The 144,179-nt window shown below is 40.3% G+C and overlaps 1 non-coding gene across 1 annotated transcript; it reads left to right on the forward strand.

Annotated features, from left to right (window-relative positions):
- The first annotated feature begins 7,361 nt into the window (after positions 1-7,361).
- On the forward strand, positions 7,362-7,468 carry LOC140854901 (small nucleolar RNA R71). The gene has a single exon (XR_012137995.1). It is a non-coding gene; the product is annotated as a small nucleolar RNA R71 (small nucleolar RNA).
- Positions 7,469-144,179: the final 136,711 nt, after the last annotated feature.

Raw genomic sequence — 144,179 nt, forward strand, 5'->3', positions numbered from 1 at the left:
ACTAAGGATCTAGGGTTTTTGAATCCACTAGATCTAGATTAGGAATTCTACCTAAATTTTTCTTATTGATCCTAACGACTACTCCTCTTGTCTTTCCCAAGCATAGATTATGAAGGGACTAAGGCCCAACGATAACCCATCAAGATTCTTTACAGGGGAGTAGTAACTAGGATCCTTAGGGTTTTCTCCTCCTATGCACTGAATCAAGCATGAACTATGAAGGGACTCTGACCCAACTGTAGTTCATCAAAAATTCTTGCAAAAGAGGAAGAAAAAAAAACCTAAGAAAAAGAAAGAACCCTATGTAAAATCCCTACTCATGATCTAGCTTCATCGCAAACCCTAGAAGGGATGCTTAGCTAGACATATCTAAATCTACTTGCAAAATTTAAATCAGAAAAATAAACTACCCTAATTTCATAAATTAAACTATCCTAATTGCATAAATTTAAACTGCATAATTTAAACTAACCTAATTGCAAAAATTAAATTGCATAAATTAAACTATCCTAATTGCAAGAAAAATAAATTGCATAATGTAAAGAGATAAAATTGCATAAAAATAAAATTTTATATAAAAAAAAATTATTACAAAAATTCAAAGCTCGAGGCTTGAGAAGAAAGCTAAAAACCCACTATCTAGGGTTACAAGCTTGATCGGAAGGAAAGAATCATTAAAACAAGGGCCTTTGGGGGCTTTTTATAGGCATTTGGGGGTTATAAGGTTTTCAAAACTTTAGATGTGGGACTAAGAGATTTTAGAGGGCTGTTAGGGGGTTTAGGGGCTCAAATCTCGCTCAAAAAGTACTTAAATCCATCAAGAAACCTAGAAATTATTTCAGCATCCGATCTTCATCTAAAGGACCCAATTCATCTAATAAATCAAGCAGGAAGCGATTCTGGGCCGTCGGATCATGATCTGGGTGAAGCGCTGCCGTTGGATCGGCTGCAGAGATGGGATCAGGTCGGATGCATCGCGGACCGTCCGATCAAGGCGCTGGAAGATTTCGTCCGTTGGATCGCGCTGCAGAAGGATCCCGTGTTGTCCTAGTGTTTATTGATTCTTGCAATTGCCTTGATTACGGTTGGATCTTGACCGGCTGCGATGGTGGCCGTCCGATGGCGCAAAAATATGGAGCGTTGGATCTTGATCAGAGAAGATCGGACCATCGAGTGATGTGAAGTTACCAGGTTGCCCTTCGGACCTTCTTCTCTCTCCTCATGAGCCCTGGACCGCGCGCGTGGATCGGGCTCGCGATGCGTTGCGGTGAGCCGAGACTCGCTGATTGGCTGGTTTATGGTGCGCCGATGGGTCCATGGTCCAGGCGCCTGTTGCTGTGGACCAGGCGGCTAACCAGATCACAAATCAGTTGATTTTTGACCAATTTTGACCTGATTTGACTCGGGTTTGACCCAATTGAGTCTTCTTTCTTCATTCTTCAATTTCTGGGTCAATTTAACTCCGTTTTGCATAAAATTTACCGTTGGAATCCTCTTTCCTTGTTCTTTCTATTGATGACCTCTTCTTCTGCAAAATATAATAACAAGTATCAATTTCCTAATAAAGTTAGATAATTTAGATATTAATTGATACTTTTTATGTCAATTTGTGACATAAATCACACCCCCCAACTTAATCATTGCTAGTCCCTTAGCAATGTACCAAAATAAGATCATATTCCAAAAAGATCCTTCCTTTGCAAATTAATTTAAGATCGAAATTCAAGAAGTTTTCTAGTATTACTAAGTAATGAGCTTCGAATTAGAATCGGTAGTCAGTCTACTTAGGAGCTTTCTTAGAGTACACTTAAAGTTTTATAGCACTTGTGTGAGTGATAACTAACTTAGTATTTCAGTATTAACTTGTACAGGCCAATTGTATCATTTTTCATAACTTAGTTCGATTAATTTTCTATACACCCCAGATTAAACAAAGAACTAAGGTAGCTTTCACACTTTTTTTTTTTTTTCTTTTTTTGCTGAGCATCCTGGCCTTCCCACCACCGTTTGACGCGAATCTCAACACTTGACTTAGGTGAAGAGACCCGGTTACTAGGCTTAGGGCAATCCACATTTACTCTGTATTTTTATTTTATTTCAGGCAGGTAGCTCTTTCCTTAAATTCAAATTTCTTCAATTGGAGTGTAGAAAAAATTATCTAATTTAAATAATACTCAAATCCTTAATTGGCCTTACAATTAACACCTACTTTACCTTGTTAGTGTGCATGTGCAATTGGAAGTGCTAATAGTCTTTAAATGACCTAGGCCACCAAGAGTCTAACCAGCTAATCTTCTCCGTGACTCACTACATTTATTAGCAAATACTTTCTAACTTACTCTTATTTCTTTTCTAGATTAATTTATTTCAATTTTTTTTTAATATATTAAATGCAAGAAATAACTCATAGTGGAAGGAAAAGGAAATGATAACACCTGATTTTGTTCAAGCTCTCCCCCAACTTAACCGACATTGTCCCCAATGGAGTTTATCTAATTTATTTGTCCTAAGCAAACTGAAAACAAAGAAAGTATTAGAAATTAAATAAGCTGGGTTGCCTCCCAGAAGCGCTAAGTTTTATGTCTTCAGCCAGACCAAACCTCGAAGTAATTTAATCAGAATAAGTTGGTTCATAAAGAACCATGGCATCTTCAACAGTCTCGACAGGTAATTCCAAGAATGGTTTTAATCGTTGACCATTAACTTTAAAGATAACACCATTACTTGGTTTTCTATCTCAACAGCTCCGTGTGAAAAGACTTTCTTTACTAAAAATGGTCCTGTCCATCTAGACCTAAGCTTTCCTGGAAACAGATGTAATCTAGAGTTATATAAGAGCACCTTTTGTCTGATATTGAAAGTTTTTCTCATAATTGATTGATTATGAAATGCTTTGGTTCGTTCCTTGTATATCCTTGCATTTTCATAGGCTTCATTTCTAAGTTCTTCTAATTCATTCAACTGAAGCTTCCTATGGTTTCCAGCATCGTTCAAATTTGTATTTAGTTGTTTGATGGCCCACATGGCTTTGTGTTCTATCTCAATAGGCAAGTGACATGGTTTACCAAACACAATCCTATAAGGAGACATTCCTAGATTGGTCTTGAAAGCGGTTCGGTATGCCCAAAGTGCATCAATTAATTTCAAAGACCAATCCTTTCTATTGGCACTAACAGTTTTTTCCAAGATCTGTTTGATTTGTCGGTTTGACACTTCAACTTGCCCACTAGTTTGAGGATGATATGGTGTGGCCAATTTGTAGGTGAATTATACTTTTTCATCAATGTTGCAAAAGGTCGGTTACAAAAATGGTTCCCGATCACTAATGTTGCCCTAGGAATACCGAAATGGGAGAGAATATTTTCTTTAAGAAACTTAATGACCATTTTGCTATCGGGTGTTCTACATGCAATTGCTTCTACCCATTTTGAAACATAATCAACTGCTACTAGAATATATTCATTTTCAAAGGAATTTGGAAATGGTCCCATGAAATCGATCCCCCAAACATCAAAAACTTCAACTACCAAGATTGGGTTGAGTGGCATCATGTGTCGCTTGGTGATTCGACCATTTTCTGACATTGAGCACAACTTTTACAATATTCATGAGCATCCTTAAACAAATTGGGCCAATAAAAACCACATTGGAGAACCTTAGCAGCAGTTTTCTTAGACGCGAAGTGACCCCCACATGCTTGATCATGAAAAAAGATAAAATATTCATGACTTCGTTATCTGGGATACACCTTCTAATAATTTGATCAGGACATTGTTTAAAAAGATAAGGATCATCCCAAATGAAATACTTCACTTGGGCAAAGAATTTATATTTATCCTGCTTAGTCCAATGAGAAGGTATCTTACCTATGGCTAAATAATTTACAATATCAGCAAACCAAGGTTCAGTAGACACAGACATGAGTTGCTCATCTGGGAAAGATTCATTGATGGGTGGTTCACTAGATGGTGCGACTGGAATTCGGGACAAATGATCTGCTACAACGTTCTCAGTGCCTTTCTTGTCCCTAATTTCTAGGTCAAATTCTTGAAGGAGCAAAATCCATCTGATTAAGCGTGCCTTGGCATCTTTCTTTGCTAGGAGATGTCTAATGGCTGAGTGATCGGTGTAAACAATGGTGTGGGTCCCAACCAAATAAGATCTAAATTTCTCTAAAGCAAAGACAACGGCAAGGAACTCCTTCTCAGTTGTGGTGTAGTTAAGCTGCGCATCATTTAAGGTTTTACTTGCATAATATATCACTCTAGGCAGCTTATTTATCCGTTGACCTAAGATTGCGCCCACAACATGATCAGACGCATCACACATTAATTCAAATGGTTCAGACCAGATAGGAGGATGAATGATTGGAGCTGATACAAGTGCTTTTTTTTAAAAATTCAAAAGATTTCAAGCACTCATGAGTAAATTCAAATTTGGTATCCTTTGCCAAAAGATTAGTCAGTGGACTGCTACTTTGCTAAAGTTGGCAATAAACCTTCTATAGAATCCAGCATGACCTAAAAATGAACGTATTTCTTTCACAGATTTAGGTGGTGGAAGACTTGCAATTAGATCTATTTTGGCCTTGTCCACTTCAATCCCCTTTGTAGAAATGACATGGCCAAGAACTATTCCCTGTTTGACCATAAACTGACATTTTTCTCAGTTGAGAACTAAGTGCTTCTCCTTACATCGTTCTAGAACTAATTGCAGGTGATTCAGACACTTGGAGAAGGTTAGGCCAAAAACAGAAAAGTCATCCATAAAAATTTCTAGAAATCATTCTATCATATCTGAAAACATGCTGATCATGCATCTCTGGAAGGTTGCTGGTGCATTACATAGTCCAAAGGGCATTCGTCTATAGGCAAAAGTACCAAATGGACAAGTGAATGTAGTCTTTTCTTGATCTTCAGCGGCTATGGGGATCTGGTTATAACCAGAGTATCCATCAAGAAAATAGTAAAACTCTTGTCCGGCTAGTCTTTCCAACATTTGATCAATAAATGGCAAAGAAAAGTGATCTTTCCTTGTCGCAGCATTCAACTTTCTATAGTCTATACAGACCCTCCATCCCGTTTGGGTCCTAGTTGGGATAAGTTCGTTTGCATCATTTTGGACCACTGTTACCCCAGATTTCTTGGGTACTACTTGAACTGGGCTTACCCAAGAGCTATCAGAAATAGAATAAATTATTCTACTATCTAGGAGTTTCAGAATCTCCTTTTTAACTACATCCTTCATAGCTGGATTAAGCCTTCTTTGGGCTTCTCTTGTTGGTTTAGCCTCTTCCTCTAAGTATATTCTATGTTGAACTATAGAAGGGCTTATTCCTTTGATATCTGCTATGGTCCAACCTATTGCTTCTTGATTTGCTTTTAGAACTGACACTAACTCCTCCTCTTGCTTGGGATCTAGGTCTGATGCAATAATTACAGGCAAAGTTTTTTTGGGTCCTAGATATGCATACTTGAGATGTTCTGGGAGGGGTTTCAGTTCTAAAATGGGTGCTTCCTCTATCGATGGTTTAGGTGATGATTTCACCATCTAATGATTGGTTCAGTAGGAAGTGTCGATTCTGAATAATCTGATTTTCTTTAAGTATTTCATTGACATCCTCAGACTCATGGATTAACCAGGGGTTAGACTCTAGGTCGACTTCATCATCACTAATGTCAATGGATTCATAAATACCATCTTGGACTACATTGACATCAGCATGAGAAGAGGATTCCTGTTCTAAGTTAAAAACATTAAGCTCAATGGTCATATTCCCAAAGGATAACTTCATTAGACCATTTCGACAATTGATTTCAGCATTGGCCGTAGCTAAGAATGGTCTTCCTAAAATAACAGGTATATGTCCTTTAGGATTCGCAACTGGCTCAGTCTCTAAAACAATAAAATCTACAGGAAAAATAAAATTTTCAACCTTTATCAGAACATCCTCGACCATTCCCTTAGGGATCCTGAGAGATCTATCTGCTAACTGTAATGTGATCCCAGTAGGTTGAAGTTTTTCTAATCCTAGTTGTTAATACACCGAATATGGAAGGATATTCACACTAGCTCCTAGATCTAGCAAGGCCTTTTTTATATTGGTTTCTCCAATAACACAAGAAATTGTTGGAGCTCCAGGGTCCTTATATTTAATTGGCACATGGCTAGATAGGTATGAACTGACACTTGCAGCCAAAAATACTTTCTTTGGTACATTAGTGGTCCTTTTCCTAGTGCAAAGATCTTTTAAAAATTTGGCATAAGTTGGAACTTGATGGATTATATCTAAAAGAGGAATATTAACTTGGACTTATTTAAATACCTCTAAAATTTTGTCTAAATATTCAGATTTATTGGATTTCAGTCTGTTTGGAAAAGGAGCTCTAGGACTTTTAAGTACTGGACTAGGTAAATTTTCAGTTTCTGATGCTTGAGGTTGAAAGGTAGTAGTTTTAGAAGGTGACTCGGCAGATGAGTCCTCTATATCATCAAGTGCAACTACCTTATTGTCTATTTGTTTTCCCGATCTTAAGGTATGAATGGCATTTACACCATTAACTTGGTTTCCTTGTTGGGGTCGTGGACCATTTTGGTTCCTAGGATTTGGCTCAGGTTGGTTAGGTAACCTACCATGTTCTCGTTCACTAATGGTCGAAGCCAGCTGACTTACTTGCATTTCCAGACGGGCTATAGCTTGGGTGTTATTATTTATGAGTTGACCCGTGGTTTGTATAAAGCTGGTATGTGTCTTCATCATGGCTTCTAGGCTTTTCTCTAAAGAGGTAATTTTCTTGTCATTATCATGGAAGCCTGGCAGGTTATTCATCACTGGGTTGGACCTTAGATTTTGCTGATTGAAATTTGGATTGCCTACATTAGGATTCTGGGACCATGAGAAATTCGGATGATTCCTCCAACCTGGGTTATATGTGGGTGCATAAGGATTGTTCAATGGTCCTTGATAGGTGGCATTCACCTGTGCACACTCATTCGAGTAGGAACATTCTTCTAAGACATGGTCTAGTGCATTGCACCCTTTACACATGGGTGCAGATATTTGATTTACATTGGCTGGTCTCTGTAATTCTAAGGCTTCCAATCTACGTGTTAAGGTTGCAATCTTGGCCTCTGATGCTAGGATTGGTTGAATTTGATGCATTCCTCCTCTTGAAGGTGTAGCTTTATCAGGTTCCCTAGTTGTTTCCCACTGTAAATTTTTCTCGGCTAGGTCTTCTAAGAATTGCCAAGCTTCAGTAGTTTCTTTGTCCATAAATTGGCCTTGGCACATGGACTCTAGCATGGTTCTTGAGTTTGAATCTAACCCCTCATAGATGATCTGGCATAGTCTCCAAGTTTCTATTCCATGGTGTGGGCATTGGGTCAAAAGATTCTTGAAACGATCAAAGTACTTCCAAAATGATTCACCAGCTAGTTGGTAAAATTGATTTATTTCATTCCTAATCCTAGCTGTTTTATGATGGAGGAAATACTTTTTCAAAAATATTCTCACAAAGCCCTCCCAGGTAGTGACAGAATAGTTTGGTAGACTATAAAGCCACTTCTTAGCATTATCCTTAAGGACAAAGTTGATTAATCTAAGTTTGACCTCATCCTCTGTCAATTGCAGTTTCATGGTTACACATACCTTCTCAAATTCTCTAATAAATATATAAGCATCCTCTAATCCTATGAATTTTGGAAGTATATTTATGATTTGAGGTTTGATTTCAAAATTGTTAGCTGTGGGTTGTGGCAACCTGATACAAGATGGTTGGATGGAGCCAACTGGATAACACAAATCCTTAAGGGTCATGGGTTGGATTGGCTCAGCCATTGGAACAACAGGAATTGACTCAATTCTAACTAGACGACCCGACACTCTTCTCCACACACGAGGTGTACGATTCTCGATGTTTATATAATTTTTTTTTTTAAATTTTTATGTATAAGAAAAAGAAAGAAAAGAGAAAAAGTTCTAAAGAAAAGATCCTAAGGAGTCCTAAATCTAAAGAAAAGTAACCAAATTAATTTAAATTTTAATAATTTTTATTTTTATTTTTCAAACAAGTGAAACAATAAATTAAACTCAATCTATCCTAGGGTTAACCTAAATCTAAACAGCTCCTAACTGTTCCAAGATGACCCTTCAAGCCTTCCAAGTGGAGATTGATTAACTAGTTAGCCAGGTAAGTATAAGAGGTGGGAGGTTCACTCATCGTTGCCTTTCTAGACACCAAACGAGTTGACCAGGCCAGCAACTGAACCAATTTAACAAACCACCCTCAAGGACTTGCCTAGACACTAACTAATCAAACAACTCAAACTTGGTAGAACTCTTAGGGTTTCTTGTCCTATTGAGCTCGAATTTCTTAAGGTTGACGTCTAATTGATTTTAAGATTAAAGGTCTAGGTAATGCAATATGATGGAGATGGTTTTTGGGCTAAGGAAGGGTAATGAAATCCCCACCTTATCTTGTTAATGGGTTGATGCCCTTAGATTAATTATGAAAATACAAATGCAAATAAATAAGATGACCAAGAATGTAAAAGATTTTAATTTAGAATTTTTTTTTTATTTTGATATTTTACTTCATGATTATGAAATGTCTTTTGTTTTGTTTTATATATTTTTTTTTTGTGATTAAGTAAATTCAAATGATTAGGTCTAAAAGGAAAAGTAATTAACTAAAAATAATAAAAAAGAAATTAGAAGCGTACCTGAGTTTTTCAGCAATCACCAACTAAATATAGAAACCTAAAGGAAAAAGAAAGAGAGTTATAAAGCATGAAGAACAAATATTTGAAAATAATTTAAAATGCCAAATTCCCGGCAACGGCGCCAAAAACTTGATGTGCAAATCTTAAAATTTGTTTATAAAACTGCAAGGGCACAGTGTGCAGAGTAGCACGATCAGCGAGTACGGATCGATCCCACAGAGACTTGGTTTAAAAACGATTTTCAAATCTATGCTCAAGCGAGCTTTAAAGAAAATCAAAAATCAAAAGTTGTTTGCTAAAGACAATAAGACTAAGGATCTAGGGTTTTTGAATCCACTAGATCTAGATTAGGAAATTCTACCTAAAATTTTTCTTATTGATCCTAACGACTACTCCTCTTGTCTTTCCCAAGCATAGATTATGAAGGGACTAAGGCCCAACGATAACCCATCAAGATTCTTTACAGGGGAGTAGTAACTAGGATCCCTTAGGGTTTTCTCCTCCTATGCACTGAATCAAGCATGAACTATGAAGGGACTCTGACCCAACTGTAGTTCATCAAAAATTCTTGACAAAAGAGGAAGAAAAAGAAATCCTAAGAAAAAGAAAGAACCCTATGTAAAACCCCTACTCATGATCTAGCTTCATCGCAAACCCTAGAAGGGATGCTTAGCTAGACATAATATAAATCTACTTGCAAAATTTAAATGTAGAAAAATAAACTACCCTAATTTCATAAATTAAACTATCCTAATTGCATAAATTTAAACTGCATAATTTAAACTAACCTAATTGCAAGAAATTAAATTGCATAAATTAAACTATCCTAATTGCAAGAAAAATAAATTGCATAATGTAAAGAGATAAAATTGCATAAAAATAAGATTTTATATAAAAAAAATTTATTACAAAAATCTCAAAGCTCGAGGCTTGAGAAGAAAGCTAAAAACCCCACTATCTAGGGTTACAAGCTTGATCGGAAGGAAAGAATCATTAAAACAAGGGCCTTTGGGGGCTTTTTATAGGCATTTGGGAGTTATAAGGTTTTCAAAACTTTAGATGTGGGACTAAGAGGTTTTAGAGGGCTGTTAGGGGGGTTTAGGGGATCAAATCTCGCTCAAAAAGCACTTAAATCCATCAAGAAACCCTAGAAATTATTTCAGCCGTCCGATCTTCATCTAAAGGACCCAATTCATCTAATAAATCAAGCCAGGAGCGATTCTGGGCCGTCGGATCATGATCTGGGTGAAGCGCTGCCGTTGGATCGCGTTGCAGAGATGGGATCAGGTCGGATGCATCGCGGACCATCCGATCAAGGCGCTGGAAGATTTCATCCGTTGGATCGCGCTGCAGAAGGATCCCGTGTTGTCCTAGTGTTCATTCATTCTTGCAATTGCCTTGATTACGGTTGGATCTTGATCGGCTGCAATGGTGGCCGTCCGATGGTGCAAAAATGTGGAGCGTTGGATCTTGATCGGACCATCGAGTGATGTGAAGTTACCAGGTTGCCCTTCGGACCTTCTTCTCTCTCCTCATGAGCCCTGGACCGCGTGCGTGGACCGGGCTCGCGATGCATTGCGGTGAGCCGAGACTCGCTGATTGGCTGGTTTATGGTGCGCCGATGGGTCCATGGTCCATGTGCCTGTTGCTGTGGACCAGACGGCTAACCAGATCAACAATTCAGTTGATTTTTGATCAATTTTGACCTGATTTGACTCGAGTTTGACCCAATTGAGTCTTCTTTCTTCATTCTTCAATTCCTGGGTCAATTTAACTCCGTTTTGCATAAAATTTATGCCGTTGGAATCCTCTTTCCTTGTTCTTTCTATTGATGACCTCTTCTTCTACAAAATATAATAACAAGTATCAATTTTCTAATAAAGTTAGATAATTTAGATATTAATTGATACTTTTTATGTCAATTTGTGACATAAATCACTTCGCCCGGACTCCCATGGGAGCCGGGCTCTGTCCTCAACCTCGACTGCGGGAAGGCTTCACCCGGACTCCTACGGGAGTCGGGCTCCACCCACGACCCCGGCTATGGACAAACTTCGACCGGACTTTTACGGGAGCCAGATCTCGTCTCCGACTCCAGCTACAAGCAGACTTCGTCCGGACTCCTACGGGAGCCGGACTTCAACCCCAACTCCAACTGCAGGTAGACTTTGCCCGGACTCCTATGGGAGCCGGACCTCATCCCCGACTCCGACTGTGGGAAGATTCCGTCCGGACTCCTACGGGAGCCGGACTTCGCCCCCGACTTCAACCGCAGGCAGACTTCGTCCGGACTCCTACGGGAGCCGGGCTCCGCCCACGACTTCGCTTACAGGCAAACTTCGTCCGGACTCTTAAGGGAGCCGAACTTCATCCCTGACTTTAATTGCAGGTAGACTTCGATCGGACTCCTACGGGAGCCAGATCTCGTCTCCGACTCCAGCTACAGGCAGACTTCATCCGGACTCCTACGGGAGCCGAACTCCGTCCCCAACCTCAACTGCTGGAAGGCTTCGCCCGGACTCCCATGGGAGCCGGGCTCCGTCCTCGACCTCGACTGCGGGAAGGCTTCGCCCGGACTCCTACGGGAGCAGGGCTCTGCCTATGACTTCGCTTATAGGTAAACTTCGTCCGGACTCTTAAGGGAGCCGAACTTTATCCCTGACTTTAATTGCAGGTAGACTTCGACCAGACTCCTACGGGAGCTAGATCTCATCTCCGACTCCAGCTACAGGCAGACTTCGTCCGGACTCCTACAGGAGCCGGACTTCGTCCCCAACCTCAACTGCTGGAAGGCTTCGCCCAGACTCCCATGGGAGCCGGGCTCCGTCCTCGACCTCGACTGCGGGAAGGCTTCGCCCGGACTCCTACAGGAGCCGGGCTCCGCCCACGACCCCGACTACGGACAAACTTCGACCAGACTCCTACGGGAGCCAGATCTTGTCTTCGACTCCAGCTACAGGCAGACTTCGTCCGGACTCCTACAGGAGCCGGACTTCACCCCCAACTCCAACTGCAGGTAGACTTCGCCCGGACTCCTACGGGAGCCGGACCTCATCCCCGACTCCGGCCGTGGGAAGATTCCGTCCGGACTCCTACGGGAGTCGGACTTCGCCCTCGACTTTGACTGCTGGTAAACTTCATCCGGACTCCTACGGGAGCCGAACTTCGCACCTGACTTTAATTGCAGGTAGACTCCATCCGGACTCCTACGGGAGTCAGACTTCGCCCCTGACTTTAATTGCAGGTGGACTTCACTCGGACTCCTACGGGAGCTGGATCTCGTCCCCGACTCCGGCCATGGGAAGACTTCGCCCAGGCCCCTACAGGAGTCGGGCTTCGTCTCTGACTCCGATTGCAGGTAGACTTCATCCGGACTCCTACGGGAGCCAGACTTCACCCCCAACTCCAACTGTAGGTAGACTTCGTCCGGACTCCTACGGGAGCCGGACCTCATCCCCGACTTCGACCACGGGAAAACTCTGCCCGGACTCCTACGGGAGCCAGGCTTCATCCCCAACTTTGACTGCTGGTAAACTTCGTCCGGACTCCTACGGGAGCCGGACTTCGCACCTGACTTTAATTGCAGGAAGACTCTATCCGGACTCCTACGGGAACCGGGTCTCGTCCCCAACTCTGGCTGCAAGAAGACTTCACCCGGACTCCTACGGGAGCCGGACCTCATCCCTAGCTCCGACTGCGGGAAGACTCCGTCCGGACTCCCACGGAAGCCGGACTTCGCCCTCGACGCCAATTGTAGGTGGACTCCGCCCGGGCTCCTACGGGAGCCGGGCTTCATCCCCAACTCCGATTGAAAGAAGACTTCGTCCGGACTCCTACGGGAGTCGGACTCCGAGCTCCTCTCAGACGGATGGCTAGCCATCTCTCTCCGCCAGACACTCCAGCCGAACTTCGGCCGACAGGCCTGGGCCCACTGGTAGGCTGCAGCAACAGTCACGACCCTGCTCCACCTCCTGCAACAGATTTCGCGTGGCTCCATCACTCCCTAGCAGGCCGCAGTAACGGCCACGACACTGCTCCACCTCCCGCGATGGATTTCACACGGCTCCATCGCTCCTTGGCAGATCGCCATAATGACCATGATTCTGCTCCACTCCCTGCGACGGATACTGCATGATTCCTCCCACCTCCTGGCAAGTCGCGACAACGGACGCCGTTCCACTACCCGCGACAGACTCCACGTGGCACGTCCCGACGGTGGCCATGATCCCACTCCACTACTCTTCGCAACAAACTCCACCTGACTCTGGGCAGCCCACTGCCAGACGGTTACAGATATCGCTATCAGTCTGCTGCCCCCTTTGCCTATAAAAGGGAGCCCCAGATACATTATTCTCTAAGCTCTATTTTCTATCCTAAAACTCTGCTAAAATTTCTGTTCGAGCACTCCATTCTTGTTGAGGTAGAGAACTGACTTGAGTGTCGGAGGATCTTGTCGGAGCAACCCCACCTCCGATTTAGACTTCTTTTGCAGGTCCTGACGGCGACCGTGACTCCCTCGACTCCAGCTTCTCCGACACAAGCAGATTTTTGCACCAACATTTATCGTTGATTTATCTAGGTATGGATATGTGTATATGATGAAACATAATTCTGAGGCCTTTGAAAAGTTCAAAAAATTCAAGCATGAAGTAGAAAAGCAAGCCCATTGAGGTTCTTCGATCTGATCTGGGAGGTGAATACTTTAGTCAAAAATTTTTGAGATATCTTAAGGATAATGGCATAGTCTCTCAATGGGCGCCTCCCGAAATATCTCAGGTCAATGGGGTATCCGAAAGGAGGAACATGACCTTATTGGATATGGTCAGGTCCATGATGAGCTTCACTGATCTATCCTTATATCTTTAGGGACATGCCTTGTTAACCACCATTCACCTGTTGAATAGGGTTCCATCAAAGTCCGTTCCTACCAGGCCGTATGAGATATGATTCGGTAAGAAGCTGAGCTTAAGTTACCTTAAGACTTGAAGATGTCCGGCCTATGTCAAGAGACAGATGGCAGATAAGTTGGAGGATAGATCTATTATAGCTCACTTTATAGGGTATCCTAAAGAATCCATAGGATACTACTTCTACTTTCCATAAGACTATAATGTGATTGTGAGTCGAAATATCATATTCTTAGAAAAATAGTTTATTTAAGATAGTGGTAGTGAAAAGTTAGTTGAACTCGAAGAGAAGGTCTTGGAAGAGCAAAGAGTGATAGATCCTCAGGAACCCATTATCTATGAGCCGTAGTAGATGTTCCTCAACCACCTCATAAATCTAGCATGATCTCCCGACTTCCTGAAAGGTACATGGGTATGCTTACGAAGAAAGTAAAGAAAATATTCCTTATGAGAGATAGAGGTCATAGTGATGATCCTAATATCTTTGACGAGACGATGTCTGACATCGATTCTAAGAAATGGTTAGATGCGATGAAGTCAAAAATTAACTCAATACACTCGAACCAAGTCTGGACCTTAGTGGATCCACCTAAGAGTATTGTATCCATTGGGTGTAAATGGATCTACAAAAGAAAGATAGGTACCGATGGTAAGATAGAAACCTATAAAGCTAGGCTTGTGGCTAATGGTTATAGTCAATGCGAGGGCATTGACTATTAGAAAATCTTCTCATCCATAGCCATGATGAAATCCATCCGCACTTTGCTTTTTGTTGCAGCTTACTATGATTATGAAATCTGATAGATGGATGTGAAAATTACTTTCCTGAATGGATATCTTAAGAAAGATATCTATATGGAGCAGCCTATGGGTTTCACATCTGGTGATGGTGATCATAGAGTCTGCAAGCTGTAAAGGTCCATATATAGATTAAAGCAAGCTTCTCGGAGTTAGAATCATCATTTTGATGAAGCGATTAAATCATTTGATTTCATCAAAAATGAAGGGGAACTATGTGTATATAAAAGGATCAATGGAAGCACCATAACGTTCTTCATATTATACGTGAATGATATTCTCCTCATTGAAAATGATATTCCCATGCTAACAACGGTCAAAAGATGGTTGTCCAAGAAATTCTCCATAAAAGATCTAGGGGAAGCATCCTATATTTTCAGAATAAAGATCTATAGGGATAGACCTAAATGGATGCTAGATCTGTCATAAAAGTTGTACGTAAAAAAAGTACTAAAAAGATTCAGCATGAAAAACTTCAAAAATCTAAACTTCAAAAGAAGATTTTTGCCTCTTAGCATGGTATTAATCTCTCCAAGATGATGTGTCCGACCATATTTGAGGAGATGTAGCGCATAAGTAGGATTCCTTATGCCTCAGCTATAGGGAGCATCATGTATGCCATACTATGTATTTGACCTAATATTGCCCTTGCTGTGAGTGTCACAAGTAGGTATCAGTCGAATCCAGACGAGGAGCATTGGATAGCTATGAAGAACATCCTTAAGTACTTAAGAAGGACTAAGAATCTATTTTTGATCTTTGAAAGAGATTCTAAGTTATGAGTCTAGGGCTATACTGACTCAGACTTCATATTTGATCCTGATAATAAAAAGTCTATGTCAGGATAAGTGTTCGTTTGCAATGGTGGCGCAGTTAGCTGGAAGAGTTTCAAGCAACCCATTATAGCAGATTCGAGCACAGAGGTTGAGTATGTTACTGCTTCGGATGCTGCAAAGGAAGGTTTCTGATTCAAGAAGTTCATCGTGAAACTTGGGGTTATGACATTGGATACCATGCCATTTTACTGCAACAACAATGAAGCCATAGCACTTGCTAAAGAGCAGATATCTCATCAAAAATTAAAGCACATCGAGCGGTGGTATCATATCATACACGACTATCTCAAAAAAATATATGTCGAGATGCGAAGAGTAGACTTTGCAGATAATGTGACAGACCTGTTGACTAAGCAGTTGAGCCAATTGAAAATGAAAGTCCACCTTGAGAAGATGGGACTTAGATTTGTGGCTAATTGACTTTAGTCTAAGTGAGAGATTGTTAGATGTATGTCTGTTACTCTTTGAATTGATTTTGATGATTACAAAGTATTTGAGGGGATTACTAATGATTTTAGCTCGAAAAAAGATTTATTGCATTTCAGGGGCAAAATCATAATTTCATCAATACCTGATTCAGAAGCCTCAAGAACAAGAACAAAAGACATGCAGTCTACTGAAGAAAATTTTAATATTTTTGAAAATATATTTTGCAAGAAAATCAGGTTTTTTTATTTGTGAGTCGACCCCATGAGTCGACTCATGGCTTAAACAGTTGAACGGCACGCTGAAATTTTGGCTGGCACTCTCTGTGAGTCGACCCTATGAGTCGACCCATTGGCATGAGTCGACCCTATGAGTCAACCTCTGCTGCTTTGTAGGCCAAAATTATAGAACAATCATTTTTTGTTATGTTCCACAGAGATCGACCCTATGAGTCGACCCCTGTGATGGGAAAATTCCGCAACGGCTAGTTTTTAACCCGTTTCAATTGCATTTAATGCTCATTTAATGTGCTCTAATGGCTCTATTTCAGTCCAGATTACTCTCCACCATTATTTGAAGTTATAAAAAGAGACTTAAAGGAGGGAATCAAAAAAAAAAAGAGAAAAAGGAGAGAAGGATTTTAAAGAGGTTTTCAAGCATATATTTCAGCACTAAGCAAGAGCTCACTAAAAGCATTCAAGAAACTTTTAATTCAAGTTCACCAACTCCTCAAGTGCTCATTCAAGTCTCCAACTACCTTGAAAAAATCAGAAAGAGCTTTCTTCTATTTGAGTAAAGTGTATTTAAAGCTTCATTTGCTCATTAAAGGAGCTTCATTTGTATTTTTTGTGCTGTTAATTGTAATACTCTTTTTGAGTCATTATTTTTATTTTGGAAGGATTCCAAAATGTGAGAAGGTTGATCTGAACCTTGAATCAGATTGTATTGGGTTGGCTTGTACCTGAAAAATAAATGGACTAGCTTGGGATAGCTAGAGTCGGAGTTTCCAATGAGTGTATTCAGGTTGAATACAAGTTAGTGGATTGGAATTCCCAAGTAGGACCTTGGAGAGTGGATGTAGGTGTAAGGTTGGCACCGAACCACTATAAACCCTCTTGTTTGTGTTGTGCCTAATTGTTCTTCTTTAGAACTTCTTTATTCTCTTGCATTCTTGCATTCAACCATTAGCCTTGAATCAATTACACTCTTCTTACTTATCTTGATATTGTTAAACAATCTTCATAAATTGAAAATTAAGTTTAAATTTTTAGAAATCCAATTCACCACCCCCCCTCTTGGGTTGCATAGCTGGGCAACAAGTGATATCAGAGCCCGGTGCTCTAGCCCTACTTTGATCTAACCAATCAAAGAGCTAAAGATCTATGGCAACTCAAGTTGGCACTTCTCTAGCCGAGGGGCAGTCCACTAATCGACCTTCACTTTTCAATGGGTCCAACTATACCTATTGAAAAGCTCGGATAAAAATCTTCATTCAAGCACTCGACTATGATATGTGGAGCATCATAGTAAACGACCCTCACACACCCACTAAAATTATTGATGGTGTGGAATCAGCCAAATTCGAAAAAGATTGGGATGAGGTTGATAAGAAAATGGCCCAACTAAATGCTAAAGCTATGAATGTTTTGTATTGTGCTCTTGATGCTAATGAATTCAATCGCATTTCAACTTGCATGTCTGTTAAAGAAATATGGGATAGATTATAAGTAACTCATGAAGGAACCAATCAAGTGAAAGAATCCAAAATTAACATGCTCGTGCATAAATATGAACTTTTTAAAATGGAGCATGATGAATCTATAACTGAAATGTTTACCAATTTTACTAATATTATAAATGGTCTGAAAAGTCTTGATAAGTCTTATTCTAATAGTGACCTCGTGAGGAAGATTCTTAGGTCATTACCAAGAACTTGGAAAGCCAAAGTGACCGCCATCCAAGAAGCCAAGGATCTGAACATTCTACACTTGGAAGAGCTTCTTGGATCACTGATGACACATGAGTTGAGCATGAAACAACACCAAGAAGAAGAAGTCAAAAAGAAGAGAACAATCGCCCTCAAATCCACAGCTCAACTTAATGAAGAAATTGATGATACCGAAAATGAAGAGCAGGATGAAGACATGGCTCTCATTATCAGAAGGTTCAAGAAATTTTTGAGAAAAAGGAAACAAGGAATGAAGAAGAGGCCACTCACAAAAGGAGAACATAGCAAAGAAAAGGATAAAGATCAACCCCTTATCTGCTATGAATGTAAAAAATCGGGACACTTCAAGTCTGAATGCCCACAACTGAAGAAGGGTCCCAAGAAGTACAAGAAGAAGGCCATGATGGCTACTTGGAGTGGAAGTGATGACTCAAGCTTCGAAGAGAAAGACTCAAATGAACAAGCCAACTTGTGCCTTATGGCACATGAAAATGAGGTAAACTCTTCAACTCCTGTTGACTTTACCTTTGAAGAACTTCATGAAGCTTTTTATGATTTAATTGATGAACTAAAGAAGCTAGGGGTAAAGAACAAAGAGTTAAAATCAAAGAATCAATCTCTACTAAAATAAAATGAGAGTATTTCAAATAAAAAATCTATCTTGCTTCAAGAAAATCTAAACTTAAAGAATGAAATTGCCAAGCTAAAACCAATAGTTGAAAAATTTACTTTAAGTTCTAATAAACTTAATATGATTCTTGAAAATCAAAAGGCTATTTATGATAAGGTTGGTCTTAGTTACAACCCCTTAAAGAAACAAAAGTTTCTAAAAAATATCTATGCAAACTCTTCAAACAATAAGTTTTCAAATATTATTTGCTTCAAATATGGTAAAGTAGGTCACAAGTCGCACACTTGTCTCTCTAACAATTTCTTAAATTCTAATGCAAAGAAAATATGGGTTCCAAAAGGAACCATTGTGACTAACCAAAAAGGATCCAAGAAAGCTTGGGTACTTAAAGTAAAAACTTGACTTTTGCTTGCAAGTGTGTCTAGCATCCCAAGGAGCAAATCAAAAATGGTATCTTGATAGCAGATGCTCGAGATACATGACTGGTGATGAATCCCAATTCATCACACTTGATGCTAAGAATGGAGGGATGGTTACCTTTGGAGATAATGGTAAAGGAAAGATCATCGGTATAGGTAACATAGGTATCACTCCCTCCAAGTTTATTGAAAATATTTTGTTAGTAGATGGTTTGAAACATAATTTATTAAGCATCAGTCAATTTTGTGATAAAAGATATAAAGTTATTTTTGAATCTTCTGTTTGCATTGTAACTAGTCCTATTAATGAAGGCATTAAATTTGTTGGGCATAGACATGACAATGTTTATATGATAGATTTGAATGATCTATCCAAAATAAACATACAATGCCTAGTATCCTTGAATGCCAAGATTAATGAAACTAGTTGGCTTTGGCATCGTAGGCTTGCACATATTAGCATGCACTCACTTTCAAAACTCATTAAGAAGGAAGTGGTTATGGTTTACCCAAATTAAATTTTGAAAAGGATAAAATTTGTGATGCATGCCAACTAGGTAAACAAACAAGAGTTTCATTCAAATCTAAAAATATTGTTTCAACTTCTAGGCCATTAAAACTATTGCATATGAATTTATTTGGACCTACTAGAACTACTAGTCTAAGAGAAAAATGATATGATTTTATTATTATTGATGATTTCTCTCATTTTACATGGGTTTTCTTTTTGGCACACAAGGATAAAACTTTTCAAGTTTTTTCTAAATTTTATCGAAAAGTCACAAATGAGAAAGATTTTTCAATTCAAAATATTCGAAGTGATCATGGAATCGAATTTGAAAATTAAGATTTTAAAAAGTTTTATGATGAAAAAGGAATAGGCCATAATTTTTCAACACCTAGGATACCCCAACAAAATGGGGTAGTAGAAAAAAAAAATAGAACCTTTGAAGAAATGGCCTGTACCATGCTATGTGAAAGCAACCTTCCAAGATACTTTTGGGCGGAAGCTATTAACACAGCATGTTACATATTAAATCATGCTTTAATTAGACAAATTTTTAAAAAAACTCCCTATGAGCTTTGGAAAGGAAGAAAATTAAACATTGTATATTTTCATATTTTTGGTTGCCGATATTTTGTATTAAATAATAGTAAAGAAAGACTAGGAAAGTTTGATGCAAAATTCAATGAAACAATTTTTCTTGGTTACTCCTCTTCTAGTAAAGCCTTTAGAGTTTTCAACAAAAGAACTTTAGTAGTAGAGGAGTCAATACATGTTGTCTTTGATGAAACTAACGATCTTCCTTCAAGGAAGAATGAAGGTTTTGATGATGCAGATCCTCTTATAGAAGGGATGAAGGGGATCACTCTAAAAGATTCAACAATTCAAGATGATGAAGAACATGAAGACAAACAAGATGAGGAATGTGAAGAATGACAAGAACAACCTCAAGGTACAAACAATCTACCTAAAGAATGGAGGTATGATCACAATCATCCCAAGAAACTAATCATTGGTGATCCTACACATGGGGTAAGAACTCGTTCTTCTCTTAAAGATGCATTCAATCACTGTGCTTTTGTCTCTCATCTTGAACCTAAAACTATAGACGAAGCTGAAAAAGATTTTAATTAGATTAATGCAATGCAAGAAGAACTTAATCAATTTGAAAGAAATAATGTATGGACCATAGTATCAAGACCTAAAAACTACTTAATAATTGGCACAAAATGGGTATATAGGAATAAATTGGATGAACATTGTTGGTGCAAAAACCCGCTTGCGCCGGAGAAGCTGGAGTTGAGGAAGTCGCGGTCGCCGTCGGGACCTGCAAAGGAAGTCTAAACCGGAGGTGGGGTTGCTCCGGCAAGACCCTCCGACACTCAAGTCAGTTCTCTGCCTCAACAAGAATGGAGTGCTCGAATGGAGAATTTAGCAGAGTTTTGAGATAAAAAAGACGAGAGCTTATAGAATAACATATCTGGGGTTTTCCTTTTATAGACGGAGGGGGCAGCAGATTGATAGCGACGCCTGTAACCGTCTGGCAGATGGCTGCCCAGGGTCATGCGGAATTTGCTGCGAAGAGTAGTGGAGTAGACCCATGGCTATCACTGGGGCGTGCCACGTGGAGTCTGCCGTGGGAAGTGGGGCGGCATTTGTTGTCGCGACTTGCCAGTGGATGGGAGAATCGTGCGGTATCCATTGTGGGAAGTGGTCAGAGCTGATGACAGAGTCCGGCTCCCGTAGGAGTCCGGGCGGAGCCCTTCTCGCGGTGGGAATTGTCGGTGGAGTCTGGCTCCCGTAGGAGTCCGGACGAAGTCTGTCTGCAGTCGTTGGAGTCGAGGGCGAAGTCCGGCTCCCGTAGGAGCCCGGGCGGAGTCTTCCTGCAATTAAAGTCAAAGGCGAGGTCCGGCTCCCGTAGGAGTCCGGACGGGGCTTACCAGCAGTTGATGTTGAGGACGAAACCCAGCTCCCGTAGGAGTCCGGACGAAGTCTGCTTGCGGTCGAAGTTGTCGACGGAGTCTGGCTCCCGTAGGAGTCCGGACGAAGTCTGTCTGCAGTCGTTGGAGTCAAGGGCGAAGCCCGGCTCCCGTAGGAGCCCAGGCGGAGTCTTTCTGCAATTAAAGTCAAAGGCGAGGTCCGGCTCCCGTAAAAGTCCGGACGGGGCTTACCAGCAGTTGATGTTGAGGATGGAACCCGGCTCCCTTAGGAGTTCAGACGAAGTCTGCTTGCGGTCGAAGTTGTCGGCGGAGTCCGGCTCCCGTAGGAGTCCGGACGAAGTCTGTCTGCAGTCATAGGAGTCGAGGGCGAAGCCCGGCTCCCGTAGGAGCCCGGGCGGAGTCTTCTTGCGATTAAAGTCAAAGGTGAGGTCCGGCTTTCGTAGGAGTCCGGACGGGGCTTACTAGCGGTTGATGTTGAGGACGGAGCCCGGCTCCCGTAGGAGTCCGGGCGGAGTCTTCCTGCAATTAAAGTCAAAGGCGAAGTCCAGCTCCCGTAGGAGTCCGGACAAGGCTTACCGGCAGTTGATGTCGAGGATGGAGCCCGGCTCCCGTAGGAGTCCGGGCGGAGTCTACTTGCGGTTGAAGTTGTCGGCGGAGTCCGGCTCCCGTAGGAGTCCGGACGGAGTCTGTCTCAGCTGTTGGAGTTGAGGGCGAAGCCCGGCCACCGTAGGAGTCCGGGCGGAATCTTACTTCAATTAAAGTTAGAGGTGAAGTCCGGCTCCCGTAGGAGTCCGGACGGGGCTTACCAGCAGTTGATGTTGAGGACGGAACCCGGCTCCCGTAGGAGTCCGGACGAAGTCTGCTTGCGGTCGAAGTTGTCGGCAGAGTCCGACTCCTGTAGGAGTCCGGACGAAGTCTGTCTGCAGTCGTTGGAGTCGAGGGCGAAGCCCGGCCCCCGTAGGAGCCCGGGTGGAGTCTTCCTGCAATTAAAGTCAAAGGCGAGGTCCGGCTCCCGTAGGAGTCCGGACGGGGCTTACCAGCAGTTGATGTTGAGGATGGAACCCGGCTCCCATAGGAGTCCGGACGAAGTCTACTTGCGGTCGAAGTTGTCGGCGGAGTCTGGCTCCCGTAGGAGTCCGGACGAAGTCTGCTTGCGGTGGAAGTTGTCGGCGGAGTCCGGCTCCCATAGGAGTCCTGATGAAGTCTGCTTGCGATGGAAGTTGTCGATGGAGTCCGGCTCCCGTAGGAGTCCGGACGGAGTCTGTCTGCAGCTGTTGGAGTCGAGGGCGAAGCCCGACTCCCGTAGGAGCCCGGGCGGAGTCTTCCTGCGATTAAAGTCAAAGGCGAGGTCCGGCTCCCGTAGGAGTCCGGACGGGGCTTACCAGCGGTTGATGTTGAGGACGGAGCCCGACTCCCGTAGGAGTCCGGGCGGAGTCTTTATGCAATTAAAGTCAAAGGCGAAGTCTGGCTCCCGTAGGAGTCCGGACAAGGCTTACCGGCAGTTGATGTCGAGGATGGAGCCCGGCTCCCGTAGGAGTCCAGGCGGAGTCTACTTGCGGTTAAAGTTGTCGGCGGAGTCCGGCTCCCGTAGGAGTCCGGACGGAGTCTGTCTGCAGCTGTTGGAGTCGAGGGCGAAGCCCGGCCCCCGTAGGAGTCCGGGCGGAATCTTACTTCAATTAAAGTTAGAGGCGAAGTCCAGCTCCCGTAGGAGTCCGGACGGGGCTTACCAGCAGTTGATGTTGAGGACGGAACCTGGCTCCCGTAGGAGTCCGGACGAAGTCTGCTTGCGGTCAAAGTTGTCGGCGGAGTCCGGCTCCCGTAGGAGTCCGGACGAAGTCTGTCTGCAGTTGTTGGAGTCGAGGGCGAAGCCCGGCCCCCGTTGGAGCCCGGGCGGAGTCTTCCTGCAATTAAAGTCAAAGGCGAGGTCCGGCTCCCGTAGGAGTCCGGATGGGGCTTACCAGCAGTTGATGTTGAGGATGGAACCCGGCTCCCGTAGGAGTTCGGATGAAGTCTGCTTGCAGTCGAAGTTGTCGGCGGAGTCCGGCTCCAGAGTCTGGCTCCCGTAGGAGTCCGGACGAAGTCTGTCTGCAGTCGTTGGAGTCGAGGGCGAAGCCCAGCCCCCATAGGAGCCCGGGCGGAGTCTTCCTGCAATTAAAGTCAAAGGCAAGGTCCGGCTCTCGTAGGAGTCCGGACGGGGCTTACCGGCAGTTGATATTGAGGACGGAACCCGGCTCCTGTAGGAGTCCGGACGAAGTCTGCTTGCGGTCGAAGTTGTCGGCGGAGTCCGGCTCCCGTAGGAGTCCGGACGAAGTCTGCTTGCGGTGGAAGTTGTCGGTGGAGTCCGGCTCCCGTAGGAGTCCGGACGAAGTCTGCTTGCGGTGGAAGTTGTCGGCGGATTCTGGCTCCCTAGGAGTCCGGACGAAGTCTGGTTGCGGTGGAAGTTGTCGGCGGAGTCCGGCTCCCGTAGGTGTCCGGACGGAGTCTGTCTGCAGCTGTTGGAGTCGAGGGCGAAGCCCGGCCCCCGTAGGAGTCCGGGCGGAATCTTCCTTCAATCAAAGTTAGAGGCGAAGTCCGGCTCCCGTAGGAGTCCGGACGAGGCTTACCGGTAGTTGAGGTTGAGGACGAAGCCCGGCTCCTGTAGGAGTCCGGGCGGAGTCTACTGGAGCTGATTCTGCTGAGGGCTTCGACTGTGGGTATTTTATACCCAACACCAGTCCCCCTAGTTCCGAGTTCGAATTTCGAATGAAGGAAGTACAGAGAGATGGGCACAGCCGAAACCGTCCACTCGAATCCTGTGCACCGCCGCTCCCAGATATTTTGGCATTAAATGTGTGCATGTCGGAGCTCTTTTTCTGGTTAAGGTGACCTGAAGAGTCTTTTCGGAACTCCCGCTGAAACACGATCCCAAGCGTCGCGCTACGGAAATTTGCGAATGGTCAATCCTTGATAGCAGTGAGGGGGACATGCGGAACACGTGGCATGCCTCAGTTGGCCTAGGTACACCCGCTGCCATAACTGCGCTAAAATCCGCTGGCTATTTAAACCCCCTACTCTTCCTTCGGGGTTTCATTCTGCCGAGAGGATGGCACCTTTCTTTCGTCTGAGAGCCTAGCTACTCAGCTACTTCCCCCGCACCGGTCCCTGCCGTCTTCAGTCCCCCGATTCTTCTCTAAGGGGTTCCCACGCCATGTCCTCTACCCCGGAGGCCATCCTCGAAGGGATGTCTAGGGCTTGGAGGAAAGCGAGGAGGAGAACAGCGGCTGGTGAGGATCCCCATCGTTTCAAAGGGGGCTCAAGGAAGAATTCCTTCAACAACAGGGGTTTAATAATGGGGGTCGCCGGTAAAGGTATTCTGCCCGAGAATTTCGGAGTAGTAAGGCGGGGTGATACCGGTCAAGGGGGTAGAGCTGTCGTCACAAGCTGTGGCGGGATCCTTGATGCCGTCGGGGCCGAGGGACCAGAAGCGGTCGGTGTCGAGGTGGGGCAGTAAAATTTATTGTGGGGATGGTGGAAGTAGCGCATGCCGACCTTGCCGGAGCGTTTTGGATGGTGGCTACCACGGAGTATTCGCATATCTCTGGCGCCACCGTTGCCCCCAGGGTGACTCCGGTTCTTCTTGAAACAGGTCTTCGTCGTCGCTGCCGTTGCCCTTACCGCCCCCGGGAATCTATCCCATCTTTTTCCCCCTGAGGTTGGGACTTCGGAGGTGGGGCGAAGCAAGGCGGGGCGAAAGCCGATAGGCTCACCACACGCACGGGACACGAAATGGGAAGAGAAGTTTGTAGCTTGAAGCGGCCTCCGGTGTATTCTTTCCCAAACCGTGTTCGAGAGACTTGCAATGATGTATATTTTTTCCCTGGCCCACCGGGTCTTGTAACGTGCATCTTGTTAGTTGAAAAATGAAAAGGAGATTTTGTTACCTCGTCCGCGTCTTGCATCGAATAGTTGTCTGTCGAACTTCTTTATTCTTCTTTCTTCTCTCTTCCTCCTTTTCTTTTTTCCCCTTTTTCCTTTTTCTCTTTTTTTTTTTTTTTTTTTTTTTTTACGGCATCCTAAGGTCATTGGTGGTCCCTTTTATTTGTATTGGATTGCCATTTGCCGAGCTCCTTTTCAATTTTTATGCCGTTCGAAGGTACCCGATTGCTATTTCACCAACCCATCTTTTCCGTCAATGACAGCAGGCTCGCCCGGGGCCATTCGGGCTTGGGGTCCCTCTTAGGGTTTGAATTCGGGGATCCGAGCCTCTGTCACCCTAAGTGAGTTGTCCCATTTTGTGTCGAAAGCTTCCTTGAAAGCTGGGACTCCCATCGGGAGTCCCAATCCTTGCTGTGATAGGGTTTTCTATACCTTGGGCGCTGTTTGTTTTCCAATCGTCACTGTTGCGATCCATTGCCTTCCTTTTTCGCTTGGAGTTTTTCTCCGCTGAAGCCGAGGCGAAGTTCGGCTCCCGTGGGAGTCCGGACGGAGAATCCCTCTTGAAGTTGGAGTTGTGGGCGGAGCCCGGCTCCCGTAGGAGTCCGAGCGGAGTCCTCCTGCGATTAAAGTTAGGTGTGAAGTCCGGCTCCCATAGGAGTCCGGACGGATCTTACTGATGGTTGAAGTTGGTGACGGAGCCTGGATCTGGCGACGGAGCCCGGCTCCCGTAGGGATCCGGGCGGAGTCCCCCTTGAGGTTGGAGTCACAGGCGGAGCCCGACTCCCGTAGGAGTCCGGGCAGAGTCCTCTCGAAGTTGATGTTGCGGGCGGAGCCCGGCTCCCGTAGGAGTCCGAGCGGAGCCTTCCTTGGCATCGTGGAATGAGCCCGGCTCCCGTAGGAGTCAGGGCGAAGTCTTCCTGCAATCAAAGTCATAGGCGAAGTCTGGCTCCCGTAGGAGTCCGGACAAGGCTTACCGACAATTGCTGTTGTCGGCGGAGTCCGACTCCCGTAATAGTCCGGACGAAGCTTACCGGCAGTCGAGGTTGGCGACGGAGCCCGGCTCCCGTAGGAGTCTGGGCGAAGTTGTCCTGTAGTCGATGTCGGTGACGGAGCCCGGCTCCCGTAGGAGTCCGGGCGGAGCTGTCATGTAGTCAATGTCGGCGACGGAGCCCGGCTCCCGTAGGAGTCCGGACGGAGCTGTCCTGTAGCCGAAGTCGACGACAGAGCCCGACTCCCGTAGAAATCCGAGCGGAGCTGTCCTGTAGTCGATGTCGGTGATGGAGCCCGGCTCCCGTAGGAGTCCGAGCTGGGTTTACCATCGGTCGAAGTTGCTTAAGCTAGGGCAAGGTTTTCCTCCTGGGGGGCGCATATGGGCGTTGCAGGGCCTCTCCCCTCATCCGATCTAAAAAAATCGGGCCTTTGACTTTGTTCATGTCAGGACGAGGTCCTCCTCCTGTTCCTGACATGGCTGTGGGGGCACATTAGGGCGCTGTAAGGCCTCTCCCCCCATCCGGTCTAAATGAACCGGGCCTTTGACTTTGTTCATGTCAAGACGAGGTCCTCCTCCTGCTCCTGACATGGCTGTGGGGGCACATTAGGGTGCTGTAAGGCCTCTCCCCCCATCCGGTCTAAATGGAACTGGGCCTTCGATTTTGCTCAAGTTAGGGCGAGGTTCTCCTCCTGTCCCTAATAGGGCTGTGGGGGCACATATGGGCGTTGTAAGGCCTCTCCCCCCATCCGGTCTAAATGGAACCGGGCCTTCGACTTTGCTCAAGTTAAGGCGATGTTCTCCTCCTGTCCCTAACAGGGCTGTGGGGGCGCATATGGGCGTTGCAAGGCCTCTCCCCCCATCCGGTCTAAATGGAACTGGGCCTTCAACTTTGCTCAAGTTAGGGCGAGGTTCTCCTCCTATCCCTAACAGGGCTGTGGGGGCGCATATGGGCATTGCAAGGCCTCTCCCCCCATCCGGTCTAAATGGAACCGGGCCTTCGACTTTGCTCAAGTTAGGGCGAGGTTCTCCTCCTGTCCCTAACAGGGCTGTGGAGGCGCATTAGGGCGCTGCAAGGCCTCTCCCCCCATCCGATTTTGAGATAGTCGGACTTTCATTTTAGATATGCTTGGGCGGGGTTCTCCCCCGTTTCTAACATAACTTTACAGGTTTTCTGAGTTCCACGGTCGCGGGTGGTCCGCTCCTCCTTGAGGCCCTCCGGTGATGGAGTCGATGGTCCCGATGGGAGGTCGGTCCCCGAGTTGCTCCTCCCTTCTTGGCGGTTCAGGCTGCGGAAGAGCCTTTGGCCGATCTCCTCTACCCTCGGGCCTGCGTCGGATGAACCAGTCGAGTCGACCTCCCCGAATGAGCTCCTCGATCTCGTCCTGGAGCTGGATGCATTCCTCTGTGTCGTGGCCGTGGTCGCGATGGTAGAGGTAGAATTTGTTGGGGTTGCACTTCCCGGGGTGTGTGCGCATCCTCTCTGGCCTAGGGAGCTGCTCCCTGACCTCCATCAATACCTGGGCCTTCGAGGCATTGAGGGGGGCGTAGTTGCGGAATCTCCCTGGTGGGGAACCCCACCGAACCCCGCGATCTGGGCTTCTCTGCCTGCGTGCCCGGGGTGGAGTATAAGCGCGCTTATGCCCAGGAGGGGATCGAGAATGCAGCCGGGCTTCCTTTGGCCTTTTTTCAATTGCGGGCTTACTCGAGTCTCCCGCTTGCCGCTCCCTCGCTGTCTCTTCATCCTTCATTTTGAAGGCCTCTTCCGCTCGAGCGTATCCTTCGGCCCGGGCCAGCAAATCAGCAAAATCCCCGGGATATTTCTTCTCCAGGGAGAATAAAAGATCATTCTTCTGAAGGCCACCCTTCAGGGCGGCCATTGCGACTGATTGGTCCAAGTTCTGGACCTCCAGCGCGGCGATGTTGAAGCGGTTGATGTAGGCCCAAATGGACTCCCCTTCTCTTTGCCTGATGTTGATGAGGGACTCCGAACGCTTCTGGGGGTGCCGGCTGCTGACAAAATGGGCCACAAATTGGTGGCTCATTTGATCGAAGGAAAAGATGGTACCCAGTTTCAAAGCCGAGTACCAGTTCCTCGTCGCTCCCTTCAAGGTAGACGGGAAAGCCCGGCATAAGATGGCATCAGGAGCACCGTGAAGCAGCATCATCATTCGGAAGGCCTCCAGATGATCAACCGGGTCTGAAGTCCCGTCGTAGCTGTTGAACTGGGAAAGCTTGAAGTTTGGCGGGATCGGTTCCTGCATGATCATTTGGGAGAAGGGAGGGTCAGTACAAATATCCTCACCATAAGCGGGGGGCGCATGGCGGAGTTCTTCAATCCGCCGGTTCATCTCCTGGAGCCTCCGGTCCAGGAAATCCTCTTGACTTCGAGTCTCGAGGGTCCTCTGGCAGAACAGGGGCAGGGATCTTCCAGGGGTGGAGTCGTGGTCCGATTGAGGGCTCTCTACCCTCGGGTTTATTTTCCCAGGAAGGACGGGGCGGCTGGCCCAGGTGGCCCGCCCCGCCGTCGGGTTCTGGCATTCTGGAGACGCCCTTTCCGGGTGCGCCGACGCCTGCGGCTGCTGCTGCTGCATTGCTTGCACAGCTTCGGCGAGGCCTCTGACCTGCTGTGCCAGCAAGTCAAACTGCTCCGTGCCGACCGCCGCCGTCGGAGGAGGAGGAGGAGGTTGAGAAACAGGAGGGGAGGTCGGAGCCTGAGATCTGGCCGTGGAGGCTGTGGACTGTCGCATGGACGCCTTGCGTGGAGGCATCGAGTATGGATCCCGTGGGGAAAAACAAGGAGCGGGTGTCAGAGGAGATGATCGGGGGCGGCTCCGTTGAACGCTCCTTTAAGAACAAGGGTACTGCGAAGACACAGGACCCTTCCTCTAGCGCCAATCCTGTTGGTGCAAAAACCCGCTTGCGCCGGAGAAGCTGGAGTTGAGGAAGTCGCGGTTGCCGTCGGGACCTGCAAAGGAAGTCTAAACCGGAGGTGGGGTTGCTCCGGCAAGACCTTCCGACGCTCAAGTCAGTTCTCTGCCTCAACAAGAATGGAGTGCTCGAACGGAGAATTTAGCAGAGTTTTGAGATAAAAAAGATGAGAGCTTATAGAATAACGTATCTGGGGTTTCCCTTTTATAGACGGAGGGGGCAGCAGATTGATAGCGACGCCTGTAACCGTCTGGCAGATGGCTGCCCAGGGTCAGGCAGAATTTGCTGCGAAGAGTAGTGGAGTAGACCCATGGCTATCACTGGGGCGTGCCACGTGGAGTCTGCTGCAGGAAGTGGGGCGGCGTTTGTTGTCGCGACTTGCCAGTGGATGGGAGAATCGTGCGGTATCCATTGCAGGAAGTGGAGCAGGATCGTGGCCGTTTATTAAGGCCTGTCAGGGAGTACTGGAGCTGCGTGGGATCCGTCGTAGGGAGTGGAGCAGTGTTGCGATCGTTACTGCGGCCTGTCAGGGAGTGATGGAGCTGCGCGGAATCCACCGCAGGAAGTGGAGCAGGATCGTGGCCGTAATTATGGCCTGGGAGTGCAGATCTGTCGGCTGAAGTTCGGCAGTGGTCGGAGCTGATGACGGAGTCCGGCTCCTGTAGGAGTCCGGGTGGAGCCCTTCTCGCAGTGAGAATTGTCGGCAGAGTCCGGCTACCGTAGGAGTCCGGACGAAGTCTGTCTGCAGTCGTTGGAGTCGAGGGCGAAGCCCGGCTCCCGTAGGAGCCCAGGCGGAGTCTTCCTGCAATTAAAGTCAAAGGCGAGGTCCGGCTCCCGTAGGAGTCCGGACGGGGCTTACCAGCAGTTGATGTTGAGGACGGAACCCGGCTCCCGTAGGAGTCCGGACGAAGTCTGCTGGCGGTCGAAGTTGTCGGTGGAGTCCGGCTCCCGTAGGAGTCCGAACGAAGTCTGTCTGCAGTCGTTGGAGTCGAGGGCGAAGCCCGGCTCCCGTAGGAGCCCGGGTGGAGTCTTTCTGCAATTAAAGTCAAAGGCGAGGTCCGGCTCCCGTAGGAGTCCGGACGGGGCTTACCAGCAGTTGATGTTGAGGACGGAACCCGACTCCCGTAGGAGTCCGGACGAAGTCTGCTTGCGATCGAAGTTGTCGGTGGAGTCCGGCTCCCGCAGGAGTCCGGACGAAGTCTGTCTGCAGTCGTTGGAGTCGAGGGCGAAGCCCGGCTCCCGTAGGAGCCCGGGTAGAGTCTTCCTGCGATTAAAGTCAAAGGCGAGGTCCAGCTCCCGTAGGAGTCCGGACAGGGCTTACCAGCGGTTGATGTTGAGGACGGAGCCCGGCTCCCGTAGGAGTCCGGGCGGAGTCTTCCTGCAATTAAAGTCAAAGGCGAAGTCCGGCTCCCGTAGGAGTCTGGACAAGGCTTACCGGCAGTTGATGTCGAGGACAGAGCCCGGCTCCCGTAGGAGTCCGGGCGGAGTCTACTTGCGGTTGAAGTTGTCGGTGGAGTCCGGCTCCCGTAGGAGTCCGGACGGAGTCTGTCTGCAGCTGTTGGAGTCGAGGGCGAAGCCCGGCCCCCGTAGGAGTCCGGGCAGAATCTTACTTCAATTAAAGTTAGAGGCGAAGTCCGACTCCCGTAGGAGTCCAGACGGGGCTTACCAGCAGTTGATGTTGAATACGGAACCCGGCTCCCATAGGAGTCCGGACGAAGTCTGCTTGCGGTCAAAGTTGTCGGCGGAGTCCGGCTCCCGTAGCAGTCCGGACGAAGTCTGTCTGCAGTCGTTGGAGTCGAGGAAGAAGCCCGGCCCCCGTAGGAGCCCGGGCGGAGTCTTCCTGCAATTAAAGTCAAAGGCGAGGTTCGGCTCTCGTAGGAGTCCGGACGGGGCTTACCAGCAGTTGATGTTGAGGACGGAACCCGACTCCCGTAGGAGTCCGGACGAAGTCTGCTTGCAGTCGAAGTTGTCGGTGGAGTCTGGCTCCCGTAGGAGTCCGGACGAAGTCTGCTTGCGGTGGAAGTTGTCGACGGAGTCCGGACGAAGTCTGCTTAAGGTGGAAGTTGTCGGCGGAGTCTGGCTCCCGTAGGAGTCCGGACGTAGTCTGTCTGCAGCTGTTGGAGTCGAGGGCGAAGCCCGGCTCCCGTAGGAGCCCGGGCGGAGTCTTCCTGCGATTAAAGTCAAAGGCGAGGTCCGGCTCCCGTAGGAGTCCGGACGGGGCTTACCAGCTGTTGATGTTGAGGATGGAGCCCAGCTTTCGTAGGAGTCCAGGCGGAGTCTTCCTGCAATTAAAGTCAAAGGCGAAGTCCGGCTCCCGTAGGAGTCCGGACAAGGCTTACCGGCAGTTAATGTCGAGGACGGAGCCCAGCTCCCGTAGGAGTCCGGGCGGAGTCTACTTGCGGTTGAAGTTATCGGCGGAGTCCGGCTCCCGTAGGAGTCTGGACGGCGTCTGTCTGCAGCTGTTGGAGTCGAGGGCGAAGCCCGACCCCCGTAGGAGTCCGGGCGGAATCTTACTTCAATTAAAGTTAGAGGCGAAGTCCGGCTCCCATAGGAGTCCTGACGGGGCTTTCCAGCAGTTGATGTTGAGGACGGAACCCGGCTCCCATAGGAGTCCGGACGATGTCTGCTTGCGGTCGAAGTTGTCGACGGAGTCCGGCTCCCGTAGGAGTCCGGACGAAGTCTGTCTGCAGTCGTTGGAGTCGAGGGTGAAGCCCGGCCCCCGTAGGAGCCCGGGCAGAGTCTTCCTGTAATTAAAGTCAAAGGCGAGGTCCGGCTCCCGTAGGAGTCCGGACGGGGCTTACCAGCAGTTGATGTTGAGGACGGAACCCGGCTCCCATATCAAGAGAGTCTGTTCTTATCCAAATCAACCTCTCCATGCCAACTTATTTTTTTCTCCTTATATGTGTGACATTTTGAGGAGTTTTTTTATGAGATATTATTTAGAGAACTGATTTATTGTAAAAAAATATAGAAAAAATATGAGATGGGGCATCCCATATCTTTTTGGCATATTTTGGCATAAATTTTTGAGTAGAGGCGACAACACATCAAAAGTCCATGATATCTAGGACTCTTCATCCCACCTCCTTATATGTTGAAATAAAAGGAGTTTTATTTCATTCTTGTGCATGTAAGATACTTGAGAGAGAGGCCTTCATATTGAAAGGAGTTGGGCATGGGTTCATGATGTGAAAAAGAAGAGGAGAGTCCTTCTTCTTGGGGTGTGCACAAAACTGTTTTCTAAGGTTTTATACTTTTGGGTTTGGGAAGAGAGAAAAAATAAGAAAAAAATTATTTTTCTCTTCATCTTTTTCTTACCTCTTAATATTCTCCAAAATTTCATCTTCAATCTCTAAAAAAATTCTAGAGATTTAAAAAAAAAGATCCAGACCAGTCAAGAAGAAGGTCTTCGCGTGAGCTAGCACTCTTGAGAAGACCGATCAGATCGGAGCTTTGAGTGGACTTCCTGTAGAGGTTGGATGCATGTGTGGCTATGAGCAACCAATAAAAACTCTCTATACCATATCTCTCAGCAGTGGCGTTCGTCGACCCATGCTCAGGTATCGAGTTCTGAACTCAAATTAGAAGTAGATGTGATCTACTGCTCACATGCATGCATGCTGATTTTATTTTCAGTATTTTTTAGATTTTATATGCAACATATCATATTATAGATCCTAGAGTAGGTTAATTTAATAATTAGATCATATGCATATTAGATTAATTTGATTAATCTATTTTCTTTTCACTATAATTTATTTGAAAAAGTTTCGAAATACATTCATGAAATTGCCTATATTTTTCAATAGTGGTATCAGAGCCTAGGTTCGTTATGATATATTATATGTACATATTAAATCTAAAATTTAATTTTATTTAGATCTGATATATGATATTTTAATTTAAATTTTAATAATTAATCACACAAACTGATATAAGGTTGTCCTGCTGTAGGATTTACCTCTTACGGTAAAAAGGTTGTCCTAGTTTGTGCTGATCGTTGATAAAATCTGATTTTGTATATTATATGTAATATTTATGATTTGATTTAGATATGATCTAAAGTTATAATCAGATCTGATATAATTTAGATTAGATCTAAATTTATGCATATGTGATATGTGATTAAATTAGATGATCTGATTAGCAAGTACTTGGATTGGGTTGATCACCAGGCTATCCGATCATAGGAGCAAGAAGGGTTTAAAGGCTCTCTCTTTCCATTTAATGGGGTGCTCTTATGATGTGTAGGGGTGCCATATAATTAAATTCCATGAAGAAGAATGCGAAAGAAAGAACTTATTTTTTTGCAAAATCTTAGATCTTGAAATCTTAGGTTTGTTGTATGTGATACAAAGTTGTATGAAATGTAAGACATATAATCTATGTGATTAAAATTATTTTAATAATGAGAAAATAAAATTTTAAATCATAAAAAAATTTAGATATGATCTAAAAGATATTTATGATTGATTTTATTTTAAGATTATGTAAGATTTTTTAAATCTGAAATGTGCTTGCATAATCACTAAGTCGATCCAATTTTGAATTGAGTTGATCCAGTCCTCTTATGTAGCCAGCTCAATGTTGATTGAGTCGACTCAATTTCAGAATCAAAAGTTTTTGTATTAAATTATAAATTATTTACAAAATAAAAAAGTTAAAATTATTTCAAACCTAAACCTAAACCCATATTAATGCTAAAACTTAATTGAGAATTAAGTGTATAATCAATTCGATCTAGAATTATGGATTAAAGATCTAATGATATTGCATAAAATATGGAGGCATGGGTTAGCTCAAATCAGATCTTTTTAATTGGGTTAGACCTAAAATTAGAATCAAAAAATTAATTGATCATGTAGAGAAATGGATTAAGTCTAATCAAATATTGAATTAGATTAATCAGGATTTCTCTAATACAATACTTATGGATGATCAAGTCCATATCTTTGATTAGATCAAATAGATCTTGATTGTGGCTCAGTGGTTGAACCCAAATCATTAAGTTGGTCAAATCAAAACTAATTAACCAATTGGTGTCTAAGGTAAGTTTGGCATTTCAACCGGTGGTTTTTAATTAGAAGCAGCTTATCTGGCCATTTTGATAGTGTCTAAGGTAAGCTTAGCAAACCCTCCCATTGATCTCACTTATCTGGCCAATTTGGTGAATTATGTCTTGATTAGATTGCTAAGTGATTCGAGTTGACCCATGTCATTAAGGTTGATCAGTATGACTGATCTAGGTGCCATTTCAATCAGCATGACCATAATCCAATTCAATGACTTAGTGAAGTCAGTGGGAGGATTGTGGTTTACTGATTGATCTCTTCTCATCTCTTCTCTAAACTGATTTTTAAATCTTCTAAATTATTAGGACCATAAAATGAGCTAGTTATGGGGATAACTAGATCATAGCCTCCCATTAAGGTGAATGGTAATGGGTCTATTATTTTTTATTGACATTGTAGGCACCATCTGTCTGGTGTTCTCTCTAAATGATGAAATTATCATTTATCATATGATGACTCTGTTATACTATCTGATGATGGTTGGGTTAACCAAGCCATCCTCGAATCTGATCATTCATTAGTTAGAAATACTGAGTAGGTTCATGTTAATGATTTGACCTAATCAAAACTTTCAGTGGAGGCCCATCGCCTACTAAAATAAAATATGAGATAAAATTAATTACTAAAAATTATTTGAAGAAATAATTGATTGAGAACCTATCCATAGTTACATATGGGTTGACCGAACTATTCTCGGGCCTGTATGTAATCTGTGTGGATTCTAGTACCCGCTAAAGAATTAAGGTAATTTTTTGAATTGGAGGTAGAGACTACCAATTCGTATAAAATAGTGAGAGAATTTTTAGACTAAAGTCTAAGTCTTTAGGCTTAATCAATTCATAAATATAGAGGTCTTATATTTTTCTTTCAGTTATGGCTAGATGTCTATTGCTCCATTCACTATTTGACAGTGACTTATTTATAAGACTCAACTTCGATAGATAGTATCGAAAGTTACAAATAGTTCTAGAGCACGAATGGATCCTAAATATGATTATAGATTCAGCACCTGAAGTTTTCATATCCAACACATATGATGCAGTCAAAGGCACTTATTAGAAGTGGCCAAATGATCATATCACCGTGTAATATTTTTGAGAGTAGCGAGAAATTATGAATTTAGTTGTAAATTCGATGATGCTCGGTGGGAGAAAATTCTTCAAAAATTGAAGGAGTTCTTTTGTATTTTTGAAGATGTGTCTTCAGTGAGGCAACAATCTTTTGAGAAAAAAAAAAGGTGCAAGAGAGTCATGCTTGGGCTGATGAGTCCGAACTAACAAAGAGTCTAAGATTAACCTAGTCTGGCTGAGTCACTTGATCAAAATAGGCTAAGAAAGAGAAATCAGTAAAGAGTTGCTAGACAAGATATTTATAACACCTGATGATTTTTCTATCTGTGATACTACTACCTGAATATTAGATATCGAAAGTCCATACAAATTGTTGCAATGACTTCAAGTTAGTAGAAAGTTTGAAAATAGCAAGAAGTTTCTAAATGTTAGAGATGGAAGTTATGTTCTAATCCTAATTTTAGAAATTATCGTGCTTATTTTTAATTCTAATAATATCATTTTAGTGATTGTCACTATTGTCTAATGATTTTTATGATATCACTATGAATGATGTCAAAATCATGTGGACAATTAAGAAATGGCATTTACAAAAGATCATAGTCTGTTAGTGTAATGTACACATTAATCAAACACCCTAAAGTAGATAATGTCACAAATGTCTGTCTTTGGTAATTTAGGCTCGATCATTTAACAAAAATAGGATCAACAGGAGATAATTTTTGAAGTCAATGATTGTGAATCATTGTCAATCTGTCAATCCTATCTTTTTAGTAAGATGATCGAATCATCTTTTGTTGAAAAAAATGAACAAGCCAATGGTGTTCTGAATCAGATACATACTGATGTATTGGATCTACAAATATATTTATCATAAATTTAAATTATTTAAAATATTTAAATAATTTCTTAATAAGATAGAGAAATAAATCAAAAATAGTATTGAAACTCTTCGGTTAGACCAAAGAGGAGTGTTGGGTATAAAATACCCTCAGACGAAGTTCCCGACGGGATTAACCCTCGCGAGTCTCCTCCAACTCCGACCGCAAGTAGACTCCGCCCGGACTCCTATGGGAGCCAGGCTCCGTCCACAACTCCTACTGCTGGTAAGCGCCGCCCGGACTCCTACGGGAGCCGGGCTCCGTCCCCAACTTCAACTGCTGGTAAGCTCCGCCCGGACTCCTACGGGAGTCGGGCTCCGTCACCAACTTCAACTGCTGGTAAGCTCCGTTCGGACTCCTACGGGAGCCGAACTTTGCCTCTGACTTTAATTACAGGTAGACTTTGATCGGACTCCTACGGGAGCCTGATCTCGCCAGCTACAGGGAGACTTCGTTCGAACTCCTACGGGAGCCGGACTCCGCCCACAACTCCGGTTGCAGACAGACCTCGTCCGGACTCCTACAGGAGCCGGACTCCGCCCACAACTCCGACTGCAAGTAGACTCCGCCCAGACTCCTACGGGAGCCGGGCTCCGTCACCAACTTCAACTGCTGGTAAGCTTCGTCCGGATTCCTATGGGAGCTGGACTTTGCCCCTGACTTTAATTGCAGGAAGACTCTGCCCGGACCCCTACGGGAGCCGGGCCTCATCCCCGACTCCGGCTGCAGACAGACCTCGTCCGGACTCCTATGGGAGCCGGACACCGCCCACAACTCTGACTGCAAGCAGACTCCGCCCGGACTCCTACGGGAGCCGGGCTCCGTCACCAACTTCAACCACTAGTAAGCTTCGTCCGGACTCCTACGGGAGTCGGGCTCCGTCACCAACTTCAACCGCTGGTAAGCTTCGTCCGGACTCCTACGGGAGCCAAACTTCACCCTTGACTTTAATTGCAGGAAGACTCCGCCTGGACCCGTACGGGAGTCGGGCCTCATCCCCGACTCCGGCTATAGACAGACCTCGTCCGGACTCCTACGGGAGCCGGACTCCGCCCACAACTCTGACAACAAGCGGACTCCGCCCGGACTCCTACGAGAGCCGGGCTCCGTCACCAACTTCAACCACTGGTAAGCTTCGTCCGGACTCCTACGGGAGTCGGACTTCGCCCCTAACTTTAATTGCAGGAAGACCCCACCCGGACCCCTACGGAAGCCGGGCCTCATCCCCGACTCCGACTGCAGACAGACCTCGTCCGAGCTCCTACGGGAGCCAGACTCCGCCCACAACTCCGACCACAAGCAGACTCCGCCCGGACTCCTACGGGAGCCGGGCTCCATCACCAACTTCAACCGCTGGTAAGCTTCATACGAACTCCTACGGGAGCCGGACTTCGTCCCTAACTTTAATTGCAGGAAGACTCCACCCGGACCCCTACGGGAGTCAGGCCTCGTCCCCGACTTTGGCTAAAGGAAGACTTCGTCCGGACTCTTACGGGAGCCGGACTTCGGGCTCCTCTCAAATGGATAGCTAACCACCCCTCTCCGCCAGACACTCCAGTCGAACTTCAGCCGACAGGTCTGCACTCCCTGGCGTGACGCAGCAACGGTCACGATCCTGCTCCACTTCCTGCGACAGATACCGCACAATTCTTCCATCCTCTGGCAAGTCGCGACAACGGACGTCGCTCCACTCCCTATGGCAGACTCCACGTGGTGCGCTTCGGTGATAGCCACGGGTCTACTCCACTACTCTTCGCAACAAACTCCACCTGACCCTGGGTAGCCCACGACCAGATGGTTACAGATGTCGCTATCAGCTTACAGCCCCCTACGCCTATAAAAGGAGACCCCAGATACGTTATTCTATAAGCTCTTATTTTACCTAGAAACTCTGCTGAAATTTCCGTTCGAGCACTCCATTCTTGTTGAGGCAGAGAACTGACTTGAGCGTCGAAGGGTCTTGCTGGAGCAACCCCACCTCCGGTTTAGACTTCTTTTGCAAGTCCCGACAGCGACCGCGACTCCAGCTTCTCCGGCGTAAGCGGATTCTTGCATCAACAGGATTGGCGCTAGAGGAAGGGGCCTGTGTCTTCGCAGTATCCTTGTTCTTAAAGGAGCGCTCAATGGGACCGCCTCCGGGCATCTTTTCCGGCATCCTCTCCTCCTTCCTCCACTTGGTCTTTGCTCGATGCCTCCCCGCAAGGCATCCACGCGACGATCCATGGCCTCCACGGCCAGATCTCAGGCTCCGACCTCACCTCCTATTTTCCAACCTCCTCCTCCTCCTCCGGTGATGACGGTCGGCGCGGAGCAGTTTGATCTGCTAGCGCAGCAGGTCAGAGGCCTCACTGAAGCTGTGCAGGCCATGCAGCAGCAACAGCAGCCGCAGGCATCAGTGTGCCTGGAAAGGGTGTCACCGGAACACCAGAATCTGGTGGTGGGGCGGGCCACTTGGGCCAGCCATCCCATCTTTCCTGGGAAGATGAACCTGAGGGTGGAGAGCCCTCAATCGGATCACGACTCCACCCCTGGAAGATCCCTGCCCCTATTCTGCCAAAGGACCCTCAAGACCCGAAGTCGAGAGGATTTTCTGGATCGGAGACTCCAAGAGATGAACCGACGGATCGCAGAACTCCGCCACGCTCCCCCTGCTTATGGTGAGGATATTTGCACTGACCCTCCCTTTTCTCAAATGATCATGCAGGAACCGATCCCACCAAACTTCAAACTCCCCCAGTTCGAAAGCTACGACGGGACTTCGGACCCGGTTGATCATCTGGAAGCCTTCTGGATGATGATGCTGCTTCATGGCACTCCCGACGCCATTCTATGCCAAGCCTTCCCATCCACCTTGAAGGGAGCGGCGAGAAACTGGTACTCGACGCTGAAGTCGGGTACCATCTTTTCCTTCGATCAGATAAGCCACCAATTCATGGTCTGTTTTGTCAGCAGCCGGCACCCTCGGAAGGGTTCGGAGTCCCTCATCAATATCAAGCAGAGGGAAGGGGAGTCCATTCGGGCCTACATCAACCGTTTCAATGTCGCAGCATTGGAGGTCCAGAATTTGGACCAATCAGTCGCAATGGCCGCTCTGAAGGGCGGCCTTCAGAAGAATGACCTTTTGTTCTCCCTGGAGAAGAAGTACCCCAGGGATTTTGCTGATTTGTTGGTTCGGGCTGAAGGGTATGCCCGAGCGGAAGAAGCCTTCAAAATGAAGGATGAGGAGACCGCGAGAGAGCGGCAGGCGGGAGACTCGAGTAAGCCCGCAGTCAAAAAAAGGTCGAGAGAAGCTCGGCCGCATTCTCGATCCCCTCCTGGGCACAAGCATGCCCATACTCCACCCCGGGTATGCAGGCAGAGAAGTCCAGATCGTGGGGTTTGGTGAGGTTCTCCATCAGGAAGATTCCGCAACTACGCCTCCCTCAATGCCTCGAAGACCCAGGTACTGATGGAGGTTAGGGAGCAGCTCCCTAGGCCAGAGAGGATGCGCACACACCCCGAAAAGTGCAACCCGAACAGGTTCTGTCTCTACCACCGTGACCACGGCCATGACACGGAGGAATGCATCCAGCTCTGAGACGAGATCGAGGAGCTCATCCGACGAGGTCGACTCGACAGGTTCATCCGACGCCGGCCTGAGGGTAGAGAAGATCGGCCAAGGGCCCTACCGCAACCTGAACCGCCAAGGAGGGAGGAGCAGTCCGGAGATCGGCCTCCAATTGGGACCATCGACTCCATCGTCGGAGGGCCTCAAGGAGGAGCAGACCTTCCACGACCATGGAACTCAGGAAACCTGTAAATGTATCGCTTACGACTTTGTCCTGAATCTAAATTTCTTTCGACTTTGCATGCTCCTCCTTTTTGGCATGGATTTATTACGACTGGGGATAACCCCTTCAAATAATTAAAACAAGGTTATGTTAGGAATGGGAGGAGAACCTCATCCTAACATAACTAAAATGAAAGTCCGATTATCTTGAGATCGGATTGGGGGAGAGGCCTTACAACGCCCTAATGTGCCCCCACAACCATGTCAGGAACAGGAGGAGAACCTTATCCTGGCATGAGCAAAGTCGAAGGCCCAGTTTCCTTTAGACCGGATGGGAGGAGAGGCCCTGCAACGCCCATATACGCCCCCACAGCCCTGTTAGGGACAGGAGGAGAACCTTGCCCTAACTTGAGCAAAGTCGAAGGTCCGATTTTCTTTAGACCGGATGGGGGGAGAGGCCCCGCAATGCCCATATGCACCCCCACAGCCCTGTTAGGGACAAGAGGAGAACCTCGCCCTAACTTGAGTAAAGTCAAAGGCCCGATTTCTTTTAGACCGGATGGGAGGAGAGTCCCTGCAATACCCATATGCGCCCCCACAGCCCTGTTAGGGATAGGAGGAGAACCTTGCCCTAACTTGAGCAAAGTCGAAGGTCCGGTTCTCTTTAGACCGGATGGGGGGGGAGGGGCCCAACGATGCCCATGTGTGCCCCTACAGCCGTGTTAGGGACAAGAGGCGAACCTCGCCCTAACCAGAGCTGAACCTTGTTACGACAGAAACAGGGAAAGAACCTCGCCTCGATATCAATTAAGGTCTGGTCATTCAAGACCAGATGAGAAAAAGGGGGACCTTCCTCGGCGGCCCCTTCGTGATAAAACTCCGTCTGGACTCCTGCGGGAGCCAGACTTCCCTCGACTCTGATCATAAGAAGACTCCATCCGGACTCCTACAAGAATCGAACTCCATCTCCGACCTCAACCGCAGACAAGCTCCGTCCGGGCTCTTACGGGAGCCGGACTCCTCCTCCAACTTTAGCTGTAGGCAAACTTCGTCCGGACTCCTATGGGAGCCGAGCTTCGTCTTCGACTTCGAATGCTGGTAAGCTCCGCCCGGACTCCCACGGGAGCCAAATGCTACCTGACTTTAATTACAGGTAGACCCCGTTCGGACTCCCACGGGAGCCAAACCTCATCCCGACTTCACCTACGGGAGTCGAACTCCCACAGCCCCACCAAAAGCGGAGGAAAAAATCCCACTCAAAAAAGAAAAAGGAGAGAGAAGCTAAAAGGAAAAGCGATGAACTACGCCGGCGATGAATGGAAAACAAATAGTGTCTAGGATGCAGAGAACCCCGACTTTCATGGAAGCTTTCAACACAAACCCAAGATGAGATGACTTCCTCAAGGTGACGAAAGCTCAGACCTCCATGCTCGAGCCCTGATGGGGACACCAAACCCGAGCGGTCCCAGACGAACCTGCGGCCACGGGCGAAAAAGATGGGTCCATACGTTGACAATCGGATACCTCCGAACAACACAAAGGTCGAAAAGAAGCTCGGCAAACGACAATAGTAAAAGAGGCGAGCCGGCGTTACAACCACCGGTAACCCTACGGACGACGTCAAAAAAAAAAAAAAAAAAAGGAGAAGGGAATACAACAATAACAACGGTAAAGAAAAAAGTTCGGCAAACAACGATTCGACGCAAAGTATGGACGAGGTAACAAAATCACCTCCTCATTTTTTGACTAACAAGATGTACGTTACAAGACCCAGAGGGCCAGAAAAGAATACATTGTTACAAGGCTCGAAAATACGGCTCAGAAGGGATACACCGGAGGCCACTTCAAGCTGCAAACTTCTCTTTCCGTTTCTGTCCTTCCCAGCCATATTTTTCAGTGCGTGTGACAAGCCTCTCAACTCTCGCCCCCTGCCTCGTTCCGCTCCACCTCTGAAATCCCAACCCTAGGGGAAAAAGGATGGGATAGATTCCAAGGGGCAGCAAGGGCAACGGCAGCGGCGACGACGACCTGTTTCAAGAAGAATCGGAGTTATCCCAGAGGCAGCAATGGCGCCGGAGGTATGCGCCATCACCAAATTCTCCATGAAAACCACCATCCTAAGTGTTCCGACAAGGTCGACATGTGCTACTTCCATTGTCCCCGCAACAAGTTTTACTGCCCCACCATCGGTGCCGACCGCTTCTAGTCCCTCGGCCCCGACGACATCAAGGATCCCACCACAGCTTGTGACGACAGCTTTGCCCTCTTGACCGGTGTCGCCCCGTCCAGCTACTCCAAAATTCTCAGAAAAAATGCCTTCACCGGTTATCCCCGTTATTAAACCCCTGTTGTTGAAGGAATTCTTCCTCGAGCTCCCTTTAAAGCAACAGGAACCCTCAGCGGCAGCTCGATAATCGGAGAACTCGCAGACTGCTGTTCTCCTCCTTGCACTCTTTCAAGTCCGTGGCATCCTCTTGAGGTTGGCCTCCGGGGCGGAGGCCCTGGCGGGGGAACCCCTTAGAGAGGAATCGGGGGACTGGAGACGGCAAAGACTGATGCGGAGGATGCTCAGAGTCGGAAGGGGAACCGATGGGGTGGCTGAGTGGCTAAGCTCTCAGGCGAAAGAAGTCGTCCCTTAGGCGAAGTAAAGCCCCTGGAGGAAGGATGGGGGGTTTAAATAGGCAACGAAGCCTGGCGCAATTATGGTGGCAGGTGCCCCTAGGCCAACCAATGCCCACCACGTGTCCCACTCGCCGCGATCTGGAGTTGACCGTTCGCAAACTTTCATGGCACGACGCTTGGGATCACGTCCCTGTGGGAGTTCCAAAAAGGCTCTTCGGGTCGCCCTAATCGGAAAAAGGCTCCAGCATGCGCGCAATAAATGCCAGCACATCTGAGGACGGTCATGCACGGACGTCAAAGGGAGAACTTCGGCTACGACGATCTTTCTGTACTTCCTTCATTCAAAATTCGAACTCAGAAGTAGGGGGACTGGTGTTGGGTATAAAATACCCTCAGACGAAGTTTCCGACGGGATTAACCCTCGTGAGTCTCCTCCAACTCCGACCGCAAGCAGACTCCGCCCGGACTCCTACGGGAGCCAGGCTCCGTCCACAACTCCAACTGCTGGTAAGCGCTGCCCGGACTCCTACGGGAGCCGGGCTCCGTCCCCAACTTCAACTGCTGGTAAGCTCCGCCCGGACTCCTAAGGGAGCCGGGCTCCGTCACCAACTTCAACTGCTGGTAAGCTCCGTCCGGACTCCTATGGGAGCCAGACTTTGCCTCTGACTTTAATTGCAGGTAGACTTTGACCGGACTCCTACGGGAGCCTGATCTCGCCAGCTACAGGGAGACTTCGTCCGAACTCCTACGGGAGCCGGACTCCGCCCACAACTCCGGCTGCAGACAGACCTCGTCCGGACTCCTACGGGAGTCGGACTCTGCCCATAACTCCGACTGCAAGCAGACTCCGCCCGGATACTACGGGAGCCGGGCTCCATCACCAACTTCAACCGTTGGTAAGCTTCGTCCGGACTCCTACGGGAGCCAGACTTCGCCCCTGACTTTAATTGCAGGAAGACTCCGCCCGGACCCCTACGGGAGCCGGGCCTCATCCCCGACTCTAGCTGCAGACAGACCTCATCCGGACTCCTACGGGAGCCGGACTCCGCCCACAACTCCGACTGCAAGCAGACTCCACTCGGACTCCTACGGGAGCCGGGCTCCATCACCAACTTCAACCGCTGGTAAGCTTCGTCCGGACTCCTACGGGAGCCGGACTTCGCCCCTGACCTTAATTGCAGGAAGACTCTGCCCGGACCCCTACGGGAGCCGGGCCTCGTCCCTGACTCTGGCTGCAGACAGACCTCGTCCGGACTCCTATGGGAGCCGAACTCCACCCACAACTCTGACTGGAAGCAGACTCTGCCCGGACTCCTACGGGAGCCGGACTCCGTCACCAACTTCAACCGTTGGTAAGCTTCATCTGGACTCCTACGGGAGCCAGACTTTGCCCCTGACTTTAATTGCAGGAAGACCCCGCCCAGACCCCTACGGGAGCCGGGCCTCGTCCCTGACTCCGGCTGCAGACAGACCTCGTCCGAGCTCCTACGGGAGCCGGACTCCACCCACAACTCCGACCGCAAGCAGACTCCACCCGGACTCCTACGGGAGCTGGGCTCCGTCACCAACTTCAACTGCTGGTAAGCTTCGTCGGACTCCTACGGGAGCCGGACTTCGCCCCTGACTTTAATTGCAGGAAGACTCCGCCCGGACCCTTACGGGAGCCGGGCCTCGTCCCCGACTTCGGTTAAAGGAAGACTTCGTCCAGACTCTTACGGGAGCCGGACTCTGGGCTCCTCTCAAATGGATAGCTAACCACCCCTCTCCGCCAGACACTCCAGTCGAACTTCAGCCGACAGGTCTGCACTCACTGGCGTGATGCAGCAATGGCCATGATCCTGCTCCACTTCCTGCGATGGATTCCACGCGGCTCCATTACTCCCTGGCAGATCGTTATGATGCCCACGATCCTGCTCCACTTCCTGCGATGGATACCGCACGATTCTTCCATCCTCTGGCAAGTCGCGACAACGGACGCCGCTCCACTCCCTGCGGTAGACTCCACCTGGCGCGCTTCGGTGATAGCCATGGGTCTACTCCACTACTCTTCGCAACAAACTCCACCTGACCCTGGGCAGCCCGCGATCAGATGGTTACAGATGTCGCTATCAGCTTACAGCCCCCTACGCCTATAAAAGGGGACCCCAGATACGTTATTCTATAAGCTCTCATTTTACCTAGAAACTCTGCTAAAATTTCTGTTCGAGCACTCCATTCTTGTTGAGGTAGAGAATTGACTTGAGCATCGGAGGGTCTTGTCGGAGCAACCCCACCTCCGGTTTAGACTTCTTTTGCAGGTCCCGACGGCGATCGCGACTCCAGCTTCTCCGGCGTAAGCGGATTCTTGCATCAACAAGGAGAATATCCTTTCGATGAATTTTTGATATATCTAGAAGAGAATAGAATTCTCTCTTATTGGAATTGACTTTGTTAGACATAGTTCGATCCATGATAGAGTTTACAAGCCTGTCAGTCTCCTTTTAAGGTTATGCTCTTGAGAGTGTTTGGTTTGTGTCACAAATGCCTGTTAGTCTTAGGGTTTGAGAGTGTATGGTTTATGTCAAACAATTACAGACCAATTAGCTTGGATCTCTATACTATATGTATTTTTGTAGGGTAACCCTAAAGAATCTAGGGGATATAACTTCTACCTTGCTAAAGAACAAGAGTTATTTGGCATTTCTTTTAGAAAAGAAGTACCTTGATGAAGGTACTGATGTTTTTAATATTGAACTTATGGAGTTTGACAGATAGAAGAACCGACACAATCTAATGAACCCATAGAATCAGATTTGATTAGATCAAACATGAAACCTATTGTAAAAGCACCATTAAGGAGATCCGGTATGGTACCGTATCCGTCGGATAGATACTTCGATTTCTAGTTTTAAGATGTGATCACTGTTGAACTCGATAAGAACAATAAGGATCGATCACCTACATGGATGCCATATTGAGGTTCGACTCTGATTAATGGCTTAGAGCCATAAAGTCTGAAATAGAGTCCATGAAGGTCAATGGTGTATGGATACTCATTGATCCACTCAAAAGTATAAAACCCATAGAGTGTAAATGGATCTTTAATAGGATCAGAGAGTGCAGACGAGAAGGTGGAGACTTACAAAGCTCGTCTGGTTGCCTAAGGATATCGTTAACATTATGGTATTGACCATAATGAGATATTTTTTTCTAAGACAATGCTAAATATTTCGGAGTTGGAATATATATTTTGATAAGTGATCAAAATGCATGGCTTCATTAAGAATAAAGAAGAACCCTACAAATACAAATGGGTCAATAGTTTTATGAGTGTATTTTTATTGAGAATTGTGTTCCAAAGTCAATCGTCAGCCTATTGACAGTTGTACTTATCATTATAATTATATATAAATTATTGAATTAATAAATATTATTTATTTTTTTTATCATTGTGTACATCTCATTTTGAACTCCTATTATGTGATGAAGTCCTTAGGACTATTTGATTCAATATAGAAGGATATATCATTTAGTCATTAAATCTTAAGTTCATGAGCAAATGATATACTATTATTAGGATGATAGCTATATCAAGTATAGGTCGTTGTGTGCTATGTACGTTGGTTGTCTTCTTAACCAAGGAGTGTGAAGATACTGGCATGGCATGCAAGTGAGATGTAGGAGTACATCTCACTGAATGTGACCAATTGCTGAGTACTCTGCTATCAAGAGTAGCTCGCGAAGGATATAGGTATAAGTGTCTCTCTGACCTGAGATCACCATGGTGACTTGCAAGCAACTCACTATATTTTGATGTCAGACTACCTGAATTTTTAATTCAGTGATAAAAAATTTTTAGACATAGTCAAGTACTTACGAAGTCGGTGTGTGAGTCAAGATAGAATTAATCCCTCCGAATAAGTAGGAGTTAATGTATCAGTATATTTCAATTCAATAAAATCTTAGCCAAAATAATCCATGTGATAGATTTTGAAAATTAAAATACAATGTGGATGACCATATCAGGGTTGGCAGTTAAACCCTAGGTCACCTTGAGCATTTGGGTCAAAGGGATGAATTATACGATAACCGTATGATAATAGATTCTTGAATGATGCTTTGCAATCTTTCGACTTATCCGGACGTCGGGTATCATTGCTAGATGGTCACTTTGATTGGTATAGAAAGATTATTCACATACTACCAGTTTAGATTCAAACTTGTGGGCTCACACTCAAAAAAAATTTCTAACTGATCATATGGCTGATCAATGATTAAGAATCATTCTAGGATAAAACAGTCAATTTGATTGATGATTAACCCTATGCAAAAGTTGCAATAAGTCAATTCACTAATTACTGATGAATTATGAGAGGATTGATTAGTAATTAGATTGCTAATTAATTCAATTTGATTGAACATTGAGGTTTGGATCGAATCAAATTGAATTGGATTCAATTTGGTTTGACCCGATTAGGTTATGAGATGATCTAATTGCTAAGGGTGTTCGATTCCTGATATGATCAGGACTTAAGCTTGATTAATTTTTGATTTGATTAAAATTTGATCAAAATTATTTTCTATCTAATTAGATTGGGTTTAATGATCCAATTGGGTTTAACCTAATTTGGTTGGATTAAGAATCTAATTGGATGAGAAAAATAATTCGAATTCGAATCCCTTGCATCTCCTTTATCTGTGCCCTCTTATTCTTCACATGATTTTTTCTCATACTCAGAAGCCTTTTCCATATCCTCATCTAAGTCTTTTTGAATTAAAAATTGGTTGGTTTAAATTTGAGTTCAAATTGGTTTGAATTGAATGAAAACCTAGAGTCCAAATTGAGTTGAACTCTCCTCTTCACGCCACCACATTTCTCCATGCATAAAATATTTTTGCATGAGATTTTTTACACTATTCTGATGTTGGTCAACCCTTCTCTAAGTTTATAAGACAAAGATAAAGTTTTATTCAAAATTTAATTCAAATTTGATTTGAATTGCTGATAAGGATCAACCAATATTTGAATTTGAACCGAAACTACCTTATTCTTATCCTTATCTTTCATGGGATGCCAACCTTAAAAGGGGATCAGTTTTATATGAGATTAAAAGTGATTTTTGGCATGAGAAACCTAAGATAGGGGACATAAAAAGTTGATTGTGGGTTGGGCTTCTGTGCGTGAGAAACAGAGGAAGTATTCTTCCTCTCAGGCGTGAGCTGTGGGTTTTAGGGTTTCATCTCTAGATTTTGTGAGAAGAAAAATACAAGAGTGAGTCTTGTCTAATCTTTCACACCACCACCTCCTTGTAAAGCTTCATCTTATAATCTGAAATAATTTGAGAGATCTGAAGAAAGGAGCTTAGATCAGCTATCCAGATCCTTCGATGTGAGCTAGCACTCCCGCGAAGGAAGATCCGATTAGAGCTTCGAGTGGATGATCTGTAGAGGCCGGATGATCTGTGTGGCTACTCAACATCAGTGAAAGCTTTGTACCATGCTTATCAATAGCAGAGATCATTAATCTATGAAAAGATGATGAGTTCTGAATTCTACCGACATAATCTAAAAGTTAGATCAGATTCAGGGCATCGATGTGATCGATGCAGTTTTTTATTTTATATCAAATTTTATATGTAAATTTTTTATGTTATAGATCATTAATGATAGTTTAGATCTAATTTAAGATAAATTTAGAAGATTAAAATATTTAATCTTTTATTATTTTATTATAAAATTTTAAAAATATATGCTTTGAACTATCTATTTTTCCTTCAGATGGTATCAGAGCAAGATTTCTTATGACATAAATTTTTTATATATAATATGATATTAATTATTTAGATTAGATCTAAATAGTTAATTTTGAATCTAAGTAGTATAGTAATCTTATTGGATAGATCCTCATAGTCATTCGATCATAGGAGAAATCAGGATTTCACTATCCTATTTACCCATTCGATGGGATCTCCTATGACATGTAGGGGTGCCGTACGATCTTTTTCATGATGATAAATAATAAAAAAAAATTAAAATTTTATTTTTGATCTAAAATAATATATATTAGATCTGAAATTAGAGTCATAATCATTAGATGGTTGATTATAAAAATATTTTATAAAATTAAAAACTATTTTCAAATATCGAATCTGAACCCATATTAGTCCAAAACTTAATTGAAAATTAAGCGATCTAGATTTAAGAATCAAAGATCTAAGATATTAATTTCATAACTCATGGGTTAATGGGTTAGCTTGAGTCAAGTCCATTTAACTGGGTTAGACCTAGGATTAGAAATCATTGATAATAGACCATGTTAGTAATTGATCAAATCTAATTAAAAGTTAATTCTGATTGAGTCAATTTTTTCTCTTGATCAATTTTAATAGATGTAGTTGGTCAAGTCCATGTCTTTGATTAGACCAATATGGACTTTGATCGTAGCTCCATTATCGAATCTAAGTCTATAAGTTGATCAAATTGAAAATGACTAACCAGTTGGTATCTAAGATAAGTATGGCAGCTTTGATCGGTGGTCATTAATTGAAAGCTACTCGTATAGATTGAGTCCATATCGAGTTAATGGCATATTCCTCCCATCGATCTCACTTACCTGACCAATATGGTAAATCATGTTTTGATTAGATCACTTAATGGTTGGAGTTGACTCATGCTAACTAAGAAATCAATGTGACTAATTTAGGTACCCCTAGTGTCACTTGTCTTGAGTCCTCTTCATAATTTGGTGAAGTCAGTGGGAGGATTTATGACTGGTTGGCTGGATCAACTTTTCCCTAATCTTCTTTAACTGACTTGGTGAAGTCAGTGGAAGGATTAAGATTAACTGGTCAAGTCTTTTCTTATCTCTCAATTCAACTAATTAAATCCTCTAAAATTGTTAAGTCCCTAAAAATAAAATAGTTATGGTGATAACTAAATCATAGCCTCTCATTAAGCTGGATGATAATAAGTCCAACGGTTTAGATGATCATTGGAGGTGCCACATGCTTGGTGCTCGTCTAGCTGTCAGAATTATCATTCATAATATATTATTTTAGTTGTGTCATTTTGATGATGGTCAGATTGGCCGAACCACACTCGGGCCTGGTCACTCGTTATTAGATATACTAAATTTTGACATGTTAATGGTTGGACCTAACCAGAACTTTCTGTAGAGGCACCACATGCCTGCTGAAGAGGTGTCTGAGGCAAAATTGAATACTAAAAATTATTTGATAAAATAATTGGTTAAGAACCTACCCATGGATACATAAGGATTAGCCGAGCCATACTTGGGCCCATGTGCAGTCCATGTGGATTCTAGTATCCACTTAGAAATTAGTGTAATTCTTCGAATTGAAGGTAGAGGCTATCAATTTGAATAAAATAGTGGAAGAATCTTTAGACTAAAATTTATGTCTTTAGGCTTAATCAATTTATATACTAATTAGATTCTAGTTTTTTTTTTATAGTTATGGCCACCACCTTGTCGCTCCGATCACTATTAGATAGTGATAAATTGATGGGATCAAATTTCGATAGCTGGTATCAAAAGCTCAAAATTATCTTGGAGTACGAACGGATCTTGTATGTGTTAACTGATCCAACACCCGAGGAGCTAGCTCCAAATGCATGTAGCTTGATCAGAGACACTTATCAGAAGTGACTCAATGATCGAACTATGATTTGTTGTATTATGCTGATGGTGATGAATGATGAGTTTAGCCATCATTTCGAGAATGCTCAGCTATAGGACATATTACAAATATTGAATGAGTCTTTTGGCATACCCGATGACATTGAGAGGCACAAGACTAGTTGTGCCATTTTCAATACTCGAATGAGGGAAAGAGCATCAGTGACTGATCATATATTGTATATGATCAAGATGATTGAGTTTTTAAGCAAGCTCGACTTTCTCCTGCATGAGCAGTTGGAGAAAGATGCTATTTTGAACTCTCTGCCCAAGTCCTACCTCCCTTTCCTTATTTATTTTCGAATGACAAAGCCTGCAGTTAACTACCATGGTTTATTGGGGTTGCTGCAAAATTTTGAGAAAGATCACCAGCTCCAAAAGGAGTCGATGAATGTTATGGGAGGGTCTTCTTATGGACGTCGATTCTTTAAGAAAGAAAAGAAGAATAAGAAGAATAAAAAAAAGATACAAAGTGCTGGTGCATCCAAGCTCAGTCAGACCAAGAAACCCAAGTTCGATTAGAGTCAGATGGAATGCTTCTACTGCAAGAAGCAGAGACACTGAAAAAGAAATTATCCTCAATACATTGCCTCCCTAGATCCGAACAGACCGAAAAAGAAGTAAGTTGTTGCTGGACAAAGTAATTATATGATAACACCTTGTAATTTTTCAATTTGTGATTCTACTACCTGGGTATTAGATACCAGAAGTCCTTTTAATATTTATAATTCATTACAGGGTCTGCAGGTCAGTAAGAAATTTGAAGAAGGTGAAAGGTTCCTTAATGTTGGAGATGGAAGATCAATTTTAGTTCTAGTGTTAGGGACTATTAAGCTTGTATTCAAGTCTAATATAATTATTCTAAGTGAATATCATTTTTGTCCTTTCTTTTTATTGGATATTATTTCTGTAGGCCTTTTGGGCATGTACAGTTATGAAATTTTAATAAAAAAAATAATTTTAATATCATTATGAATGGTGTTAATGTGATGAATGGACAGCTGAACAATGGTATTTACATATTATCACAAGCTGTTAGTGTAATGTACATGTTCAACAAATATCCTAGAATTAGTGATGTCTCTGATATCTACCTTTGGCATTGTAGGTAAGGTCATGTTAACAAGAACAGAATAAACGATTGACACAAGAGGAAATTCTCGAAATCAGTGATTGTGAATCACTCCTAACCTGTGAGTCCTGTCTTCTTGGAGAAATGACCAAATCACCTTTTACTGAAAAAAGTAAATGAGCCAGTGAAGTTCAAGGTCTGATACATACTGATGTATGTGGACCGATGAACACTAATGCCAGAGGTAGATATTATTATTTCATTATATTTACAGATGACCTATTGAGGTAGGGCACATCTACTTAATGACACATAAGTCAGAATCATTTGAAATATTCAAACGATTCCATAATGAAGTAGAGAAACAAACTGAAAAGAGTATTAAAACTCTTCAGTCTGATCGAGGAGGAGAATACCTCTCCAGTGAGTTTTTGACATACTTAGAAGAGAATGAGATTCTCTCATAATGGACCCCTCCTAGAACACCATAGCATAATGGTGTATCAAAAAAGAGGAATCAAATCTTGTTTGACATGGTTCGGTCTATAATGGACTTTGCAAGTCTGTCGATTTTTTTTTGGAGATACGCATTCAAGTCGGCTTGTTATATTTTAAATAAAGTTTCGAGTAAGTCTATAAGTAAAACACCACATGAGATGTGGATAGGGTGTAAGCCAGCACTCTCTCACCTTAGGATTTGGGGATGTCCAGCTTATATCAAATGTTTGAAAACTGACAAGCTTGAACCTACGTCTGACAAATATTTATTTGTAGGGTACCTAAAAGAGATCAAAAGATATTACTTCTACTTTACTGACGAACAAAAGGTGTTTGTCAGCAATAGGGCAGTCTTTTTAGATAAGGATTTTCTTGATGAAGGAACTAATGCCTCAAAGATTGAACTTGATGAAGTTCGATCGGTAGAAGAATCGATACAATCTAGTAAACCCATAGAGTCAGATTTGATTAGATTAAATTCAAAACCTATTATGGAAACATCTTTAAGAAGATTCGGTAGAATACCACATCAATCTGATAGATACTACAATTTTTTAGTCCGAGACAGGATCTAATTGAACTTGATGAGAATAATGAGGATCCGATCACCTATATGGATGTGATGCAGAGGTCTGACTCCAATAAGTGGTTGGAAGCCATGAAATCCAAAATAGAGTCTATGAAAATCAATAATGTATGGACATTGGTTGACTCACTTGAAGGGGTAAAATCCATAGGGTGTAAGTGGATCTTCAAAAAGAAAAGGGGCGTAGATGGAAAGGTGGAGACCTATAAAGCCCGTCTAGTTGTCAAGAATTACTGTCAGTATTATGGTATTGACTATGATGAGATATTTTTTCCTGTGGCAATGCTCAAGTCTATTTGGATTATGCTTGCGATAGCAGCACATCTGAACTATGAAATCTGGCAAATGGATATGAAAACAGCCTTCCTAAATGGAGAGTTAGAAGAAGAGATGTATATGATACAATCTAAAGGTTTAATATCCACAGATAAGTCTAAAGTGTGCAAGCTTCAAAGGCCCATCTATGGACTTAAGCAGGCAAAACTTAGAGTTGGAACATACATTTTAATAAAGTGATCATAACGTATGGCTTCATTAAGAATAGAGAGAAATCTTGTATATACAAATGGATTAATAACTCTGTGGTAGTATTTTTTATTTTGTATGTCGATGACATTCTCTTAATCAGGAATGATATCCCTACATTACAGAGAATAAAAATTTGGTTGTCATTACAGTTCTCTATGAAAGACTTAAGAGAAGCATCCTTCATCCTTGAGATGAAGATCTATAAAGATAGATCTAAAAGGTTGCTTGGATTATCCTAGTTGACATACATTGATATTGTGCTAAAAAAGTTTAGCATAAAAAATTTCAAGAAAGGCTATCTTCCAATAGATCAAGAAATTTCTCTCTCGAAGAGTGATTGTCTGATAATTTCTCAAGAGAGAGAATGTATGAGTAGAATTTTATATGCTTTGGTAGTAGGATCTATTATGTATGCCATGACATGTATGTGATCGGATGTGACATACTCATTAGGAGTAGTAAGCAGATACCAGTCCGATCCAGTGAGAATCACTGGAAGGTCGTAAAGACCATCCTTAAATATTTAAGAAATATTAAGGACCAGTGGCTTATCTATGGAGAATCTGACTTAAAACTTGTGGGATTTACAGACTCCAATTTTTAGTCAGATTATGATGACAACAAGAGCATATTAGGATATATTTATATCCTGAATGGTGGAGCAATCTGTTAAAAAAATTTCAAGCAGCATACTGTGGCCGACTATACTTGTGAGGCAGAATATATCGTGATATCCGATGCTGTGAAGGAAGCTGTGTGGTTACAAAAATTCATCAACAAGCTCGGAGTGGCACCCTCCCTTGATGGCCCCGTCTTGTTGTATTGTGACAGTACTAGTGCCATTGTTTAAGCGAAAGAACTGAAGTCACATCAGCAGACCAAGCACATGCCGCGCTGCTACCACCTGATCCGAGAGATCATGGATCGAGATAACTTTGAGCTTCCGAAGATTGACAAAAAGGAGAATCTGACCGACCCATTTACTAAAGTCCTCAGCATCAAGGAGTTCAAAGACTACAAATCAAAGATAGGTATACGATACTATATCGATTGGCTTTAGTCCAAGTGAGAGTTGTTGAAAATTATGTCTCAAAGCCAATCATCCGTCTATTGATGGTTGTGCTTATCATTATAATTGTATATGAATTATTAAATTAATAAATATTATTTGATTTTTCATCACTATGTACATCTCATTTTGAACTTCTGTTATGTGATGAAGTCCTTAGGACTATTTGATTCGATATAGGAGGATATATTGTTTAGTCCTTAAACCTTAAGTTCATGACCAAGTGATATACTATTATTAGGATGATAGCTGTATCAAGTGTAGGTTATTGTATGTCATGTACGTTGATTGTCCTCTTAACCAAGGAGTGTGGAGACACTGGCATGGTATGCAAGTGAGACATAGGAGTACATCTCACTGAACGTGATCAATTACTGAGCACTCTGCTGTCAAGAGTAGCTTGCGAAGGATATGGGTATAAGTATCTCTCTGACTTGAAATCACCATGGTGACTTGCAAGCAACTCACTACACTTTGATGCTGGACTATCTGAATTTTTAATTTAGTGATAAAAGATTTTTAGATATAGTCAAGTACTTGTGAAGTCGGTGTGTGAGTCAAAATAGAATTGACCCATCCGAATAAGTAGGAGTTAATGTATCAGTGTGTTTCAATTCAGTAAAATCTTAGCTGGGGTAATCCATATGATGGATTTTAAAAATTAAAATACAATGTGGATGACCATATCATGGTTGGCAGTTGATCCTAGGTCATCTTGAGCATTTGGGTCAAAGGGATAAATTATACGGTAACCATATGCCAATAGGTTCTTGAATGATGCTTTGCAATCTTTCGATCTATCTGGACGTCGGGTATCATTGCTAGATGGTCACTTTGATTAGTATAGAAAGATTGTTCCCACACTATCAGCTTAGGTATGAATCTATGAGGTCATCTCAAAAGAAGTTTCTGACTGATCATATAGCTGATCAACGATTAAGAATCGTTCTAGGGTAAAACAGTTAATTCGATTGATGATTAACCCTATGCAAAAGTTACAATAAATCAATTCACTAATTATTGGTAAATTATGAGAGGATTGATTAGTAATTAGATTAATAATTAATTAAATTTGATTGAATATTGAGATTTGGATCGAATCTTATTGAATTGGATTCAATTTGGTTTGATCCGATTAGGTTCTGAGATGACCTAATCGCTAAGGGTGTTCAATTCCTGATATGATCAGGATTTGAGCTCGATTAATTTTTGATTTGATTAAGATTTAATCAAAGGTATTTGTTACCTAATTAGATTAGGTTTAATGATCTAATTAGATTTAACCTAATTTGGTTGGGTTAAGAATCTAATTGGATGAGAAAAATAATTCGAATTCGAATCTCTTGCACCTCCTTTATCTGCACACTCTTATTCTTCACATGAAAAATATTTTACATAATTTTTTCTTATGTATAGAAGTCTTTTCCATATCCTCATCTGATTCTTTTTGAATGAGAAATTAGTTGGTTTAAATTTGAGTTCAAATTAGTTTGAATTTGAATGAAAACCTAGAGTCCAAATTAAGTTGGACTCTCCTCTTCACACCACCACATTCCTCCATACATAAAATATTTTTGCACGAGATTTTTTACACTATTCTGATGTTGGTTGACCTCTCTCTAAGTTTATAAGATAAGAATAAAGTTTGATTTAAAATTTAATTCAAATTTGATTTGAATTGGTGATAAGGATCAACCAACACTTGAATTTGAATCGAAACTACCTTATTCTTATTCATATCTTCCATGGGATGCCAACCTTAAAAGGGATCAGTTTTGTGCAAGATTAGAAGTGATTTTTGGTGTGAGAAACCTAAGAGAGGAGATGTAAAAAGTTAAGAGTGGGTTAGGCTTCCGTGTGTGAGAAACAGAGGAAGTGTTCTTTCTCTCGATCATGAGCTGTGGGTTCTAGGGTTTCATCTCTAGATTTTATGAGAAGAAAAATATAAGAGTGAGTCTTGTCCAATCTTTTACACTACCACCTCCTCGTAAAGCTTCATCTTTTGATCCAGAGAAGTCTGAGAGATCTGAAGAAAGGAGTTTGGATTAGCCATCCAGAGCTTGATGTGAGCTAGCACTCCCGCAAAGAAAGATCCGATCAAAACTTCGAGTGGACGATCTGTAGAGACCGGACAACCTGTGTAGTTGCTCGACATCAGTGAGAGCTTTGTACCATACTTACCAGTAGTGAAGATCAGATTCAGGGCATCGATGTGATCGATGCAATTTTTTATTTTATATCAAATTTTATATATAAATTTTTTATGTCATAGATCCTTAATGGTAGTTTAGATCTGATCTAAGGCACGTTTAGAAGATTAAAATATTTATTTTTTTATTATTCTGCTGTAAAATTTTAAAAATATATGCTTTGAACTACCTTTTTTTTTCAATTTTTTATTTTGTATGTGAATGAAATTTTCTTAATTGAAAATGATATTTCTTACATTATAAAGAATAAAGATTTTACTATTATCATAGTTCTCCATAAAGGACTTGGGCAAAGGCACCTCTCATCCTAGGGATGAAGATCTATAGAGATAGATCTAAGAGGTTGGTTGGATTTTTTCAGTCCAACATACATAGAGTGTTTATGACTAGAATTTATTCTATCATGTATATCATGTATGAGATCGGATATGGTATACTCACTAAGATAGTGAGAGGATATCTGCAAGATCCGGATGAGAATCACTGGAAAGTCATCCTTAAGAATTTAAGAAATACTAAAGATCGGTGACTTAGTTATGAAGAATTTGATTTAAAACTTTTAGAGTCTGATTTTAATTTTTAGTTGGATACAATAATAGCAAGAACGTATCGGAATACATCCTTATCCTAAATAATAGAGCAATCTGCTGAAAAAATTCTAAATAGAAAAATATAGCCAATTCAATTTGCGAGGTAGAATGTATTGTAGTATTCGATGCTTGCAAAGAAGCTAAGTGATTGTACAGATTCAGTGGTAAGCTAGGAGTGGCAGTCTCCAATGATGGTTCTACTGTATGGTACAGCATCGAGCCATAAATCATATCTTGGAGCCAAAATCCCATTAACTTTCTAAGCATTTTGTATCGCTATCACCTTATTCGAAAAATCTATTAAGGTGACGTCGAACTTTAGAAGATTGATGGAAAGGAGAATGTAACCAATCCATTTACTAAAGTCTCAATATATAGGAGTTCTAAGATGATAAATCGAAGATGGATATATGATACTATACTGATTGGCTTTAGTCCAAGTGAAAGTTGTTGGGAATTATATCCTAAGGCCAATCGTTTGATGATTGTGTGAATTATAATTGTATAAGAATTGATAAATAATAAAAGTTATTTGGCCTTCTTCATCACAAGGTTATATCTTCTAACGAACTCCTATACTGTGATGAAGTTCTTAGGATTACTTTGATTGATAAAGGAGGACTTATCGCATAATCTTTAAACTAGTTCGCGACCAAACAATACACTATTACTAGGATGATAGCGACATCAAGTGTAGGTCGTTGTATACCATGTGCGTTAGTTATCCTCATAACAAATAGTATGGAGATACTGATATGGCATGTAGGTGAGGTGTAGGAGTACATCGTCACTGAATGTGACTAACTGTAGAGCACTCTGCTGTCAAGGATAGCTTATGAAGGGTATGGATATAAGTATCCCTCCGATCTGAGATCACTATAATGATTTGCAAGTAACTCACTGTACTTTAGTACCAGACTAACTAAATTTTTAATTCAGTGATGAAAGATTTTTAGGTGCAGTCAAATATTTATCAAGTCGGTATGGGAGTCAAGATGAGATTGACCCCTCTGAATTAGTAAGAGTTAATGTATCAATATATTTCAATTTAGCAAAATCTGAGCTCGAATAATCCATGTGATGGATTTGAAAAAGATTAAAATATAATGTGAATGACTTATCTAGGATTGACAGTTAAATCTTTGGTCATCCTTGAGCATTAGGATCAAAGGGATGAATTATACGGTAACTATATGCCAATAGGTTCTTGAATATTGCTTCGTCTTCGTTCGATCTATCCGGACGTCGGGTCATCATTGCTAGATGGTTACATTGATTGGTTCAGAAAGTTATTCTTATGCTATTAGCTTAGATTTAAACCTATGGGGTTACATTAAAAAGAAGTTTCTGACTGATCATGTGGTTGATCAATGATTGAGAATCATTCATTGGCTTAATCGTCAATTTGATTGATAATTAACCTCATACAAAAGTTGTAATAAATTTATTCACTAAGTGTTAATAAATTAATAAAAGATTAATTAATAATTAAATTACTTATTAGCTTAATTTGATTGAGTGAAGAGGATTAAATAAAATCTAATTGAATTAGATTCAATTAGATTTGACCTGATTAGGTTATGAGATGATCTTATCGCTAAGGAAGAATTATCCCTGATTTGATTAGAACTTTAGTTCAATCAATTTTTAATTTGATTAAAATTTGATTAAAAATTTATGAACTTAATTAGATTAGGTTTCATCTATTTTATTTGGGCTAAATCAGATAGTTTGAATTCAAATAAGGAAATAAAGAGTCCATATAGGATTGGACTCTTCTCCCTTGCGCCAACCCACTTTGCACACCATCTATCTTCATGCACAAATAGTTTTTGTGTGAGATTTTTTCATGCCAAAGAGTTCTTCTCCCTCTCTATCTTACATCTAAATCTAATTTGATTTTGATAAAAGAAAGATTTTGAAATTAGATTTTAAAATATTTTTTATCAAGAGAATCTGTTCTTATCCAAATCAACCTCTCCATGCCAACTAATTTTTTTTCTCCTTATATTTCCAACATTTTGAGGATATTTTTCATAAAATATTACTTCAAAAATTAATTTATCATGAAAAAAAATAAGAAGGGGTGTCTCATATTTTTTTGGCATATTTTGGCATGAATTTTTGAGTAGAGGTGACAACACATCAAGTCCATGATCTCTAGGACTCTTCATCCCACCTCCTTACACATTGAAATAAAAGGAGTTTTATTTCATTCTTGTACATGTAAGAGACCTGAGAGAGAGGCCTTCATGTTGAAAGGAGTTGGGCATGGGTTCATGGCATGAAAAAGAAGAGGAGAGTCCTTCTTCTTGGGTTGTGCACAAAATCTATTTTCTAAGGTTTTATACTTTTGGGTTTGGGAAGAGAGAAAAAATAAGAAAAAAATTATTTTTCTCTCCATCTTTCTTCTACCTCTTAATCTCCTCCAGAAGTCTATCTTCAACCTCTAGAAAGATTTCATAGATTTAAAAAAAAGATCCAGATCAGTCAAGAAGAAGATCTTCATGTGAGCTAGCACTCTCGAGAAGATCGATCAGATCGGGCTTCAAGTGGACTTCCGATAGAGGTCGGATGCATGTACGACTATGAGCAACCAGTGAGGACCCTCTCTACTATATCTTCCAGTAGTGACATTCATCAATCCATACTCAGATATCGAGTTCTGAACTTAGATTAGAAGTAGATGTGATCTATTGCTCACATGCATGCATGCTGATTTTATCTTCTGTATTTTTTAAATTTTATATACAACATATCATGTCATAGATCCTAGAGTAGGTTAATTTGATGATTAGATCATATACATATTAGATTAATTTGATTAATCTATATAGTTTTTGCTATAATTTATTCAAAAAAATTTCAAAATATATACATGAAATCACCTATGTTTCCCAACATAAGTATCCCTCTGACTTGAGATCACCATGGTGATTTGCAAGCAACTCACTGTACTTTGATATTGGACTATATAAATTTTTAATTCAATGATGAAAGATTTTTGGGTACAGTTAAGTAATTACAAAGTCAGTGTGTGAGTCAAGTTGGGATTGACCGCTCCTGATTTCAAGAGTTAGTGCTACATTGTGTTTCAATTCAACAAAAACTTGACCAGAGTAGTCCTTGTGAAGAATCATAGGATTTATGATGTTGAGACCTATTATGGATGTACTGATTAGAGTTGAAAATCTAACTCTGAAGTCATCTTTAGCACTGAGGGTCAAAGGGATGAATTATATGGTAACCATATGTCAGGGTTCTTAAATATTTTCTTACAATCATTCAGCCTATCCAGATATCGGATACCATTGCTAGATGGTCACTTTGATTAGTATAAAAATTTATTACTGTGCTACCAGCTTATATTCAAATCTATAGGATCACACTCAAAAGAAATTTCTATCTGATTTGATGGTTGGTCAACGATTGAAAATTGTTCAAGGGTATAATTGTCAGTATGATTGATGGTTAACTTTAGGCAAAAGTTGCGATAAAATAATTCACTAAGAGCTAGTAAATTATAAGGAGGATTAGTGAGTAATTAGATTACTGGTTAGCTCAATTTGATTGAGCAATGAAGTTCAGATCAAGTCTAATTGAATTAGATTCAACTAGGTTTGATCCGATTAAGTTATGAGATGACCTAATCGCTAAGGATATTTGATTCCTGATTTGACCAGAACTTAAGCTCAATTAATTTCTAATTGGATTAGGATTTAATTGAGTTGGTTTAATACCTAATTAGATTAGATTCAGTCTAACCTAATTTGGTTTGAATGAGAACCAAATTAGATCGAGTAGAAATTCAAATGAGTTTGAATTTCAAACCCTAGTGCCAACTTTGTTCCATGCCCTTATGTTCTTCATGCAAAAATTGGTTTTGCATGAAGTTTCTCCATGCCCAAAAATGATTCTTACCCACCCTCTCAATACCCATTTGGATGAGATAAAATCTGGTTCAATTTAAATTCAACTAGGAACCTGATCCTTATCTTAGTTTAAATTCAAGTTCAAATTTGATTTGAACTTGATCTTATCTTATCCTATCCACCTCTCATTGCCACCCTTAAGAAGGGAGGATTTTTGTGTGACAAATTTGAGAGTGAATTACCATGAGAAATTGTTTCTCAGAGTGGGGTGTGAATAGAGAGGGGATGGACCTTCTGTGCATGTACAAAGGGTATACACTTCCTTTTGGGTTAAGTGATCAAGGATTTTTGGGACAGAGGAAAAATAAAGATAGAGTTGTTTTATTAATCTTCTACCTTAATCTTTATTCCTCTTATTTCCATCTTCGGCTTTGAAAGAGTCTGAGAGATCCGAAGAGAGGTGTAAATCAGTCATCAATAAGGTTTTCGTATGAACTAGCACTCCCAAGAAGATCGATCAGTGCAGGACTTTGAGTGGACTTTCATAGAGGTCAGACACCCTATGCTGCTATTGAGCAATTGGAAGAATTCTTTACCATATTTTTCAATAGTGATGATCAGCTACCAGGGCAAGAGATTTGTTCTCAGTAGATACGATCTACTCATGATGCTAGGCTTATCATAGATTTGATCTACTCATCTGTTGATATGATCAATAGTACATTGAAATCAAATTGTGCATAAAATTCATATCATATGATTCTTAATAGGCAGTTATTAGATCTGATCTAGTGCATGCATAGTGATTAAAATGTTTAATCTAGTGTCTTTCACTGAAATTTTTGAAAAATGCATACATGATACTGTCTAGTTTTTCTTCAATATGATCTGATTTCATCATCCTCCTACAGATCATTTTAATTCTCTTGAGAAGAGAATCAAAAAAATAAATTAATTTGATAATCGAAAGAGCGATCTCTACAAGGGAGCTAGCACCCTGGTGAGATCAAGTCCTCTTGATCATATCAACCTCAGTGGATACCTATAGAGGCCAGACACTTGTGCTGCTATAACGAGACCTCAAAGACTTTCACGGACCATCGAGTCATGGTGAAGATCAACCCACACAAAGGTATGAAATTTAGATTCCCTTTATAGATCTTTAATCTTATAATTAATGATGATGCTTGGTGTTTTATTTGAGATGTGATTTCTTTATGCATGCTAGTTTGATTTGATTTAATTATTGATCTAAATTTTTAAATCATTCTGATTTAAGATTGTCCTGACATAACGGTTAAAAGTTATGCCAAATGGTTGTTCTAGAACAATGTTGAGAATTCAGATATAAAATTTTTATTCCATTGCAATCTTTATATAAAATTTTTAAAATTTCTGCATGCATACTTGTCATCCTGTGATATCAACATCCAACAGTGGTATCAGAGCCATCTCATTAATGCAAGACTGAGATCTAAATTTTAGATCTAAAAATTATTTTTAAATCTAAAAATCTAAATTTTATTTGATCATGAAGATGATTTCAAATCTGAAAATCTGATTTTCAGATCTAAAATTAAGAATGTTCATGATCAAGGAGATAAAATTTATGATCTAAAAATCTATTTTCAAATCTAAAATATGAATGGCTGAAATTTATGTGATGGATTTCAAGATCTGAAAATTATTTTTAGATCTAAAATTCAGATTGATTTATGTTTATGTGATTGCTTTCAAGATCTAAAATTATTTTCAGATCTGAAAATTTAATTTCTAATGATTGTTAATCTGAAATTAATGATTATTGAAAGTCATGTGATGTCTTACTTAATCAAAGTTTTTAGATCTATATTTTATCTTAATGTTCATGCATCTAAACTCTGAATCTAATTTACATGTGATGTGAATTTATTAGATTTGAATTTGTCTTTATTATATGTTCATGCATAAGATCTTGTTTATAAATAGAGACCTATCTTGATGTGATCAATGATAGTATAGATGTATTCAAATTAAAGTAATTTGATTAAACATATGATAAAATTAGTTGAGTCAATCTAAGTTTATCCTGACATAAGGTTGTCCTAACATAATGAGTGTCGTTATATTGTAAGATTGTCTTAGGATGAAAAGAGATTGATCAAATATCATAAGACATTATAGCATAAACATATAAGATTATGTGATAATCATAAAAATTATGAGATAATCACAAGGATTATGAGATAGTCGTGTGTGTGTGTTTTTCATAAATATATGTAGTAATCTTCATGAATCACTACAAACTCTTGGAGTAGAGTTGTATCATGAATACATAATTATTTGGTTAGTCATTTGCAATCCATGGTGATATAAATCAATTGGGCTGAACCAATTTGAACTGATTGATCGATTGGTGTCTAAGACAAGAGATAGAATAGTGGTTATTTAATTAGAACCATTGCTAATGCACGGGGGCCTCCCACCAATCTTGAACTTACCTGGCCAATTTGGTTGATTAAGTTTCTCATTGGGTACCTAGGTTTGAGTTCACCGCACATGTTGCAGTTGCGCCTTGATTCGATTTTGGTGAATCAAGTTAGAATTTCTCTGGTAGATCTATGTTAATTATGAATTTACATCAGATGTAAATAAATAATTAAAATTAAAAAGATCTAAATTAAATCTTCTCAATTAGATTTAAGTCGAGCGATCTTCCATCATTGTAAATGTGCGAGCTCTTTCAGGTGTTGATTGTTTTCGACTGATCATAGTGGTTCATTTGCATCAAGAAAGATGCAACCACTCTATAGTATGAGATGCTCAGGATTGGGCCCAATAACTATCAAGTGAGGAACCCAATAATGTTTACACTTGCTGGTGAGCGGTGGGTCTGACTTAACTAAGGATTAAGATCAATAACTGTCAGATGAAGCTTTAAGACTTATAGATCAAAAATTATTGCAACATGCTTGGAGAAGTATTGGACAAGAGTTGTCCATTCATTGGTTGACACATCTCAAATAACTGTTAGGTGAGGTGATGTGCCAATCGATGGGACCGTAGTATCCATTAAAAATTTTTATTGTAAAGGATTTTCATCTCTCTATTCGAGGAGTGTAAGGGATTTAAAAAAATAATAGGAGCATATTTATTTTAAAAGTCCTTATAATAAATTTAAAATCAAGTACATAATTTAACTAGAATCTCTACTCTCTAATAGAATTAAAAATCAGCTTTCAATCTTCACAAACTTTGAACCAATTGACTAACCGATCAAGTTATAAAGACTGGCTCAGGAACCTAAAATAATTTTAAATTTTAAGAAATTGAGCTAATCAGGATATTCCTATGCCACCAAACCATCTGACATTGACCAAAGGGCAATCAGTTCATAATTATTTTTTGATAATGATTAAGGACTTGGATGAGCTTGAGAAGCTCAGTATGTCCAAGCATAAGGAATTGTGAAAGGATTTGATCCTGTAGTCCCTTACTTATTCATATGAAAGTTTATAGTAAACTACTATATGAATAAAATTGATTGCAACTTGGTTGAGTTGGTGACTATTGATGAAGCCTTAAAGAGTTCAATCTAGAGAAAAGGATAAGAGACATAGCTTCAAAAGGTATGTTGAATCTATTCGATATTGGTATCTGAGCAGATAATGTGTGTCGTATGATCTAAGAGATCCAAAAATGAGATAGACCCAAAGTATGCATGGTACCTCATATTTGATCATATTGGAGAGGACAAAATAAATAAATAGGAAAGGTATGGGCTCCTAGGCTCATCGACTCTCGAGTCATTTTCAATTTATGGATTCTATCTTCAAGAAAAGATGACCAAACCGCCCTTTATGGGACATAGGGTGAGGACTATTAATATACTTGCCCTAATATATTCTGATGTATATAGTCTATTTGATGAGCTAGTCAGGGTTGATTCTCTTTACTTCATTACTTATATTGGTGACTGTTTACAGTATGGATATATATATTAGACACAAATCTGGAGTCTTGAAAAATTCAAAGAATTTATATATGAAGTAAAAAATAAATTAGGAAACCCTTAAGATTCTTCGATGAGATCGAAGAGGTGTATGCCTTGGTGGAAGTTTCTAATCTATCATAGAAAAATGGTATAGTCTCACAATGGACTCTTCCTGGTGCACCTCAACTTGACGGGGGATAGGTGAGGAGGAATTGGACTCTATTTGATATAGTCTGATCCATGATGAGCTTCACTAATCTTTCTTTATTTTTTTTAAAAATATGCTTAACTTAATAAATAGAGTTTCTTCTAAGTCTTCTCTATTATGCCATATGAGATGTGGCATGTTTAGGATGTTCGGCCCATATCAAGTGTTGACATATGGATCAAGTTAGAGGTTAGGTCTATGAGACTTGTTTCAGAGTATCCTAAGGGTTTTAGAAATACTTTCTTTCTAGAGGTTTAGGTCTATAAGACTTATTTCAGAGTATCCTAAAGGTTTTAGGAATACTTTCTTTCTAGAGGATCACAATGTGATTGTGACCCGATATGCTATATGAAGAAAAAGTACAGATAGTTTCATGCATGTATTTTTAAAATTTTTAGGAGTAAAAAATTATAGATTAAACCATTTAATCTAATATGCATTAGATCTAATCTAAAAACCACCTTTGCTAGGATCGAAGACATGATATAATTCATATAATCTGAATCTAAATAGCAACAAATCATATCTGAAGGAGTAGATCATATCTACAAGGAAATAGAGATCGAATCTCTATATTTGAGCATGAGTCCAAGATCATCGTAGCTGATACCTACGGACTATTGGTTCTTCTAGCCGCACACACATCCGACCTTTACAGATATTCACATGATGTCCGATCTGATCGATCTTCCTGGAGTGCTAGCTTCTTGCGGAGACCCTTGATGGCTGATCTGAGAAGAAGAAGAATAGATGGTGGAAGATGAGGGCAGAAACTCCTTTCTCTTTATGCTTTCCCTCTCTTCCAAAAGCCCTAGTGCCAAGACCTATACTTAATAAACTTTATCGTCCTATTTATAACGTATCATTTGGTAGTGAATAATATTTAAGAACTATATAATAAATCTTCTTTTATCGATTGAAAGTAGTTCTAAGGACTTTGTCATAACATAAGAGCTCAATAAGAAAGATGTAAAATTTATGATGATATTATTAAATATTTTTTATTAATTCATATATAATTTATAAAGAGCATAATCGTCTACAGATAGATAATTGACTTTAAGATATATTTTCCAACAACTCTCATTTGGACTAAAGACAATTGAAACGATATCTAATACCCATCTTCTATTTGTGATCATCGAACTCTTTAGGGCTTTAGTAAATAGATCAGTCAAGTTCTCTTTTTCATCGATCTTCTGAAGCTCGACGTTACCTCGATCCATGATCTCTCGCACAAGGTGATAACGATGTAGAATATGTTTGATTCTGTGATGGGACTTCAATTCTTTCACTTGAGCTATGGCTCTAGTGTTGTCATAATACAGTAGAACAGGACAATCAATGGAGGATGCCACTTCAAGTTCACTGGTGAACTTTCACAACCAAACAACTTTCTTGGAAGCATCAGATGCCGCAATATATTCTACCTCGCAAACAAAATCAGCTATAATGTGTTGCTTGAAATTTTTCTAGTAAATCACTTCACCATTCAGGGTAAATACATAACCTAACACATTTTTAATATCATCACGATCTGACTGAAAACTATAATGAGTATATCCCACGAGTTTTAAGTCAGAGTCTCCATAAATGAGTCATTGATCCTTAGTATTTCTTAAATACTTAAGGATGGTTTTTACAATCTTTCAATAGTTCTCACTCAGATCAGATTGATATTTACTCGCTACCCCTAATGAGTAGGCAATATCCGATTTCATACATATCATGGCATACATGATAGATCCCACTATCGAGGCTATGGGATTCTACTCATATGCTCTCTCTCTTTAGAAGTTATCGAATAATTTTTTTTAGAAAGAGTAATTTCTTGGTCTATCTGTAGATATCCCTTCTTAGAATTCACCGTGTTGAACCATTTTAGTACGATATCAATGTACGTGGATTGGGACAATCCAAGCAGCCTTTTAGATCTAACTCTATAGATCTTCATCCCTAGGATGTAGGATGCTTCTCCCAATTTTTTCATGAAGAACTATGATGATAGCCACAGCTTTACACTTTATAAAGTAGGGATGTCATTTTTTATTAAGAATATCATTTACATACAATACAAGAAAAATGACTACAGAGCCATTAGCCCATTTATAAATGCAAAGCTCTTTTCTGTTCTTAAGGAAGCCATATGTTCTGATCATCTTATCAAAATGTATATTCCAACTCCTAAATGCTTACTTTAATTCATAAATGGATCTCTAAAGCTTGCACATCTTTGATTCATCTGTGGATATGAACCCTTCAGGCTGTATCATATATACCTCTTCATCTAGTTCTTCATTTAGAAAAGCCGTCTTACCATCTATTTGTCAGATTTCATAATCTAGGTATGCTACTATCGTAAGCATAACTCGAATGGATTTGGACATTGCCACAGAAAAAAATATCTCATCATAGTCAATACTATAATGTTGACGATATCTCTTGACAATCAAATGGGCTTTATAGGTATCTACCTTTTTGTCTGCGTCTCTTTTCTTTTTGAAAATCTATTTGTACCTTATAAATTTTAGCCCTTTAAGCGGATCAACGAGTGCCCATACATCATTGATCTTCATAGATTTTATTTCGAACTTCATGGCTTCAAGCCACTTATCAGAGTCAGATCTCTTCATGGCATCTATATAAGTAATTGGATCCTCATCATTCTCATCTAGCTCAATAGGATTACCATTCCAGATCAAGAAACCATAGTATCTATCTGACTGATATGGTACTCTATCAGATCTCCTCACAGATGTCTCTATAATGGGCTTCGAGTTTGATCTAATCAAATTTGGTTCTGTATTTCTACTTGTCTGTGTTGGTTCTTCTACCTGTCAAACTTCATCAAGCTTGTTCTTAGTGGCATTAGTTCTTTTCTCAAGGAATTCTTTTCTAAAAAGTCTATCCTAAAAGCCATGAACACCTTTTGTTCATTAGTAAGGTAGAAATAAGATCCCCTAGTTTCTTTGGGGTACCCTATAAATAAGCACTTATCAGATCAGGGTCCAAGCTTATCAATTTGCAAATATTTGACATAAGCCGGACAATCTCAAACCCTAAGGTGAGAGAGTGTCGGCCTGTGCCCAATCCATATCTCATATGGAGTTCTTGCGATGGATTTGCTTGGGACATTGTTCAAAATATAACCAGCAAACTCTAGAGCATAACCCCAAAAAGAAATTGGTAGAGTTACAAACCTCATCATGGCTTGAACCATGTCTAACTAAGTTTGATTCCTCCTTTTTGACATCCCATTATGTTGTGGTGTCTTAGGAGGGATCTATTATGAGAAAATCTCATTCTTTTCTAGATATATCAAAAATTTATTGGAAAGGTATTCACCTCCTCGATCTGATCGAAGAGTTTTAATACTCTTTCCAGTTTATTTTTTTATTTCATTATGGAATCTTTTGAATATTTCAAATGATTCAAACTTATGCTTCATAAGATAGATGTACCCATACCTAGATAGATCGTCAGTAAAAATAATGAAGTAATTATACCCTCTTCTGATACTCATATTCATGGATCCACATACATCAGTATATACTAGACTCAAAACATCACTAGCCTGCTCACATTTTTCAGTAAAGAGTAACTTAGTCATCTTTTCAAGCAAACAGAACTCACAGATTTGTAGTGATTTACAATCATTGATGTCTAGGATTCTCTCTTAGATTAACCTGTTTATCCTATTCATGTTTATATGATCGAGCTGACAATGCCAAAGGTAGACATTCATGACATTATCTATTCTAGAATATTTGTTTGATGTATACATTACACTGACAGATTGTCATAAAATGTAAATATCATTTTTTAATCATCCACACATGACTGTGACACCATTGATAATGATATCACAAAAAATTTTTTACTAATAAATCATAACCATCTTTGGTCAAAAGGTCTATAGAGCTTACATTCATCAAAAAATTGGATAATACTAACAATCACTTAAAATGATAATATTTAAATTGAAAATAAGCTTGACAATTCTTAAAGCAAGGATTCGAATATGACTTTTATTTCCAACATTCAGGAATCTCTCACCATTTTCAAACCTTCTACTTATCTGAAGTCTTTGCAATGAATTGCAGATGTTAATTGAACTTTTGGTATCCAATATCCAGGTAGTAGTATCACAAATAGAAAAATTATAATACGTTATCATATAAGCATCTTGATCTGCAACCAATTGCTTATTTCTCTTTCTTGGCCTATTAGGATCAAGGGAAGCAAGATATTAAGGATAATTCCTCTTTCAATAGCCCAGCTTCTTACAAAAGAAGCACTCTACCTGATTTTGGTTTGCTTTGGACTTCTTGGCCAGTTTGGGCTCAAGAACAATGTTCAACTTCTAATACCAGCTATTGAAGTTAGGTTTCATAAGTTTATCACTGTCTAATAGTGAGTAGAACGATAATTTATTAGCCATTACTGAAAGAAAAAGAAAATATAAGACCTATTAGTATATGAATTATTTAATCCTAAAGATTTGAACTTTAGTCTAAAGGTTCTTCCACTATTTTATATGAATTGGTAGCTTCTACCTCCAATTCAAGAAATTATTTAATTTCTTAGTAGGTATTAGACTTCACATAGAGTGTATATAGGCTCGCATAAAGCTTTGGCCAACCCATATGCACCTATGGGTAGGTTCTTAATCAATTATTTTTTCAAATAATTTCTAGTAATGATTTTGCCTCAAGCACCTCTTCGATAGGTATATGGCACCTCCACTGAAAGTCCTGATTAGGTCTAACCATTAACATGAATATACTTAATGAATCTAATTAATGAATGATCAGGCTCGAGTAAAGCTCTGGCCAATCTAATCATTCATCAAATGGTACAATAGAGTCATCATATAATGGATGATAATTCCAATATCTAGATGAACACCAGGCATAAGGTGCTTCTAATATTCATCTAGACTATTGGACTAATTATCATCCACCTTAATGGGAGGCTATGAACCAGTTATCTCCATAACTATTTTATTTAAAGATCTAATAATTTTAAAAAAATTAATTATTTATCTTAGAATGAAGAGAAGAGATTGATCAGCAATCAATTATCCTCCCACCGACTTCATCAAGTCTTTGAAAAGGACTAGAGACTAAGCTAGTTCAAAGGCACCTAAATCAGTCATATTGATTAACCTTAATGGTATGGGTGAACTCGGATTACTAAGCAACCTAATCAAAATCAGATTAACCACACTGGCCAAGTAAGTGGGGATTGATGGGAGGGTCCTCATTTCTATCCTTAGTTAAACACCAATATGGTTGGTCAGAAAACAAAATAGTCCTAATTAAAAATCCCTTTCAACCACTTGCCTTAGACACCAATTAGTTCATCATTTTCAATTTGATCAGCCAAATGACTTGGGCTCGACCACTGAGCCACAATCAGATCTATTTGGTAAATTAAAATCATGGACTTGATCAACTACAACTATTAAGTTTGATCTAAAGTATCCTTAACCTAATCTAAATCAACTTTTAGTTAGATTCGATCAACTACTCATTTTAGTCTATTTTCTATTTGATTTCTATCCTAGGTCTAACCCAGTTAAAAGGACCTAATTCGAACTAACCCATAGCCCCATATTTTATGCAATATCATTAGATCTTAAATTCATAATTCTAGATCTAAATATTCAACTCTTAATTCTCAATTAAGTGTAGAACTAACATGGGTCTATATTATTTTTTGAAATAATTTTAAATATAAACTCCTTTACATTAAATTTTATGCAAAAATATTTTGCATAAATAATAATAAAATCAATCAAAAATTTATTTTAGATCTAATCTAAACCTAGTTATGATTTTAAATTTTATTTATAGTAAATAAAATAATTTTAAATTTTTTTTTTGTTGTTCTTGTTTATGAAATGTGATCATAGCGGCATCCCTATACGCTATAAGAGAACCGATCAAATGGACAAGAGAGAAACTTTAATCCTTGCTTCTTTATGACCAGACAGTTATGGTGATTAACTTAATCTGAATACTAGACTACTAAGACAAGTGATCATATCATAATCATGCATCTAATCTTATTAGATCAAAACAAAATAATACCACAAATTATGCATCTAATCATATTAGATCATAACATAACATCACCAAAAAATAATGTAGATCTGAACCTAAATTTATACATCATATGAATTATTTATTTCAGATCTAAATATGCATGAAAATCTATTCTAAAATTAGATCTAAACATAAATTAAAATCTGATTTAATAATAGGACTGAAATACCATAAAAATTTTGTTCTAAACAGAACTAGAAATCTGTTCAGAATAGGTCTGAAAATCTGTTCAAAAATAGATCCAAAAATTAGTTGAAAAGTTTGTTCAAAATAGATTTAATAATTTTTTCAAAAATAGATTCAAAACACTCGAAAGATGTGTTCAAAATAGATCTAAAAATCTATTCAAAACATATTTGAAAGTCCTTTGAAAAATCTATTCAAAATAGATTTTGCAAACCTATTCAAAACAGATCCAAAATTTTTACAAAAAAATTATAAAATCAGATCTGATTCTATTCATTAAGATCTGATCGAAATTAGATCAAATTTTCAAGAAAATTAGATTTAAATCAAATCTGATTTCATTATAAAATCTGGTCAAAAATCAGATTTAAAAATCTGCACACATAAACACTATCAAATTTTTAATTCGCATTTAGATCGCAACTTGGCTGTGATACCGTTTGAAGAAAAAGTACAGGTGGTTGTAAGTATGTATTTTAAAATTTTTAACAGTAAAAATTTTTGGATTAAACCATTTAATCTAACATGTATTAGATCTAATCTAAAAATCACCTTTGCTAGGATCGAAGACATGATATAATGCATATAATCTGAATTTAAATAGCAACAAATCATATCTAAAAGAGTAGATTGTATCTATGAGAAAATAGAGATCGGATATCTATACCTGAGTACGGGTCGAAGATCACCATAGCTGATATCCATGGACTATTGGTTCTTCGAGCCGTACATGCATCTGGCCTCTATATGTATCCACATGAAGTCCGATCTGATCGATCTTGCTAAAGTGCTAGCTCCTTGTAGAAACCCTTGATGGCTAATCTAAGAGGAAGAAGAATAGGTGGGGGAAGAAAAGGGAAGAAACTTTTTTCTCTTTTTGCTTTTCTTCTCTCCCAAAAGTCCTGGTGCCAAGATCTAGATCCATGCCCAAGGACTCACACCAAGACCTTACGCACCTCTCTCTTTCTCTCGATTCCTTCTGATGTAACTCATGATTTTCCCATCAATCTTGTCACACAAAAATAAAGCCCTTTTAAAGATGGAGTTAGGAGTTAGATTAGGATTGGGTTTGAGTTCAAATTCAAATCCAATTTGAATTCAAACTCAATCCAATTTTATCCCATCCAACTCTCACGCCAAAATCATTTAGACATGGTGATTTCTTGATGTTATTCATGGTGAATACCCTCTCTTTATCGCATAAAGGAGAGGCATCAGAGGGTCGATGTCCCAAGAATTTGGATGAGGTCAAACCTCTTCCCTATAAGAAACAAATTCAAATCTTATTTGAACTTACCTTATCAACCTAATTTTGTCTCATATTTGGATGTGAGATAGGAAGGGGTGGAAATAATATTTGTGTGAAAAAACCTCACACAAAAACTAGAGTGGGCATGAGAAGAGTTAGCATCATGAAGAAGGGTGGCACAAGGGAAGAGTCCAATCTGATTTGGACTCTTGGTTGTTTCTTATTTGGTCCCAAATCAAGTCAAATCTGATTAGACTTAAATAAAAAAGAATGAATCTAATCTAATTAGATACTAAATTTTTTTAATTAAATTTTAATCAAATCAAAAATTAATTGAGCTCAAGTCCTTATCAAATCAGGTACTAATCTCCCTTAGCGATTAGGTTATCTTATAACCTAATTGGGTCAAACCTAATTGAATCGAATTCAATTAGACTTGATCTGAATCTCATTGCTCAATCAAATTGAGCTAATCAATAATCTAATTGCTAATTAATCTTTTTATAATTCACTAATTTTTCATAAATTTATTTATTATAACCTTTGCACAAAGTTAATCATCAATCATATTAACGATTATACCCTTCAATGATTTATAATCATTGATCAGCCATCAGATCAGATAAAAATTTTTATTGTGTATGATCCCATAGGTTTGAATACTAAGTTGATAGCATAGGAATAAATTCTTATACTAATCAAAGTGATCATCTAGCACTAATACCCGACATTCGGATAGTGTCAAATCGTTACGAAGCATCATTTAAGAACCGATGGCATATGGTTATCGTATAATTTATTTCTTTGACCCTCAATACTCAGAATGACTTCAGAGTTAAACTATCAACTCTTAATCAATTTATCCAGATATTATTTTAATTTTATAAATCCTGTGACTCACATAGATTATCCTGGTCAAGATTTTACTAAATTGAAATACATCGAAGCATTATCTCCAACAACATGGAGTGGTCCATCTCATCTTGACTCACACAGACTTCACAAGTACTTGACTATATCCAAAAACCTTCTGTCACTGTATTAAAAGTATAGATAGTTCGATACTAAAGCACAGTGAGTTGCTTGTAAATCATCGTGGTGTTCTCAAATCGGAGGGACACTTATACTCATATCCTTCGCAAACAGCTCTTGACAGCAGAGCACTTTGTAGTTAAATCATGTTCCATATAAATGTGCTCTTATATTTTACTTACACATCATACCAGTGTCTCTATACTCTTTAGTTATGAGGACAACCAATCCATATAGTACACAATAACCTATACTTGATAAACATTATCATCCTATTTATAATGTATCATTTGGTCATGAATAATTCAAGAACTACATGATAAATTCTCCTTCATTGATTAAAAGTAGTTCTAAGAACTTCATCATAATATAAGAGTTCAATAAGAAAGATGCAAAATTTATGATGAAATTGTTAAATAATTTTTATTAATTTATAATTCATATACAATTTACAAAGAGCACAATCATCTGCAGATAGATAATTGGTTTTAGATTATATTTTTTAATATTATATTCTTAAAAAAATAGTTTATCCAAGAAACAAATAGTGGAAGAAAATCTGAGCTCAAAGAGAAAGTCTCTTAAGAGCAATGAGTCATAGAAACTATAGAACTTATTTATATTGAGCCAGTATACATAGTCCCTCCTTTATCTTATAATCTCCTGTCTCACTCAAAGATACTTAGGTATTTTGATAGAGGACGTAGAAAAAATATTTTTCGAAAGAGATAAGGAACATGAATTTGATGTGACCAAATGTTTCTTGAGAAAAATATATGTTTATAAAGGTCAATGGGAGTATTATCATGATCTTCATATTGTATGTGGATGATATTCTCTTGATTAAAAAAGTTATTCCTATACTGACATCAGTTTAAAATTTGGTTGTCTAAGTAGATTCTCCATGAAGGACCTCGAGAAGTGTTCAATAAAGATTTATGAGATAGACCTAAAGGGATGCTAAATCTTTCATAGAAAATATGAATAGAGGAGGTGCTAAAAGGATTCAGCGTGGATAAATCCTAGATGGGTTTCTACCCTTTTGGTGTGAGATTGATCTCTCTAAGAAGATGTGTTCTAACATATTTGAGAAGATATAGCACATGAGCTAGATCCATTATACTTTAGCTAAAGAAAGTCTCATGTATGTCATGCTATGCATACAAACTGATATAGTTCTTGCTGTGAGTGTCACAAGCAAATATCGATTGAATCCAGACTGAGAGTACTGGATAGTTATGAAGAATATTTTTAAGTACTTGAGAAGCACCTAGGATATGTTAATGATCTTTGGAAGGAGAAGAAAAATTAGAGGATACAAAGATTTACAATTCAGACTTTATGTCTGATGTTGATGGTAGAGAGTCTACATCGGGATGTATTTTCTTATACAATGGGATTCGATAAAATGGAAGAGTTTCAAACAATCAATCATTATAGATTTTAGAAGTCGAATATGTCATTGCTTATGAGGTAGCTAAGGAAGTATTCTGATTTGTTGCAAAACTAGACGTAATGTCATGAAATGACACAACACTGTACTGTGGTAATATAGGTGCCATAGCTCTAGTTAAGGAGCCAAGATCTCATCAAAATTCTTGGCACATAAGAGTGATGATTCACAACTATTTTAAGAATTAAGACTTTGAGGATCAGAATAAATCCCATGAAAATATGGTGGGCCCACTGACTAAATAATTTAGCCAGTTAAGACTAAAGCACATCTTGAGAAGATGGGATTTAGGTTTATGGTAGATTGACTTTATTATGTGAGAGATTGTTAGATGTATGCCTTAAAAGCTAATTAGGCTAACACATTAATTCTTTTTAGCACATAATTTTATACTTGATCAAATTAATTAGGATAATTAATTCCATTCATTTAGTATATGTGTCCATGAATCATCTAGAGAATTAATAAGATAATTATATATATTCTCAAGAATTAAGAATTTGAGGTATATGTTATTGATGGTTAATTCTCAAATTACTTCTGATCGAAGGATCATTACGAAGATGGTGATTGATCCGATAAGATTGGTACATAGATCATTTTTCTTAGGATAGATGAGTCTCGAGTTTATAGTGTTGGGATACTGGAGTGAGAGTGTAGACAGTTGTTAGAGAACAACGGTATCGAACTTGACCAACATGAGAAGTCATTTGGATGTCTACTTACTTGTTAGTGATATTCTTGATACTGTAGTAGTGTGACTAGTTCTTAGACCTATGGTGCATCGGCTGTTTACAATGAGGTTGCTATAATTTGACTGCACCATAACTCGATCTTCTAGCCATAAGGAGCCTTGAGGTATATGTTGGCTACAGTAGATTTATTACAGGAATAGCATATATATCTAGAAGGGATCTATCGATCTTAATAGTTAAGAAATAGTTCTATATGATTTATGAGATTGAGTTTGAAAGATCTTGATCAGGGCAATGTGAATAATGAAAAAAAGAGTTTTCATCAGATTTCATGAATGAACTCAAGTCAAATAAATCTTATATATTATAGATGATGGGGTTTGATAAGTTTTTTATAACCTCCATTTTGTCAGAATTCACGATAGAAGAATTGAATCACACGGTAACTATACCTAGAGGTTCATTCTTTTATTCTACTGGATTGCCAGTATATGCTGCTAAACGTTATTGGTGGATTGTGGGACTAACAAAAGTTATTTTGATCATCAATAATTCTCGATTGATGAGTTAAAATTATTCTAATCTATTGAAAAGAGTTTCAATGATATTTTGATAAAGATCAAAATATTTTTCACTATCAGACAGAATAGAACCTATGGGATCACACATAAAAGCGATCTTGACTGATTGAATTGATGAATCATAATTTTGAATCACAAAAGGACTGAAACTTACTAAGAGTTAGTAAGTTATAGGAGAATCAAAAAGAGTCCCATTGAACTAGGACTCTAGAGTCCCACTGAACTGGAACTTTATCAAATTACAATTGTTGCATATTATTTGATTTAGTCAAATATTAGGATTGGATCCTAATCAAATTAAATCAAATTTGAGTAGATTAGATTTGATTTGAGTTTAACTCAAACTAGATTTCATTAATCTTATGGGATTAGATTTAATAGATATTAGACCCAAATCCATCTAGATTAGGTTTGACCTAATCTTTAGCAATGTTTGATTTGGATTGGATCCTAGTCAAATTTAATCAGATTTAATTTGATTAGATATGATTTTAATTTAACTTGGATTAGGTTTTATTAGTCTAATAGGATTGGAGTTGAATTGTGATAAAACCTAAACCAAATAGGATTCAAACCAGGTTTTGAATTGGATAAGGATTGGATCCTTATCCAAAAGCCACCTCATGAATCCACGCTCCACTTGGTTTCCTTATGCCTTCACATTAAAAGTAAGAGAGGTGTGGGAGGTAGGTGGCATGGAGAATTTTTAGAAGAGGATGGGCACATGGTTGTGGGTGGCAACAAAGAGATAGAGTCCTACTCTATCTCCACTTATCCCTAACCCTAACTACCTAGTTTAAATAGGGGATAAGGGGGTGCCTCCTCCTAAGAGATAAGATCCTAAGGAGGACACTCCACATGAGATAAAGATTGGCGTGAAGACCATGGTTGGCATCAAGATTTTTCTATGTGAGAGAAAAGTGAGCACCCTTTCCTATCTCTTCTTTCTTACAACCAAAGATTGGTAGTTAGAGGTAACTCCCTATCTCTCTCTTTGTCCAAAAGTTGGACATGTCCCCTTCTCACTCTCCTCTAAAGATGTCCAAGAGTTGGACATGATTAAAATTAGATTTGATCTGATTTTTTCTCTCTCTCTTTTGGTCCATGAGATAGACAAAAAGGTTCTCCTCTCCCTTTTCTAGATCTAGTCCAAGGGTTGGACAAGAAAGAAAGAAGAAAGAGATTAGATCTATTGTCTTCTCCTGTAGATCTTGATTTTTCTCTTGAGAAGAAAAAAATAAAAAAAAATTAAATATGATCTAATTTCATCATCCTCCTATAAACTGTTTTAATTCTTTTGAGAAGTGAATCAAAAGATTAAACTGATTCAACAATCTAGGGAGCGATCTTTGCAAGAAAGCTAGCACCCCGATGAAATCGAGTCTTCTTGATCAGATCAGTCTCGATGGATATTTGTAGAGGTCAAACACTTGTGTGGCTACAATGAGACCTTGAAGACATCCACGGACTATTGAAATGCGATGAAGATCTACCCACACAAAGGTATGAAATTCAGATTTCCTTTATAGATCTTTAATGTTGTAATTAATGATGATGTCTGGTGTTCTATTTGAGATGTGATCTATTTATGCATGCTAGTTAGATTAGATCTAATTATTGATCTAAATTTTTAAATCATTCTAATTTAAGATTGTCCTAGCATAACGATTAAAAGTTATGTTAAATGATTATCCTAGAACTATGTTAAGAATTCAGATCTAAAATTTCTATTCCACTGCAGTCTCTGTATAAAATTTTTAAAATTTTTGTATGCATATCTGTCGCCATGTGATGTCGACATCCAACACTCCACATATATGATTATAAGATCAAGCACCCTTTCTTTTAAGTATAAATTAGATGTACTAGTCTTACTAGTATCATTGATCTCTGACTTAATGATCCTATGACTAAGAATATTTTAGATTAAAATTATCAAGATTTTAGATCTCACAAGCATGATCTCATCATGACCCTAAAATTATTATTTTAATCTATGAGATTCATCACAATCTTAATTAAGTCATAAATAAAATATTAAGATATGATGTATGATGAAATACAATATCTCATATTATTAATAAATAATCAGTATCATGTATAAATTGAAAAATATGTCACAAAATCAATCGTTAGACGATTGTGCTCATCTTGCAAATTATATATGAATTTTTATTAATAAAAATTATTTAATATTTTTATTATAAATTATATATCTTTGAATTTTTGTGCTGTAATAAAATTTTTAAGACTATAATTAATCGACAAAGAAAGATTTATCGTTAAGTCTTTAAAAATATTCATGACCAAATGATATGCTATTACTAGGACGATAGTGATATCAAGTATAGATCGTTGTGTGCCATAAAAGTTAGTTGTCCTCTTAATCAAGGAGTGTGGAGATACTATTATAGCATACAGATAGAATATAGAAGTACATTCGCATCGAATGTGATCATGTGTCGAGCATTCTGCTGTCAAGAGTAGCTCATGAAGGGTATGGGTATAAGTGTCCCTCTGATCCGAGACCACCACAGTGACTTGTAAGTAACTCACTGTACTTTAGTATCAGACCATCTGAGTTTCTAACTCAATGATGAAAGGTTACTGACTACAGTCAAGTACTAATCAAGTCGGTGTATGAGTTAAGATGGAATTGACCCATCTGAATTAGTAAGAGATGCATCAGTGTATTTCAATTTAGTAAAATTTTGACAAGAGTAATCTATGAGATGAATTTGAAAGATTGAAATATAATATGGTTGACTAAATTAGAGTTGATAGTTAAACCTTAGGTCACCTTGAGCATTTGGATCAAAGGAATGAATTATACGGTAACCATATGTCAGTAGGTTCTAGAAGGTTGCTTTGCAATACTTCGACCTATCCGATCGTCAGATCATCATTGCTAGATGGTTACATCGATTGGTATAAAAAATTATTCCTATACTATCGACTTAGGTTTGAACCTATGGGGTCACGCGCATTAGAAGATTTGATCAGATCAGATGGCTGAAGAGTCCAATTGGATTGTGACTTCGACGAAGAGTCCTACTCCAACTAGGACTCTGGGGAAGAGTCCCACTAGGACTAAAATATTACTATTTTTAGAAAATTAATTAGTAATTAAATTATAAATTGACTCAATTTGATTAAGCAAAGAGCTTTGAATTAAGTTTAATTGAATTAGATTCAGTTCGACTCTGATTGGGTTGGATATGATCGAGCCCGATTACAAGAAAAATTTAATCTTGATTCGATCAGGGTTTTGACTCAGCTAATTCTTAATTGGATTAAGAATTTGATGAGATATTTAAGTTTCTAATTGGATTAGATTCATTTCTATTAGTGGATTCAATACAAATTTGATTTGGATTAGAATTGAATTAGAAATGAAGAGTCCAAGTCAAACTAAAACTCTATCCTTATCTCCTACGCCACTCCTGAACCCATGCTAATTTTTTCATTCCTAATTGGATTTGGGTTGTGATTTTTGATGCCATGATAGAGGGTCCAATAAGAGTGGGCAACAATAGATGATGAGTCATAATATTAGCTCTTTCCTAATTCAAATGCGATCAAAATTAGAGATAAGAGGTAAACTAGGAAAAAAAAATTTTATATATGGAATATTGTTGGCATCATATTAATTTTTTTATTTTTTTTAAAAAATTCTTTGGCATGTGTGACTTCAAAATCCTTCTCCACATCCTAATGATTTTTTGGAAATTTTTTGGGACAAAAAAAGGAGGTTTTGGCATTGACTCTTGGTGCTCTTCCTTGAAAAGCCCTAATTCCCAGTCTATAAAAAGAGATCATCTCTCTTGGACGTCCCATGATCTATCCCTTGCTAGTTTTTGTTTTCAGAGCCTTTTCTCCTCTATTCCCCCTCTTGATCCTCTCTTGCTTTGGAGTGTCCAAGGTACTTGAAGAAGGAAGAACAAATCAGCTGTCGAAGTTGCTTGCAGGCTAGCACCTCTAAGTCTCTGATCTGCGCTTGTCTTCGCATGGATCTTCTTGTAGAGGCCAGACGACTCTATGTGGCTGTGAGTGACCTGAAGAACATCTTCTCTAACTATTGGATCAGAGGAGATCAAGATCAAATTTATTTGGTAACAATCTCTAACTTGCTTTGATTCCTATGGTAGATCTAATAGTTGATCTAGAATTTCAGCATCGATGAGATCGATGTGATTTTTATTTTTAGATCTAAAGTACATATTTTTATATCAAAGATCATGATGTGGTAATCTAAGATAGGATCTTATACATGTGATTAGAATTAAATCATTTAATCTATTATTTTTGCTACATAAAATTTTAAAATTACATGTACTGCATTATCGCATATTTCTTTCAATTGGTATTAGAGCATGGTTGTTTTAATGTGAATCAATATGACTTTAGATTTTATTTTTTTTATTTGATCTAATTATTTATGATTTATATTAGATCTAAATTAGTTTATTTTTAGATCTGATTATTATTTATTTAGATTAGATGTTCTGAATAGCAAAGTTTTCGGATTGGATAATCATCAGTTCGTTCTATCATAGGAGCAAATAGGATTTCATGACCCTCTCCTTCCATTCAATGAGGTGCTCTTTGTGGCATGTAGGGGTACCACTGTGAGATTCCATGAAGAAAAAAGTGAAAAAGAAAAACTTACTTTCTTGCAAAATCCTAGATCTTGAAACTCCTAGGTGTTGTTGTATGTGATGCAAGTTGCGAAGATGGTTAGTTATATTTAATCTTGATTAATCAAAATTATTTTGATTTAAAATTATAAAAATTTAAATTTGATATAAAAAATTTTATGATTTGATGTAAAAAATTTACATAAAAAAATATTTTCAAAATCTTAACCATGTTAATACAGAACTTAATTAAGAATTAAATGTTAAACTCAATAGATCTAGAATTATGATTTAGATCTAATGACATTGCATAAAATATGGGGTATGGGTTAGCTCAAATTAGGTTCTTCTCTTTAATTGTGATAGACCTAAGATTAAAATCAAAGAATTGATTGATCATATAGAGAAATTGACTAAGTCTAACAAAATATTGAATTAGATTAATCAGAATTTTTCTAATACAATAGTTGTAGATGGTCAAGTCCATGATTTTGATTAGATCAAATGGATCTTGATTGTGGCTCAGTGGTTGAATCCAAGATCATTTAGTTGGTCAAATCGAAACTAGTTAACCAATTGGTATCTAAGTTAAGTTTGGCATTTCGATCGATGATTTTTAATAGGAAGCGGCTTATCTGGCCATTTCAATGGTGTCTAAGGCAAGCTTAGCAAACCCTCCCATCGATCTTACTTACCTAGTCAATTTGGTAAACTAGATTTTGATTAGATCGCTAAGTGATTCAAGTTAGCCCATGCCATTAAGGTTGATCAGTGTAACTGATCTAGGTGCCAGTTCAATCAGTATGACCTAACCATATTCAATGACTTAGTGAAGTCAGTGGGAGGATTATGGTCTACTGATTGATCTTTTCTTCTCTTCTCTCTTTCCTAAATTGATTAAACCCTCTAAAATGTACTGGTTATGATGATAACTATATCATAGCCTCTCATTAAGGTGAAGATAATGGGTCCATTATTTATGATTGACATTGCAGACGCCATCCGTCTGATGTTCACTCTGAATAATGGAATTATCATTCATCATATGATGACTTTGTTGAACTATCTGATGATGGTTGGGTTGACCGAGCCATCCTCGAGCCTGATCACTCATTAGGTAGAATCACTAAATAGGTTCATGTTAATGGTTTGAGCTAATTGAAACTTTCAATGGAGGCCCATCGCCTACTGAAATAAAATTTGAGACTAATTTAAGTACTAGAAGTTATTTGAAGAAATAATTGATTGAGAACCTATCCATAGGTGCATATGGGTTGACCGAGCCATTCTCGGGCCTATATATAGTCTGTGTGGATTCTAGTACCCACTAATGAATTAAGATAATTCTTTGAATTGGAGGTAGAGGCTACCAATTCATATAAAATAGCGGAAGGACCTTTAGAATAAAGTCCATATCTTTAGGATCAACAAATTTATATACTAATTAGTATCGAAAGTTAAAGGTAGTTCTGGAGCACGAGAGGATCCTTTATGTGATAATGGATCTGGCACCTGAGGATCCTGCTCCCAATGCCCGAGGCATAATCCGAGATACTTATTTAAAGTGGCTCAATGATCGCACCATGATTGGTTGCATTATGCGGGCCTCTATGAATGACGAGTTCAGTCAAAAATTTGAAGAGGCTCAGCCACAGGAAATACTTCAAGTGTTGAGAGATTTTTTTGGTACTCCTGATGACGTTGAGCAGTACAAGACTAGTTGTTGGAAATTATATCCTAAAGTCAATCGTTTGATGATTGTGCAAATTAAAAATATATATGAATTGATAAATAATAAAAATTATTCAATATTTTTTATCATAAACATACATCTTCTAATGAACTCTTATATTATGATGAAGTGCTTAGGACTACTTTGATGGATAAAGGAGGATTTATCGTGTAATCCTTAAATTGGTTTGCGATCAAACGATACGCTATTATTAAGATGATAGTGATATCAAGTGTAGGTCATTGTGTGCCATATGTGTCAGTTATCCTCGTAACCAAATGGTATAGACATACTGGTATGGTATACAGGTGAGATATAGAAGTACATCATCACTGAATGTGATCAATTGTGGAGCACTCTGCTGTCAAGGATAGCTCGCGAAGGGTATGGGTATAAATATCCCTCCGACCTGAGATCAGCATGGTGATTTGCAACTCACTGTACTTTGGTGCCAGACTAATTGAGTTTCTAATTCAATGATAGAAGATTTTTAGATACAGTAAAATATTTGTCAAGTCGATGTGTGAGTCAAGATGGGATTGACCCCTCCGAATTAATAGGAGATATGCATCAGTGTATTTCAATTTAGCAAAACCTAAGTCCGAATAATCCATATGATGGATTTGAAAAAAAATTAAAATACAATATGGATGACTTATCTAGGATTGACAGTTAAATGTTTGGTCATCTTCGAGCATTAGGATCAAAGGGATGAATTATATAGTAACCATACGCCAATAGGTTCTTGAATATTGCTTCACCTTCATTCGACCTATCCGGACGTTGGGTCATCATTGCTAGATGGTTATATCGATTGATTTAGAAAGGTATTCCTGTGCTATCGACTTATGTTCAAACCTATAAGGTCACACTCAAAAGAAGTTTCTGACTGATCATGTGGCTGATCAACGATTGAGAATCGTTCAAAGGCTTAATCATCAATTCGATTGATGGTTAACCTTATGCAAAAATTATAATAAATTAATTCATCAAGTATTAGTGAATTAATAAAAAATTAATTAATAATTAAATTATTGATTAGCTTAATTTGATTGAGCAAAAAAGATTAAATAAAATCTAATTGAATTTGATTCAATTAGGTTTGACCCAATTAGATTATGAGATGATCTAATCGCTAAGGGAGAATTATCCCTGATTTGATCAGAACTTTGGTTCAATCAATTTTTAATTTGATTAAAATTTAATTAAAAATTTATGAATCTAATTAGATTGGGTTTTATATATTTTATTTGGGCTAAACCAAATGTGATTTGGTTTGGATTCAAATAAGGAAAGTTAGAGTCCTTATTGGAATAGGACTCTTCTCCTTGCACCAACCCAGATTGCATGCCATATATCTCTATACACATAATTGTTTTATGTGAGATTTTTTCAGACCAAAGAGTTATTTTCCTTATCTATTTCAAATCTAAATATAATTTAGTTTTGATAAAAGAAAGATTCTAAAATTAGATTTCAAAATATTCCTTATCAGGAAAATCTGTTCTCATTCAGATCAACCTCTCTATGCCAATAAATTTTTTTCTCCTTATATGTATGACATTTTGAGGATACTTTTTGTGAGAGATCAGTTGGACAACTATTTTACTATAAAAAAATATGACAAGAGGTGTCCCATATTTTCTTGGCATATTTTGGGATGTAGAATTATGAAGGAAGGTAGAATCCTGTAAGAGTCTAGGATCATTAGGACTCTTCACCCCACCTCCTTACATGCCTATAAAAGGGGCTTTTGTAATTTATTTTGTGTGTATAAGATTTTAAAAGAGAGCTCTTCATGTGGTAAAAGTTTGGACATAGTTCATGATGTAAAAAATAGAGAGGAGGGTCCTCTCTCTTGGGGTGTGCGCAAAAATCTGAATTTCAGATTTTTGATTCTAAGGGTTTGGGAGGAGAAAATAAATTAGAAAAAATTTATTTTCTTCTCTATCTTTCTCTTATCTCTTTATCTCCTATAGAAGACCATCTTTAATTTCTAAAAAAGTTTTAGAGATTTGAAGAAAAGATCCAAATCAGTCAAGAAGAAGATCTTCGCACGAGCTAGCAGTCCCGAGAAGATCGATCAGTTCGAGGATTCGAGTGAATTTTTCATAGAGGCCGAACGCATGTGCAACTGCAAGCAACAAGCAAGGATTCTCTCCATCATGTCTCTCAGTGGAAGAGATCATTGACCCATGCTCAGGTATGAAGTTCTGAACTCAGATTAGAAATAGATGTGATCTACTGCTCATATATATGCATGATGATTTTATCTTCAAATTATTTCAGATTTTATATGCAACATAATGTGTCATAAATTTTAGAGTAGATTGATTTGATGATTAGATCATATATATGTTAGATTAATTTGATTAATTTAGTTATCTTTTGCTATAATTTTTTCAAAAAAATTTCAAAATACGTGCATGAAATCACCTACGCATCCCAACAGTGGTATCAGAGCCTAAGTTCGTTGTGACATGATTTATAAGAGTATTAAACTTAAATTTTAATTTTATTTAGATATGATATATGATATTTTGATCTAAATTTAATTAATAGTTGATCGTACAAACTGACATAAGGTTGTCTTGCTGTAGGGTTACTCTTTACAGTGAAAAGGTTGTCCTACTTTGTGCTGATCTTTGATAAAATCTGATTTTATATAATATATGTGATATTTATGATCTGATTTAGATATGATCTAAGATTATAATTAGATCTGATATAATTTAGATTAGATCTAAATTCATACATATATGATATGTGATTAAATTAGATGATTTATTTTGCAAGTACTTGGATTGGGTTGATGACCAGACCATCCGGTCATAGGAGCAAGAAGGGTTTAAAAGCCCTCTCTTCCCATTCGATGAGGTACTATTATGGCATATAGAGGTGCCATATCATTAGATCCTATAAAGAAGAAAGTGAAAGAAGAAAACTTACTTTCTTACAAAATCCTAGATCTTGAAACCCTAGGTGTTGTTGTATATGATGCAAGTTGTGAAGAAGTTAGTTACATCTAATCTTTTTTAATTAAAATTATTTTGATTTAAAATCATAAAAAATTTAGATTTGATCTAAAAAATTTTATGATTTACATGTAAAAATTATTTTCAAAATCTTAACCATGTTGATGCAAAACTTAATTAAGAATTAAGTATAGAATCGATTAGATCTAGAATTGTGATTTAAGATCTAATAATATTCGCATAAAATATGGGGGCATGGGTTAGCTTAGATCAGGTCCTCTTAATTGTGTTAGACCTTAGGTTAGAATCAAAGAGTTAATGGACTAACTAGAAAAATTGATTAAATCTAATCAAATATTGAATTAGATTAAAATCAGAGTTTCTCTAGAATCAATACAATAGTTGTAGATGGTCAAGTCCATATCTTTGATTAGACCAAATGAACCTTGATTATGGCCCAGTGGTTGAACCTGAATCATTAGGTTGGTCAAGTCAAAAGTAATTAACCAATTGGTGTCAAAGATAAGTTAGGCATTTTGATCGATGATTTTTAATTGAGAGCGGCTTACCTGGCCATTTCGATGGTGTCTAAGGCAAGCTTAGCAGACCCTCCCATCGATCTCACTTATCTGACCAATTTGGTGGACTATATCTTGATTAGACCGCTAAGTGATTCGAGTTGACCCATGTCATTAAGGTTGATCAGTGTGATTGATCTAGGTGTCAGTTCAACCAGCATAACCCTAATCAAATTTAATGACTTGGTGAAGTTAGTAGAAGGATTATGGTTTACTGGTTGATCTCTTCTCATCTCTTCTTGAAACTAATTATCAAATATTCTAAATTATTAGATTCTTAAAATGAGCTAGTTATGGGGATAAGTAGATCATATCCTCCCATTAAGGTGAATGATAATGGATCCATTATTTTTGATTGACATTGCATGCACCATCCATCTGGTGTTCTCTTTGAATGATGAAATTATCATTCATCATATGATGACTCTATTGTACTATCTGATGATGGTTGGATTGATCGAGCTATCTTCGAGCCTAATCATTCATTAGTTAGAAATACTGAGTAGGTTCATGTTAATGATTTGACCTAATCAAAATTTTCAGTGGAGGCCCATTACCTACTGAAATGAAATCTAGAGTAAAATTAATTATTAAAAATTATTTAAAGAAATAATTGATTAAGAACCTACCCATAGATGCATATGGGTTGATCGAGCCATCTTCGGGCTTGTATGCAGTCTGTGTAGATTCTAGTACTCATTAAGGAATTAAGGTAATTTCTCGGATTGGAGGTAGAGGCTATCAATTCGACTAAAATAGTGGAAGAATCTTTAGACTAAAATTCAAGTCTTTAGGCTTAATCAATTCATAAACATAGAGGTCTTATATTTTTCTTTCAGTTATGGCTAGATGTATGTTGCTCCATTCACTGTTTAATAGTGACTAATTTATAGGACCTAACTTCGATAATTAGTATCAAAAGTTGTAAATAGTTCTAGAGTACGAATGGATCCTAAATATGGTTATGGATCCAGCACCTGATGTTTTTACATCCAACACATGTGATGCGATCAAAGATACTTATCAGAAGTGGCCAAATGATCATATCACTGTGTGGTGTTATTGAGAGCAGCAAAGAACATGAATTTAGTTGTAAATTCAATGATGCTCAGTGGGAGAAAATTTTTTAAATATTGAAGGAGTTCTTTCATACCTATGAAGATGTATCTTTAGTGAGATAATAATTTTTTAAGAAAGAAAAGGAAAAATAAGATGCAAAAGAGTCGTGCTTGGGCTAATAAGTTTGAACTAATAAAAGAATCTAAGGTTAACCTGGTTTGATAGAGTCTCTTGATCCGAACAGGCTAAGGAAGTGAAATCAGCAAAGGATTGCTGAAAAGATATTTATATGATAACACTTTATGATTTCTCTATTTGTGATACTATTACCTAGATATTAGATATCAAAAGTCCATACGAATTGTTGCAATGACTTCAGGTTAGTAGAAAGTTTGAAAACAACAATAGATTTTTAAATATTGGAGTTGGAAGTTATGTTCTAATCCTGATTTTAGAAATTCTCGAGCTTATTTTTAATTCTAACAATATCATTTTAGTGATTGTCACTATTGTCTAATGATTTTTTTGATTTCATTATGAATGATGTTAAAATCATGTGGATAACTAAGAAATGATATTTATGAATAGTCACAGCTTGTTAGTGTATTGCACACAATCAAACAAACTTCTTGAGGTAGAAAATGTCATGAAAGTCTATCTTTGACAATTTAGGCTCGGTCATTAAACAAGAATAGGATCAACAGGAGATAATTCTCGAAGTCAATGATTGTGAATTATTGTCAACCTGTCAATCCTATCTCTTTAGTAAAATGACCAAGTCACTTTTTGTTGGAAAAGATGAACGAGCCAATGATGTTCTGAATCTGATACATATTGATGTATTGGATCTACGAGTATATTTCTCATAAATTTAGATTATTTGAAATATTCAAATAAGTCAATAATAAGGTAAAAAAATAAACTTGGAAGAGTATTGAAATTCTTCGATCAGACCGAAAAGGAGAATGTATTTTAAGTAAGTTTTGACATATCTAGAAGAGAATAAGATTCTCTCCTATTGGAATCAACTTTGTTAGACATAGTTCGATCCATGATGGGGTTTACAAGTCTGTCAGTCTCTATTTAAGGTTATGCTTTAAAGACTGCTTGTTATGTTCGGAACTGGATTCTGAATTAATCAGTTGCAAAAATTTTATATGAGATATGGACTAGGCATAAGCCGATACTTTCTTATCTTAGGATTTGGGAGTGTTGGTTTTATGTCAAGCATTTATAGATTGATTAGTTTGGATCTCAGTGTTATATATATTATTCTATAGGGTGACCCCAAAGAATCTAAGAGATATAACTTCTACCATGCTAAAGAACAAGAGTTGTTCGATATTTCTTTCAGAAAAAGAGTACCTTGGTGAAGGTACTAATTCCTTTAATATGAAACTTATGAAGTTTGACAGGTAGAAGAACCGACACAATCTAGTGAAATCATAGAACTAGATTTGATTAGATCAAACTCAGAATCCATTGTAAAGGCACCATTAAAGAGATCCGATAGAGTACCGCATCTGTCAGATAGATACTTCGGTATCTAGATCCGAGATGTGAACTTATTGAACTCGATGAGAACAACAAGGATCTGATCACCTATATGCATGCCATGTAGAGGTTCGACTCTGAATAATGGCTTGGAGCCATAGATCCAAAATAGAATCCATGAAGGTCAACGGTGTATGGACACTCATTGATCCACTCGAAGGGATAAAATCCATAGAGTATAAGTGGATCTCCAATAGGACCAGAGTAGCATAGATGAAAAGGTGGAGATCTACAAAGCTCATCTAGTTGCCTAGGGATATTGTCAATATTATGGTATTGACCATAACAAGATATTTTCTTTTATGGTAATGCTAAATATTTTGGAGTTGAAACGTGTATTTTGATAAGTGATCAAAATGCATCGCTTTGTTGAGAATGAAGAAGAACCCTGCAAATACAAATGGATTAATAGTTCTATGAGTATATTTCTTATCTTATATGTGAATGAAACTCTCTTAATCGAAAATAATATTTCTTACATTACAAGGAATAAAGATTTCACTATTATCATAATTCTCCATAAAGGACTTGAGAAAAGCATCTCTCATCCTAGAAATGAAGATCTATAGAGATAGATCTAAGAGACTGCTTGAATTTTTCCAGTCCAACATACATAGGGTATTTATGAGTAGAATTTATTCTATCATGTACACCATGTATGAGACTAGATATGGTATACTCACTAGGATAGTGAGTGGATACTTAAAAGATCCGGATGAGAATCACTGGAAGGTCATCCTTAAGTATTTGAGAAATACTAAGGATCGATGATTCGGTTATGGAGAATTTAACTTAAAACATGTAGAGTATGAGTTTTTAGTTAGATATAATAATCACAAGAATGTATCGGAATACATTCTTATCCTAAATAATGGAGCAATTTACTGGAGTGGGTCCAAATAGAGCAATATAGCCAAATTCAAATTGCGAAACAGAATGTATTGCAGCATTCGATGCTTACAAGAAAGTTATGTGATTGTATAGGTTCAGTGATAAGCTAGGAGTGGTACCCTCCAATGATGGTCCTACTGTATTGTACAGCACCGGAGTCATAGCTCTGTTAAGGAGCTGAAGTTTCATTAGCTGACCAGGCATTTTGCATAGCTACTACCTTATTCGAAAAATCTAAGGTGACGTCAAACTTTAAAAGATTGACAGAAAGGAGAACTTGACTAACTTATTTACTAAAACCTTAGTATCTAGGAGTTTTGAGATGATAAATTGAAGATAGATATGTGATACTATACTGATTGGCTTTAGTCCAAGTAGGAGTTGTTGAAAATTGTGTCCTAAAGCCAATCGTTTGACGATTGTGCTAATTATAAATGTATATAAATTGATAAATAATAAAAATTATTTGATATTTTTTATCATAAGGATACATCTTCTAACAAACTCCTATGTTGTGATGAAGCCTTTATGACTACTTTGATCGATAAAGAAGGATTTATCGTGTAGTCCTTAAATTGGTTCGCGACCAAAGGATACGCTATTACTAGGACGATAACGATCAAGTATAGATCGTTGTGTGCCATATGTGTTGGTTGTCCTCGTAACCAAATGGTATGGAGATATTAGTATGGCATGTAGATGAGATATAGGAATACATCATCACTGAACGTGATCAATTGCGGAGCACTTTGCTGTCAAAGATAGCTCGTGAAGGGTATGTGTATAAGTGTCCCTTCGACCTGAGATCACCATGGTGATTTGCAAGCAACTTACTGTACTTTGATACTAGACTAACTGAGTTTTTAATTCAATGATGAAAGGTCTTTGGGCGCAGTCAAGTACTTGTCAAATCGGTGTGTGAGTCAAGATGAGATTGACCCCTCCGAATTAGTAGGAGATATGCATTAGTGTATTTTAATTTAGCAAAATCTGGATCCGGATAATTCATGTGATGGATTTGAAAAAGATTGAAATATAATATGGATGACTTATTTAAGATTGACAGTTAAATCTTTGATCGTCCTCGAGCATTAGGATCAAAGGGATGAATTATATGGTAACCATATGCCAATAGGTTTTTGAATGTTGCTTCGCCTTCATTCGACGTATCCAGATGTCGGGTCATCATTACTATATGGTTACATTGATTGGTTTAGGAAGGTGTTCTTGTGCTACCAGTTTAGGTTCGAACCTATGAGGTCACACTCAAAAAAAATTTCTAACTGATCATATGGTTGATCAACGATTGAGAATCATTCAAAGACTTAATCGTCAATTCGATTGATGGTTAATCTTATACAAAAGTTATAATAAATTAATTTATCAAGTGTTAGTAAAATTAGATTGCTGATTAGCTCAATTTGATTGAGCAAAAAAGATTAAATAAAGTTTAATTAAATTTGATTTAATTAAGATTTGATCAGGACTTTGGTTCAATCAATTTTTAATTTGATTAAAAATTTATGAACCTAACTAGATTAGGTTTCATATATTTTATTTGGGCTAAACCAGATGTGATTTGGTTTAGATTCAAATAAGAAAACTTAGAGTCCTTATTGGAATAGGACTCTTCTCCCTACGCCAACCCAGATTGCATGCCATATATCTCCACACATAATTGTTTTGTGTGATATTTTTTCACACCACAGAGTTTCTTCCCTTATCTATCTCACATTCAAATCTAATTTGGTTTTGATAAAAGGAAGGTTCTAAAATTAGATTTCAAAATATTCCTTATCAAGAGAATCTGTTCTCATCCAGTTCAACCTCTCTATGTCAATAAATTTTTTTCTCCTTATATGTGCAATATTTTAAGGAGATTTTTTGTGAAAGATTAGTTGGAGAACTAATTACCATGAAAAAATATGGGAAGGGGCATCCCATATTTTTTTGATATATTTTGGGATATGGAATTGTGAAGGGAGGCAGAATCTTGTAAGAGTCCAGGATCATTGGGACTCTTCACCCACCTCCTTACATGGCTATAAAAGGTATTTTTATAGTTTCTTTTATGTATATAAGATACCAGAAGAGAGTTCGTCATATGGTAAAAGTTTGGGCATAGTTCATGATGTGAAAAATAGAGAGGAGGGTCCTTTCTCTTGTGGTGTGCACAAAAATCTAAATTTCAGATTTTTGGTTCTAAGAGTTTGGGAGGAGGAAATAAATTAGAAAAAAATTATTTTCTTCTCCATCTTTCTTTCATCTCTTCATATTCTCTAGAAGATCATCTTCAATCTTTGAAAAGATTTCAAAAATATGAAGAAAGGATCCAGATCCATCAAAAAGAAGGTCTTCACGCGAGCTAGCACTCCTGAGAAGATCGATCAGATCGGAGCTTCGAGTGAATTTTTCATAGAGGCCAGATGTGTGTGCGGCTACGAGCAATAAACAAGGGTCCTCTCCATCATATCTTTGAGTAGTGGAGATCATCGACCCACGCTCAGATATGGAGTTCTGAACATAGATTAGAAGTAGATAAAATATACTGCTCATATGCATGCATGATGATTTTATCTTCATATTATTTTAGATTTTATATGCAACATAACATATCATAGATCCTAGAATAGGTTGATTTGATGATTAGATCATATGCATATTAGATTAATTTGATTAATCTAGTTATCTTTCATTGTAATTTTTTCGAAAAAGTTTCAAAATACATGCATGAAATCGTCTATGCATCCCAACACTAGTCGCACCATTTTCAACACCCGAATGAGAGAGGGTGCATCTGTTACTGATCATGTCTTGTACATGATCGGGCAGATCAAAAAATTGGACAAACTTGACTTCTCCTTTCACGAATAGCTGGGGAAGGATGTGATCCTAAACTCCCTATCCAAGTCCTATATGTCGTTCCTCAGTCATTTTAGAATGACGAAGCCTATAGTCTGAAGGAAAAAACTAACTTTTTTCTTGTAGGATCTTCCAGATCTAATGAGATCTGGGGTGAAATATTTTTAAAAAAAAATTATCTTACTTTATTTTAGATCTAAGGTCCATTAGATTTGATTTTTATTATCTGATATTTAATTTAAAATTAAATCTAAAACTTAAGGAATAAAAAAATACCTCTAGGATAACTAGATTACCCTGTAGATGATCATAGCAATGCCCAAGGTTCAAAAATAGCCATGCAGTCGCTTGGCCTCTACCAGTATCCACACAAGTAGGATCTAGATTATCTTCTCATCACAAATCTCTGCTCCAAAAATTAGATCTGAATCTAATCTGAAAGATCTTCAAAAGATATTCTGAAGCTGGAGCAGCAGCTTCTCGATAAATCCCTGCAGCCTTCTGATTAGGGAGCCACCACACCTTGGACAAGCACCAGATGGATGCCCAACTTCTTGGACGTGAAGAGGGGAGAGAGAAGACTAGAGGGGATATAGAGAAGTGGAGGGATATTAGGCTTTTGCTGGGGATTGAGCAGATTCTCTAAACTCTAGGTGCAGACAGGGTTTAAATAGACCCTGCTGCGCCATGCAGTGCCACATCATTCGACCAATCAAAAAATTTTAATTAATTCTAAAAAAATTCTAATTGGTGGAGTGATGTTATCTGATCATATCAGATAAAAACCCCACCAAACTCTCCTACTGTTGGTGCCAACACTGGATAAAAACAGTGAGATTGGCGCCCAATAGTTTGAGTCGATCAAGGCATAGAGTCCTCATCTCATGGGACTCTATCCTTATCCACTTGGGGTGCATGCCCAATCTGATCTTGGCACCCACTTTGAGGCCTAATTTAGTAGGTGGATACTCCACAAAAACTCTCCAATGACCTCTTGCCAAGTGGCTTTCAGTTTAAGATCCATAAGTCAACGTTTGACCGATGTCCTAAAACGAAAATGGCAGGTGACAGAAATTGGCAGGTGTTGTCTTAAATTCATCTCATGAATTAAGACAAGATTTTTTTGAGCTAGACTGGCTCCAGTCAGACTGAGAAAAACCTTCTCAAAGTTCTCTGGGTGAGTCAAATCACATTTGGCTCAGTCGAGATGAAAAAGATTGCACGAGGAGAAAGTTAGTCTCAATCGTGTGCTAGCACGATTTTCTTGAACCTAATTGGATCTAATCCAAATCAATCGAATTGGGCTAGCTCAATTGATGACATCCAAATCCTAACTTTTATTTGTGTGACCCAATTAGGTTTATTTTCGTATGGTAATGAGACATGTCGTGATCTCATCATCGACATCATCAAAACTCCTTTCGATGGATCAGAACTCTTCTGATTCAGACAATTAGAATGATCGATCATCAAGATCATTCTAATTGCTCCCAAAATCCACCAATGATACCTAGCAGTATATGGTGGCAACCCATTAGAAATGAAGACGAACCTCTCAGTGCAGCTACCTGTGTGATTGAGTTCTTCTATCATGAGTCCCGACTGAATTAAGGTTAAGGTGAACTCGTCAAACCCAACATCAGTCATATGAATCAATCGATCGATCCGAGTTCGTTGTGAAACCCCAATGAAAAATTATTTTTTATTATTTCACTCTGCCATGGCCATGGGCTTAAGGACTCGATCTTTCGATCATCATAGGACTACTCCTCTCATCTATCGAGGTTGATAGATCCCATCTTGGTGCAATCTGGTTCCTACAATGAATATGCTACAGCCAACATACACCTCAGGGTTCCAAATGGCTAGGAGATCGAGTTATGGTGTAGTCAAACTATAACACACTCAAGGTAAACTGTCGATGTACCTCAGGTCAAAAAACTAGACACACAGCTGTAGCATCGAGCTAGTTATCGATGAGAAGGTAGACTTCCTTATGACTGCTCGAGGTGGTCACGCTCAGTACTCTCATTCTCAATGAATATCTGTACTCTCGCTTTGGTGTCTCCACACCATAGACTCAAGACACATCTATCCTAAAAAAATGATCGTACACCAACCTTCCAGATCGATCACCATCCTCGTGATGATCCTATGGTCAGGAGTTGTTTATGAGTTAGTTATGTAAATTCATGCCTTAAATTTTCAACTCTTAAAAATATGAATTAACATTCCTACTAACTCAAAGGATGTATCACAGACATAATGTACATAATGTGATAGTAGAATAACTTTTTTATTCATTTATAGTCAAAATTATAAATTTGCCCTTACATTTGTACAGGAATGTGTCAGCCAATCTGGCATCTAGGGCACACATCTAACAAACTCCCACTTGACCTAATGCCAATTGGCTACATATCTAAGTCCCATCTTCTCAAGGTGAGCTTCGATCTTCTGCTGGCCTAATGACTTTGTCAGTGGATTTGCCACATTGTCTGTGGAGTCGACTCTCTTAACCTCGACATAACCCTTTTTGAGGTAATCATGGATCAGATGGAATCACCGCTCAATATGCTTGGACTTTTGGTGAGATCTTGGCTCTTTAGCTAGGGCTATGGCACCATTATTGTCGCAATAAAGAGGGATGGCATCCGATGACATCACTCCAAGCTCTGTGGTAAACTTCTTGTACCAGAATACCTCCTTCGCAGCTTTCGATACAGCAATATACTCTGCCTCCATGGTGGAATCAGCAATCACCGTCTGCTTGGAACTCTTCCAGCTAACTGCACCACCATTGCAAATGAACAGACTTTTAGATATCAACTTTCGATCATCTATATCAGATATAAAGTCTGAGTCTGTAAATTTCTGAACCTGGAGTTCTCCATTCTCAAAGACTAGAAATATATCCTTAGTCCTTCTCAAGTACTTAAGGATACATTTCACAGAAGTCCAGTGCTCTTCGTCTGGATTCAATTGATATCTGCTTGTGACACTCACAGCATGGGCTATATCAGGTCGTGTACATAGCATGGTATACATAAGGCTTTCTATTACCGAAGTATAAGGGATCTTGCTCATGCGTTCAATCTCCTCAGGTGTGCTAGGGCACATCTTCTTGGAGAGATGAATGCCATGTCTAAAAGGTACTAAACCTCTTTTAGAGTTTTTCATGCTAAACCTTTTTAGCACCTCCTCTATGTATATTTTCTGTGAAAGTCCCAGCATCCTATTTGGTCTATCTCTATAGATCTTAATACCTAGTATAAAGGATGCTTCTCCTCGATCTTTCATAGAAAACTCCTTAGACAACCATATTTTGACTGATGTCAATATGAAAATATCATTTCTAATTAGGAGGATGTCATCAATGTATAGTACAAGAAAGACAACTGCGCTCCCACTGACCTTCTTGAACATACATGGTTCTTCCTCGTTCTTGATGAAACCAAGTATTTTGACCACATCATTGAACCGAGTATTTCAGCTCCGAGATGCTTGCTTAAGTCCATAAATGGACCTTTGCAGCTTGTAGACCTTGTGATCATCATCACTAGATGTGAAACCAAGCGACTGTTCCATATAGATATCTTCTTCAAGATATCCATTTAAGAATATCATTTTCACATCCATCTGTCATATTTTATAATCAAAATAGGCTGCAACAGCAAGCAATATGCGGATGGATTTTAGCATGGCTACAGGTGAGAAGGTATCATGATAGTCAATGCCTTCGCACTGACTATAACCTTTTGCTACGAGCCTAGCCTTGAATGTCTCCACATTTCCATCTGCACCTATCTTTCTCTTGAAGATCCATTTACACCTAATAGGTACAATACCTTCAAGTGGATCTACCAAGGTCCAGACTTGGTTTGAGTGCATCGAGTCAATTTCTGATCTCATTGCCTCTAATCATTTCTCGGAGTCGATATTTGATATCGCCTCGTCATAGGTCTTGGGGTCATCACCATGAGCCCCATTTCCCATGAGGAATATTTCCTCTACTTCCTCTTGTATAGTACCTAAGTACCTTTCAGGAAGATGGAAAACCCTAGTCGATCTATGAGGTGGAAGAGGTTGTGTTAGGACTGGCTCTAATTGATTGGATTCCTCAGGTTCTTTAGCTTGTTGCTCTTGGGAGACATTCTCCTTAAGCTTAATTATTCTTTCGATGCCACCATCTTGAATAAACTATTTTTTAAGAAAAATAACATATCGATTTACAATCACATTGTGATCTTTCGAAATATAGAAATAGTATCCTAATGACTCTTTAGGATATCTTATGAACCGAGCTCTAAAAGATCTGAACTCTAACTTATCTGCCTGCTATCTCTTTACATGAACCGGACAACCCCAAACTCTGAGATGACTCAGACTTGACTTCTTACCATGCCATATCTCATACGGTATGGTAGGAACAATTTTAGAGGGAATCCTATTCAATACATATATTGCTGTCATGAGACAATATCCTCAAAGAAACTCAGGGAGGTCCGTGAAGCTCATCATGGAACGGACCATATCTAATTGAATCTGATTTCTTCATTCTGAAACCCCGTTGAGTTGTGGTGTTCCAGATGGAGTCCATTGAGAGACTATGCCATTGTCCTTAAGATAGTCTAAGAACTCCCGACTAAGGTATTCACCTCCTCGATCTGATCGAAGAACCTTAATGGGCTTTTCTATTTATTTTTCTACCTCATGCCTGAATTCTTTGAACTTTTTAAAGGCTTCAGACTTGTATTTCATTAGAAACACATAACCGTATCTAGATATATCATCAATAAAGGTAATGAAGTAAATATAGTTTTCTTTAGCTGGCACATCAAATGGGCCACACACATCCGTATGTACTAGGGCAAGTAGGTCTGTGGCCCTTTCCCCATGTCCCACAAAAGGGAGCTTGGTCATTTTGCCTTGAAGGCATGATTCACAAACTGGATATGACTCGAAAGTCAACAGACTCAATAGGTCGAATTTCTCCAATTTGTTAACCCTGTCTTCCGCTATATGACCTAGCCTTAGGTGCTATTGTTGCTCCTAGATTGATTTTGATGATTACAAAGCAGATTGAAGGGATACAAATAATTTTAAATTGAAAAAGTCCTTATGCTCTTCAAGGGCAAAATCATAATTTTACTAAAATCCTGATTTGATAGTATCACTTGGTAGAACAAAAGATTTGTGATCCAATGGTGAAAATTTTATTGATTTTGGACTTGTATTTTGAAAGTTATGCATGTTTGAAAATCATGAGTCAACCCGTGAGTCAACTCATGGCACAATGAGCTGATTGGCACACCCTGTGAGTCGATCCTCATGAGTCGACCCCCAGGCATGAGTCGACCCCCATGAGTCGACCCCTGCAGTTTTAGGCCAAAAGTTGCAGAAACTCATTTTCTGGCTGTTGCAACAGAAGTCGACTCATGAGTCGACTCCTGAAGCATGAGTCGACTCATGAGTCAACCCCTGCGACGGGAAATATCAACAACGGCTATTTTTTTGCCCGTTTTAATTGCCATTTATACTTCCTAAAAATTCTCTAACGGCTCTTTATCTACCTAAATTATTTTCTCTTGCTTCTAATGCTACAAAATGCTTTAAATGGTGCAAGAAATTGCAGATTAAATAGCGGATCAAACGTGAAATCAAAAGAGAGAAGAATAGAAGAAAGGATCCGAAATTTGCAAGAAAAAGCCTGAGATCAACGAAAAATCCAAAAAGAAAAAGAGAGAGGATCCACAATATACCAGAGAGATTGTGAAAGAGAAAAGCAAGATCTTTCAAGGAGAGAATTCTTCACGCCTATTGTTTCAACCTTGATCTAGAGATCGTTCAAAGCTTTCAAGAGATCTTCAATCAACAATCAACCTCTTCTCAAGCATTCAAGCGTTCATCCACTTTGAGAAAATCCGAAAAAGGGGTTCATCATTTGAGTAAAGTTTTTATTGTTATATTTGCTCATTTAAGGAGCTGTTATTGTATTAATCTGTGCTCTAAATACTCTTACTCTTTGTGAGTTTTTGTTCTTGTTTTTGGAGGATTTCCAAAACAAGGAAAGGTTGATCCGAACCTGAAATCGGAGTGTTTTGGGTTTACTTGTACCCGAAAAATAAGTGATCTAGCTTGGGATAGCTAGTGTCGGAGTTTCCGACGTTTTGTATTCGGGTTGAATACAAAGGATAGTGGATTGAAATTCCCAAGTAGGATCTTGGGGAGTGGATGTAGGTGCAAGGTTAGCACCGAACCACTATAAATCTTTGTGTTTATGGTGTACTTTATCTCTTCACTTTATTTCTTTATTATATTCTTGCATTCCTGCTTTAGGTAATTAATATTGAATTAAAGTCTTTGTTTTGATCTTCATAAGTAATCTGTTGGGCTTAAAATTTTTTAGAAACCCAATTCACCCCCCCTCTTGGGTTGCATAGCTGGGCAACAAGTGGTATCAGAGCCGGTGCTCTAGCCCTTCTTTGATCTAACAATCAAAGAGCCAAAGATCTATGGCAACCCATGTTGGAACTTCTCTAGCCGAGGGGCAATCAACAAACCGACCTCCACTTTTCAATGGGTCTAATTACACCTATTGGAAAGCTCGGATGAAGATTTTCATACAAGCACTCGACTATGATATATGGAGTATCATAGTGAACGGTCCTCACACACCCACCAAGATTATAGATGGTGAGGAGTCAACCAAACCCGAAAAAGAATGGGATGAGGTTGACAAGAAATTGGCACAATTAAATGCCAAAGCCATGAATGTTCTTTATTGTGCACTAGATGCTAGTGAATTTAATCGCATTTCTACTTGTGCATCTGCTAAAGAAATATGGAATAGGTTAGAAGTAACCCATGAGGGAACAAATCAAGTAAAAGAGTCTAAAATAAACATGCTTGTACATAAATATGAATTGTTCAAAATAGAGCATGATGAGTCCATAACTGCTATGTTTACTCGTTTTACTGATATAATCAATGGTTTAAAGAGTCTTGGCAAATCTTATACTAACAGTGAACTTGTAAGGAAGATTCTCAGGTCACTGCCAAGAACTTGGGAAGCCAAGGTGACTGCCATCCAAGAAGCAAAGGACTTGAACACTCTACCTCTAGAAGAGTTTCTTGGATCCTTGATGACTCATGAACTTAGCATGAAGCAACATCAAGAGGATGAAGTCAAAAAGAAAAGAGCCATTGCCCTCAAATCCACAACTTCGCCTGATTATGAAACGGATGACTCTGAAGATGAAGATCAGGATGAAGAGATGGCTCTCATCACCCGAAAATTTAAGAAGTTTCTAAGAAAAAGGAAACAGGGGATGAGAAAGAAATTCACAAAAGGGGATCAAAACAAAGAAAAGGAGAAAGATCAACCCCCTATATGCTACGAGTGCAAGAAGCCGGGACATTTCAGATCCGAATGTCCACAATTGAAGAAAGGTCCAAAGAAGTTCAAAAAGAAGGCAATGATGGCGATCTGGAGTGCGAGTGATGACTCAAGCTCCGACGAAGAAACCTCAACAGAACAAGCCAACCTGTGCCTGATGGCACATGAAAATGAGGTAACTTCTGAATCCACTAGTGAATTTACTTTTGAAGAATTGCATGAAGCATTCTATGATTCAATTGATGAATTAAAGAAACTAGGGAAGAAAAATAAAGAGCTGAAATTGGAAAATCAGTCCTTAGTGAAACAAGCTGAAAATCTTTCAATTGAAAAATTCACCTTGATTCAAGAAAATCAAAACTTAAAGGATGAAATGAACAAGTTGAAATCTATAGTAGATAAGTTCACCTTAAGTTCAAACAAACTAAATATGATCCTTGAAAATCAGAAAGCTATATATGATAAGGCTGGACTTGGTTATAAACCCCTGAAGAAACAAAAATTTCTGAAGGATATTTATGTAAATTATTCAAGTAACAAGTCTACAAATATTACTTGTTTTAAATGTGGAAGAATAGGACATAAATCATACACATGTCTTATTAACAAATATGCAAACACAAAGAAAATATGGGTTCCAAAAGGAACCATTCTGACTAACCTGAAAGGACCCAAGAAAGCTTGGGTACCTAAGACAGAAATGTGACCTTTGCTTGCAGGTGTGTCTAGCATCCCAAGAAGGAAACAGAAAATGGTATCTTGACAGCGGATGCTCGAGACACATGACTGGTGATGAATCACAATTCATCACGCTTGATGCTAAGGATGGAGGGATGGTCACCTTTGGAGATAATGGCAAAGGAAAGATCATCGGGATAGGTAACATTGGTATCACTCCCTCCAAATACATTGAGAATGTTTTATTAGTTAAAGGTTTAAAGCATAACTTACTTAGCATTAGTCAATTCTGTGATAAAGGATATAAAGTAAGCTTTGAATCATCTATTTGCATTGTGACGAGTCCTATTAACGATGGCATTAAATTTATAGAACATAGGCATGGCAATGTTTATATGGTAGACTTGAATGATTTAACTAAATTAGACATGCAATGCCTAGTTTCCTTAAGTGCTAAAATAAATGAGACTAGTTGGCTGTGGCATCGTAGACTTGCACACATTAGCATGCATTCTCTCTCAAAATTAATTAAAAAGGATTTAGTTCTCGGTTTGCCAAAATTGAATTTTGAAAAGGATAGAATTTGTGATGCATGCCAATTAGGTAAACAAACTAGAGTATCATTTAAATCCAAAAACACTGTTTCAACTTTTAGACCTTTAGAGCTCTTACATATGGATTTATTTGGACCAACTAAAACCACTAGTCTAGGAGGAAAATGATATGGATTTGTAATAATTGATGATTACTCTCGTTTTACTTGGGTTTTCTTTTTAGCTCACAAAAATGAAACTTTTCAAATTTTCACTAAATTTTATCGAAAAGTCACTAATGAAAAAGGGTTTTCAATTCAAAATATTAGTAGTGATCATGGAACAGAATTTGAAAATCATGACTTTGAAAATTTTTGTGATGAAAATGGAATTGGCCATAACTTCTCTGCTCCTAGGACACCCCAACAGAATGGGGTAGTAGAAAGAAAAAATAGAACCTTAGAAGAAATGGCCCGTACCATGCTTTGTGAAAGCAACCTTCCAAGATATTTTTGGGCAGAAGCTATTAACACAGTATGTTACATTTTAAATCGTATTTTAATTAGATAATTTTTAAAGAAAACCCCCTATGAACTTTGGAAAGGAAGAAAACCAAATATTGCATATTTTCATGTTTTTGGTTGCCGATGTTTTGTATTAAATAATGGCAAAGAAAAACTTGGTAAATTTGATGCAAAATCAGATGAAGCAATCCTTCTAGGTTACTCCTCCACTAGTAAAGCATTTAGAGTTTTCAACAAAAGAACTTTAGTAGTTGAGGAGTCCATACATGTTGTCTTTGATGAATCTAACGATCTTCCTTCAAGGAAGAATGAGGGTGTTGATGATGCAGATCCACTAATAGAAGGTATGAAGGAGATCACTTTGAAAGACTCAGCAACTCCAGAAGACAAGGATCAAGAAGTCAAACAAAATGAGAAAGGTGAAGAAATTCAAGAACAACCTCAAGGTACAAATGACTTACCCAAGGAATGGAGGTATGTTCACAACCACCCTAAGGAGTTAATAATTGGTGATCCTATGCATGGGGTAAAAATTCGTTCTTCACTTAGAGATGTACTTAATCATTGTGCATTTGTATCTCAACTTGAACCTAAAACTTTTGAAGAAGCTGAAAATGATCATAACTGGATTAATGCTATGCAAGATGAACTTAATCAATTTGAAAGAAATAATGTTTGGATCTTAGTATCAAGACATAAAGATTATTCAATAATTGGCACAAAATGGGTCTTTAGAAACAAATTAGATGAGCATGGAAATGTAATTAGAAATAAAGCAAGACTGGTTGCTAAGGGATATAATCAAGAAGAAGGAATTGATTTTGATGAAACCTTTGCACCTGTTGCTAGATTAGAAGCCATTAGACTTCTACTTGCTTATGCTTGCTTTATGAAATTCAAACTATTTCAAATGGATGTTAAAAGTGCATTTTTAAATGGATATATTTCTGAAGAAGTATATGTAGAACAACCCCCTGGATTTGAAAATCATGCTTTTTCCAATCATGTCTTTAGATTAAATAAAGCTTTATATGGTCTAAAACAAGCACCTAGAGCATGGTATGAAAGGCTAAGCAAATTTCTACTAAATAATGGTTTCTCAAGAGGCAATGTAGATACAACCCTATTTATTAAAAGAAACCAAAATGATATGCTAATTATACAAATTTACGTTGATGACATAATTTTTGGGTCTACTAATGAATCCTTTTGTCAAGACTTTGCTAAGCTTATGCAGGGAGAGTTCGAGATGAGCATGATGGGAGAACTCATCTTCTTCCTCGGACTCCAAATCAAACAATCAAAAGAGGGAATCTCCATCACCCAAAGTAAGTACACCAAGGAACTACTCAAAAGATTTGGAATGGAGAACTACAAACCAATTGGCACACCAATGAGTCCCTCAAGTAAGCTTGACAAGGATGATGAAGGTAAAAGCGTAGACTTAAAATACTACAGAGGTATAATTGGCTCATTATTGTATTTAACTGCAAGTAGGCCTGATATTATGTTTAGTGTTTGCTTATGTGCAAGATATCAATCTAATCCTAAGGAATCTCATTTGAATGCTGTTAAAAGAATCCTTAGATACTTAAATGGTACTCAAACTCTAGGGTTATGGTACTCTAAGGACTCACAAATTGATTTATTAGGATATTCAGATGCTGATTTTGCTGGATGTAAATTAGATAGAAAAAGCACAAGTGGAACTTGCCAATTTCTTGGAGTAAACCTAATCTCATGGTTTAGCAAGAAACAAAATTCGATGGCACTGTCTACGGCTGAGGCCGAATACATTGCAGCCGAAAGTTGTTGTGCTCAAATCTTGTGGATTAAGCAACAACTCGAAGATTTTGGAATCAAACTTAATGAAACACCAATAAAATGTGATAATTTAAGTGCCATAAATCTATCTAAAAATCCAATTCAACACTCAAGATCTAAACATATTGAAATAAGACATCATTTCATAAGAGAACATGTTCAAAACAAAAATATAATTCTTGAATATGTTTGCACTGAAAATCAATTAGCCGATATCTTTACAAAGACCCTCAGTGAGGATAGATTCTGTGAAATTAGGAGAAATCTAGGAATTCTAGATCCATTTGTCTGAAATTTCTCAATTTCCAAAGAATAGATGTCAAAAACTCTTAGAACTCAATTTTCAACATCTATTCTGATCCCAAAAGCTCAGATTTATCACTCTAAAAACTTATCATTGAGCAAAATTCCTTCACTCAAAATTTTGAATTTTTCTGGAATTTATTCATATTTTTCCTGATTTTCTGAACTTCATGAGTCGACCCTCATGAGTCGACTCAATGGCAAACTTGTAAATCCCACCAACTTTCAACGGGTTCATTGTTTTTATAAGGGTTACTGTTTGTGAGACGACTCATCTTCTCATCGTCTTCCTTCCAAAAGCCGTCTTCTCCAACTCTTCTTGCTCCAAATCCAAGGATCAATTCTGAGGCAATTCTCCCTCCTACTCTCCACCAAAAATCACCTCCTTCAAAAGGATTTTCTCGTGATTTCTCGCTTTGCTTGGCGCGGTTTGAACGTGCCCTAGCACTTCACCGAACTTCCAAAATCCACTTCCTTTCTCCATTAAAATTCCTCTTTACACTCTTGTGATCCCTCCTCCTCTCAATTCAAGTCTTCTTGTCTGCTACTTTATTGGATATGGCTCCAAAGATGAAACTTCCCCAAAGAAGGAAATCAATCCGTGAGCCTGAAGAAGTTGTCCGAAAGAAAAGGCATGCTCAGTCTTCCAGTGTTCTCGATCCAGTTTCAGTACCTGCTCAAGGTCTCTCTCAATCCTCCATAAGCCCCAGTGTAAATCCTCTTTCTGATAGAAAAGTAGAAACCGGGAAAAATATAGATTTTCGGTTCTTTGAGAAAGAAGGCTTTACTTTTGCTACCAAGATCAAAAATCAAGGATGGGAACTCTATTGCTCTCTTAAGGAAGTCACCTATGTTGATCTAGTTAGAGAGTTCTACCAAAACCTAAATTATGAAAATGGGTCAGTGACTTCAACAGTCAAGGGGATTGACATATGCTTGGATTCTAGGATATTGGGAGATATACTTCAGTTGCCTAGTGAAGGATACTCATATATGGAACTCCCAATTAAAGAAGAAGGGATCAGAATTATCTTAGGAGAAGCTTTTTCAGAAAGTTTAAACAAATTGGAAGCAAAGCTATTATCCATTGAGATGAGGGTCCTGCATCAGATTGTAACAAAACTCTTCTTTCCTAGAAGTGGTAGACATGACTTACTTTCCGGCAGAGATGTATGTGTCATGTTTCATATCATCACTCAGACCCTCCTAAACCTCCCTGCACTTATGATAGAGGCCATGAGAGAAACTTTGAACAGATCCAAGGCACACTTGCCTTATGGTATGGCCCTTACTAGAGTATTTAGGAGGTTTGGAGTTAGCTGTGAGGGGGAGACACCTACCAAGCTCTCACATGTGGACACTTTCAACCAACACAGCCTGCATCGAATGAGAATTACAAAGACTGTTGGTGGTTGGATCAAGGGCTCTGAAGAAAGAACTGAGGAGAGAGTTGAGGAAAGAGCTGAAGACAGAACTGAAGGCAGAGTAGAAGAAGAAGGTCCATCTTCTCCTGTACATGACTTCAGGGCAGCTTCACCAGATACCCAGTTCATTCCTGATACTGAGGCTGGCCCTTCTGAGTTTACTAGGATGCCCACACCAGTGTATCAGCCAGAGAGCAGAGCACCTCATTCAGAGTTCAGACTGGCTGACGATCAGATCGAGCATATATCTCAGCGTGTGGCTTCTTTGCTGTCTTGCCAGTGGAGTAGTACTTCTTTTGCACCTGGAGCTACCTCTTCTGATTAGACCATTACTCCCCACATCTCCACTGTATTTTAGATGATTTCAGATCAGTCCGTCAGGATACAGCAGCTTGAGGACACAGTCTGGAGACTGACTGGCAGAGTTCTTGACTTGCAGGGGCAAGTCCTTGCATTGGCCCATCCCCAGCCACAGGAGTCTACTATTGAGGTCACAGACCTCACTGCAGAGGCTGGCAGGCTCAGAGGAGCACTAGAAGGTGGATATGAATTACTGAGGAAAGAGATCCGAGGATCGAGTGAGCATGCTACCACCCAGTTCACTGCTCTACTTCAATCTGTTTCCAGAGTACTGAACGTACTTGATTCTATCAGACTCATGGTATCAGCCCTAGCATCTCAGCATTCTCAGCCACCCAGTTCATCTCGCTCTCCTACTCGTGGCAGAGGCAGACGGGGTAGAGGACGCACTTCTGATCCATCATCTCCTCACCCTATATCTGATGACTCCGATCATTGACTTATCTTGATCTTTACTAGGTCCTAGGAGTTAGTATCTTGTTCTAGGATCTATACCTTGAGGCCATGTATTGACAATTAGCTGGTTGAATTTTATTTTTAAGAACTATGTATTGAAACAATTATGATATTAATGGAATCATCTTTTACCTATATTTCTACCTCTTTGTAATGATCATATTTTGGTTATATATTTTCTTCTTGTTGAAATATTGTCTTCTCCTTGTTGTTGTTTGCTGTTGATAATTGCTATATTAAGGGGGAGCAAACATCTGTGAAAAACTCTAAAGGGGAAGAAATTAAAGAATGTTTCAAAAAAAGGAAGAGTTAACTATGTTTGATGATGTCAAAAAGGGGGAGAAATTAAACAAAAACAAAAATTGAAATTAAAAAAAAAAAAGCAAAACCCTAAATTATGAAAAAAAGAGGGAGAAATTAAAGAAAAATAAAGATTGAAAGATTAAACCAAACTGGAGAAATTAAACAAAAACAAGAATTAAAAGATTAAACCAAACTTGAGAAATTAAACAAAAATTGGAAGATTAAAAAAAATATATTGGGAAACAAATATTGGAGAAATTAAACAAAACCTTGAGAAATTTGGTATCGAAATTTGGTATCAGACAGAACTTAAACAAAAAGCCATCCATCAAAAGCAAAATCATAAGTACAATGCAAATAAGTATTTTTTTTATATGCTCTGATATATTTCAAAATTCAAACTTGCTCTGATACATCTTTTGAAATTTTATTTACCTTGATACAACTTAAGAAATTTGATTTACTCTGATACACCCTAAAATTTCTTGCTCTGATACATGATAAAATTTGATCTGATACAGTGTGAAAGTTTCTCTGATATATTATAACATTTGCTCTGATACAGTGTAAAATTTTCTCTGACATTTGCTCTAATACAGTGTGAAATTTTCTCTGATATATTATAAAATTTTCTTGCTCTGATACATTGTAAAATCTTTTCTGATATCATTGTAAAAATTATTTTTCTTGCTCTGATACATTGCAAAAGTTATTTATCTTCTCTTGCTCTGATATATTTTAAACTCAAAATGATCTAATACCCTTTTCAAATCTTTAAGAAAATGGACAAACTATTTTTGCATTTATATTACATGCCAAAAGAATCATACTCTTTTCAAGCATATACACCTATAATGGATTCTTTTGAAATTAATGCATTAACATAAATATTTTTGTTCAAATGTTTTGTCATCATCAAAAAGGAGGAGATTGTTGCTCCTAGATTGATTTTGATGATTACAAAGCAGATTGAAGGGATACAAACAATTTTAAATTGAAAAAGTCCTTATGCTCTTCAAGGGCAAAATCATAATTTTACTAAAATCCTGATTTGATAGTATCACTTGGTAGAACAAAAGATTTGTGATCCAATGGTAAAAATTTTATTGATTTTGGACTTGTATTTTGAAAGTTATGCATGTTTGAAAATCATGAGTCAACCCGTGAGTCAACTCATGGCACAATGAGCTGATTGGCACACCCTGTGAGTCGACCCTCATGAGTCAACCCCCAGGCATGAGTCGACCCCCATGAGTCGACCCCTGCAGTTTTAGGCCAAAAGTTGCAGAAACTCATTTTCTGGCTGTTGCAACAGAAGTCGACTCATGAGTCGACTCCTGAAGCATGAGTCGACTCATGAGTCGACCCCTGCGACGGGAAATGTCAGCAACGGCTATTTTTTTGTCCGTTTTAATTGCCATTTATGCTTCCTAAAAATCCTCTAACGGCTCTTTATCTACCTAAATTGTTTTCTCTTGCTTCTAATGCTACAAAATGCTTTAAATGGTGAAAGAAATTGCAGATTAAATAGCGGATCAAACGTGAAATCAAAAGAGAGAAGAATAGAAGAAAGGATCCGAAATTTGCAAGAAAAAGCTTGAGATCAACGAAAAATCCAAAAAGAAAAAGAGAGAGGATCCACAATATACCAGAGAGATTGTGAAAGAGAAAAGCAAGATCATTCAAGGAGAGAATTCTTCACGCCTATTGTTTCAGCCTTGATCTAGAGATCGTTCAAAGCTTTCAAGAGATCTTCAATCAACAATCAACCTCTTCTCAAGCATTCAAGCGTTCATCCACTTTGAGAAAATCCGAAAAAGGGGTTCATCATTTGAGTAAAGTTTTTATTGTTATATTTGCTCATTTAAGGAGCTGTTATTGTATTAATCTGTGCTCTAAATACTCTTACTCTTTGTGAGTTTTTGTTCTTGTTTTTGGAGGATTTCCAAAACAAGGAAAGGTTGATCCGAACCTGAAATCAGAGTGTTTTGGATTTACTTATACCCGAGAAACAAGTGATCTAGCTTGGGATAGCTAGTGTCGGAGTTTTCGACATTTTGTATTCGGGTTGAATACAAAGGATAGTGGATTGAAATTTCCAAGTAGGATCTTGGGGAGTGGATGTAGGTGCAAAGTTAGCACCGAACCACTATAAATCCTTGTGTTTGTGGTGTGCTTTATCTCTTCACTTTATTTCTTTATTATATTCTTACATTCCTGCTTTAGGTAATTAATATTGAATTAAAGTCTTTATTTTGATCTTCATAAGTAATCTGTTGGGCTTAAAATTTTTTAGAAACCCAATTCACCCCCCCTCTTGGGTTGCATAGCTGGGCAACAGCTATAGATACCTATCATTTAGACTCTCTCTAGGCCTTTTAATTCCCATGGCATTCATATTTTGCTCAATATTAAATACAGATACATCAATATTAGCTAATAGAGACCATTAATAAGAAAACCATTTGCAACTTTATTATTTTCATAAAATATGTTACAATGGTCCTTATGAAAGCTAATCAAATAGCCTTCTTGTGTTAAACATGAAACAGAAATCAAATTCCTGCTTGCTGCAGGCATATAATAACAGTCTCTAAGAACTAAATCTAATCCTAACGGTAATCGCAGAGGATAGGTTCCCACGGCCACAGCAGCAACTCTTGCTCCATTTCTGATGCGTAGGATCATATCCCCATCCCTCAGCCTCCTGCTCTCCTCAAGACCCTGCATAGAAGTGCACAAATGAGCACTAGAATTAGAGTCAAGTACCCAACTGGATGCAGAGGAAACTGTAAGATTAGATTCTATAACGAGCATACCTCCAGAAGGACCATCCTTCTTGTTCTTCAGGGTGGCCAGGTACTGAGGACAGTTTCATTTTCAATGGCTGTCTGAATTGCAGTGAAAATATTTTTTCTTTTCAGCAGCCTTCTTCTTCGGTTCCGTCCTCTTCCTTTTCCCATCCACCTTCTGCTGCTTCGCAGACTTTTTCTTCTTTTCAAAAGACTTTCTCTTGGAAGAAGTCTGCTCTACAGTAAGGACTGAGCCTTTTGAACTCTTCAAAGAAAGCTCAGCCGTAACCAACATGTTCATTAACTCAGTTAAGATATACTGCATCTTATGCATATGGAAGTTCATGATGAACTGACCATATGCATCAGACAAGGACTGAAGGATCATATCAATCTGAAAATCTTTGTCTAAGATGATACCGAGCTTCTCAAGCTCCTCAAGGTCCTTGATCATTGTCAAACAATGATCTTGAACTGACTGCCCATCACGCATTTTAGCCTTAAAAAGTCTTTGGCAGACTTGATACTTGGCTGTGCGACTTTGTTCACCAAACAACTCTTGTAGATGAGCCAATATTTGGTGGGTAGTCATAATATTCTCATGCTGGTGCTGCAAGTCATCAGATATGGCACCCAACATGTAGTACCTGACTTTGTTATTGTCATCCATCCACTTTTTCAGAGACTCTCTCTGTTCAGCAGTCAGACGTGCTGGTATGGCAGGTGGGTCTTGGTCCAAGACATGAGTCAGTTTCTCGAAATCCAGAATAATTATGTAGTTCCTCAATCAATCCTTGAAATTGGGTCCCATCAATCTGTGGGTGTCTACTATTTTGGTCAGGGGGTTGGATGCAGACACATTTTCTATAGAGAGTCAAAAGTTTCTAGTTAGATTTTGTAATCAGACTTAATCAATTTGTTTAGGGGTTTTATTTTTAAACAAATTAGGTTCTTACTATTTTCTCAGATTCCTACACTCCCTAGATAGAGATGTAAAAATCTCCGTGATTAGTGATTTCTAGTGGGTGGTACGGTCCTACCGACTGGTTCATCACCTCACCTAACAGTTATTAGTGATGGGTCAACCGATGAGTGGATAACTCTTGTCCAATTATTCTCTAATCATGGTGCATCCAAAATTTGATCTCTAATTCATGAAGCTCACTATGCCCAGAATATTTCTCCAATCTTTAGTTAAGTCAGACCTACCATTTACACGAATTAGATTCCTGATTGGGTTCCTCACCATATCCAAAATATTGAGCACAACCTATCCTCTAATTCGTAGCATCCAATGCCTAATGGACATGATTGTGTCTTCTCGATGCAACTGAGCCACTGTAACAGCCGAGAACAATCAACCCCAAGAAGAGCCCGCACATCCACAATGGTGGAAGACCTTAGACTTAATATTTTTTTAGAAAGATTTAATTTATGTCTCATTAAACTTGACTTGACATAGTTATAACAATTATGATTAATCTAATGGCATGGGTTAGCTCGAATTGTTAGTCACTTCAAATTAGAACTGGATCGACACATATGGCCAGGTAAGTGAGACTGGTGGAAGGGATATGCCATTAACTCAACAAGAATGTATTCGAGTTGAGTAGCTCTCAATTAAAAACTATTCGATTGCATCTGTCCAACTTACCTTAGATACTAAATTATCGAACCAGAACCAATTGGGTTAGCCTACAATCCAGGCTCTAAGCACTGAGCCAAATTAGGTCTTAACTTGATCGAGTCACATATGAATGTGATTCGATCTTGACCTAGATTTAATCCTATTAGACTGGTCAATTATTAGCTTTCATGATCCCACCTAACCAACTTTTGATTCGGTTTGATTAAACTGCTAGACCTAATTGAGCTACCCAAGCCTGAACCCAATTTTATGAAAATGACTTAGATCTAAAATTCTTAATTTTAGATCTAATTTAATTTTATAATCTTAATTCATTAATTAAGTCTTGGATTCATAAATAAAATATGTAAAATAAATCTTAAGGTTTCAGGATCTAGGGTTTTGCAGAAAAATAAGTTTGATTTCTGATTAAGGATGAACGCGCAGCACCCCTACATGCCATAAAAACACCTCATTGAATAGGAGGAGAGGATCTTAAATTCTACTTTGTTCTTATGACCAGATGGCCATGAGGAACACCTTAATTAGAAATATTGATTTAACTACAAAACTAGTTAGATCTAAGTTACATATCACATATATAATTTCAGATCTAACTTATATATGCTTTGCATACATCTCATGTATTAAAATCTAATCTAATTAGCATGCTTTCAGATCTGATACATCACATGTAACATCTAAAAAATAAGATTTAAATTGAACTATTCAATATAAAATCTATTCTAGACAGTTACTAGAATAATTCTACAACTAGTCTAGGCATGCAACAGATCAATCTTATGAATTAATTAAATTTTATTTTTTATTTTTTAATCTAAATATAATATTTATAATATCAAAAAATTAAATAATAAATTAGATCTAATTAATATTTTAATCATATTAAAATATAAAACTTTAAGACTATTCATAGTTTAAACTATTCCTAGTCTAGTCATGCATCTCATACATGTTAGATCTACTTAGATTTAATTTTAAATTTTTTGATTTCAGATCCAATCATATCTGATGTGATATTTAAAATTTATTAATATTAGATAAATAAAAATAAAAATTAGATCTAAATTAGATCTGAAATAGAGTCATCAACCTGGCTCTGATACCAGTTGAAGAAAAAAATCATCTTTTTCCTTGTAGGGTCTTCTAGATCTAATGAGATATGGGATGGAATATTTTAAAAAAAAAATTATCTTACTTTATTTTAGATCTAAGATCTATTAGATCTAATTCTTATTATCTAATATTTAATCTAAAATTAAATCTAAAACTTGAGAAATAGAAAAATACCTCTAGGGTAACTAGATTACCCTGTAGATGATCGCAGCAATGCCCGAGGTTCAAAAATAGCCATGCAGTCATCTGGCCTCTATCAGTATCCACTCAAGTAGGATCTAGATCATCTTCTCCTCATGAATCTTTTCTCTAAAAATCATATCTGGATCTGATCTGGAAGATCTTCAAAAGATCTTCTGAAGCTGGAGCAGCAGCTTCTCGATAAATCCCTGCAGCCTTTTGATCAGGGAGCCACCACACCTTAGACAAGCACCAGATGGATGCCCAACTTCTTGGATGTGAAGAGGGGAGAGAGAAAACCAGAGAGAATATGGAGAAGTGGAGGGATATCAGGATTTTGCTAGGGATTGAGCAGATTCTCTAAACCCTAGGTGCAGACAGGGTTTAAATGGACCCTGCTGCGCCATGCAGTGCCACATCATTCGACCAATCAAAAAATTCCAATTAATTTTGAAAAAAATTTGATTGATAGAGTGATATCATCTGATCATATCAGATAAGAACCCCATAAAATCCTCCTACTGTTGGCACCAACACTGGATAAACACAGTGAGATTGGCACCCAACAGTTTGAGTCGATCAAGGCATAGAGTCCTCATCTCATGGGACTCTATCCTTATCCACTTGGGGCGCACACCCAATCTGATCTTGGCACCCACTTTGAGACCTAATTTAGCAGGTGGACACTTCACAAAAACTCTCCAATGACCTCTTGCCAAGTGGCCTTCAGTTTGAGATCCATAAGTCAATGTTTGACCGATGTCCTAAAATAAAAATGGCAGGTGATAGAAATTGGCAAGTGTTGTCTTAAATTCATCTAATGAATTAAGATAAGACTTTTTTGAGCTAGACTGGCTCCAGTCAGACTAAGCAAAACTTTCTCAAAGTTCTCTAGGTGAGTCAAATCATATTTGACTCAATCGAGATGAAAAAGATTGCACGAGAAGAAAGTTAGGCTCAATCGTGTGCTAGCACGATTTTTTTGAACCTAAATGAATCTAATCCAAATCAATCGAACTGGGCTAGCTCAATTGATGACATCCAGACCCTAACTCTTATTTGTGTGACCCAGTTAGGTTCATTTTTGTATGGTAATGAGACATGTCATGATCTCATCATCGACATCATCGAAACTCCTTTCGATGGATCAGAACTCTTCTGATTCAGACAATTAGAATGATCGATCATCAAGATCATTCTAATTGCTCTCAAAATCTATCAGTGACACCTAGCAGTATATGGTGGCAACTCATCAGAAATGAAGATGAACTTCTCAGTGCAGCTACCTGTGTGATTGAGTTCTTTTATCATGAGTCCCGACTGAATTAGGGTTAAGGTGAACTCGTCAAATCCAACATCAGTCATATGAATCAATCGATCGATCTGAGTCCGTTATGAAATCTCAATGGAAAATTCTTTTCCATTATTTTACTCTATCATGGTCATAGGCTTAAGGACTCGATCTTTCGATCATCATAGGACTACTCTCATCTACCGATGTTGATAGATCCCATCTTGGTGCAATCTGGTTCCTACAATGAATATGCTATAGCCAACATACACCTCAGGATTCTGAATGGCTAGGAGATTGAGTTATGGTGTAGTCAAACTATAACACACTTAAGGTGAACTGTCGATGCACCTCAGATCAAAGAACTAGACACAGCTGTAGCATCAATCTAGTCATCGACGAGAAGGTAGACTTCCTTATAACTACTCGAGATGGTCACGCTTAGTACTCTCATTCTCAACAAATATCTGTACTCTCGCTCTGGTGTCTCCACACCATAGACTCAAGACACATCTACCCTAAGAAAGCGATCGTACACCAACCTTCCGGATCAATCACCATCCTCGTGATGATCCTATGGTTAGGAACTGTTTATGAGTTCGTTATATAAATTCATACCTTAAATTTTCAACTCTTAAAAATATAAATTAATATTTTTACTAACTCAAAGGATGTATCACAGACATAATGTACATAATGTGATAGTAGAATAACCCTTTTATTCATTTATAGTCAAAATTATAAATTTGCCCTGACATTTGTACAGGAATGTGTCAGTCAATTTGGCATCTAGGGCACACATCTAACATAGTCAACTACCATAGTCTATTGGAGTTACTACAGACTTTTCAGAACGATTTGTAGTTCCATAAAGAGACGGTGAATCAAGTGGGAGGATCTTCTTCATGTAGTCGTCATCCCTTTAAGAAAAAAAAATGAAGAATAAAAAGGTGCCTAGTGCTGGGAGTCAATCCCAGAAATTCAAGTTAAAGACTGATCAAAGTCATGTAGAATGTTTTTTTTGCAAGAAACAGGGTCACTAGAAGAGAAACTATCCTCAATATATCACTTTTCTTGATCTAAACAGGCCAAAGAAGTAGAAGCAATCAGTTGCAGGATAAGGTACTTATGTGATAACACCTTGTAACTTCTTTCTTTTTGATACAATGACCTGGGTATGGGATACCGATAGCCCTATTCATATTTGCAATTCATTGCAGGACCTTCAGGTCAGTAGGATATTTGAAGAAGATGAGAGATTTCTGAACATTGGAGATAGAAGATCAGTTCCAGTTCTAGCTTTAAGAATCATCAAGCTTGTATTCGAGTCTCAGAACATTATTCTTGATGAGTGTCATTACTGTCCTAGTTTTTTTTTAAATATTATTTTTGTTGACCTTTTAGCCAATTTTAATTATAAAATATCAATACAAAAAACTTTTTGTGATACCATTTTGAATGGTATTACAATTTTGCATAAACAGTTGAACAATGGTATCTATGTTGTATCTAGACCTAATGTAATATACATTTCAAATAAGTGCTGTAGAATAGATGATGTCACGGATGCCTACATCTGGCATTGTAGGTTAGGTCATATTAACAAGAATAGGATGAACAGGTTAGCTCAAAAAAAAATTATTGATAAAGATGATTATGAATTGTTACCTATCTGTGAGTCTTATTTGCTTAGAAAGATGACCAAGTCACCTTTTACTAAAAAAAGTGAATGAGCCAATGATGTGCTAGGTCTAATACATATTGATGTATGTGGACCTATGAGCATATGTGCCAGAGGAGGATATAGCTATTTCATTACATTCACAGATAATCTATCTAGATATGGGTACATCTACTTGATGAAATACAAGTTCGAATCGTTTGAAATATTCAAATGGTTTCATAATGAAGTAAAAAAATAAATTGAAAAAAGAGAGAATAGAATTCTCTTCTAAGGGACCCCTCCAGGGACACCATGGCATAATGACATCTTGAAAAGGAGGAATCGAACCTTGTTGGACATGGTTTGGTCCATGATGGGATTTGCAACTCTGTCAATCTTCTTTTGGAGATATACACTTGAAACAGCCTATCTTGTGCTCAATAATATTCCGAGCAAGTCAGTTAGTAAAATACTATTTGAGATATGGTCAGGGCGTAGGCCGAACCTCTCTTATTTTAGGATTTAGAGATGTCCGACTTATATTAAATGATTACAAACTGGCAAGCTCAGCCCTAGGTCTCATAAGTATAATTTCGTAGGGTATCTCAAGAAAATGAGGGGATATTACTTTTACTTTCTTGCTGAATAAAAGATGTTTATCAACAGTAAGGCATATTTTTTTTAAAAAAAATTCCTTAGTGAAGGAATAAGTGCCTCTAAAATCAAGTTTGACAGATAGAAGAACCGACATCAATGATTGAATCTAAACCAGATTTGATAAGTTCAAACCCAAAGCATAATGAACAAACATTCTTAAGGTGATCTGCTAGAGTACCACGTCAGCCAGATAGATACTAAGATTTTTTGGTCTAGGATGGGGATCTTGTTGAACTCAATGAGAACAATGAAGATTTGATCACTTACATGGATGCGATGCAGAGGTTCGACTCTAACAAATGACTTGAAATCATGAAATTTGAAATAGAGTCTATGAAGGTCAATGATGTATGGACATTGGTTGACCCATCTGAAGGGGTTAAACCAATAGGGTAGAAGTGGGTCTTCAAGAGGAAGAGGGGCATAGACGGAAAGGTGGAGACCTATAAAGCCTATTTGGTTGCCAAAGATTATCATCAGCATTATGGTATTGACTATGATGAGATATTTTTTTCTGTGATAATGTTTAAATCCATTCAGATCATGCTTGCGATAGCAGCATACTTGGACTATGACGTCTAACAAATAGATGTGAAGACAGTTTTCCTAAATGGAGAGCTGAACGAAGAGATATATATAATACAACTTGAAGGATTCACATCCACAGATGAGTCCAAGATGTGCAAGCTTCAGAGATCCATTTATGGATTGAAGCAAACATCTCAAAGTTGGAACATACGTTTTAATAAGATGATCAGAACGTATGGCTTCATTAGGAATGGAGAGGAACCCTGCATATTTAAGTGGGCAAATGGTTCAATAATTATATTTCTTATGTTGTATATAGATAACATTCTCTTAATCGAGAATAATATCCCTACATTATAAGGAATAAAAGTATGGCTATCATTATAATTCTCCATAAAGGATCTGACAGAAGCAGCCTACATCCTAAGGATGAAGATCTATAGAGATAGATCTAAGAGACTGCTTAGACTCTCACAATCTACGTACATAGATACCATGCTACAATGGTTCAGCATGGAAAATTTTAAGAAAGGCTATCTTCCGATAGACCAAAAAAATTTTCTTTTGAAAGGAGATTGTCCGATAATTCCTCAAGAAAGAGATCGTATGAGTAGAGTTCCATATGCTTTAGCAGTGGATTCTATTATGTACGTCATGATATATATAAAATCAAATGTGGCATACTCACTAAGGGAAGTGAGCAGATACCAGTCTGATCCAGAAGAAAACCACTGAAAGGTCGTATAGATCATTCTTAAGTATTTGAGAAATACTAAGGACTAATGGCTTGTGTATGGTAAAACTGACTCGAAACTGATGAGGTTCATCGACTCTAGCTTTCAATCAGACTATGATGATAGCAAGAGTGTGTCGGATTATATTTTTATCCTAAATAGTGGGGCAATTTGCTAAAAAAATTTCAAACAGCACACTGTGGCAGACTCTATTTATGAAGTGGAGTATATCGCGGCATTTGATACTGTGAAGAAAGCTGTATGATTGTGAAAGTTCATCGATGAGCTCAAAGTGGCACCCTCCGTTGATGGCCCTGTCTTGTTATACTGCGATAATACTAGAGCCATTGCTCAAGCCAAGGAGCTGAGATCACATCAGCGTACCAAACATATTTTGTGCCGCTATCACTTTATCCAGGAGATCGTGGATCGAGGTGATGTCAACTTTCAGAAGATCGATGGGAAGAAAAACTTGATCAACCCATTTACTAAAGCTCTCGAAATCAAGGAGTTCGATGACTACAAATCGAAGATGGGTATTCGATACTATATCAATTGGCTTTAGTCCAAGTGAGAGTTGTTGAAAAATATGTCCCAAAGTCAATCGTTAAATGATTGTGTTCATCTTGTAATTGTATATGAATTTTTATTAACAAAATTTATTTGATATTTTTATTATAAATTAACCATCTTTGAACTCTTGTGTTGTAATGAAGTCCTTAGGACTATAATTAATCGACAAAGGAGGATTTGTCGTTAAGTCTTTAAAAATATTTGCGACCAAATGATATGCTATTACTAGGACGATAGCGATATCAAGTGTAGGTTGTTGTGTGCCATATGAGTTGGTTGTTCTCTTAATCAAGAAGTATAGAGATACTGTTATGGTATAAAGATAAAATGTAGGAGTACATTCACATCAAACGTGATCATGTGTCGAGCATTCTGCTATCAAGAGTAACTCATAAAGGGTATGGGTATAAGTATCCCTCCGACCTGAGACCACTATGGTGACTTGTAGGCAACTCACTATACTTTAATATCGAACCATTTAAGTTTCTAACTCAGTGACGAAAGGTTTTTGGATGCAGTCCAGTACTTATCAAGTCGGTGTGTGAGTTAAGATGAAATTGATCCTTATAAATTAGTAGAAAATATGCATCAGTATATTTCAATTTAGTAAAACCTTGGCCAAGATAATCCATGAGATAGATTTGAAAGGTTAAAATATAATATGATTGATTAAATTAGGATTGATAGTTAAACCCTAGGTTATCTTGAGCATTTGGATCAAAGGGATGAATTATACGGTAACCATATGTCAGTTGGATCTAGAAGGTTGCTTTGCAATACTTCGACCTATCTGATCGTTGGATCATCATTGCTAGATGGTTACATTGATTGGTATAGGAAGTTATTTCTATGCTACCAATTTAGGTTCGAACCTATGAGATCACACGCATTAGAAGATTTGATCAGATCAGATGGCTGAAGAGTCCAATTAGAATGTAACTTTGGTGAAGAGTCCTACTCTGACTAGAACTCTAGAGGACAGTCCCACTGAAACTGAGATTGAGACTCTACTATTTTTAAAAAATTAATTAGTAATTAGATAATTAATTGACTCAATTTGATTGAATAAAGAGCTTTGAATTAAGTCTAATTGAATTAGATTCAGTTCGACTCTGATTGGGTTTGATATGATCAAGTCTAATTACAAAAAAAATTTGATCCTAATTCGATTAGAATTTTGACTCGGCTAATTTCTAATTGGATTAAAAATTTGATGAGATATTTGAGTTTCTTATTGAATTAGGTTCATTTCTAATAGTGGGTTCAATCTAAATTTGATTTGGATTAGAATTGAATTAGAAATGAAGAGTCAAAGTCAAACTAGAACTCTATCCTTATCTCTTGCGCCACTCCTGAACCCATGCCAATTTTTTCAAGCCTAATTGGATTTGGATTGTGATTTTTGGCTTCATGATAGAGGGTCCAATAAAAGTGGACAGCAATAGCTGATGAGTCATAATATTATCTCTTGCCTAATTCAAATGCGATCCGAATAAGAGATAAGAGGTAAATTAGAAAAGAAATTTTTCGTATATGAAATATTGTTGGCACCATATTAATTTTTTTCTTATTTTTCTTGAAGAATACTTTAGTGTGTGAGACTCAAGAATCCTTCTTCATATCCTAATAATTTTTTTGGAAGTTTTTTGGACAAAAAAAAGAGGTTTTTGCATTGACTCTTCGTGCTCTTCCTTGAAAAACCCTAATTCCTAGTCTATAAAAAGGGTTCCTCTCTCTTGGATGTCCCATGATCTATCCCTTGTTGGTTTTTGTTTTCAGAGCCTCTTCTCCCCTATTCCACCTCTTGAACCTCTCTTGCTTTGGAGTGTCCAAGGTACTTGAAGAAGGAGAAACAAATCAGTTGTCGAAGTTGCTTGCAGGCTAGCACCTTCAAGTCTCTGATCTATGCCTATCTTCGTGTGGATCTTCTTGTAGAGGTCAGACGACTCTGTGTGGCTGTGAGTGATCTGAAGAACACCTTCTCCAATCATTGGACTAGAGGAGATCAAGATCAAATTTATTTGGTGACGATCTTTAACTTGTTTTGATTCCTATGGTAGATCTAATAGTTAGATCTAGAATTTTAGCATCGATGAGATCGATGCAATTTTTATTTTCAGATCTAAAAGTACATATTTTTATATCAAAGAACATGATGTGATAGTTTAAGATAGGATCTTATACATATGATTAGGATTAAATCATTTAATCTATTATTTTTGCTGCATAAAATTTTAAAATTGTATGTACTGCACTACCATATATTTTCTTCAACAGTATATAAGTAGGAAGATAAAAATAGAAAGGTCACATTACATCATCTGTGTGATTGGCTTACAGGACCCTATTTCTTCAAACCTTTTATCAACAAACTAATGGCCAATTAGAAAGAATTATTTAGATCTTAAAGGACATCTTGAGAGCTTGTATTTTGGATATGAAGGATTCATGAGACAAGCACCAACCTTTGATTGAGCTTGCTTACAATAATAGCTATCAGGCTAGCATACAAATGACACCTTATGAAGCATTATATGGTAGAAGATGTCGGTCACTGATTCACTAGAATATGTTCGTGAATGGAGATTATCGAGACCCAAACTTGTATAACAAGCAATTGAGAAGATTCAGTTAATCAAAGGGAGACTTTGAATTGCACAAAGTAGATAGAAAAATTGTGCATGTAGAAGAAGATGGGAAGTAGAATTTTAAATTGGTGATTACATATTTTTCAAAAGTATCTCCTTCAAAGGAAATTTCAAGATTTAGCATTTGTGGTAAAATTTAAACCTAGATATGTAGGTTCATTCGAGATTTTGAAAAGAATTGATAAGATAGTTTATAAACTTGCCTTACCACTTTCACTTGCTGGAGTGTATGATGTTTTCTATATTTTCACATTAAAGAAATATATGCCAAACCCAAATCATGTCATGAAACTTGAGCTCTTGTGAGCTAGAAAGGATCTACCATATAAAGAATATCCTGTATGGATAGTAGACCATAAAGAACAAGTATTGAGCTATCATATGATTCTTTTTGTCAAAGTATAGTGGAGTTGTCATTCAAAAAAAGAAGCCACTTGGGAACTAGAGGATAAGATGAAATAGAAATATCCTAGCTCTTCGAGACTACCAGAATGAAAAGATTTGAGGATAAAATTTCTTTCAAGAGCAGAGAATGTAATAGCCCAACCCAATTTGACCCAGCTTGATATCAAATAATAGCCTAATAAGGGGGAGAACGGCTTTGAAAGCACAAAAATAAGGAAAAAGAGCAAGGAACAGGAGAAGAAGACTCTCATCAGAGATGAAACCCCAAGGCCCCCTCTATAAATGAAAACTCCCCTCCCTTCCATGGCCTTCCATCACCGAATCCCTCTTCCTCTCCTTGTTCTACTTCCTTTTTCTTCCTTTCTTTTTCTCAATTAGACATTATTGTATTGACTAATTTGTGGCCCAAAAACCACTAAGAGTAAGGCAAATATTTTAAGAAACCTTCTCTTCAATTCCTTTTTAAATTATAGATTGAGTTTTTTATGGTTTAATCATAGATTTTCTTGGAAAAGATTGGATGTCAAATACTCTATTTTTTTGGCCATCCATGTTACTAGATTTCTAGCATCAAACCAGGGATCCATGGCTGCACTGCCATGGGCTGCACCTAGGCCATCTTTTCTCGGTAAGAGTCTCTTTGAGTCGGGGTAGAATGGGGGTTAAAAAAGGATCCCTACTGAATGAAGGAAGAAGAAGAAGAAAGAGAAAAAACTATTGTTCTTGTTGGGAAATATGTCCCAAAAGCCAATCGTCAACCTGTTAACGGTTGAGCAACCTTGTATTGTAATTGATTTGTTAATAAATAAAATATATTTTTGATATTTTCATCATAAGTTTTCATCTTCTAATGAACTCCATTGTTGTGATGAAGTTCTTAGGACTATTTAGGTTCGATAAAGAGAAGATTTATCGATTAGTCCTTAAAACTGTTTACGATCAAATGATAGACTGTTAATAAGGATGACAGCTTCTATTGAGCATAGGTTGCTGTAGGCCATATGGGTTGGTTGTCTTCTTAATCAAAGAGTGTGGAGACACTGGTATGACATACAAGTGAGATGTAAGGATACATCATCATTGAATATGACCAACTCCAGAGCATTCTGCTATCAAGAATGTCTCTGATGGGATATAGGTATGTGTCTCTTAGACCTGAGATCGCCTCAGTGACTTGCAAGCAACTCACTGTACTTTGGTATTGGACTAACTGAATTTCTAATTCAGTGATGAAAGATTTCTAGGCACAGTCAGGTAGTTGCGAAGTCAGAGTGTGATCAAGATGGGATTGACCACTTCAAGAGTTGGAGAAGAATGAGTCGCTGTATTTCAATTTAGCAAAATCTTGGCCAGGATAATCCATCAGATGGATTTGATATTTTGAAATATAATGTGGATAACCTGATCAAAGTTGACAGTTGAACTCTGAGGTGTCCTATGAGCATTTTGGTCAAGGAGATGAATTATATGGAAACTATATCCTCATGGGTTCTAAGGATGTTGTTCTACACATTCGACCTTAACGGTCGTCGGGTACCATTGCTAGATTGTCACTTTGATTAGTATAGAAATTTATTTCTATGCTACTAGCTTAGGTTCAGACCTATGAGATCATACACATTAGAGTTCATGATCTGATCAGATGGTTGATCAATGATTAAGAATCATTCTAGGATTAAACGATCAATACGATTGACAATTAACCTAGTGCAAGTGTTGCAGGAGGATCAATTAGCAATTCGATTGCTAATTAGCTTAATTTGATTAAGCCAAAGGATTGAGATTAAGTTTAATTAAATATAATTTAATTAGATTTAATTTGAGCTTGATTGGATCAAATTCAATTGATTTATTGGATAAGCCAAGTGCAAGAAAAAACTAGTCCTAATTCAAATAGGACTTGGGTCAACCTAATTTTTAATTTGATTAAAAAATTAAATCAGATTTAAATCTAATTTAATATAATATAATTAAATTTTTAATTAGATTAAGATCTATTTTAATTGGGTTAATTTGGTTTTGATTTGATTTTATTTGAGAAACCAAATTTGAACAAGTCATAGATTGAATCCTAGTAAGACTAGGATTCCACCTTGCGCCACCTTAGCCCCCCACGCCCACTCTCTCTTATCCCACACCCACTCTCTCTTATTTTGTGCAATAAAACTCTCTCTCCTAGGTCTTTATGCATACCCAAAACTTTTCTCTCTTTCTCTCTTACATGGAATGTGGTTGTGGATCAAGTCAAAGTAGGAATTAGTTTGGATTTTAAATTCTATGAGATAGAGTTTTAGGAAACCAAAACTCTTTCCTTATGGTACTAATTTTACTCAGATTTTTTTTTAAATTTTTATGAATTTTATGACATATAATATGCACCCTTTTGTTGGTGGTCCATGATAGAAAAAGGAGGGGACACCCAAGAGTTGAGTGCCCCTTGTCTTGCCTTGTTTGGATAATCTTGACTAGGTATTTGACCTAGACAAAGATTTTTTATATCTCTCTATTTAAAATGAATTTCTTTATGAAGTTTTCTTGGAACATAGAGCATTGAGAGACCTTTGGGGCATCCAAAAATAAAGAAGAAAGAGTCTTGAGGCATGGAGATCTAAAAGATACAGAACTATGTGTCTAGGTTAGAGCAAAGAGAAGAAGAAGAGCATCTTCTTCTAGAGTTGCTGGGTTCATCTCTTCCCTCCCTTCATCTGTAAGTTTTCTGAGAGTGTCTCATCTAAAAATCCTTCTCTTACTTCTCATCTTTGAAAGAGTCTAAATCAAGAAGAAGGAGGCATCTAATCGACCATCGAAGAAGGATCAGTACAGTACTAGCATACTGTGTTGATTTTCTGGACCAGGATTTCTGATCGTGATTCGTGGGCTTGTGTGGATGACTCCTAGAGGTCTGATGCATGTGCAGCTTGCAACATCATCTTCAAGTCTGGATCAGCAAAGTTAGAACGTCTAACTTGCAAGATAATAGATCTGATCTATTATATTTTACATACATTAGATGTAGTATAGAAATATGTTGATATGATCAACATGTAGTTCTTGCTCTTTATATTTTAATTTTTTATTTAATACCATGTAATAATCATATAATAAGATCTTAGATCTAGAAATTTTCTAATTTTATAACATAAATTTTGATTTATTTTAGTCTTTCACTGTCTGATCTTGAAAAAATTTCAAGATATAACCCTGAAATCCTAGATCTGGTTCCTTCAATTGGTATCAGAGCCTAAGTTGTTTATTATATAATTATTTATATATATTTAGATTATTTTTTAGATTAGATCTAATTTATAATCTGATTATTAAATTTGAAATTAAAATTTTTAGATTAATTACGAACTGTAGGTTGTCCTGCTGTAAGATTTACCTCTTACAGTGAAAAGGTTGTCCTAGTTCGTGTTGATCTATCTTTAATCATAAATTTATTAGATATGATCTAGATTAAATTTATGATTTATTAGATTTAAAAGATATTTAACTTTAAAATAAAATCTTTTTGTTAATAATTTTTGTGTAAAGAACCATCACATATTTGTCTGAGAAATTTGCGCAGTTTAAAGTTGAAATTGTTTCAATTACATGAACCTGTTTAGATTAGATCTAAAGTAGTTTCATGCTTATTTCACTTGCATTTTGATTATGAATCAAATATGCAACTTGGTTGGTAGAACCATGTTGTAAAAATATTTTACAAATATGAAAATTATTTTCTAAAAGTCAAACCCCAACCCTCAGTCCAAAACTTAATTGAGAATTAAGAAGTTGTTTGATTAGGTTCTAGGATTGTGAATTGAAGAACCTAAGACACAAACCATAACACATTGGGTTAATAGGTTAGTGGGAATTAGGTCCATTAATTGGGTTAGATCTAAGGTTAGATTAAAGATGGACTTAATTAGAGAATTGACTAAATCTAATCAATTGTTGTCTTAGATTAGATCAAGGATTCTCTAGATCAATTACAATAGTTGTAGTTGGTCAAGTCCATGTCTTTAAAATGAACCAAATGGACTTGATTCTTAGCTAAGTAGTCTAGCATGAACTGTTAGGTTGATCTAATCGAAACTAATTAAACCAGTTGGTGTCTAAGGTAAACCAGATCGGTAATTTTTAATTGGCAGCCTGCTTATCTGGCCATTTCTGATGGTGTCTAAGGCAAGCTTTGGCAGACCCTCCCACCAATTGAACTTATCTGACCTCTTGGTGGAATTATATTTTAATCAGATCACTTGACTATTCGAGCTGACCCAAGTTAGCTAGGTAAATCAGTGTGACTGATTTAGGTGCTCCTAGACTAGTCCTTTTACTGGTCTTCCTTAAGCTGACTTGGTAATGCCAGTGGGAGGATCATGATAAGCTGGTTCATCTGACCTCATCCTCTAAATCAACTAAATCTTCTAAAATTATTAGATCCTTAAAATAAAATAGTTATGATGATAACTAGATCATAGCCTCCCATTAAGTGGATGATAATGGGTCCATCAGTTGGATAATCATTGGAGGCCTAAAGGCCTGGTGCTTATCGACCGATGGAATTATCATTCATAATATGATTTTTTGACTGCATCTTTCTAAATGGTGGTTAAGTTAGCCAACCAAAGTTAGGCCTAATCATTCATTGGCTAGATGGGCCAAGTATGATCATGTTAATGGTTGGACCTAACCAGATCTTTTTAGTAGAGGCCAAAGCCTACTGATTAGGGACTAGGGCAAAATTAAAATTACTAAAAATTATTTAGAGAAATAATTGATTATGAATCTATCCTTAGATGTACATGGGTTGGCCAACCAAAGTTGGACTTGTGTGCAGTCTAAGTGGATTCTAGTACCCACTAAAAAATTAGGATAATTCTTCGAATTGGAGGTAGAGGCTACCAATTCGAATAAAATAGTAGGAAAAATCTTTTGATTAAAATTCAAATCTTTAGATTTAATGAATCAATTACTAATTAGATTATAATTTTTCTTTCTGTAGATATGGCCACTTTCCTATCGCTCCGATCATTATTGGATAATGATAATTTGATGGGACCCAACTTCGGTAGCTGGTACCGCAAGTTGAAGATAGTCTTGGAGCATGAATGGATCCTATATGTGATAACGGATCCTACACCTGAGGAGCCAGCTGTCAATACATGTGGAACAGTCAGAGACACTTACTAGAAGTGGCTCAGTGATCGGACCATGGTGTGCTGCATCATGCTGGCTGCCATGAGCAACGAGTTCAGTCGTAGATTTGAGATGGCTCAGCCAAAGGACATGCTTCAAGTGTTGGAGGATGTCTTTGGCACACCTGATGATGTGGAGAGGCACAAGACTAGTTGCGCTATCTTCAACGCCAAAATGCGGGATGGTGCCTCTGTCACTGATCATGTATTATACATGATCGAGTTGATGGAGCGTTTGAGCAAGCTCGATTTTTTCTTGCATGAGCAGCTTAGGAAAGATGCAATACTGAACTCGCTGTCCAAGTCTTATCTCCCATTCCTCACTCATTATAGAATGACAAAGCCTGAAGTAAACTATCACGGGTTACTGGGGTTACTTCAGAACTTTGAGAAGGATCACCAACTCCATAAGGAGTCGGTAAACTTAGTGGGAGGTTCATCTTCTGGTTCTCGACCCTTTAAGAAAGGAAAGAAGAACAAGAAGAAGAAAGTGAAGAAGGTGCAAGTTCAGGCTGGGACATCAGTGCAAGACCAGACCAGAAAGATCAAGTTTGATAAGAGTCAAGCTGAATGCTTTTTTTGCAAGAAGCGGAGGCACTGGAAGAGGAACTATCCTCAGTACATTGCCTTCTTGGATCCGAATAGGCAGAGAAAGAAGCAAGCTGTTGCTAGACAAGGTATTTATATGATAACTCCTTGTAATTTTTCTATTTGTGATATAACTGATGGGTATTGGATACTGGTAGTCCTTACCATATTTGTAATTCGTTGCAGGGGTTGCAGGTCAGTAGGAGATTCGAGCAAGGTAAGAGGTTCTTGAACATTGGAGATAGAAGACCAATTCCAATTCTAGCATTAGAAATTTTGAAACTTGTATTTGAGTCCCATACCGTTGTTCTTAATGATTGTCATTTTTATCCCAGTTTTTTTTTAAATATCATTTCTGTAGGCCTTCTGGCCAAAAATGATTATGAAATTTCAACAAAGAAACAAGTTTGTAATATCATTATGAATGGTGTTACTATTTTTTGTGGATATTTGAACAATGGTGTGTATATGTTATCATAATCTGTTAACGTAGTCTATTCTATAGGCAAGCACCCTAGATTAGATAGTATATCAAATATCTACTTATGGCACTGTAGGCTAGGTCATATAAATAAGTACAGAATAAATAGATTGACTCAAGAGAAAATCCTCGAAGTCAGTGATTGAAAATCACTTCCAACCTGTGAGTCCTGTCCTCTTGGTAAAATGACCAAGTCAATTTTTACTGGAAAAGGTGAGAGAGCTACTGAGCTCTTGGGCCTAGTACATACTGTGTATGCAGGCCCATGAGCACAAATGCTAGAGGTGGATCTTTTTACTTCATCACTTTCACGGATGATCTATCCAGATATGGATATGTCTATCTGATAAAATATAAGTCGGATTCATTTGAAATATCCAAATGATTCCGAAGTGAAGTAGAAAAATAAACTAGAAAGAATATTAAAACTCTTCAGTCTGACCGAGGAGGAAAATACCTTTATGGTGAGTTTCTCACATATCTAGGAGAGAATGGGATTCTCTCCCAATGGACTCCTCCAAAAACACCACAGCATAATGGTGTGTCTGAAAGGAAAAATCGGACTCTGTTAGACATGGTCTGATCCATGATGGGTTTTGCTAGCTTGCCGATATCCTTCTGGGGATATATACTCAAATCGACCTGTTATCTGTTAAATAGGATTTCAAGTAAATCTGTAATTAAGACTACATATGAGATATGGACAGGGCGTAAGCCAGCACTTTCACACCTTAGAGTCTTCAGGTGCCCGGCTTATGTCAAATGATTAATTACAAATAAACTTGGACCTAGGTCTGACAAATACACATTTATAGGGTACCCCAAAGAGACCAAAGAATATTTTTTCTACCATGCTGATGAACAAAAGGTGTTCGTCAGCCTTAAGGCAACCTTTTTAGAAAAGGAGTTCCTTGGTGAAGGAACTGTTGCCTCTAAGGTTGAACTTGATGAAGTTCAACAGGTAGAAGGACCAACACCAATAGCTGAACCTGAGTCGAATTTGATTAGAATAGATCCAGAGCTCAATGTACCTGCATGATTAAGATAATCTGATAAAGTACCATGTCAGTCGGATAGATACTACGATTTCTTGGTCTGAGACGGTGATCCCATCGAACTCGATGAGAACGATGAGGATCCGATCACCTATATGGATGCAATGCAGAGACCTGATTTCGAGAAATGGCTTGAAGCCATGCAATCCGAAATAAAGTCCATGAAGGTCAATGATGTATGGACATTGGTTGACCCACCTGAAGGGGTTAAACCCATTGGGTGTAAATGGGTCTTCAAAAGAAAGAGGGGTACAGACGGAAAGGTGGAGACCTATAAAGCCCGTTTGGTTGCCAAAGGATATCGTCAACATTATGGTATTGACTATAACGAGACGTTCTCCCCTATGGCAATGCTCAAATCTATTCGGATGATGCTTGCAATAGCTGCCCATCTGGATTATAAGATTTGGTAGATGGATGTAAAGATAGCTTTTCTGAATGGTTAGCTGACTGAAGAGGTGTATATGATACAACCTGAGGGGTTTACATCCACAGATGAGTCCAAGGTGTGCAAGCTTTAGAGATCCATTTATGGATTGAAGTAAGCTTCTCAGAGTTGGAACATGCATTTCGATAAGGTGATCAAAATGTATAGCTTCATTAAGAACGGAGAAGAGCCCTACATCTATAAATGAACAAATGGTCCAGTTGTGGTATTTCTTGTCTTGTACGTGGATGATATTTTCTTAATCAAAAATGATATCCTCGCACTATAGAAAATAAAAGTTGGTTGTCATCGCAGTTCTCCATGAAGGATTTGGGTGAAGTATCCTACATCTTAGGGATGAAGATCTATAGGGATAGATCTAAAAGGATGCTTGGATTATCCCAGTCCACGTACATAGACACTATGCTGAAGAGATTCATCATGAAGAATTCTAAGAAGGGATATCTACCGATAGGCCATAAAATTTCTCTCTCTAAGAAGGATTGTCCGACAACTCTTGAAGAGAGAGAGCGTATGAATAGAGTCCCATATGCTTCGGTCGTGGGATCTATCATGTATGCCATGACATGTACAAAGCTAGATGTGGCATACTCACTAGGAGTAGTGAGTAGATACTAATCTGATCCTGGAGAAAATTACTGGAAAGTGGTTAAAGCCATCCTTAAGTATTTAAGAAATATTAAGGACCAATAGTTGGTTTATGGCGAGTCACATCTGAAACTTGTGGGATTCACAGACTCCAGCTTTCAATCTGACCATGATGACAGCAGAAGCGTGTCGGATTATATCTTTACTCTGAATGATGGAGCCATCTGCTGAAAGAGTTTCAAGTAGCATACTATGGCAGACTCTGTTTGTGAGGTGAAGTACATCGTAGCATCGGATGCCGCAAAGAAAGATGTGTGGCTGAAGAAATTCATCACCAAGCTCGGAGTAGCACCCTCCCTCGATGGTCCGATCTTGCTCTTCTGCGACAGCACTGGTGCCATAGCTCAGACGAAAGAACCCAAAGAACACCAGCGGACGAAGCACATTTTGCATTGCTTCCACTTGATCTGAGAGATCGTGGATTGAGGTGACGTCGACCTTCAGAAGATCGACGAAAAAATGAACCTGGTCGACCCCTTCACTAAAGCTCTGACGATAAAGGAGTTCGACAACCATAAGTCAAAGATGGATATTAGATACTGTGCCAAGTGGCTTTAGGACAAGTGGGAGTTATTGAAAAATATGTCTCAAAAGTTAATCGTCAACCTGTTGACGGTTGAGCAATCTTATATTGTAATTGATTTGTTAATAAATAAAATATATTTTTCATATTTTTATCATAAGTTTTCATCTTCTAATGAACTCCATTGTTGTGATGAAATCCTAAGAATTATTTAGGTTCGATAAAGAGAGGATTTATCGATTAGTCCTTAAAATTGTTCACGACTAAATGATCGGTTGTTAATAAGGATGACAGCTTCTATCGAGCATAGGTCACTGTAGGTCATATGGGTTGGTTGTCCTCTTAATCAAGGAGTGTGGAGACACTGGTATGGCATACAAGTGAGATATAAGGATACATCGTTATTGAACGTGACCAACTCCAGAGCATTCTGCTGTTGAAAATATCTCTGATGGGATATAGGTATAAGTGTCCCTTAGACCTGAGATCACCTCAGTGACTTGCAAGCAACTCACTGTGCTTTGGTACTGGACTAACTGAATTTCTAATTCAGTGACGGAAGGCTTCTGGGCACAGTCAACTACTTACGAAGTCAGAGTGTGATCGAGATGGGATTGACCACTCCAAGAGTTGGAGAAGAGTGAGTCGCTGTATTTCAATTTAGCAAAACTTTAACCAGGATAATCCATCAGATGGATTTGATATTTTGAAATACAATATGGACAACCTGACCAGAGTTGACAGTTGAACTCTGAGGTGTCCTATGAGTATTTTGATCAAGGGGATAAATTATATGGAAACTATATCCGCATGGATTCTAAGGATGTTGTTCTACACATTCGACCTATCCGACCGTCGGGTACCATTGCTAGATGGTCACTTCAATTGTGTTGGGTGGATGTCTGGCCAGGACACCACCTGCCAAGATCTTTTCAGTATCACACGATGCAGCAGGAAGAAAGAAGAAACAAAACAAAAGAAAAATAATCAAAATACGTGGATTAGCCACAAAAGGGCTCGCCTCCACGGGGCATGCAAACATCACTATGAAAAAGAAAATTTTACAAGAGGAGACCTCACCCTCAACCCTTGTACACCCAATTTTCTCTCACTAAAAGTTCCCCTCACAAAAGCTCTCTCCCTCTTGGAAGACCCCCTAAACCCCTGAAGTGCCTGGCGACCGCTGTCCAGGACCTCCTGCTCCTTCTCTCTCAGTGCTTTCGCCTCTCCCTTCTCTTGGGTTCTGTACGGGCTTCATACGGTGCAAAAAATCAAACCACTTGCTTCACTATTCGTCACAGGGCCCTTTTAAAGGATTAAATAGAGTTTAAACCTAATTAGATTAGGTTTAAGAGTCCTAAACAAGCCAAATCAACCTCCTCAACCATCGGATCGTCACCGGAATCTCCCTGGGCCGTCCGATCATGACCGATCCATGAAATAGTACCGTGGACCATGTGAAATGCATGAGAAACACCCACGCGGTCCACAGGCCCAACCGTGGACCGCCCGGTCCACGGTGGACCGGTGCAAAAGGCCAGCAGGGCCAGCCCGCTCCCGCGCGCGGGCCTGCGTGCGCCTGGGCTGCGCGCCAGGCTGGGCCGTGCGCCCGCCTAGGCCGCCTGCCCGCATGGGTCACGCATCCTGCGTGGGCCTGGGTCGCGCATCCCGCACGCCGCCGCCTACGGCCGCACCACTGCCGCCGACGGTCCTCCACCACCTCGAGTCTCATGCCGACTTCAAAAGCTCGTATCTCCTCCATCCGAGCTCCGTTTCAGGTGATCTTGATATCGTTGGACTCTATTTTTTACCACAAACCTCACTGTGAGCTCAGTATGGGCTGAATCTCGAGACATCAAATCCTAACAATCTCCACTTCGACTCGATATTCGACCTCATCCAAACTTCGAGAGCTTCTAGATCTTCTCGCCCCCATGTCTTGGGGCAATCGCCTGTTGATCATGGATGGGCAAACATGGGAGTCAAACTAGGCTGCTCGATCCCATCTCCATCGTATGCTGTGCTCCTCCTGACCTGAGACCTGCTCGGGGCATCGTCCTGCGGCAATAAGAATCTCACCTTGTGACGTCACCTCTCGTCCTCTTGATTCTCCTGTCTCGTGCCCGATCTGCCTCCTGGAGCTCCACCTCAGTCTGGACTCCACCTGGCTCCCGAAGCTCCACCTCGCACTGGGCTCCCTGCCAGGTAATAATATCCTCTGCTCCCCTTCTTCCCCTCCAGCACAGTTCTATCGCCGTGTAACACCCTCAAGATTCCTCCACCAGCTACCATCTTGTAGCCTCTCGAATCCAGTCTGCTAAGTGAGATAAGATTTCATCTGAAATCAGGTATGTATTGGACCTCCCCCAATCTCCTCACTGCACTGTCATGTGTCCTCCAGCTGACCGTCCCAATGCCTCTGATCGCACAGCTCGATCCATCCGACAGATATACAGTGCCCTCACTGTTCTCCAGGGAGTCAAGCTGCTCCTCTCTGCAACATACATGATAGGGGCATGCAGAATCTATTATCCACTGTTGGAAAGAAGTAGATACCTCGTCAGATATCTCCAGGACATCTCCATCTAAATCACTGCCGGTCGTCACTACAGCAGCCACCGTCCGATTTTTTAGTTGAGGGCAATCTCTGGCTAGATGCCCCAACTCCTCACACCGGTAACACCTGATTTTGCTCAAGTCCCTCCTGAACTTAGACTGCCCTTGTTGCGATCTCCTGTCGCTCCATCTACCGCCTCCTGCTCCTCCAGAAGCCACCAAAGCTGAGCTACCGCCACTTGAGCTCGAAGCTGGGTTCTCCCTCCTGAGAACCTCATTCTGGAGTATCGCCGCGGTGACCTCATCCATCTTGATAGTGCTCTTCCCCACTAGAAGAGCAGTCACCAAGGACTCGTACGAAGGGGGAAGCGACGCCAGCAAAACCAGCGCCTTGGTCTTCTCCTCAATATTCTCGCCAACACTGAGGAGGTCGGTGAGGATCTTCTAAAAGTGGCTCAAATGTTCCTGTATGCTCTGTCTCTCAGTCATCCGTAGTTGGTAGAACTACCTCCAGAAGAAAAGTATGTTGGTGAGAGACTTCGCCATGTACAACTCCTCGAGCTTCGACCACAACACCGTCGGGAAAGTCTCGCTAAGCACATAGATCACCACCTCATCCGTCAGGTACATGCGGATGGTACTCATCGTCTGCATCTGTAGCCATTTTCAATCCCACACCTCCATGGTGGTCAGCTTCTCATCACACAAGAGAGCATCGATCAACCCCTGTTGGATGAGCACGTCCTTCACCCTTGCCTGCCACAAAGAGAAATTACTCTTACCATCGAACTTGTTGATCTCCATCTTGATTGTTCCTATCTTCTCCATCTTCATTCTTGCTCACCACCACTGCAATCTATGTCCTTGTACTGCCTGGCTCTGATACCACTTGTTGGGTGGATGTCTGGCCAGGACACCACCTCCCAAGATCTTTTTAGTACCACGCGATGCAGTAGAAAGAAAGAAGAAATAAAACAAAAGAAAAACAATCAAAATATGTGGATCAGCCACAAAAGGGCTCACCTCCACAGGGCATGCAAACTTCACTATGAAAAAGAAAATTTTACAAGAGGAGACCTCACCCTCAACCCTTGTACACCCAATTCTCTCTCACTAGAAGTTCCCCTCACAAAACCTCTCTCCCTCTTGGAAGACCCTCTGAACCCCTGAAGTGCCTGGCAACCGCTGTCCAGGATCCTCCTGCTCCTTCTCTCTCAGCGCTTCCACCTCTCCCTTCTCTTGGGTTTCGTACGGGCTTCGTACGGCACAAAAAACTGAACCACTTGCTTCACTGTTCATCACAGGGTCCTTTTTAAAGGGTTAAACAGAGTTTAAACCTGTTGGTGCAAAAATCTGCTTGCGCCGGAGAAGCTGGAGTTGGGGAAGCCGTGGTCACCGCCGGGACCTGCAAAGGAAGTCTAAACCGGAGGTAGGGTTGCTCCAGCAAGACCCTCCGACGCTCAAGTCAGTTCTCTGCCTCAACAAGAATGGAGTGCTCGAACGGAGAATTTAGCAGAGTTTTGAGATAAGAAATGAGCTTATAGAATAACGTATTTGGGTCCCCCTTTTATAGGCGGAGGAGGTAACTGATTGATGGCGACGTTTGTAACCGTCTGGTAGCGGGCTGTCCATAGTCAGGGAGAATTTATTGCGAAGAGTAGTGGAGCAGACCCGTGGCTATTGCTATGGCCTGCCACGTGGAGCCTGTTGCAGGTAGTGGAGCGGCGTCCGTTGCCGCTAATTGTCAGGGAGTAGTGGAGTCACGCAGCACCCGCCGCAGGGAGTGGAGCAGAATCATGGTCGTTGATACAGCCTGTCAGAGAGTAATGGAGCTGCGCGAAATCCGCCACAGGAAGTGGAGCAGGATCGTGGTCGTTATTGTGGCCTGCCAGGGGGTGCAGATCCATTGGTGAAAGTTCGGCAGCAGTCGGAGTCCGGCCACCGTAGAGGTCCGGACGAAGACTGTCTGCGGCCGTTAGAATCGAGGACGAAGCCCAGCTCCCATAGGAGCCCGGGCGAAGTCTTCCTGCAATCAAGGTTAAAGGCGAAGTCCAGCTCCTGTCGGAGTTCGGACAAGGCTTACCAGCAGTTGACGTTGAGGACGGAGCCCGGCTCCCGTGGGAGTCCGGGCGGAGTCTGCTTACTGCTGAAGTTATTGGCGGAGTCCGGCTCCCGTAGGAGTCCGGACGCAGTCCGTCTTGCAGCCGTTGGAGTCAAGAATGAAGCTCGGCTCCCGTAGGAGTCCGGGCGAAGTCTTCCTGCAATCAAGGTTAAAGACGAAGTCCGGCTCCCGTCGGAGTCCGGACAAGGCTTACCAGCAGTTGACGTTGATGATGGAGCCCGGCTCCCGTGGGAGTCCGGGCGGAGTCTGCTCACTGCTGAAGTTATCGGCGGAGTCCGGCTCCCGTAGGAGTCCGGACGCAGTCTGTCTTGCAGCCGTTGGAGTTGAGAACGAAGCTCGGCTCCCGTAGGAGTCCGGGCGAAGTCTTCCTGGAATCAAGGTTAAAGACGAAGTCCGGCTCCTGTCGGAGTCCGGACAAGGCTTACCAGTAGTTGACGTTGAGGACGGAGCCCGGCTCCCGTGGGAGTCCGGGCGGAGTCTGCTCGCTGCTGAAGTTATCGGCGGAGTCCGGCTCCCGTAGGAGTCCGGACGCAGTCTGTCTTGCAGCCGTTGGAGTCGAGAATGAAGCTCGGCTCCCGTAGGAGTCCGGACGAAGTCTTCCTGCAATCAAGGTTAAAGGCGAAGTCCGGCTCCCATCGGAGTCCGGACAAGGCTTATCAGCAGTTGACGTTGAGGACGGAGCCCGACTCCCATGGGAGTCTGGGCGGAGTCTGCTCGCTACTGAAGTTATCGATGGAGTCCGGCTCCCGTAGGAGTCCGGACGCAGTCTGTCTTGCGGTAGGAGTTGTCGGCGGGGCCCGGCTCCCGTAGGAGTCCGGGCGGAGCTGTCCTGTAGCTGAAGTTGTTGGCGTCGAGGATGAAGCCCGGCTCCCGTGGGAGTCCGGGCGAAGACTTCTTTTGAGGTCGGCCTTGTTGGCGGGGCCGTTGATTCTATGGAGGACTTCGGCTGGGGGTATTTTATACCCAACACCAGTCCCCCTACTTCTGAATTTGAATTTCGAACGAAGGAAGTACAGAGAGATGGACACAGCCAAAGCCGTCCCTTCGAATCCTGCGCACCGCTGCCCCCAGATATTTTGGCATTTAACGTGTGCACGTCAGAGCCCGCTTTCCGGTGAAGGTGACCTGAAGAGTCTTTTCGGAACCCCCATCGGAACGCGATCCCAAGCGTCGTGCCACGAGAATTTGTGAACGGTCAACCCTCGATAGCGATGAGGGGGACATGCGCGACACATGGCACGCACCAGTTGGCCCAGGAACACCCGCCGCCATAACTGCGCTAGGATCTGTCGGCTATTTAAACCCCCTAATCTCCCTTCATGGCTTCATCCTGCTGATAGGGCGGTGCCTTTCTTTCGCCTGAGAGCCTTGCTCCTCAGCTGCTTCCCTCGCACCAGTCCTCGCCTTCTTCAGCCCCCCAATTCTTCTCTGAGGGTTCCCACGCCATGTCCTCTACCCCGGAGGCCATTCTTGAAAGGATGTCTAGGGCTTGGAGGAAGGCGAGGAGGAGAACGGCGGCCGGTGAGAATCTCCGTCGTTTCAAAGGGGGCTCAAGGAAGAATTCCTTCAACAATAGGGGTTTAATAACGGGGGCCGTCGGTGAAGTTATTCTGCCCGAGAGTTTCGGAGTAGCAAGGCGGGGTGATACTGGTCAAGAGGGCAGAGCTGTCGTCATAAGCTGTGGCGGGATCTTTGATGCCGTCGGGGCCGAGGGACCAGAGGCGATCAGCGTCGACGGTGGGGCAGTGGAACTTGTTGCGGGGACGGTGGAAGTAGCGCATGCCGACCTTGCCGGAGCATTTTGGGTGGCGGCTTTCGCGGAGCATTCGGAGATGGAGCATATCTCTGGCATCACCACTGCTTCCAAGGTGACTCTGACTCTTCTTGAAACAGGTCTTCGTCACTGCCGCCGTTGCCCTTACCGTCCCCGGGGATCTATCCCACCCTTTTCCCCCTAGGGTTGGGACTTCAAAAATAGAGCGAAGCGAGGTGGGGCGAGAGCTGTTACACGCACTGGAGAACGCAGCTGAGAAGGACAGAGATGGGAAGAGGAGTTTGCAGCTCGGAGCGGCCTCCGGTTCATCCTTCCCGAACCGCGTTCGCGAGGCTTGCGATGATGTGTATCTCTCTTTTTTTTTTTCTTGACCCACCGGGTCTTGTAACGTATATCTTGTTAAATGAAAAGAAGATTTTGTTACCTCGTCTGCATCTCGCATTAAATAGTTGTCTGTCGAACTTCTTCCTTTTCCTTTCCTCTTTCTTCCATCTCTTCTTCTTTTCTTTTTCACGTCGTCCCAAGGTCATCGACAACCTCTTTTATTCATGTAAGGTTGTTATTTGATGAGCTTCTTTTTGGCTTTTACGCCGTTCGAAGATACTCAGTTGTCATTCCGTTAATGGCTGCAGGTTCGCTTGGGGCCACTCGGGTTCGAGGTCCCTCCTATGGCTTGAATTTGGGGATCCGAGCTTCCGTTGCCCTCGGGCACTGTTTGCTTTCCTTCCTTTTTTTGCTTGGAGTTTTTTCTCCGCTGAAGTCAAAGCTAAGTTCGGCTCCCGTGGGAGTCCGAACGGAGAATCCCTCTTGAAGTTGGAGTTGTGGGCGGAGCCCGGCTCTCGTAGGAGTTCGGGCGGAGCCTTCCTTGGCGTCGTGGACAGAGCCCGGCTCCCGTAGGAGTCAGGGCGAAGTTTTCATGTAATCAAAATCATAGGCAAGGTCCGGCTCCCGTAGGAGTCCGGACAAGGCTTATCGACAGTTGCTATTGTCAGCGGAGCCCGGCTCCCGTAGGAGTCCGGGCGGGGTTGTCCTGTAATTGATGTCGGCGATGGAGCCCGGCTCCCGTAGGAGTCCGGGCTGGGCTTACCATCGGTCGAAGTAGCTTAAGTTATGGCAAGGTTTTTTTCTTGGAGGGCGCATCTGGGCGTTGTAGGGCCCTTCCCCCCATCCGGTCTAAAAGGATCGGGCCTTTGACTTTGCTCAAGTTAGGGCGAGGTTCTCCTCCTGTCCCTAACAGGGCTGTGGGGGCACATATGGGCGTTGTAAGGCCTCTCCCCCTATCCGGTCTAAAAGAAACCGGGCCTTCGACTTTGCTCAAGTTAGGGCGAGGTTCTCCTCCTGTCCCTAACAGGGCTGTGGGGGCACATATGGGCATTGTAAGGCCTCTCCCCCCATCCGGTCTAAAAGAAACCGGGCCTTCGACTTTGCTCAAGTTAGGGCGAGGTTCTCCTCCTGTCCCTAACAGGACTGTGGGGGCACATATGGGCGTTGTAAGGCCTCTCCCCCCATCCAGTCTAAAAGGAATCGGGCCTTCGACTTTGCTCAAGTTAGGGCGAGGTTCTCCTCCTGTCCCTAACAGGGCTGTGGGGGCACATATGGGCGTTGTAAGGCCTCTCCCCCCATCCGGTCTAAAAGGAACCGGACCTTCGACTTTGCTCAAGTTAGGGCGAGGTTCTCCTCCTGTCCCTAACAGGGCTGTGGGGGCACATATGGACGTTGTAAGGCCTCTCCCCCCATCCGGTCTAAAAGGAACCGGGCCTTCGACTTTGCTCAAGTTAGGGCGAGGTTCTCCTCCTATCCCTAACAGGGCTGTGGGGGCACATATGGGCGTTGTAAGGCCTCTCCCCCCATCCGGTCTAAAAGGAACCGGGCCTTCGACTTTATGAGGTTGCCCTTTTGTTTTTGATACAGTTTGCTTGAATTGTCCAAAGATACCTGGGTATGCGATTTTCGATTAAAACGAAGTCACTGGTAGTACATCCGTAAGTTTTCTGAGCTCCACGATCGTGGGAGGCCGGCTCCTCCGAGCTCCTTAAGATAATAAGTTCTGGGCCGAACTACTTCTTTGACCTCATAAGGTCCCTCCCAGTTCGGGGCGAGCTTCCCCCGGTCCTGAGGTTGCGAGACAGCAGCTCGTCGAAGCACTAGATCTCCTACTTTAAAGGCTTTGTTCTTGACCCGGGCGTTGTAATATCGAGCAACTTTCTGTCTGTACACTGCCATTCGAACCTGAGCAATCTTCCATCTTTCTTCCAGCAGGTCGAGGTTGGCTCTGAGGCTTCGTGCATTTTGGGGTTCGTCGAATGCCACGACTCGTGCCGATGGGAGTTTAAGCTCGATCGGGATGACGGCTTCCATACCAAAGGCTAAAGCAAAGGGAGTCTCCCCTGTAGGTAACCTCTGGGTAGTTCGATATGCCCATAGCACATGATAAAGCTCGTCCGCCCAAGTTCCTTTTGCTTTTTCAAGCCTTGTCTTAATCCCCTGCAAAAGGGTTCTGTTAGTCACCTCAGCTTCGCCGTTCGCCTGAGGATGGGCTACTGATGTGAAGTTGTGGGAGATGTTTAGATCTTCATAGAATTTGGCGAATCTTGCTCCCGCAAATTGCCGTCCGTTATCAGTGATTAGGGTTCTAGGTAGACCGAACCTGCACACAATTGACTTCCAGACGAAATCTTGTACTTTCACTTCTGTGATTTTTGCTAGTAGTTCGGCTTCAACCCATTTGGTGAAGTAGTCAATCGCTACAAGGAGAAACTTCCTTTGTCCAGACGCCATGGGAAAGGGGCCAAGGATGTCCATCCCCCATTGTGCAAAAGGCCATGGGGCACTCAGGGGTGTGAGCTCAGCGGCGGACTGTCTCTGGACGTTGGCGTATCTCTGGCATCGATCGTACTTTTTGACATATTCAATCGAATCATGATGCATCGTTGGCCAGTAATACCCTTAGCGGAGTAGCTTGTGGGATAAAGATCTGGCGCCCAAATGGTTTCCGCAAGCTCCCTCGTGTACTTCCCATAAAGCGTAGTCAGCTTCCGAGGGCCGGAGGCACCTTAAGAGGGGCAAGGAGTATGATATTTTGTACAATTTGCCGTCATAAAGGATGTACCGGGAGGCTTGATTTCGAAGCTTCCGAGCCTCCTTCGCATCCCGGGGAAGAACTCCATCTCTAAGATAGGTTATCAGCGGGTCGACCCAGCTGGGCTCGTGGTCGATCTCCATTACGGGCCGTGATTCTTCTATACTCGGATATTTTAGAACTTCAAAGAGGACGCCTTTGGGCAATTCGGCCGGAGCCGACGTTGCCAGCTTGGAGAGAAGGTTGGCTCTGGTATTCTCCGACCTTGGAATTTGCCTAATGTCGAAGTTGCTAAAGGCGGGGGTAAGCTCCTTCACTTTCTCAAGGTACCTGGCCATACTGTCCTCCCGCACTTCATAACTCCCGCTGACTTGTCCCACCACAAGTTGGGAATCGCTGTGCACCCAGAGTTGACCTATTCCCAGCTCTTTGGCGATCCTTAATCCTGCAATCAGAGCCTCATATTCCACTCCATTGTTTGTTGCGAGAAATTCGAAACGCAGAGCGTACTCTGCGATGACTCCCTCCGGGCTGACCAAGATCAGGCCTGCACCCGCGCCTGCCATGTTGGAAGATCCATCCACATAGAGGGTCCAAAAGCAATCGGAGGGACTGGCTTCTTCGTTGGGGGAGTTCGGTTGAGACTTCAGGTCGTCAACTCTGCTTTGCTCAGGTTCGGCCTCCTCTGGGATGGTGCACTCTACAATGAAATCTGCCAATATTTGGGCCTTTACTGCTGGTCTAGGTCTGTAGTTGATGTCGAATTTCGTGAGCTCGATCGCCCATTTTGCCATCCTTCCAGAGGTATCAGCTCGGTGCAAAACCACCTTGATCGGTTGATCGGTGAGTAGCGTCACAGTGTGCCCTTGAAAGTAAGGTCGGAGTCTCTGAGCTGCAACCAACAAGGCGTAGGTCAGTTTTTTTAATTTAGTGTACCTGGTCTCGGCGTCCCTCAACGCACGGCTAATGTAGTAGACTGGTCGCTGGACTTTCGTTTCTTCTTTGACAAGGACAGCTGCGAGGGCCGTGGGAGAGACCGCCAGGTACAAAAATAGTTCCTCCCCAGGTTCAGGCTTCGCCTGCAGCGGGGGTGAGCTAAGGTAGCTTTTTAATTCTTCAAACGCCTGTTGGCATTCAGAGGTCCAACAGAGGTTCTTCGGCTGCTTGAGGGTTTGAAAGAAGGGCAAACATCGTTCGGCCGACCTCGCGATAAAGCGATTAAGAGCCGCTATCCTCCCTGTGAGGCACTGAACCTCCTTGATCGACCTTGGGGCGGTCATCTCTTGAATGGCGCGAATTTTCTCTGGATTGGCCTCAATCCCGTGCCCCGATACCATGAAGCCCAGGAACTTTCCTGAGGTTACCCCAAAAGCGTATTTGGTTGGGTTCAGCTTCATTCTATACTTTTGAAGAGCGTCAAAGGTTTTCTCGAGGTCGGCGACATGATTTCTGGAAGACCTGCTTTTTACAAGCATATCGTCCACGTAGACCTCTATGTTTCGGCCGATCTGCTCTTTGAAGATTTTGTTTACCAGTCGTTGGTAGGTTGCGCCCGCGTTCTTGAGGCCGAATGGCATGACCCTGTAGCAGTAAAGGTCGCGATTAGTGATGAAAGCTGTCTTTTCTTCATCTTCCGATGCCATTCTAATCTGATTATAGCCAGAGAACGCGTCCATAAAAGTGAGGAGCTCATGGCCTGAGGTAGCGTCCACCAGTTGGTCGATCCTGGGAAGGGGGTAGCTGTCCTTTGGACAAGCCTTATTCAGCTTTTTGAAGTCTATACACATCCTCCACTTGCCGTTTGCTTTCTTGACCAAAACAACATTGGAGATCCACTCAAGATAATTGACTTCCTTAATAAATCCGGCCTTGAGAAGCTTATCCACTTCCTCGGCTATCGCCTTTTGCCTCTCCGGGGCATGACTCCGGATTTTTTCTTTTGTCGGCCGATGTTTCGGGTCGACTACCAGATGATGTTCCATGACTTCTGTGTCGATCCCCGGCATATCCGTCGGGACCCACGCAAAAATGTCCGCATTCCTTCGGAGGAAATCAACAAGACGCATCCGCACCTCCTCCCCCAGGTTGGAGTCAATTAACACCACATGCTCCGTGTTCCCATCATTCAAAGGTATTGGTATTAGATCTTCGATTGGACCGCCCCTCTCTTCAGTGAGGTCATCGCGAGCATCCAATCCATCGACCGGACAGAGGTCCGCTTGATCGCTTCTTTGCAAGGCAATGTTGTAGCAGTGTCTGGCCAGGGCTTGGTCTCCCCGGACCTCTCCGATCCCCTGGTTGGTGGGGAACTTCAATTTCAAATGGTAGGTCGATACGACAGCCCGAAGAGCATTGAGGCTGGGTCGGCCAAGGATTGCATTGTAGGCGGATGGCGCCTTCACCATCAAGAAATTCACCAGGGCCCTGGATTGCCTTGGATATTGACCCGCGGCCACAGTCAAAGCTATCATCCCTTCTGTCGGGATGGCATCACCAGTAAACCCTATCAAGGGGGAGCAAATCGGTCTCAGATGACCGCCAAGAGTGGACATTCTTGAAAAGGCATTGTAGAACAAGATGTCGGCTGAACTTCCGTTGTCGATGAGAATGCGACGGACGTCGTAATTTGCTATGTTCAAGGAAACTACGACCGCGTCGTTATGAGGGAATCAGACTCCCTGGGTGTCTTCTTCGATGAAGGTTATGGGTTCTTCAACTTTTTGCCGCTTGGGGGATGCAGCTGGTACGTTGGTTGCCTCCCGTCGGGATTCCCCCGAGACGGTATTGACGGAACCCGACAGAGGCCGGTCACCCGGCCACTCCTCATCGGTGACCATAGCCGGAGGCAGTTGTGCAAAGACCCCGTGAGAAGGCATCAGATGAGGGAAGGAGGAGTGGGTGCCGAAAAAGATGGCCGGAAGCGGATCCGTTGAGCACTCCTTTAAGAATAAGGGTACTGCGAAGGTTCAGCCCCTTCCTCTAGCGCCAATCCTGTTGGTGCAAAAATCTGCTTGCATCGGAGAAGCTGGAGTTGGGGAAGCCGTGGTCACCGTCGGGACCTGCAAAGGAAGTCTAAACCGAAGGTGGGGTTGCTCCGGCAAGACCCTCCGACGCTCAAGTCAGTTCTCTGCCTCAACAAGAATGGAGTGCTCGAACGGAGAATTTAGCAGAGTTTTGAGATAAGAAATGAGCTTATAGAATAACGTATCTGGGTCCCCCTTTTATAGGCGGAGGAGGTAACTGATTGATGGCGATGTTTGTAACCGTCTGGTAGCGGGCCGCCCATAGTTAGGGAGAATTTATTGTGAAGAGTAGTGGAGCAGACCCGTGGCTATTGCTATGGCCTGCCACGTGGAGCCTGTTGCAGGTAGTGGAGCGGCGTCCGTTGCCGCTAATTGTCAGGGAGTAGTGGAGTCATGCAGCACCCGCCGCAGGGAGTGGAGCAGAATCATGGTCATTGATACAGCCTGTCAGAGAGTAATGGAGCTGCGTGGAATCCGCCACAGGAAGTGGAGCAGGATCGTGGCCGTTATTGTGGCCTGCCAGGGGGTGCAGATCCATTGGTGAAAGTTCGGCAGCGGTCGGAGTCCGACCACCGTAGAGGTTCGGACGAAGACTGTCTGCGGTCGTTGGAATCGAGGATGAAGCCCGGCTCCCATAGGAGCCCGGGCGAAGTCTTCCTGCAATCAAGGTTAAAGGCGAAGTCCGGCTCCTGTCGGAGTCCGGACAAGGCTTACCAGCAGTTGACGTTGAGGATGGAGCCTGGCTCCCGTGGGAGTCCGGGTGGAGTCTGCTCGCTGCTAAAGTTATCGACGGAGTCCGGCTCCCGTAGGAGTCCGGACGCAGTCTGTCTTGCAGCCGTTGGAGTCGAGAACGAAGCTCGGCTCCCGTAGGAGTCCGGGCGAAGTCTTCCTGCAATCAAGGTTAAAGGCGAAGTCCGGCTCCCGTCGGAGTCCGGACAAGGCTTACCAGTAGTTGACGTTGAGGATGGAGCCCGGCTCCCGTGGGTGTCCAGGCGGAGTCTGCTCGCTGCTGAAGTTATCGACGGAGTCCGGCTCCCGTAGGAGTCCGGACGCAGTCTGTCTTGCAGCCGTTGGAGTCGAGAATGAAGCTCGGCTCCCGTAGGAGTCCGGGCGAAGTCTTCCTGCAATCAAGGTTAAAGGTGAAGTCCGGCACCTGTCGGAGTCTGGACAAGGCTTACCAGCAGTTGACGTTGAGGACGGAGTCCGGCTCCCGTGGGAGTCCAGGCGGAGTCTGCTCGCTGCTGAAGTTATCGACGGAGTCCGGCTCCCGTAGGAGTCCGGATGCAGTCTGTCTTGCAGCCGTTGGAGTCGAGAACGAAGCTCGGCTCCCGTAGGAGTCCGGACGAAGTCTTCCTGCAATCAAGGTTAAAGGCGAAGTCCGGCTCCCATCGGAGTCCGGACAAGGCTTACCAGCAGTTGACGTTGAGGACGGAGCCCGGCTCCCGTGAAAGTCCGGGCGGAGTCTGCTCGCTGCTGAAGTTATCGGCGGAGTCCGGCTCCCGTAGGAGTCCGGACGCAGTCTGTCTTGCGGTAGGAGTTGTCGGTGGGGCCCGGCTCCCGTAGGAGTCTGGGCGGAGCTGTCCTGTAGCTGAAGTTGTTGGCGTCGAGGATGAAGCCCGGCTCCCGTGGGAGTCCGGGCGGAGACTTCTTTTGAGGTCGGCCTTGTTGGCGGGGCCGTTGATTCTGTAGAGGACTTCGGCTGGGGATATTTTATACCCAACAAAACCTAATTAGATTAGGTTTAAGAGTCCTAAACAAGCCAATTCAACCTCCTCAACCGTCGGATCGTCACCGAAATCTCCTTGGGCCATCCGATCGCGACTGGTCCATAGAATACTGCCATGGACCGCATGAAACATGTGAGAAATGCCCACGTGGTCCACAGGCCCATCGTGGACCACTCGGTCCACGGTGGACCGGTGCAAAAGGCCAGCAGGGCCGGCCCGCTCCTGCGCGCGCCTGGGCCGCACGCCCGCCTGGGTCGTGCACCAGGCTGGGTCGTGCGCCCGCCTGGGCTGCCCGCCCGTGTGGGTCGCGTGTCCCACGCGCCGCCGCCTGCGATCGTGCCGCTGCCACCCGCTGTCAGCCACCAGCGATCCTCCACTGCCTCGAGTCTCATGCCGACTTCAAAAGCTCATATCTCCTCCATCCGAGCTCCATTTCAGATGATCTTGATCTCGTTGGACTCCATTTTTCACTGCAAACCTCGCTGTGGGCTCAGTGTGGGCTGAATCTCAAGGTATCAAATCCTAACAAATTGATATAGAAATTTATTTCTATGCTATCGGCTTAGGTTTGTACCTATGAGGTCACACACATTAGAGTTCATGATCCGATTGGATGGTTGATCAATGATTAAGAATCGTTCTAAGGTTAAATGATCAATACGATTGACATTTAACCTAG

Source organism: Elaeis guineensis, chromosome 1, assembly GCF_000442705.2.
Source record: "Elaeis guineensis isolate ETL-2024a chromosome 1, EG11, whole genome shotgun sequence".
NCBI lineage: Eukaryota > Viridiplantae > Streptophyta > Magnoliopsida > Arecales > Arecaceae > Elaeis > Elaeis guineensis.